We start from the raw sequence: 144,179 nt of genomic DNA on the forward strand, positions 1-144,179 counted from the left end.
CCTGCTTCAGCCTATAAAATACCTCTGCATGTGTAAAGTCAGATGTCACTGACAAAGTCCTCTTTCCAAAGCCTGCCTGCATGAACGTCTCCTCATCCGCTGAGGACGGAGTCATTTCTACTTTTGATGCCAGTAAAAAAAAAGTCAGCTCAAAAGGCTTCCACATTTTCAAAACCTTTGCAGGCATGTGACCTCTGGTTTGAAGTCATTTCTTGCCCCTAAAGAATCCAGGGAAGGACCTGTATGATTTTAGAAGAATAATATTACTTTTGAATTATTATACTTCTGTCACGGGGCATGATGAGGACTCAAACGCAGACAGTCAGGTGTAGTGAAAAAGGTTTTAATGATTACCAAAAACAAACAGCGAATCCAGGGACAAGACAAAAGACGAGGGGGAAAATCCAGCAGGAAAAGGCAGAACAGGCAGACTGGAAAACCGGGAACAGGACGAGCAAAACGGGCAGGTAGGTCAGAAAACAAACAATGATCTGGCAGTGGGTGTGTGTGCGGCAGGGGTTTAAATAGTGAAGGAGGCAGAGTGAGCAGGTGAGAGTAATGAGCTGAGTGTGACTGGCAGGTGCACTGAATGAACTGATTAGGTGAGTGAGGAGCTACAGAAAGAAACAAAGACACAGAACACACAGGGCAAAGCCTGATCGTGACAACTTCTCAACCAAGCGCACCACATCCAAGTATTCCAGCGTAAAGAACACAACAGTTGCCCTTAACCAGATAACTTTCTAAAAAGCTCAACAAAACTGATTTGGGTAAATAAAGGCATAATTAATGTTATATGACAGTTGCGTAATTGTACTGCTGCCATCATGGTAAAAACCAGACTAATGACACATTTAACTGGCGCATTGACATGAGTGCATGCCTGTCTTCCTGGCCATTTCAGTTTGCACTGAGGATCTCTCCATAACCTGACTCTGTCCCTGCCTTTGTCCCTGAGGTTCTTCAGGTATGGCCCTAGAAATCAGGGACAGGAGATGTCGTGCAGCCTCCGTGGCTTCACGTGCATCATACTGGAAAGGGATTATAGATGTATGGACACGGTTACAGTGTAATGCATTACTGTCACACAGGCAGTTTCTAAACAAATTATGCAATTACCTGAGGTCGTGTTTGTTGTTGGTTTCCATTCTGACATTAAAAGAAAAAAAGTAAGTATTACCATGACAGTATCAATGTAATGTTTGAGTGTAATTATTTGATTGAAAACACCAAGCAAATTATGAATAACTTGTGCCTCAGCTTCACTACATGATATCACTAACTAAGCTAACATAAGTTATCTATGTAGTTACTTTCAAAAATGTTGCCACTTGTGGGTTTAGTGAGTGTTAAATGTTGCTGTGGATGAAGACAGTTCACCAAATGTGTATTAAGTCCCTCCTCCTGGGAGACATAGGACCCTGCCTCTGTAAATTAACCCTAATGTTGGTATTTACTGCAAAAATAGTCATTTTAGACTATCTGAAGTAGATCATAGTAAAGAAATACCCCAACGTCTCTGCCAATCATATTGATGCCAGGAGAAAACGGTTAATGATAGCAACCCATGCTAATTTAACGTGATTGTGGTTGATATCAAATTAGATAATAATTTCTGTAATTGGTTAGTCAGACTGGCGATGGTGGCTAGGCTATCAATAGCTATGCCCACGTTAATATAATTAAGCTTTGGGTACATCGACAAGGATGTCAGAGTGAGACAGAATTTAAATTTCCTGTACTGTCATCAAGGGACAGTGAAAGTCTGATAGTAGCCTCCGACTTTAGGAAACGTCAGTGCCGACTTGGCGCCTAACTTATCTTATGACTTGTGACCAGAGATGTCTTCAGCTAGCTAGTTAAGAGTTTTAAGGATTTAATGGCTCATTTCAACTTTAGCTTATCTTCATCAAGTTTAATACAAGACAGTAATATGGTTGTAACCTCGTCATCTGTACCTACCTCGGTCAGAGAGAACCAAGCTCATAGGATTTGTTTTAAATTGTGTCATACATGTGTAGCTAACCTTAGCTAACATAGTCATGCCTCAGGTGCATGTAACGTTAGCCCACAGTGGGGCTACATGTCAACACAGCAGCCCTCCATGTCGTTCTTAAAAAGAGACTCCACGACACTAACAACATGAGAACAAAGTGAAGTGCTGCTATATTTAAAATAATTTTAACAAAACAGAGCAGTCAACTTACCTCCATGTCACCGTAACCTCCCATCTGTGTTTAGATGATGCAGATACCGAGAGACAAGTCAAACCGACCAATAGAAACTCCTGGTACATTCAGCAGCGTATGCCCCGCCCACTACACCCAACTCAGCTTTTGGTTTCAAAACCAAAGCTTTTGGTTTCAAAACCAAAGCTTTTCGTTTTGAAACCAAAGCTTTTTTTCAACCAAAGATATTTTTTTTTTCAACCAAAGATTGTTTTGTTTTTAACCAAAGATTTTATTTTTTTAACCAAAGATTTTATTTTTCTAACCAAAAATTCTAGTTTCATAAGCAAAACTAACAAATAAATTATTCTCAGTTTATATATTTTCACTTACAAACTTGATTTTTGATTGCAGTGCGAGAAATTTGCTTTTAAAACATTTTTTTTTGTTTGCATAATAAAGACACAAATATACCTTCATACGGGTTGCGCATCCCTCCCCACCCTCAGTCCTTGCAGGCTCCTCCACGGTCTGGTAGGCAGTCCCATTCAGCTCAGGCTTTGGAAAACTAGCACCCACCGGACTGCAGAGCCACAGTTCGGGCGGGACCTCTACGGGCTCCGGGTTTCTTTTAAGTGGTGCAGGGGACACCTCCAAGTTGATGTCCTCGTGTCCACATGTGGATGTGAACGTGGGTGGAATTAAGGTGCCTTGCTTAGTGGATACAGGATCCATGGTGTCTACTGTCACAGAGAGCTTCTTCCCTCCAGCATTTCGAGCCATGGGGTCAATAACGACTCCAATCTTGTCACTGGCTGGAGCTTAGAGCTGCTAATGGGTTGCCCATTCCCTACATTGGTTACCTGGAACTAGACGTGGAGCTTTGTGGCAAGTCGATGCCATGTTGTGGGGTGGTGGTCGTAAAGGACCCCCCTGGTGATTTGTCCCGTCCAGTCCTTGTGTGTTGGGGATTAATGATTTCTGCAGGTGCTACAGAGAGCTCTTTGGGCAGCATGGCCAAGCTTTGTTTGATTTTTTCCCCAGTATCTGGGGCACCAGAGTCTCTCGTGCAGGCAGTGCAAAAGTGCCATCGTGCCAGTGTGCAGGCCCCTTTGGGCACTGCAGATAAAGTAAAGATCTGGGGTAAAGAAGGCATGTAATATCCCAGGTGGCATGATGCAAGTAGTGGTGGCGACGTGTGCTGAGCAGTACTCGGGTGCCACTGTGTTGTTCGAACCCCCTAGCACTGGCTGGGCTGCTTTGCGTCACCTGCCTTGGTTCGTGTGATAAGAGGCACAGCCTACATACCGATTGTTAATGTTAACTGATGTGTTACTTTATCCCCGCACCATTGTAGGCACCTTGGATACTGTTAATGTTGTCAGTCTGCCCACAGGAGTCACAGAGAGGCCATCTAGTGTAGCCACAGTGGCATCTCAGTGCGTTAAAACGGTGAAGGACCAGCTGGAGGCCATTGACCTGTCTTCATTGTCTGCTGAAGAGCAGGATCAGGTGAGGTCCCTTCTTGGGAAGTACACCTCAGTATTTTCTGCTTATGAGGGTGATTTGGGTTGTACAAACTTGATAGCCCATGACATTCTGTTCTTGGATGACGTCCCTGTAAGACAACGCTACAGGCGTATCCCTTCATCAGAGTATGAGGTAGTAAAAGAGCATATCAATCAACTACTGGAGACACAGGTAATCAGGGAGAGTAGCAGTCCCTGTGCTTCCCCCATCGTTCTGGTAAAGTAGAAGGATGGTAGTCTGCGCCTGTGCGTTGACTACCGCCACTGTTGTTTGCTGGGGTTGACTTTTGCACTACTGTTTTTCACCTAGTTAGTTAATTTAACACTATTCTATTTTATTGTATATACTGTGCATTTTTGTTTTATCCTATATATTCTATATTCTGATACTTAATTTGTCCTACTCCGTTATTCTATTGTATATATTGTGCATTTTTTAATACTTATTATTTTTGGTTACTCTGCTACTTTGCTTCTTGGTGTGTCTTGCTGCTGTAACATACAAATTTCCCCCTGGGGATGAATAAAGTACATATCTATCTATCTATCTATCTATCTATCAACTTAACAGCAAGACCAGAAAAGATGCTTTTCCTTTACCTCTTATCGAGGAATCCCTGGATGCACTGACAGGTGCTCGCTGGTTTTCCACCATGGACCTGGCCAATGGGTACAACCAGGTCCCAATGGCTGAGAAAGACAGACCCAAGCATTTTGCACCCCATTTGGCTTGTTTGAGTGGAATTGCATGCCCTTTGGGCTCTGCAACGCCCCCAGTAGTTAGTTAGTGTTAAATTTAACTTCAGTGTTGTCCCAGAATGAATTGTGTTGTAGGTCATAATGCCATTTCACTTTTGCTGTTTTTACAGATACCATCATGTTAATTAAAACAAAAATCGTCGTTTCACAGTTGGAAAAATCTGCGTTGGCCAAGAAACCTCGTGGAGACCATATTGTCAAGGAACACAACCGGACGAAAGGTGACTGAAACTCTGAGGTAATTTAGATGTCTCTTCTTCAAGCACATCTGTTCTTCTACGCATGTGGGAAAGATATATATATTTATTTTAGGCCTGTACTCAACTCAGAACTGTGTCTGTTAAATTGGATTTGGCTGTTAAATACGAAGAATTGTTTGTTTGTACAATTTTTGCCAGCAAGACTTGAGTCATTTGTATTTTCCTACGATTTTTCTGCATTTACTGTGGTTAAAATAGTTATTGTTATTCAACTTATAGACAACTTTCTATCATCTGCCAAGATACTAATAGATTCCAACCAAGACCTTTACAATAGAGCCATGACGGCTGTCACTTTAAACTATTGTATCTGTAACTATGTTTTAATACCAAATTTGAGTGCAGTTAGATTTACACACACCATGAGCAGAGAAATTGAAATAAAGGTAAAAATCTGTGAATCTCTCCTCTTGCACACGACGCCCCCGAATTTGGGGGCTCTCGGGCTCAGCACCCCTGAAAATATTGTTCGAAAAAATAGCCTTATTGTTCGCCAGTATTGTGGATTTGTCCAGTTGTTTTTCCGGATTAAACAGCAACGTATGGGCAACACTATCATATAAGTCACTTTTTACACACTCCAAACACAACTATAGACCACTAATATAAGCATCTAGAAAACGTGTCATAAAAGCATGAAATCCTGGGCATAAATCGCCGTTATGAGTACGGCAAATCAATATTTGTACCACGATGCTAGCGGCTACCGAGCATTGCAATGCATTTTATAGCTTTAGCACTCGTGGCCGAACGCATAAATACCTTCGGTTTTTCTCTCCGTGGAAGCAGTAGAAAGCTGTGAGTGGACAAAGGTACCATCGCACTGCCCTCCGCCGAAAGAAATTGTGGGTTTTTGGTCAGGTTTTATGAAAAATGAGTGGAATAACGTCGCAGATTATCCGGATCAAAGCTGGAATCATTGTTGCCAACTGCATCCTGTTTACTTCCGAGCTGTTTCCAGAATAAGAGCGGTCAATCCACCATGGGCGAGCGGTCAGACTTCAGGCGAACAGAAATTTAAGCTCGGGGAGACGCGGCACTTCTTGCAACTTTACTGGCTGAAACTTCTGTCAATCAACACCAAATTCGACACACGCCTTCCTGAGACTCTGACGAGTCGAAGGCGGGCTCAATGACTGAAATCGACCGATGATAGGCTGAGCTACAGCCCCATACACACACAGGAACTGAGAAAATCCTATAGATGACAGCCAGAAACAGGCTCTGATGATGTTAGGAATCTCAAAATGATTCCTAACATCTGTATTTGGATGTATTGAATAATATGAGTGGTAAAAAAAAATGAAATATATAGTTATATAGTATATAAAAGTACAATGCAAGAGCTGCAACAGCTGGTTCGAAAATGATGACCTCGCGTGACCTCTCTGTAGTAAAGCCTCTTATTCTTCACTTTATCCCAGCCAAACGTTATTCTACGACTACTGATCATACATACATAGCTTGTGCTATGATTTGGGAGAGTTTTAGGGAGCCAGCTGCATTATTTCAAAAACATAATATCAATGAAAGTGCTTTTTCTTCAGGCGAACCTGAATATTTTCAATTTGAGCTGTGTAATGTCTTCATTTACTATATTAACCAGCAACATATACACAATATTACCCACTGAACAACCTCACAAGTGTTGTGATCTGATTATAGCATCAAAAATTATTAAAATAGATGTTGTAGTTACAGAACTGTGGTCACTTTAGTATGGGTATGTCATTTTCGAGCAGAGGCCTACAAATAGGGCCCGAGCTCAAGAGGTTTTAAAAATGTAATTCTAACACCTGCTGGTAGATTGCAGATGATGGCGAAGTTTGTTCTTTGTTGGGTGAAATTGGCTTGAACTGTACTCGGATGTGTGTATCCTCTAAATCAGTGTTTTCCAACCTTTTTTGAACCGCGGCACATTTTTTACAATAAAAAAAATCCCGCGGCATACCAACAACCAAAAAAGTTACAAAATGTCACATTGTAGCATAATACAGCATATATGCTGACGATTTAAGTCTCTTAATTTGTTGATACTTACTCAGTGTGAAACCTGGGCCTGTTTGGATGAACACAGAGCTGATATCCTGGCAGAAACTGAAGAAAGGCACACACGAAGCTCTTCTTCTACAGCTCTGTCTCTCTCTGTTTTTAGTTTTCATAGCAGCCATGCTTGAAAAGCTCATCTCACACATATGTAGTGGAAAATGGGAGCAATGTTGAAATAGCTCTGTTTGCCAGAATGGGGAACTCCTTGGCAGCAGTCAACCAAAAACTGTCCAAAGGTAGATCAGCAAAGCTCAGCTTTAAACCACGGTTCAGTTAGTTCCTCCTGCTCGTGCAAAGTCATGTCCTTTCCAAAAACTGTTGCTGAGCTATATGGGTCCCTAACCCAGTCAAGGCATTCAGTGGAGGTTGAGGGGAAATAAAATGACAACTTCTCCTCAAGAGTTTTTTAAGTGTTTACCTATTATCTCACACAGTGCAGCAGTGTTGACAACTCCTTACCATTTCTGGGTGAGGGGGAACATGTCAAGGTTGGCACTTTCAACATGTTGCCAGAGGTGCACTTTTGAACGGAATCCATTTATTTTGTCTGTGCTTGTGAGCAGGTTTTCATTTCGGCCTTGCATTCGTGTGTTCAGTTCATTCAGGTGCTGAAATATATCTGCCATGTATGCCAGCCTTGCACACCGCTCATCACTTGCGAGCAGTTTTGCATCATCGCCCCTCTCATCAGTCAAAAACACTTTCAGTTCCTCCCGCAGCTCATACACACGGGCCAGCACTTTGCCGCGCGACAACCATCGGACTTCTGTGTGGAGCAATAGGGCGTTATGCTCCGCTCCCATTTCCTCACATAAAGATGCAAATATGCGGCTTTTCAGAGGTCTTGTCTTTACAAAGTTAACCATGCGCACGACATCATTCAACACAGGAGCTAGGTCTGCTGCTCGCGGTGCAAAAAACAGTCGACAAGAACATCTGGGTGTCTCTCTTTCACTCTGCTAACGAAGCCTTTATTGCGCCCGACAATGGCTGCTGCTCCATCAGTGCAGACACTCGTGTAGTTTTCCCACTGAAGTCCTCCTTGTTCAAGATATTCTGATGTGTCCCGAAAAATTTCCTCTCCTGTTGTTTTTTCTGGTAATGCCTTGCAAAATAGGAAGTTGTCTCTGATGGCGTCTCCATCCACAAAACGCACATTGGCCAAGAGTTGAGCATGTCCACTGATGTCCGTAGACTCATCAAGTTGCAGTGCAAATTTCCCACTGATGCGTATCTTTTCCAAAACAACACTTTCAATGTCTGCAGACATGTCACCAATACGTCTGGCAATTGTGTTATCTGAGAGCGGGACTTTAGCTACTTCGTTAACTGCGTCAGGGCCAAGCATCACGTTCACAATAGCTTTGCAGGCAGGTAGTATTAATGTCTCTGCCACAGTGTGTGGGCTTTTTGATTTGGCATTTATTCTTGCAAAGAAGGAGCAGAGTTGTATCACATACAGTTATGCGTCAAGTTGCTGCTCAGAGATCTGTCTCTGAGTCTCTGTCCTTTATACACGGTGATAAACAAGCTTCATAACAAAGTATGGTGAGGGTTGGTACCAGGTTGACCCAGTCCTCCTTTATCTTCCTTTGAAACAAACTTCAATGTCATCTGTCTTCAAAGACATCCTGTGGACTGTGTGCGGAATTTAGGTTTAGAAGTGTTTTTTAGTAGGATTTATAGCACCCCTAGAGGTGGATAGTAAAATGTTAGCAAGTATGTGGAATGCCACTTTATACTTGTAAAAAATGTCAAAATATTTGGAACATCGCAAGAATACTTATATATCAAATGTATATGTTTACAGTATGTTTACCATAGAAGTGTTGAGCCATAAAAGACAATCATTGAATGTATTAAACTGTGAAGAATAGCCAAGGGACAGACAAGGATTTTGAGACAGGCATTTCAGAGACCACCATGACCAGAGGAGGAAGTAGAAGCTGGGCCTAACAGAAGCAGAGTGACGTGCAGAAGGAGCGACAGACCAAAAGCCAATAGGTCACGTGAGGGCGGTCAGCTGACTGAAGCCAGGAGGAGCAGCTGGATTTTGCAATTGTAATTGAGACAGACATTTTGTGGATGCTTTACAGACTATGAAAGGAGATTCAAAGGAAGAATTCATTCAGTTCATCACATTTCATCCTGCAGGTATCAAGCTTCCTGGTTGGAGCGTGTGTGGACTCTTTTCCTACGGATCATATTTATATTGATAGTGTAATACACTTTGCAATTGTTTTAGCTTCTGTAAGATTAAATACTTTTGACCATAATTTGAACCGGCTGACTTTTTGGCACATCTGGCACGTGCGGCTCTCCCACAGTTCCGAGAGGTTCCTGAACCTAACAACTGCAAGGTCAGACACCAAGTGGTAACTGTTTCTCAGTTACCAAGCATCATGAAAAAGTACAAGCATCATTCTGTATTGTTCCAACAGATACTGACAATGGCAGACTTGACAGCTGAAGGTTCTGGACAGTGCTGGGCCAGCTTGGCTGACACCCCTCTTCATTATTGCATGGAGGTCCAGGACAGTGCCTGTTGAGGGGAAGACCGGGATGATGGTTCCCATTTTTAAAAAATGGGGACCAGAGGGTGTTATAATAATCAGCGTATCACGATGCTCAGCATGTTTGTGATATTCATGGCCATGACCTCAAGACGCAGCCGGTGGTGGTCTGGTTTGGGGACCTCAGAATAGCGTCTGCTTTGCAGACGATGCCATTCTTTTGGCTTCATCAGACCATGACCTTCCTCATGCAATGGGCAGTACAGCCAAGTAATAAGCCGATTGGATGAGCATCAGCACCTCCAGGTCTGAGGCGTGGTTCTCTGCTGGAAGATGGTGGATTGCTCCCTCTGGGTTGGAAGTGAGTCACTGCTCCAAGCGATGGGGTTCAAGCCTCTTGAGGTCTTGTTAATGAGTGGGGGTAAAATGGAGGGTGAGATGAATAGGCGGTTGTCCTGGACCGTTGTGTTGAAGAGGAAGCTGAGCTGCAAGGCAAAGCTTTTGATTTACCAGTCTATCTACGTTCCAACCCTCACCTATGGTCTGTGGGTCACTACCAAAAGAAGGAGATAGTGGATACAACCCTCCTCCGTAGGGTGCTGGGCTCAACCTTACAGATGAGGTGGGGAGCTGAGACATTCCAGAGGGAGCTCGGAGTAGAGCTGCTGTTCCTTCATCAAAACGGATCATCTGATCTGGATGCCTCCAGTTTTACAGGCACGTCCAACTGGTACGAGGCCCCGGTTACACACAGGCACACCGGGGGGGATTATACTGTATATCTCATCGGGCCTGGAAACGCCCCGGGGGGAGCTGGAAAATGTTGCTGGGGAGAGGGAAGTCTGGAACACCTTTCTTAGCAGAACAAAATTGATAGACGGAAAAAATTACCAGGCCTTTTTAAATAAAGAAAGTAAATATTTATGTCTTCAGTGTTCCCCTCGTATTTAGTTGTTTTTCTCCATTCCTTCATTTATTTTTTTGTCTGACAAACTCTTTGCTGTGATAGAGTGGTTGTCACTATCATGAATGGGTCTTTTTACGAAATTTATTGAAAATGAGAAAGGGATTGAACCTTGGTTTGGAATTTTCATTTTCATAACTCTTCACCATTTTTTAAGATTTTTAAATTTTGATTTCAATCTGTTACATTTCTTCCTTTCTTAAATTGTGAATTTCATTTTTTGTATATAATAACAGTGAGTGAAAGCATTGTAACTAATGTAACCTCCTTAACATGCTGCTAATGTCAAACATTTCCCTTTATGGATCAAAATGTGTTTTTATAGGATTAGTTTTCCCTTTCAGGGTCACAAGCACTGCAAATGAAGAGGAAACAAAACTATATAGAATTATAAAAGTTTTGCACTTTTAATACATCTCCATTCATATCTTGTCATGTGCAATAACAAAATAACGAGAGCAGAAAGGCTCAATAGTATCAGACCTGTAACAAGAGTAAAGACAGCACAACAGCATGCCATCACTATCTCACCCTTCAGAAAAAGGTTCTTCTCTGTATTCCAAAATCTGTTTTTGTTTTTATTACAAAAGCTATACACATTTCCATGACACAAAATACTGTACATTTCACAAGTCAGTAATTATAGTTTTTTTTTGCCAATGTATCTTACAAAATTATCTACATTTGGTGACATACAGTATGCAAAATCTCCCTTACAAATAATATGAACCCACCGGGGAAAAAAATTGCTGTTTTGCTTTGAGACATTTACACCAAAACAAACCATTTTAGAACAATAAGGAACATTTGGTAGCACATGCAGAACGACGCTACAGTCAAAATCTGAAAACAGTTCTCGGAAAATAAATCACAAACTATAAGTTATCTAAAGGAATTTACAAAAGCTGACATTGAAACAAAGGGGAACCCTCAGTTCTACATGGTGGCTGTTGGGCTTACAGGCTGGATACTAGCCTTTGTACACCATCCATGATTCATTTTGAGCTGACCTGAAAAATTCTTATTATCCCTTTTCTTTTTCACAATACCAATATGATGTTTATACTCAGCTTCCACATAAAATGCCTGGCCTGTTGCTCTATCAGCATCTTCAATAAACCCATTACAGTTGATTATACAAACTCCCATCAGACCTTGTTAGCCAGCAGCAATGGCCTAAAAAACACATCCATGTACTGGAGGTGATCCACTATGAATGTAGGAAAGATGACAATAAAGATTTTCCACATACTTTAATTCAGCGGCACCACTAAGGCCCAGTATCAAATAACAACACAAGCTGAATTCATTGAAAAGCACTCAGATGAAGAGGTTCTTATCATGAAATAAGGCTGGAAAAGTTCCCAGTCTCCTCTAGAATCCATTCTCCAGGACTTTGTCAGTGAAGATCTCGCTGTTATGACGAGTAGGGATTGCACTATACACTGATATGTTCCAATCTGTGTCAGTCGGATTTAAAAGTCGGGCAATAACTTCTCTATAAAACCATCTCTTTGTTTAGAAATGTTGACAAATTGGTTCAACACTAGAGTCGAGTTTGCTCGTATTATTAACTGCCACCGAGTCTTCTGTTTATCCCACCAGACTTTAGCCTCTTTAATATTAGTCTTTAACGAGGCTTAACTCACCCACTGTGAGCTACCGCTACAATAGTTAAACGTTTCATGTTTTGTTGTGGTCTGTTACATTAACAAAGCAGCAAAGTAAAAAAGTTGCGTTAGCCAGTATTTAACAGAGAAAGTAGTGCATTTGTTGGGAACGATTATCAGCAGTGTGTGTTCATGTTAATGAAGGAACAGTTCACCCAGAGCAAGTCTGCCTTAAATGACTTCTGTAGCATACATAATCAGCCTTTGGATACAAACACAATATTTGATAGTAGAATGAACTCATTGTTAATTTTAGTCTTTTCATGGGATTTGCTGACAATAAGAGAAATAGAAAATATCACCAGAGTTATCCTTTCAATAACTGTGTTTGAAACTGTGTTTGAAAGCACCACTGGTTTGGAGCACCACATTGATGAAATATGACTAAGCATGACCATAACAAAACATGAACTCCCTCCACAGTTGATCCACTATTTGAAAGTTCCACAATTCAATGACCCCCTCCAAAAAAGGCAAAGCTCTACTTTCAATGTCTACTACTACAGAACTAATGCTACTCGTGACTTGCATTTCAATCCAAAAAGGCCAATTTCCAACAGCTACCGATGCAGTAAAGAGGCTAACAAACATGAATCCAGCACATATTCCAGCTGGTTAGATCACAACTTCACCTGCCTTCTCTTCTCTGTGACTATAGAGCTCCTGCCGATTCAATAGCTACATTTACATTTAAATAGCGCGATGGCCACCGGGAAAATGAGGATGAGTCACTAGTGCTGCTGTTCTGGTTCTGCCGTTTACAAAGTAAAGTAACCTTTGAAAAACGAATGATAGGCTGCCCAGAGGAGGTGGGCAACAGCTGGGAGGCTGTGTGTCAACCACAGGGCTAAAGTGTGCTGGTAGGACTGAGGCGCTCTGCCAACTACATGCGGTGATAAAGATAAAGCGGTGGACCTGCCTTGCATAATCGCTTGGTAAACAAAAAAAAAACATTAATCTTGGAATTGTACTGATCACTGGTTAATGTCCTTCCACATGCAGCTTCTTTACCTGTGGACAGCTGAGCTGACATGCACTGTGTCTGTAAAACTAAAGGATTGTGGGTTGTTGCTTATTTAATACTTAAGATCTGAAGCCAAGTTTCCAGGGGCTTTAAAAGTCAAATACTATATATCAGTCAATGTATTTCTGTTTTACCAGCTACACAAATAAATATTTATGATAAGGATCCTTAAAAAAAAAAAAAAGTTCCCCCTCCAAAATCAGAAACACATTTTTGTTGACCTTGTTGTGAGTGGCTCATGATTTCTGGAAAGTTATTGTTGTTGAGTTTGTCAAAATGTTTTTGTTGCTTTGAGCACAACAAGCCGAGTGCCATCTAGTCCGTTATATTGGAGAGAAGTCAGACAGAATCTATATGGCAGATATCTCCAACACTAAGCATTCACACAAATCAAACTACATTGATCAATAAAACAAAGGGTAAGAGGAAAAAAATTTGGATTTTTGATTTTGTGGTGAACTGTCTCTTAAAAGAATGGTGAGCAACAAATGTGCCGAGCATTTTAAAGTGGACAGTTTGTGTGATGACAACAGTCTCTGAATCACCTTTTAATATTCTTTGGCATTTATTTACATACAGTTCTTGTTGCTTATTGGCACGCATGTTCACCATTACTGATATACTGATATATATATATATATATACACATATACATATATCAGCGCGCATTCCAGAGAGAGCTAGTTGAATGTTGAACCCTGATGCTTTTTCTTTTCCTTCACTTGTTGCAGTAAGAGGTAAAAAAAAGTCAGAGAAAATGAGTTGATTGAAGATGGAGGAGAAAAATGTTGAATATGTTAGAAGATGTGAAGAGCTAGCAGTCCAGCATGAACTGATGAAACAGCTGACATGGTTGATCAAATTAGAATTTGAGAGATCCAACGGTGATCATTTCTGTCTCCCATCAGTGCCATGCTGCAGAACATTCACCCCAAAAAATACTACTTTTAAACATTTCCAGGAAACATAATTATTAATTGTCATTTCCCCTTCCTTTCAGATGCAAGTGGCTTTTGCACAGTCGGTGTTTGGATGTAAAATCTTCAATGAACCTGTTGCATTAACACCAAAATATCTCCGCAACTATGCAATACGTGTTAGCATTGTAGTTCTCATTTATGTAGTAACAACACGGGCACTGTGGGTACTTTGAACCCACAGAGTTGATTTCCAAATGTAAAAATATAGGCTAATTGTTGTTCCTAGCCCTGGTATGAAAATAAAAAAAAGTGTATCTTTCTTTGTAATGTACATATATACACCTTTGAAGAAAGCCAGTAGTTTTGTCCCGCCCACGGAGCTTATGGCAAATCAGCTTTCGGCAATCATCAACGTATGACTTCCTGTTCAGAGACGGGTCGCTAGGAGGCGTCTCGGGATATCCAGCCACTTTCCGTGAGGAAGGTGAGGATGCGCTTCTTGAGGACCTTGTCCAGGTAGCTGGGCAGCCGGCTCTTGGCCGGGATGCCTTGCCTTTTCTGCAGGTTGTCTTTGATGATGATGGTTTTGACAGTCAGGTATCGTGCTGGGCTGAGGTTCAGAGAGTTACACAGCACCTTCTCCCTGTCTGACAGCAGCTCAAAGCCCACCAGATTCTCGATGGCGGCAAACTCACCATCTTTGCCCTCTTCTTTGACCCCACCTCCAACCCCCAACCCTCCAGCAAGGCCTCCCCCCCCTCCAGCTCCACCCCCGAGTCCCATCCCAGAGCCGAGCCCACCTCCTCCTGCACTACCCCGTTTGGAGGTGACCACACTTTTGTTCTCCTTGCGTTTCTCCCGTTTGTGGCGCGCTGATTCATATTCAGCAGACTCCTCCAGGCGGGTGATGCCGTTGCGGCGGAAGCGTTGCAGCTCACGCACCTTGGCCCTCAGCACGCGCTCTTTATGCATGTTCTCAAAGAAGTCTTCAAACTCACGATGGGCCATGAACTGGCAGAGCCCCCGCAGTCTGACCCGTTGCTCCTTCTCTTCCTTGGTGATCTTTCTTTTGGGTGTACTGGGAACAGGACCTGATCCTGCTGCTGTTGTAGAACCTGATCCAATTGTGCCACCGCCACCGCCAGCTCCTGCCCCCCCCACACCACCAGCAGTGCCTATGACTCCCAGCGCTCCTGGCTTCTCCTTCTCCTTCTTGTCTCGGCCCAGGAACGCAGGCACCAGGTTGTAGTCTCGGGCGATGTTCTTACGTCGCTGGCGCTCTCTGAGCTTCCGCACATACATGTCCACGTGGGCACGTTTCATTTCAATTTCCACATCCTCGTCGTCGTAGTTCACAGACAGCCCGCTGATGAGCTTCTCTGCATCCTGGTCATATTCAATCTCATAGTCGTCACGTAGCGGCATGTAGCCCAGCTGCTGCTGCTCGGCCAGGCTGATATCCAGCGGAGGGAGCGGGGTGGTGAGGCTCGGCGACAGGGGTCCTCCGCTTGGGCAGGTGTGGTCCGTCACTCGGTTGGGAATGCTGTCAGGGATGCAGGCTTTACCCAGGTTCCCGTGGATGTACATGGTGACGTAGTGCTCCATGACTTCCTGAGGAGTTCGGGATGCTCCAACGTGAGCGGCCATGTCCTCCTGAAAAACAGCAAGTTGTTACTAACGAGCATCGAGGAAGAAATATGCTGTGTCCATTATTTTCCTGAAAATTCCCAAGTAAGTTTTCAGGAAAGAACTATGTAATTTAATACCAACAATGTGGAATGTAAAGACAGTATTCAGTTGAAATACTTGAACAACTCATGAATTGGTAATGTAACCTAGAGAGCGTCAGTGCACAGCATGTCTGCTGACTGACTTTGAAGAGAAAGTTTACAATCATAAATTATTCGACTCTTCAATGGGGAACCTTCATTTGAGCTTATGGAATGTTGTTGTAAATACTTTTGATATTTAGCATATTTCAATATGCGAATATTCAAACCTTTCATTTTAAACAATTAGCAAGGTATTTAGATATTTGTGGAACATTTTTGTGTATTTTAATGTTTAATTTATATTATTTAGTTATATTTGAATCTTTTTTAGTTAATTTGCTGTGAGCTTGCCAGAATGGGTTCACTTAGTAAGTGCAATATTACAGTTATTTCCCCCAAAAACTAGTTTTTCTGTAGTTGCACACCTGTAAAGTAAAGCATTAGTGACAATGTGTCTCAAAATTTTTTAATTAATAAGAAAAATTATTATGATATAACAGATTCATCAAGAATTAAATATTTGTAGTTGCAACACTGAACATGACTCATCATGGGATGTGTAATAAATAAAATACATAAAGTTTACATGTGATATATGTCGTGAATTGAATGAATAGTGAGTTTTACTTGGCGTGTGATATCTAAAAAGCAAAAGGTTACAACTACGTCACCGACCTGCAACATAAAATAAGTTATAGTTTAGTTGAGTTCTTTGTTAAACATTTGGGTTTGTTGCTATCAGTTACATTGTTCTAATTCTACTATATTTTGTTCCTCCTGGTGGGTATGTGCTGCAGCTTTCCCATGTAAATAATACATATCTATCTAAAGTTATAGTTATGTTACTAACTTACTCTCGACCTCCCATCCTCCACGAGACACATCTGGGCCTTTAATAGAACCCTGAACATGTAGATTTAGAACATTCTTATGTTTATGATGGAACGTTTACGACAGAACGAAGAGAACACGGACTGTCCTAAAGGTCATGAACGTTACTGTAACATCACCGCTACTAGCCAACTGTTACCCGGGACATTCTACTTGTACTTTGAACACAACTCTTGTGAACGTATCTGGTGAGTTGTGGAGGGAAATTAAGTTAAGTAACTTAAAAAGTGATGTACCCAGTTTCCAAATCCATATTGCTCGATAGCATCGAGCAGCGACTGCTCTTCCCTGCTGGTCCATCCTCCCGCTGCCTCGGGACCCCAGAGGGAGAACCGGCCGCCGTCGACCTGCTGGTAGCCGTGCCATCTCCGGTGATTACCGATTTCTGCGCCCGCCGAGAAACACTCCGGACACAGCTCGATATCGGGGCAATCGGTGCAGCGAAGCCGCAGGTTTGTAACATCTGCTAGGCAGTTAACGCAGTACTTCTTCCCCAGGTCGGCCATGTTGCCTGGCTCCTGCTTCTTGTTGTTGGAGGCAGAACTGCGCGCCTGCGCACAACGAGCTTCGCAGCGCGACCTGCTAACATCCTGGTTGTTAATATTAATGAGTAAGGTCGGGGCGCCTCTGATTGGATCCCGATCCCAGTTTCCAGGACAACCGAAACAAAACGAACCGTGTCATTGACTTCGGAAGTGCACGAGCCCTATAGCTATAGAGAAATTGAATAATACTTTTGGATATTCTTTTTTTATTGAAAATGGATGGAGGGACAGAAAATGAGGTGAAGAATGATGGGATGCTGCCAGCAGATGCCTCCAACGAGGAGGTAAATGGAAATGTAAAGGAAGGTGTTCCAGCTGAAATGGTTGCATCGGATCCTGATGAAGAGAACTCTGGAAGCACTAAAGGGGCCCCTGTTGAAAAAGAGGCCTCAAGTGAACCAGAAGAGAACAGTGGAAACCAGTTCCCGGGTGTTGATTACATCACAAGTGAAGACTTGGCTGTGAAGAAGCATGAAGTCAAGGAACAGCCAATATCCCACGAGGAGAGTGTTGTTTTTGAAATAGACAGCATTGATGACAATGGACCTCCCACACTGCATCTCAAGACCCCGGACGGCCAGAACACCAGTCAGGAGGAAGATGAGGCCGAAGAAGACAAATCCACTGCTGCCCCTGCAGCTGGAGGACACATCAGCCATGAAGAGTCCACGCAGCTCCTCCAGGAGCTCCTCCAATACCGGGATGAAGCCCTCCAACAGCGCAGCCTGCTGCAGATGAAGCTGGCAGAGTTCTTCCACAAGAAGGCCGGGGACAACGCTCAGCTGGACAGGGATATACCGGTGACAGAGCAGCTGCAGCAGTATGAGAAGTACATTAGCATCCTGACTGACCTGAAGCAGCAGCTCGCCGCTGATTCAGAGACAGCTCAGCAGCAGGCGGAGGAGCTGAGGTTAAAGTCCCAAGAGAAGCTGAACAAGGTCGGTCTCATTTTCAGGGCCTGTGCAGGCTTTCGACATTGTTCTGAAACTTTGCCTGATATAATGGTATAAGGTTAACTATTTGGAAAGTTTCTGTCAAAGTATGCAAAATGAAATAAAGAAATAAAACAGAGAAGCAGTAGAAGTGGAGAAAATGAATTTGGGCGAATGTTAATAAAAGGCTTTTAGACGCTTTATTTGTCCCAATTTCCCCCTATAGTTCTACTATTGCATGTGAGAAAAGGTTGTGTACAACCTTAAGTGTATCCAAAGAGAGCTGTGTGAATACTAATGATATTAAAAGCAGTGATAATAAAACAAGTTCTGTACAAGTCAAGAAATATAAAAACAAAATAGAGAAATGTACAATTAAAAATAGTCAGTGTTATTGTTGAGACGGTTCTTGTGTGGTTTTGGTGCTGCTGGACTGCAGGCTCCAGTCGAAAGGGAAGTGTTTTAGTGTTGGGTCCACTAACTTCCCGGGATGATGTACTACTTTCTGTTAAAGTTCAAACCGATTTGGTTATTTCACATGACAGATTTCTGTGTATCTGTTTCTGTCTCACTGGTTTGAAGTGGGCGGGGCTCGGTTGGAAAACGGTGAGGTCACATATTTCTGTGGAACAATCAGAGTTTTGCCACATTTGAATCAAAATCTAAGTTGCGGGGTTGTCTACTTATATTAATGGCAATATCAATCAAATCTGAGCAAACAACACCCACAGTTCTGATGTGTATAGTGTTAATGAATAGTAACCTGTATTAACTAACATGTATATTTAATATCACTTTGATTGCTTCTTATTAAATAAAGAATATTTAATGATGGAGAAATACTTAAGATGAAGAGTCTAAAATGGTCTCTATCCCTGCAGGGAAAATGAGTACAAGGGCTCTACACATGCTGCTCCACAGTGAGCTGGGTGGAGGTGACCTGCATACTGAACCATGCACACATTACTCTCAGCACTATGCCAACAGGGGAATGATTTAGGAACAAACAAAGAAAGTTAGCAAAACACAACTGGAAAGCCTGGAATAAATAGTGTAATCTGAAACCATGGCGGGAGTGTACCCTTTTTAGAAAATTACAATTTAATGTATGACTGAACAAAAAAAAAATTGAGTTATCCAACATGTCTTTGAGCAACCAAATCAGAAGACATCTACAAGTGTCCAAGAAGTGTTGATTGCGTGTTCTGGTGTACTGATCAGAGGGTCCAAACTGTCTCATTTCCATCCTCAGGTGGAAAATGAATGGCGAGCGTTCGCGGCACTGAAGCAGGATGTAGCTGTGGCAGCACTGAGCGGATGCCTGGGTAAACAAGCCGCTCAGGCCAAAGTGGAGGCAACGGGGAAGCTGCTGCAGCATGAGCTGACCAAGCTGCGCCTCAAGCACATCAAGCTGAGGATCAAGATTCACAGGCTGGAGGCAGAGCTCCATGAGGAGGAAGAACATGCCAGGAACCCCCTACATCTGCAGTTTGAGCAGCTGCAGGCGGAGAGGCTGGAGCTGAAGAAACACACAGAAAAGCAAAATGAGGAATGTTCAAAGATGCAGAAAAAGATCATCAGCAGCTTGGAGGTAGGTTGACCAATCAAAAGGCACAGATTGCGTCAAACTAATTTCTGTAGTTGTTTCACAAAATATAAATTCTGGTAATAAGTAATTGAGTGAGCAGTGTTTCGTTTTTTTATCAGCTCCTGTCAAACATGAAGGAGAAGCTGTTCTGGAGCCAGATGGAGGTCCAGGCCCAGCGAGAGCAGCTGGACAAGGTGGAGACCACGGTGGCCAGGAAGAGGGACCACCTGACCAGGACTAGGCAGGCACGCAACGGCCTGCTGAGAGACAACCTGAGGCTGAAGGAGCATTGTGGACTGCTTTGAGGGTTTGAGAACTTTGAGGAGACTTTGAGGTCACTGTGGATGCTTCCAACCATCTGGAAGAACAACTGGAGGATCTGAAGGGCTGACAAGCTGGGACTGTCTTCAGTAATGGCAGACGGAAGAAGAAGCTGGAGACAACTTCATGAATGAATGAGCGAATGACTGAATTTACATCTTAAAGTGCGATCAGACTACACAATATTAGCCTGAAATAAGTCAGGGCCATCAGGAACGTTAATGAGCATCAGGCCTTTTTGGATACTTTTATCTCTTGTAGTGTGTTTAACCAGATCAAATCCACTTAGAGGAAATCTCTTTAGCCAAGAAGGCAGCAGCGAGTTTAATGTTGAGACATCTTGATTTCATACATACAATAAAACAAAAATAAAACAATACATAACAGAGTAAAAATGTAATACCATGGATTTACACATAGTAGTAAAAACACAGATACATTGTGCATGTTTTTGATTAATATTAAGTAATTTTTAATGTAAAATGTTTCATTCTATATTTATGTTTCTTCTGTGTTAATTGTTATGCACCAAACAATAAAGGGAAATTACTTGTAAGATGTATGTGAAAAGAAACTTACTTTGCAACAAACCTGATTCCGACATCTCCCTCTTTTTTCCCCACAAATTCCTGACACTGGACCAAGGCAACCACAAGAGGGCACTGTTGCACTTTAATTCTCTTACATGAAGAGCTGAGTTTACCTGCCTGCATCACACGTATCCTGTGTTAACATTGTCCATGTAGTCACACAAGCAATCTTTTTTTTTTTATCAGTTATCTATTTTTCCAGTTGTTTTAATATCTGGTTGATAGTTTCATTGAAACATTTCACACATTATCTACAGACAAAACTCTTCAGAAGGTTCCCCTTATCAGAATCAGAATCAGAACCGTTTATTGCCATGGTGTTGAACATACAAGGAATTTGACATGACGGGAGGTGCATAACATTTGTCAACCATCAACAACAATCAACAGTGCAAAGTAGAAACATATTAAATTTACAGAAAATATAAAATAAAGTAAAATATAAAATAAAGTGAAATATAAAATAAAAAATAAAGTGCACAAACAAACAGATAACAGGACTATAAACCAGTGAGATGTAAGTGTAGTGTAAAAGTGTCGAGTGCAATAGAAGGGATGTGCAGGGGAGTGACCGGTAGGAATTTGTCCTGGGGATGACAGAGTCAGTGGGGGTCCCGGGCTCTGTTAATGAGCCCGACTGCCGACGGGAAGAAACTGTTCATGTGTCGTGAGGTCTTGGTCCTGATGGACCGCAGCCTCCTACCAGATGGAAGGGGCACAAACAGATTGTGTCCAGGGTGAGAGGGGTCGGCTACAATCCTTCTTGCTCGCTTCAGGGTTCTTAAACCGAACAAGTCCTGGAGGGACGGCAGATTGCAGCCAATCACCCTCTCGGCAGAGCGAATGATGCGCTGCAGCCTGCCCTTGTCCTTGGCTGCGGCTGCAGCGTACCAGACTGTGATGGAGGAGCAGAGGATGGACTCAATGATGGCTGTGTAGAAGTGCACCATCATTGTCTTTGGCAGGTTGAATTTCTTCAGCTGCCTCAGCTGAGCCTTCCTGGTGATGGAGCTGATGTTCAGCTCCCACTTGGGGTCCTGGGTTATGATGGAGCCCAGGAAGCGGAAGGACTCCACTTTGTCGACGGGGGAGTCACACAGAGTGATAGGGGCTGGTGGGGCTGCATTCTTCCTGTAATCCACAACCATCTCCATTGTCTTTAGAGCGTTGAGCTCTAAGTTGTTCAAACCGCACCAGGTCACCAGATGGTCAGTCTCCCACCTGTAAGCGGACTCATCCCCACCAGAGATGAGTCCAATGAGGGTGGTGTCATCCGCGAACTTCAGGAGCTTGACGGACTGGTGACTGGAGGTGCAGCTGTTGGTGTACAGGAAGAAGAGCAGAGGGGAAAGAACACAGCATGGGGGGAACCGGTGCTGATGGTCCGGGAGGCTGAGACGTGCTTTCCCAGCTTGACGTGCTGCTTCCTGTCAGACAGGAAGTCTGTGATCCACTTGCAGGTGGAGTCGGGCACGTGCAGCTGAGAGAGCTTGTCGTGCAGCAGAGACGGGATGATGGTGTTGAAGATTCACTGAACATTCACTATGGAACTACATTTCAGAGCTATATTTTGTTTCTTTGTTAGAGACGTGCTCTCCACATCTAGGTGACTCCACCACTCAGTGTCTTCTTCTTCAGTCTGTCCTGGTGCTGGAAAAACAATAAAACAAGCCATTATTGGGGGGAGAAAAAGCTCATAAACGTCTGTATTTCTTCAGGAAACTTAAAAAGAGGTAATTCCTGTGCTAATTTCTTGTCCACTTTTATATAGGAGTAATAGAGAGGAAACATTACAAACATGGGATGTACACAACACAGAACAGCAGGTCATTAAAACCGCCCAGAACATCACTGGTACCCATCTACTGAGCGTCAGTGATATTGATGACAAGAGGAGCCTGCAAAGATCCCACAGGATACTAAAAGACTAAACCCACCCATCCACAACCTGTTCACCCTGCTGCTGTCTGGAAAGAGATACTGAAGTATCAGCTGCTGAACCACCAGACTTCAGATCAGCTTGGATTCTTACCTTGGATTCTGGTTGGTCTCTCTCATTTAACATACACATCAATAACCTTCTGGCTAAAGTCAAAGCTAGACTGGGTTTCCTGTATCGAAACAAGGCCTCCTTCACACACTCTGCCAAATTCACCCTTGTGAAAATGACCATCCTTCCTCTATTTGATTACGGCGATATAATTTATAAAATGGCATCAAAGACCACCCTCAGAAAACTGGACACACTCCACCACTCAGCAATCCGTTTTGCCACATGTGCACCCTTCACCACCCACCACTGTGCTCTTTACAGATTGGTGGATTGGCCCTCCCTTCATACCAGGCGGCTACAACACTGGCTGCTCGTGGTCTATAAATCCATTTTGGGAATGACTCCTCATTACCTCTCAAATCTTCTGCGCATTTCTGACAGCAATCGGCATTTAAGATCCAGTGACTTCATTAGGCTCATCATTCCAAAAGTCCGTACTGTGTTTGGTCATAGCTCTTTTCATTTTGCCGCTGCAAAGGACTGGAACTCACTACAAAACACACTCAAACTAACAGCTCTCACCTCTCTCAACATGTTCAAACATAAGCTGCAACAAGTTATAGTTGACTGCTGTACTTGTTGACCAGCCCTCACTTCTCTTTCTTTCTTCCATTTTTTTTTTACAAACAACATCCAGTAATCTGCCTTTTATTTTGTACATAGTGTTTATTATTTTATCTAGGTTGTTTTTAGTCATTTTTCCATTGCTTGTCATACTGTATTGTATCTGTGTTGTTTGTGTAACTTGTGTGGACTGTGCTACTGCCTCTTGGCCAGGTCATCATTGAAAATGAGAATTGGTTCTCAATTGATTTTACCTGGTTAAATAAAGGTTAAGAAGCTTCTTTCCTCAGGCTGGGATAATAAAGTTTTGCTTTCTGTCTTTTTTATGGTGCAAAATGGGACTACAAACTGCATTTCGTTGTGCAACCCTGTTGTACGATGACAATAAATGAACCCATGTAACCTTGTTGTGGCTGCTTTGCATTCTGCTCTATGTATCTAGTTTTGGTGTCCAGGATTTTAGTCACCTGTCTCTGATGTCTGTATCCGCCCCGATACAATGGCGGTGAATGGATAGTCCACAGAATACATGGCCAATAGTTTTCTTGGGGAAATAGTCCCCATGGAAAGTGTCCACAGTGAGGTCTGTGGTCCATTCATCTCTATTGTATAGATGTCTCGTGTATGGATTTGTAGCATAGGCCACCTCCAACAGGAATTCATGTGAAATGTGATAAAGCACATACGGCTTTATGATCTATCCATCACGTGTAATTGATGTATAACTACTCACTATCACAGAAGGAAATCTATTGAATGTCTGTTTTCGTACAGATTTATTTTAAAAGAAGCTGTCGGTCTGTAATAACCCACATGTGCTTTATCACACATTAACGTGTAATATGGGTTTCACATGCGTTATATTCAACCTGACTATGTCTCTGGAACAGACTCTCAAGGTATTGTTCAGCCTACTTGAAATGACTGCTCTTTTGAGAAGACATGGTCCATTAAGTAGCTGCTTTGGAGTTTGCCCACTTGTCTGGAAATGTACCCGTTCCGATTACAGTATGTCCAAGGAGTGCCTCAACTCAGTTGATAAGCCTCAATGGACCAGAAGTCCTTAAAGCGCTCCGTCATGAGCTGGCTCACGGTTCAGAGGAGGGAGAACACAGAAAAAAGTTGGAGGTCAAAAATAATATACTAAATAGGGTTATTTACAAAACAAATGAATGAGATGCGAACAATCAGTAACATCTGTGATGTCTGAAACCGTGGGAGAGCTGAGAGAGGCAGAGGCAGCCTGTCCAGTTTTAAAGGATCATAACCCAGGTGAGCCGGCTCAGTAAAGACCTGTACCACCAGACAGGTAAAGTAGGCACTTTCATTTTATTTTAACGGATATTCATCACAACCCCACCAATAAAGCACACACAGTCATTTGTCGGGAAGTTTATTGATATATATATATACAAGCATGTCTGTCACCGAGGCGGAGACTGTCTGAGATATACAACAGAGTAGAAAATGTATAAGGTGCAAAAAACACAGAAGCATGAGTCCCCCCCCCACATACACACACACAAAGCCAAGCTATGTACAGCAGGTTCACATTATCAGACATCTTGCTCAGTTATAAGCCACGCCGAGCCAACAGGGAATAAAAATGAACGAGATAGGTGGAGCTATAACTCATTCGCTCCTGTCTTCATGCTAACATGCTGACTACACTCTAGCTCGCACACTTGTGGGGTATGGATTTGAAAACCGGAAGCGGATTAGAAAATATTTACATGAGCGAGGAGCAGTTGGTGCTCATGTGCTGTACGTATTGATTTCCAAACTCAAGCATTAGTGAACACTATTGCTACTTCTGTCAACAAAGCACCATGTACAGTATATTGAGCAGAATCAACATGACGAGCGTCACACAGCGTAGTGGAACGTTGAGAAACCTCCATGAAAATGTGACACTGACAAGTGTGTGTGGGTGTTTCTAAAAAATTTAAGTCACAGTCTCTAATTTAGCAGAACACACTATTTACAGCAAGTGTCTCTATTTTTAGTGCATCCAAGGAACATTCAAACCCATCTACATTACGTCGATGGGTTTGGAATGTGCCTTGGATGCAATTGAGCGCGCAAACACACACACACATATAATGCACAGAGAGTCAGATGACAGGACTACAGTAAAGCAGTGGCGTGATGAGAGGAGCTGGACCGAGGCTCTTGGATGAGGGACTAACATTCAGCCAGTTGAGGTTTCTGAGTTTTCCAACGACGGGCACCAAATCTGAGGGCTGCCACGCCTCGGCTTTTGAAAGCTAACACACACCGGCTAGAGTCCTGCTACAGCCCGATGCCAGCCATCAGCATCACACTAAGGGACAATTAAAAGAAGCATGATTACTCATTTACCTCTGAAACAGCATGGCTAAAACTGTACTGGGTGACTTGGAATACTGGCGGCTTCTAAGGTTAAACCAGCTTTCAGTGAGGGGTGACGATGAAGTGAGACTCTGATTATGTTCATTCCATTTGCTAGATTAAAAAGCTGAATTTGCAGTTGTAGCCAGACAAATCTGACAAATCTGTGGCTACTAGCATTTCACTTCATGTATCAGTCTAGTAGTTAGTTTTGTTCAATCTGTAGAGGGACACATACTTCTTAACATGGTCAGCAGGGTGTGCGAATCCTGGATAAGGAGCATCCTTTCTGTGTGTGATAATACTCATATAACATTTGTGAGTCAAAATAAGATATTCTATGCTTCACTCACCTCTGCAGATACAGAACATATGGACTGGTAGTGTTAGGTTGTTTCAAAGAAAACATACTTCATGTATAAATGTAATAATTAATCACTTTCTGTGTGTAAAAATGTCCTTAAACTGTCCTAACCATGACCAAGTAAAAACAATGAATGGCATCTTCATTTATGGGATGTCTCAATGTGTGATTTTAATAGAAAAGGTTCATTTTCTGCAACTACACTGCTTTGCATAAACCTGTCCTGTCAACATGTCTCAGATCAACCTCCATAATGGATTGTGTTTTTTACAGTTTGGGTGATCTTGAGAATAATTGTGCTTCTTGAATGAGCCCTTAGAGCTCAGCTGGTGTGAGTAAGATTGTTGTGATGTACTTTGTTTGCTGACGCTGACTCACATGACGGTGGAGGAAATGGGATTCTGTGGAGCGCCACAAATTCATCTCAAATATCTTTAAATACATCAACATAAATTAAAAAAATGGAAGCTAGTATTTCCACTAAACATTTACAAATAAATACTTGGTTTTGACCTTTTTGAAAACACACTGTCAATCAAAAAAAAGGTGACTGAAAAGAAAGTAGAGCGGACAACACAAGTGGCACAACTTAGTACATTCAGCATGCTCAATGAAAGACAGTTAAAAAGGAATGCTACGTCTGCATGTTGTGGCACCGACAGGATGTGAATGCTATGCTTGTGTGCTCCTCAACACACTCTGACTGTATGAACAGTTTTAAATAAATATATGCACAATTTCTGAAAATAAAAATGAAAGACATGAAAGTAGACTGAAGTGAGGGGCTGGCTGGTTTATGTGCCGGTCTTCTGCTCCCATTCCTGCAGAACAAACACAGAGAACCACCAGTTTACTACCACTCTCCATCTTTCAGGATAAATACTATCGTCTTAATCAGTAATACCAGTACAAGTGTAATAATTCTCATACAAATCAATCTAGACTCAAGCCTTTTAATAAATCAAGAAAGACAAAAGAAAACTTGTGTTGATGGAGTACCTAAACAAATTATTCAAATGTTCAAACCACCAACACCAATATTTCTATGGTTTTGTTCAGAACTAGATTGAACTGCCTAAACAATTTTCCCTGCACACAGACTGTGTGTACGAGAAGGCCCAGGAGCACCTCCACTCAGGACTTTCAATGTCAGCAAGGACATGATAATGTCTGTACTCATCTTCAACATTCATCCTGGTACACTGCCCTCACTACCAAACACAAAGCCAGACTGTCCTGCTAACTTATCAGACAACAAAATAATTGGTTCACCCCATCACTTGGTCAGTGATCCGGAAAGCTACTCTGATCAAGCAGGACCACATTCACCCCCCAATTCTTCCAGTCACTGGTCGCACTGGGAGGTCCCACTAGGGAACAGGAGCTGAACCCTGACCCGTTCACCATCAGAGTGATCGCGTGATACTTGTGTGTATCCATGGACACACTGAAGCAGGAGCTGATAAAGCTAATTCAATGGGGACAATTTGACAAGCTGGAGACAAATATTGAAATAAAGAGAGCTCAAGTTGTAGACTGTTTACATCCCTAAAATCATTATGGGAACTGTTCCAAAACACAGAGTATCATCTGTCCCTAAGTGCAGTCAAATACTGTAAAATATGTTCTGCACACTTAAACAGGACTGTGGCATCTAATATGGAAGCCAAAAAAGACCAAGACAGACCTGGTCAGCCAAACATTAACATGATTTGACAAGTAGAGTTTCAAGTCTGATCCATGACTACAGACACTACCGATACACTGGTGTAGTAAATGTAGATATCTGCTACAACTGGCCTGATATTAGCAAACGCTTATATATTGCTGTAGGCTGGTCTGCATTGTGAGCTCTGACCTTGGCCTTCCTGAGGACGTGTCCCCGGACTGGAGAGGCCTTCTGGCCCCCCTGCTGCCGGCGGAGCAGTGAGGCGCTGTTGACCGGCAGAGAGCAGGACTCTGTGTCACTGGTGTCACAGCTGGAGAAGGAAGAAGACTTCTGGGCCCGTCGCAGCGTCCCTGGGGACTACACACACACACACACACACACACACAGACACAGACACACAGACACACACACACACACACACACACACACAGACACAGACACACAGACACACACACACACACACAGACACACACACACACACAGACACACAGACAGACACAGAGACACACACACACACACAGACACACACACACACAGTAAGTTACTTAATTTCAACCAAGCAACATGTGATTTGTAAACTACTCTGGAGCATTACAGCAGCACAAATGAACCAGCAGACAGCACAGGTGGTCTGACCTGGATTCCAGAGGAGCCAGTTTTTGGTTCGATCGTGAGGCCCAGGGTGACCCCGCCGCTCAGGGCTTTCTTCAGGCTCTCCTTCACCTCAGACAGCTCCAGTTCCAGGTTGACCCGCTGCTCCTCCCTCTGCCTGCAGTCCTCCTCCACCTTCTTCAGTCGCTCCGACAGCGAGGCGTGTGAACGTTTGCCTAATGGAGGAGGAGAGGGGGATTTCTCTGTGAATGTTTATCACTGTAAAAAACGTGTACCTACCAAGATGTTGAGTAGAGAGGTTGGAGAGCTTTTTCCCAAACACTTCACTTCCCTGCTGCTTTAAATTTCAGACCTAACCTTTTCAATGACAAGCTCTTATTGCTCCTACCAGCAGCAGCTTCCACTGCAGTGCGCAGGTCTATCCTCTCCTTCTTCAGCTGGGTCAGGTGGTTCCTGATCTCCTGCTTCTTCTTCATCAGCTCTTCCTCCTTGGCCTGCAGCCGCTTGGCGTCAGCCTCAACGCGGTTCTTCCCGTACTTGCACTGCTCTGCATCTGCACAACAAAGACTGGGTGTGAAGAAGCTGGATCCAAGATTTTGAAGTCCTGCATGGCGGCCGTCATGCGAGCGGCAGCCGTTACCAAGCTAGCACTACTGCTAGCACTTTTGCTATCTCATTTGCTGATGTTGTTGTATGAGTTATTTTATTGTTAACCAACGTTGGACACATTCACGCATGACATGATGACTTATTATTGAAAATAAGGCTTGTTGTCTTTTGACTTTCTTATCTGGTTTTTCTTGAGTCTTTTTCTGGGTGACGGACTCACAACCGGACTACTTTATTTAGTTGAAGTAGACAACCTGAGAACTGGAGTGTCTGGAGGTTTAAAATAATCATTTAACCGTTTGCCTTTGTTTCTCACCGTGTCAACTTCCCCCAAATCTCAACAGTTAACTTGGTGACTAAAATGTTATTATTACCAATAGGAATCATTTTCAAAATTATAATAAATGACTCATGTTTTAATAAACTTGAATCATCCTTTAACTTCAGATCCCCTCTATCATTTATTTATTAGCATGTAAATGTATTTTAAAGTCGTTCAAAAATGCAATCAAGCTGGCAAAAATGTATCACTTAATTGTTAAAACTTAAACTTAAATCGATTTCACAGGGATGTTTTGAAGTGGGGTTGTATGAGGTACTTGTTAATGTATTACAAAGTAATGCACTGCTGTGGAAAAGTTGTATCAGTTTAAAGGTGCTCTATACGAGATTGTGAACAAAGCACAGAGCAGATTACAACACACAAACAGAGAGAGATACTTCATTCTCTGCTCAGGTAGACATTACTCCACTATATCTTATACACAATAATTGGTTGATGCTATTTTTAAACCTGAAAATTGTGAATATTGCACCTTTATGTGTATGCTATATGTAGAATATTTCTCAAGGGGAACTGAGCTGACAGGGAAAATGATTTATGCTCTCTTGAAAGACTTGTGATAAAAAAAAACGTATTTCACTTTCACTTCTCTGTTGAAAGATATTCTTAATACAGCACTTAAACTAAAATAGATTTTTTAGGTTTCTAAAATCAGTCTTCAGGCTTCTAAAAATACTTTACCCCTGTGCTGTCTGTTTCTCCATCTACTGTAGGTAGTGATGTGTCCTTCCGTGTTGAGGCTTCGAAGAGTGTGTCGAGTAATCCAGGAAGATTTTTGTGAAGCGCGTATCGAGGCTTGTGTTGGTGACGTTCGAAGCCTCGCGAGCCGGCCGTACCACGTGACTGATTCAGGAAATGGTTCGCGGGTTTGGCGTGCGATTCGAAATATAAGGGGCAGCGAAACGCAATGGACCCCCCCTCACATTGTCAAGTTATCCGTTTTTTAACTGTTAAATTATGTTCTTAATGTCTGCATTTTCCCAACTTGAAAAGGATGACGAGTCCACCTGAAGGATCCCAACTGGATTCCACTCAATAACCAAAGAACTTTTTCCCTTTCCTCCTTTTATTTTGGTAGGTTCAGTTCAGTTCAGTTCAGCTTAGCACACTTAGTTCTTTTAGCACACTCAGCTTATTAGCGCAGTGTCAGCTCCCTTACTGGCTGCCTCTTCAGACCTCTCAGACTCGTCAGTCATGCAGCGACGTCGCAGATCTCCACACTATGCGATCTTTGTCGGTACGGTGCTTGTCCGATTTTGGACCGTATTTGCTGCGACACAGCGCGTTACTGCGTCTCTGGTTATATTGACCTCCAAGCAGATTGGTTCCGCCCTGCGTTCCCTCCGAACACTCACACAGTCAGTATCAATCCCTTTACTAACGGCTTCATTTATTATTTTATTTACCATTAGTTTAAAATCCTTTCAGTTATTTATATTGTTTCTCTCTACATAAAAGAAAACCCCTGTTTGACTTGACACCTCCCACTCGATTTTCCCATGGAACCACTGGGCAGATCGCCAGCTTTAAAGGCAAACTTTGTGGTCCCAGTTCGGTGTTCTTGATCATCTTGAGATGCTGTCCTGACTTGACTCTCCATCTGTTCCTCAGCAGGTAGTAAGACAATCAACCGCCTTACGTCTCTGTGAAGGATGGTAGCTTGGACCTTTCCTTTCTGCTTGTCCAACGTTGGATGATTTTCTCTGGCCTTTAGAGCTTTCGTCACAGGAGCATGGTAACTTGGAATGATTCTGACGTTGACGTCCCTGACGATGCCTTTAGTGTCAGGATTTGTACTGATGACCCTGCCAAGCTTGAATTGCCCCCTCAGTGCATTTTGGTCACTTAGCCAGACAATGTCCCCAACAGCAACGTTTCTCTCTGAAGTGTGCCACTTGTCTCTTACAAATAGGTTGGGACCAGCGAACTGGCTCCAATGCTTCCAGAACTTGGTCACCTCTGACTGCATTGCTCTGAGTCTTTTGTAGGGGTAGCTGGAGAAGTCAAAAGTTTTGAAATCCCCACTTTGAGATGCCCGGCCAAGAAGGAGCGTGTTGGGTGTGATATATTGAATACAGTCTTCCCAGCTCTGTATCCTGGCGTCGATTGGGCGCTCATTTGCCAGGTTGGCTGCTATGTGAAGAGTTGTCTGGAACTCGCTGTAACTGAGCTCAGACTCCTTTCCAAGACTCTGAAGTGCTTTCTTTACAATTCGTACAGCAGCTTCCGCAGCACCATTCCTGTGTGGAGAATCGGCTGGGTGGATTTTCCACATCCACTCTGTCCCGTTTTTTGCCGCTGTCTCCTCAAGAGCTGCATTGTTTAGGCCGTCCAGGAATCTGTAAAGCTCCTCCAAGACTGGTTTTGCTCCAATGAAATTGGTGCCTGGATCTGACCAGATCTTTCTTGGGTGCCCCCTGAGTGCCGTGAACCTTTGGTAGGACATCAGGAACCCTTCTGTCGATAGAGTATTTACTAACTCTGTGTGGTTGGCTCTACTGGCCATGCAGCAAAAGACCACCCCCCAGACTTTTAGTCTCACTCTTTTCTTTACGTCATCTCTTACGTGGTATGGTCCGAAAAGGTCTACTGTTGTGAATTGAAACGGTGCAGCAGGTTCTGTTTGTTCTGGCGGCAAATCACCCATTACTTGTTGACATTTCCTTGCCTTTGCCTTCCTGCAGATCATGCACCCATCAACAATTTTTTGAGCGATCCTCCTTCCCCGTATGACCCATGCTCTCCTTCTCATCTTGAGCAGGGTTCCGGCCACTCCGTCATGACTTTCACTGTGGGCCTCCCGAGCTAGCAGTGTGGACACCCATGCGTCATAGGGTAAGATAGGGACCCCAACTTGATCTTCTTTAAAGATTTGCACTCTGCCACCACAAACCAATAGCCCAGAGTCTTTCTCTTTATAGACTGCTTGGGAAGGTTGTGCCCTCTTGTGCTGCCAGAAAGATGTCTCTCTGGGCATCTTCTCGTTCTCTTACTGAGACAACTCCTGCTAAAGAGACTGCCTCCCACTTTGAACTATTCAGGGCTTTCTTTTGTCCAATGAACTTTTTTGCTGCTCTCCAGATCCATGCAATCGTTTTGACAAATCGGGTTAAACTACTGAACCTCTTGACATCGACAAGGCCTCGGATGGCTGACCCTGCAGGTGGTCTCCTTTGTTCAGTTTGTGCCTGGTTCTGATTTTGTTCCGCTTTCTTTGCCTTGGCTCTCGTCAGCGCAGCAACAAATGCTTTCTTTTGCAACTTGTTAATGCTTTCTCTGGCAGCGGTTGCTAGTTCCTTAGCCGATTTGATTGGCCACTCATTCACTGGCAAACTTAGAAACTTTGGTCCATTTTGCCACTCTGAGTCCTCATCCAGGTCTTGAGAGTTGGCCCCTCTGGTGATTATATCAGCAATATTTTGCGGACCAGGGATCCACCACCAGTCTTGGATCCTTGTGCCATTTTGAATTTCTCCAATCCGATTTGCAAAGAATGTTTGATAGCCATAGCTTTCTCGCTGTACTCCACCAAGGACTGTTTGGCTGTCGATCAAATGGTACCACCACTCAACTTGGATTCGGCTGTGTAGCTCAAACTACCTTCTTAACCGTGAGGCAAACACAGCTCCACATCTCTGCCTTGACAGCATCACCTTTGCAGTCCAAGGGAGTTAATTTTGCTTTTGACTCAACCAGCCTAACGACTGGGCCCTGGTCTGAGTTCCACCTTAGGTACATCACTGCTCCATAGGTATGCTCGCTTCCATCGGAGAACGTGATTGCCCAAGGTTTCTCAATGTAGCATGGAGGCGTTAGTGCTCTGGTGAACATGACTTTGCCGAGTTGGATGTACTCTTCGAATAGCTTAATTACATCCTCCTTGAGGTCGTCTGAGAGTGCTGTGTCCCATGTGTCTTTGACTGGACATCTTTCGCTCTTTGCCTCTTGGAATGCCCTTCTCACCAGAATAGCTCCCTTTTGCTTAGCAGGAGTTACCAGGCCGACTGGGTCAAAGAGCCCTAAAACTTGGCTGAGCAGTTCTCTTCGCGTCAGGGGATTTCGTATCTGATCTCTGACATGTCCTTGATGAAGGTCCTGGCCAATTCTCATCTTTTTCTTTCTCTTCAAGAAATTGATTGCGATCATGACATGGAGCTTGTCTTCTTCGACCATGTAGCCCAGGCCGAGCGCCTTATTGTCATCATCGCTCATTTGGTTTGGCAGGACCATGGTCTTCGCCTTGGTCCTCTCAAACTTGTCCTTCCAACCCATCCTCCCACTTTGCCCAGAAAAGACCCATGGCTTGAGCTCGAAACCTCCAGCTTTCAAGATCTGCTTTACATTTGCTGTGATGGTTTTTAGCTGGTCCAGATCATTGTGGGATGTGAGAATGTCATCAACGTAGCTGTCCTCTTGTAGCACCTGACGCTCCTCGTTGAGGTGGGTGAAAGGAATGAGGTTAGCAGTCTCGCGCATTGCCAGCTGTGCAATGCACCCTGCCGGTTTGTCTCCGATGTTTACTCTCGTGATTGCATATTCTTCCAGCTCTTCATCCTCTGAGTCTCGCCAGAGGAATCTATGAAGGTGTACTTCCCGGTCCTCCAACCAAACAGAATTGTACATCTTTTTTATGTCACCCAGGGCAGCATGTACTCCACACCTGAATCTGAGAAGGACAGCGCGAATCTGGTTGAGGACATCTGGACCTTTCATTAGCAGATCATTCAAGCTCACACCTCTGAACTTCTGACTGCTGTTCCACACAAGTCTTACTGGGGTTGTGACAGAGTGTGGGTTAGGAGCAATAAGGTGACTCACATACCACACTGGCCCATTTCAGCCGTTTATTGCGTCCTTGGACAGTTTGATTGCAGCTCTTCGGTCAACCATGTCATGCACTTGAGCGGCATAGGCAACCCTCCACTCTGGTTCCTTGGCTAGCTGTCTTTCTGTCCTGAGAAACGTAGCCTCGACTGTTCTTTTATTGTTTGGCAGAGAGGCTGGATCCTCTAACCAAGGATATCGGGAATGCCAATGTGGTTCCTCGCTGTGGTTATCACCTGTGACATAGGTCACGCCTTCCTTTACTATTTCGAGTTCCCTCTCCTCAGCAAGAGTCATTTCTTTGCCACCTGGCTGGCATTTTCCACAGTGGCAACCCCCACATTTTGGCTCACATGCTGCACCAATACTGTCCCATTTCCACCACTCAAGGAAGTCCTTATTGGTGGTTGAAGTCCTTGACTCCTGAAACTTGGTGGCAACCTGTTTGTCCGGTAGAAGTCTTACTGGTGTCCTGCAAGTGAGCTCCTCGTACTTTACAGCCGCTACTCTCATTGACCTCGCAAAGTGTGTCTTGGACATGTGGGCTGACACAGTAAGTTCCTCAAAGAGGTCTGGATGCGTTCCGCCGACCGTCTTTCCAAGTGGTCCGTCCCACAGTACGAGATTTCCAACAGCTTTGGTTCTTTGTGGTGCTAGTTGACCTTCTCTATGACTTATGAGCAAATTTATTTCTTTGGGTCTCACAAGTTCATCAAGTGGTATGTCTGGGAAGAATTTGTGCAGCTGCTCCGGTGTCACATTTTTGTGGACATTTGCAATGCTGTCCAGTCCATAACAAACCAATTGATGGGGTTTGATAGTGCCCTTGGGAGTCTTTACTCTGATCTTTAGAAGATACCGCCTTGTCTCCACACGAACCTTCATCCCTCCAACTCCATGGACGACGAGAGTCATTTCTTCACTCCTGAGGTTCAGTCTGCTTGCAGCCTCATGGGTTATATAATTTGTGTCTGAAGCCAAATCAATCAATCTTCCGATCTTTTGTCCAGCATTAGCTGTGACCTCGAGAAGCATCATAATTACTGGTAGCTCTTGCAATCCACTTTCCACTAGAAGGCTTGGTTGATCTTGTACAGTGCTGAAGGCTCTTGAAGCAGTGTTGGAAAAAACATCGCGACATTGTTTTGCCAATTCTGGTGAAAGTTTGTTGAAGAACTCTTGATTATCTGTATATTTCCTCCTGGCTTTCTCCCCTTCTGGGCCATATCTGTGACTTTTCTGACTCATGCTGTTTCTTTTCACCTCAGCATTGGGGCACAGGTAGTAGTGATGCCCAGGAGCATGCTCATCTTTGCAGCCTTGGTTTTTACACAGAAAGTCAGTTTTGCAGTATGAAGAGTCATGAACCTGAAGACACCTTCTGCATGCTCCCAACTTTCTTACTGCAGCCTTCTTCTCTCCCAGCTTCAGTGCACGAAATTGTCTGCAAAAGTAGAGCTTTTTCTTATGCTTTCCATCACCACAGACTACACACCCTAAATGGTCATCGTCTGATTTGGTAGACTTGGTTCTAGCATGTCTTGGCTCCCAACTGGTCTCTTTTCTACTTGGCATATATGTTTTCTTGCCCTTTGAGGAATGTCAGGAGACTGTCAAATCGATTCTCTGGTGCCACTGCATTTGTCCTGTCAGAGACATAGACTAGCCACTCCTTCTTCAGAGTTTCTGGAAGTTTGCTTTCAATTGACTTTGTTACCAAAGGATTTTTGATTGCGCCTGTGTCTCCAAGATCGTTCAAATCTTGAAGTGCCTTCTCCACAGCTTGGATTAATTCCACTATTTTCCGTGGCTGATGACTTCTGACAGCTGGCATTCTCTGCAACTCCTCCACTATTTCAATGGCAATAGCAATTTGATTGCCATAGCGGTTCTCTAGGACTCGGAAAATATCACCTGCAGTGGTATAGGTGGTAAGGTGAAGGTCTCTCGTGACTTTGTCATCCAGACTGTCCAGTAGTTGAAACTTTTTCACCTCCATTGAACCGGTCGGCTCACCCTGCTTCTGGAGTGCTTCCCAGTCTTTTCTCCACCTGTGGAAGTCACGTTTATTTCCACTGAACTTTGGAAGGGCTGTAGGTTTCAGTCTGATGGTGGTTGGCATGGGGTAATTTGAAGTCATGGCCCCAAGTGATCTTTCAGCATCCTCCTTTCTCCTAGCCTGTATATAGTCCGCCTTTCTGGAGACCAACTTTGGAAGGAGGAGTTGAAGTCCTTTTAAGTTGCCCTGAAAGTCCCCTTGCTCACTTTTGGGGATCCATAGTTTCCACCGACTGTGCACCTCCTTTGCAGTCTTTACCAGTCCTTGCAGCAGCACAGTCACACTCGCTCTCTGCTGCCTGTAATGCTGTTGACAATTCAATCTTCCCAAAGTTGACCCAAAGTGCTTCCTGAATCAGACTTCTGGTCTTCTTTAATTTCATCTCACACTCATCGGAAGTCCTTCCTAGGTCGGCTTTTTGCTGTTCAGTTAATACAGCATATTCATCTGTATCCAGCTCCGCCTCCAGTTCAGCAATGAATCCAGCCTCCACATCTTCATTCGCTCCCATGACTTTCTCAGCTTCGATTTTAAGCTTATTGAAACTGTCTCTGAGCTCCTCTTTAGACATGTCCTCATGAGTCTTGGTAATGCTGTTGACCAGACGTGTAAACAATCTTTTTGCTGTGGTTCGCTCCACCTTGAGTTGTTCTACTGATTTCCCAGTAGCTTGATCCGCCATGTTTAATTTCAATCTGCAGGTTGATTTCAGGCGAGACGGTAATACTCTTCCGTTTTCATGTATCTTTAGTTGATTGTCTTCCTTCCCCAGGATTCCAGTTTACTGCTCCTGCTGTTCCAGCTGAAAGCTCCTGGTTTGTCTTGTCCTGGTTCTCCAGACTTTCCAGTTCCCCGGCCTTGCGGTTTTTTACTGTCAAGTTATCCATTTTTTAACTGTTAAGTTATGTTCTTAATGTCTCCATTTTCCCAACATGAAAAGGATGACGAGTCCACCCGAAGGGTCCCAACTGGATTCCACTCAATAACCAAAGAACTTTTTCCTTTTCCTCCTTTTATTTTGGTAGGTTCAGTTCAGTTCAGCTTAGCACACTTAGTTCTTTTAGCACACTCAGCTTATTAGCGCAGTGTCAGCTCCCTGCCTGGCTGCCTCTCCAGACCTCTCAGACTCGTCAGTCATGCAGCGACGTTGCAGATCTCCACACTATGCGATCTTTGTCGGTACGGTGCTTGTCCGATTTTGGACCGTATTTGCTGCGACACAGCGCGTTACTGCGTCTCTGGTTATATTGACCTCCAAGCAGATTGGTTCCGCCCTGCGTTCCCTCCGAACACTCACACAGTCAGTATCAATCCCTTTACTAACAGCTTCATTTATTATTTTATTTACCATTAGTTTATAATCCTTTCAGTTATTTATATTGTTTCTCTCTACATAAAAGAAAATCCGTTTGACTTGACACACATTTTGTGGACTTGGGACTTTATTGCGCGTTTGTTTGCAATCTATTCGAGCATCACAAACATCATTCATTAATTTATTCAATTCAAAGCTTCACACACCAAAGCCATGGTGTCATTATAATCATTCTGCCTGTTTTACATTTATTGTCCACTTGATGCACAGTAGAGCAAATTAAGCGCCATGAAGCTTCAGCCCATGAGTGAACCAATTTGATGGAAAGCTTCAATTCTTCATGAAGCTTCATCTCACCATCACTAACTGATACACTGACTATGGAGTACCTCATACAACCCCACTTCCAAACATCCACACCATCACTTTAAAGATCTGAGCTCTGGACTTGAAACCAAAACAGGGCTGAGAGACCCCAAAGACCCCCTGTGTGATGGTGCCTGTCGTCTATCTGAAGATCTTCCTGAACAAGACCAAAACAGAGAAGGAGAGCCGTGCATTTATTATCAGGACACTGTAAGACATGAAGTGCCCAGAAACCCAATGAACCCACAGCCATAACCCTTCAACACATAGTCATTACCCCAGGACCCTCACTGGAAAAAGACTGAGGGTAACCATCCAAAGGTCGTGTGTGTATGTGCATGCATGTGAACTTTGCGTTTGAGAAATCACTCAATCAAACCACAGCTGACATTTTCAAATTCAATCTGACACTGGAAATGTGAGAATTGTGTGGCACATCTTTGATATTTCCATTCTGACATTCAGAGGAATGGCAGGCTACACAAGCGGTTACAACCCTCCTGGTTCACACATTAGAAAGAAATGTAGTTTTATAAAGTTTGTTCAGGAACAGGGCCACGCCCAGAACACCGCTCATGTCCTCTGCACAGAGTATTTAAGCACAACGAACTCGTCTACTCCCTCTTCGACTCTTGTCTTCACATGACGTACGACAGACGCTCTCTAACTCAGCAGACGCTCCATCCCTACACCCCTCTACCTACACCCCTCTACCCCCACCCCACATCCAGACGAGCAACGCTCTCTGACTCAGCTTTCATACGACTCAAGACAGACGAGCAACGCTCTCTGACTCAGCAGACGAGCAACGCTCCATCCCTACCCCACGCTCCTACCTCGACCCCTACGAGCAAACGCTCTCCGACTCAGCTTCAAGCTTTCATACGACGCAAGACAGACGAGCAACGCTCCCTGACTCAGCTTTCATACACTTCAACTCGAGGCACGAAAGACAAACAACATATTAAAACCGCTTACCTTTCACGAAGGCTCTCCTCAACCCTTCCGGACGACCAGCCATATCCCGAAGCTCCCTCTTTTTCTCACCACGCTCGCCGCTAGCAACTTCGGCTGCGTTTAGCCATCCACATTCCCCGCAGCCCTCGACAACCATCCTCTGTTAACTCCGAAGCCGTCCGCCCCGCCTTCCAACAGCCCGGGGGGGGGGGGAGATCCCGATTCGGAATTCCATCCTTCGACCCTAATCCTCTCAATTCTTCACCCACGCCGCTCTCCCGACAGCCGGAGTTCCAGGCGTTCGAACGACCGGTAAACCACCGTGACCCTCTTTCGCCATTCCGAGGCCCCGACAGTCTCTATATATTCCACTTCTCCGAGTGGACAGTCTCTCAAACGAAGAAAGCAATCATCCAACGCAACAGTCCGTTGCAAAGCGCAACTTTCCAAACTTTTCAAGCACCTGTAGCACAACACCCCTCTCGCGCTCCGAGCCTCCACAGCACTTCCGGGTTCCCGGCACCTCGTCAGGCGCGCGCCGATGACGTCATGATGCAGCGGAAGAAGCCCATCCATCTACATCAGTCCCTCCAGAGGGCCAGGTTGTATACTCTGATTGTGAATCTTTAATCTGATTTTAATACGGCCAATAAGTACCCTATTAGGGTAATGAGACCGGTACCAAGGCTATGAATCGATCCTCTCCAAGACAAGCCACGATTAAATATCTGTCAAACCGCATGCAGGAGTCAGATATACGGCGTTCAGGAGAAGGTGTTTTAGTGTAAGTTAGGCTGCTGCTTCCAGTCTGCTGTCGGCCTCAACTTAGATATGTTTAGAGAAGGGCAGTCGACTGCATCCTGCCTTAAGTCGTCCCATGCCATACTGACTCTGGCCGTCAAGCTCCCCCCGTGCCAGAGACATCTCCTCACAATGTTTTCCCCTTAACTTCACGATTAACCCAGGCACATCCATCCCCCCATCCTGGCATCCTTTCATGTTCTGTTACTTCTACCTTCCAGGTTCCACCCATCTCGGCCAACTTCGGCTAACTCCTCCCACCTCTAGCGGCTACCCCAGCTGCACAGACCGCTCCAACAACAGCACAGGTAGGTATATGGCACAGCTAAGGGAGCAGCTCGGGGTTGGTTTTCTTTCCACAGCTCCGCCAGCAGACAATTCCAGCAGGAGGAGATCCCCGAGGGATATCGTCCCTCCACAACGCCGCTCTTCCACCCCCTCGAGATCCAGCCGCTCGAGCAACGGCCAAAACCACAGCGACATACATCCCGCATTTCAGAGTAGACAGTCTCTCGACTGAAGTATGCACTCACCCAGCTCAACATCCATTTCCACCAGTCCGACAGAAAAGCAAACTCTTCAAACTGCTCACGGCCGCTCGGCACTACACCTCCCTCGATTGCCGAGCCACCAGCGCCAGCCGCTACATCGACGCCCAGACAAGCCCGGTCACTCACACCAGCCCCTCTAGAGGGCCAGTCCGTATCGCACCCCCTCCTTACTCTCTCTGCATCAGGGATATCGCACCCTGCAGCCTCTTTTCCCCAATCTGCATTTCCAACCCACGCACATACATCCTTTCATCCCAGGATCTTTTCCTCTTCCCTTGCTCCTGCCTTTCCATTCAACACAACACAGGCTATCGACCACCGGTAACCACATGAACCTCGCCCAATTATCGAGCCATCCACACGCAATCCCCACATCTCCTGGGAATTGCTAAACAAGCTCCGTCACTGCACCCAAACAGCCACTCCCCACCTGAGCAGACATCACCAGCACCTCCAAGTCCTTATCACTGATCCCAACTACCGGTACCTTTTCGTTTCTTTCGGAAGGACGAGTATTACTCCGCCATGCGTCCGTCCAAGAGCAGCCGGAAAATTGCTTACCTGAATCCGGACAAACGTCTTGTCACCGCAACCTCGGTGCATCTCTTAATTCTACTGTCTTAATCACCACGGTCATTATCGTGCTACCTACTGCCACCTACTGGCATGGAAGAGTATTTAATTACGTAGCCAGCTACTATGTTGCAGGCCCAGACGCTCAACCATGGCCTTCTTCAAACCCAGCACACGGTCTAAACACTCGGCTTTCCTCCACCAGATAAAATAAATAAATAGAATCAATAGATTAAACAAATCCTCCTTGCCACACATCCCGTTAGTCCCTGCCGCCGTTACAAACCTCCATGACCAAGTCACACTTGACGAAGCATGTAAACCGAGCTAAACTGACACCAGTTATTCTCGGCATCTCCATCTTCCACGACGAACACATCACTAAGCCGAAGACATCCAGCTTTTCACAGACGCAGCACCCTCGATCAGCTTCGACGGCTTCTACAGTGACAATCGGTCCTTGGCCTCTTGAATTCTCATCCCCCACACCTTTCTCCGCGATCTACGAAACGCATTCCATAGTCATAGTAGCCATTCTTTTGGGGCATGAACGGTCCATTAAGACCATTGCCATCCACTCGGAATATCCACTAAACGGCTGCCCCTCACTTCGAACGCCTCACCTGCGGCATCCTCACCCTCAGCTCAGGTCATCCGTCTCCCTTCATGGACAAAGCATTAAAGTCCACGTTCTTGCCAGCTTCTTTCGCTGCTCCGAGTTCACCACCTTGAACTCCATCCGTCCCGACATGCCACCGCGTCAGACATCACATACATCCTCCCGACACAGTCGTCTATCACCTCAAATGCCGCAAGACCAACCAATACGGTCCACCTCAACCCATCTACCGTTTCCGACCAGACTCTTACTCGAGTCCGTACGAACCCATCCGCGACTACTTAAGCTCAAATTTCAGCCAGCCGAACTCCCCGCAAGATTTCCGTTGCGGTCTCACCAGCACTTTCGCCATATCTTGGCCCGATCCACCTCCACCGCTTCAAGCCAAGGAATTTCCAACCACACCCTCAAGATACGCGATTGTTGGTCTTCCCCCGCGTACCTCTAATAAGTTCGTTCCAACCCGAACAACTCTAGAAACTGCCATCGGCATCAGTCTTTATGGAGCTATCTTTTGGGGACTCTGCTCCGCCAGAGCTTCCGAAGAGATGGCCCCCACCCTACAGTCTCCAGTCCCCCCGTTCCCGCCAGTTGCCGGACATCAACGATCCCCCATCGGTCGCCTAACCTTCTTTCTATGAACCCTCCTCATTTCTTCTTCCTGACATCCCTTCATCCCTCTACCCTACATCCCCTCATCCCTCTACCTCGATCCCTCTACCTCGACCCCTCATCCCTCGACCCCTCATCCCTCATCCCCTACCCCTCATCACATCCCTTCATCCCTACCCCCACATCCCATCATTCCTCTACCCCCCTTCATCCCTCTACCCCTACCCTATATCTATTTCATCCCTCAACCCCTTCCGCTTCTTGAATCTAACAATCTTTCCACTATGCAATAAACCTCTCAAAACTCATACTGTTATTGGTGTGGTCCTTGTTAGTGAAAATACTATTCTGAACCACACGGATTAACACGTGTCACCGTCTCCCAACTATCTGGGCTTCTGCTATCACGTCTGTTAGAGCGTTACCTCAACGTTGGCAGGAGGCTTCAGTCTGGCCCGCATGCGTCACATGGATCGTCTCAAGGGTAGCGTAGGTTTTAGGCTTTTAAGTCATTCCTCTTTAAACCAACTGTAATTTTGACATCCTGCATTTTTCCAATCTGCTGTGGAGTGGACTTTTGCAAGAAAGAAATTGGCGGTGGTGAGGGTGGGACTCTCACTTACAAGACAGCTGACTGGGAAAGGTGGTCTGCGTTGACATTTTAATGCTATTCCAATTTTTATATTATTTACAAATTACACAAAAGTTGACTTTCTGTCCTGCCTTTTACTGTTTTAGTTTGTTAAGTTCTTCTGATATCAACCCTTTAGTCCCCAGTGAAAATAATGTGAACTCTCTTTTTGTAGCTACTTACTGGAGCCGTTCCGTTTCAGAGAAGCTGTCCCATTCGTCCCATTGACTCCATTCTTCTTGGTCTGGTTCTTTGGCTCTGTCTTTTGTTTGGATGCCGTCCCATTGGGCCCCTTCTTTCCCTTCAGCTGATTGGAGAAGAACAAGGAGGAGGAAGACTTTTCAGATCTCTCAGAAAAGTTAATACTTAACTGTAATAAAGCTACACACATACATAGAATTTGTCCCAACAATTGTACCGAATCAAACTACTAAACAAGATGGATATGATGCAGTTTAAAAGACTATAGATTTGTATTCGACTTGCTTACAATCTACAAAGCACTTGACTGGTATATTTTTGCTCATTGTTTATTTTTATATACATTTATATACAGCATATACCTATTTTTTCACCAACTTGTATGTACATAGTAGTTCTGTTTGTTTAGCTTGTTGTGCTTGTTTCTATCTGCCTATAAATGGAACTGTGTTTAAGCACATTCAGAGAAACTTAAAATCTAAGTCAAATTTAGTTTTTGTGCACACACTCATACTTTTAAAACATAATTCTGAATCTGAAAGAATTTAGGAAATATTTTAAAAAGCTGGTACTTGTATAATCAACTTTAACCTTAGAATATTAGGCTATTAGAATAAAAGTTAATTTAAATAAGAATTTAAATTATTCTCTCTTTCTAAAATGTAAGATGGGTTCCTTAAGCTGCAGTCATGTATTTCTTTTAACACTTGGGGGCAGTACAACAAGCTAAAAACACAACATGGACAAAATACCAGCTTAAAGAAAATTGTGCACACCCGAAGAATATGGGGTCAATATTCATATTTCACATGTGTCTTGCTTTTTTATTAAAGTAAATCTTCTTTAAATTATGGAGCTACAGACTAAGGTAAAGGTATCAGAGTATAACTCAAATTCTACATTCCACAGTAATTTAATAACATAAACATTCCTATAGCCGGATACATAATCTCAGCAACTATGTTCATATTGCTAAAGCACATTATATTCAACAGCTGATTGTATAATAATACTTATTAAAAAGTGAGACAGGTCCATAAAATGTCTGCAGAATGTCCTTGATTGTAATGAAACGTGGGTCAGTGGGTTTGTCTTGCTGAAAAGGAGACAGCAGGAAACTTTGAAAAAACATAATAAGAATAAAAATATCCTCCTAACCCAACTCCTCCTAGCGGCAGGGATCTATCGTTAAAAACTCCAAACATCAAGACTGCCTGCAGTCTGTTGAACACCTCGTTGGATGAGGATCTACTTCTTATAGTGGAGCGGTACTTTGTGGTCTTGGAGGCGATGTTAACACCCCTTGGCCACGCCACACACAGCACCCACATCAAAGTGTTGGAGCTCCACGTAACACATGTGGCCGTAGAGGCAGGGTGGCACTCAGAACAGGGCTGTATAATATAAAACACACACACAGCTGACGCTCACTGTCGAGGAGAGGAGGGAATTACACTATGTGGGATAACCGCACACAAACAGTCCAAACAGTACTCTGATGTACACATACTACACGCAACACACAAAGAAACAAAGATCTGGTCAAAACAGAAGTACTTTCAGTATTTCAGTGTTGTTATGTTTCAGTATCATCTCTAAAACTCTGGACTGGAACGTGTTTAACTGGAGCTAAAGTGCATATTGCATATTGCATGTTTCCAAAGGATTGATTTCAGGCCACGTCACGGTGATGATCAAAGTACTACTAACAGCAGCAGAGGAGGAACACGGTTCACAGGCTGAGGGGAAAGAGAGGTGGCCCTTTGGGTGGCCAACATCAACATCTTGTCTACTGAGCCAGAGTGCTCCTGCAGGAATAATAAACAGGATTTCCTTTTTCCCTCAGCCAATCACCTCTCACTTTCACCTCTTCACAGTGGATGTAAATCAGGAGATTCAACATTTCAGTGAAGGAATGCACTGTGATAGTGAGGGTGCTCTGGTGTTCACAAAATGTGTTAAGCATCATTCCTCTTTATTTTAAAACATTCAAGCTGCAATAATCTGTATTTTTACCACTAACAATGGAAACAATGTTTAAGTGTAATGAAAGGTATGTAACAACTCTGCAATTCCCCTCAGCTCTACAGAGGTGTTCAGCCTCCAGCTGTTTTTGGTAAACCAGCTGTGATAAACCGCCTGTGTTTGCTACCTGCTCAGCACCAAACAGCAGACAAAGTTAGTAAAGAGCTTGTGAACATTTAGCAGTTTAAGAGAGAGATATTGTTCTCAGGAGTTTGTGGAGCAAAAAGAAGAGTGGATATTGAAATTACATTCATCAGGTGGACACAAACATGACACCACATGAAAGAGAATGTTGCTCTGAAGCAAATATTTCCTGACATGTTATATTGCTACAACTTTATAAGGTGATAATGTGTCGTAGAAGCCCACAGTAAACTGCAGAGGGATTGTTTCTCATCAATAGTTATTGTTCTCATATTTTTAACATTTTTAACTCTCATGACTTTGAAGTTCAAAGAAATGTCTGACAGTATCTCATACTGTATATATTGTGTATGAACAATACTCTATGTTTTTATGGCTGCACCATCATATGGAAATATTTTTTATGTTGTGTCTAACATTTTAGACACACTTTCGACATGTGACTATCCGTCAAAATTAAACCAACATGAAGCCTGACTTTCGGAGCCAAGACAGCTTTTTTCCTGATTTTTTCTCAAGGTGATTTGTGTTTCAGACGATTTCTGGACATACGATGCTGGCTTTGTGAAGAAATTCTTCTCTTATTTCATAATACTTGGAGCACTTAGTGAGGAACCTCCCCCTCTCTCCTTTGCCTCCTGAAGATGTCTGTGGTTCTGTGTTGCCTCCCAAACACTAATCTGACCATGGAATAAGCTGTTCCTTTAAACATGATAGACCAGGGGTGGGCAATTCTTTTTCCCAAGGGGCCACATGAGAAACAGGGACTGTTGTGGAGGGCTAGACCAATAGACTGAACTCAATCCTGCTCAATATTATTCCACTTCTTTATGAAGCAGTAAATTGTATGGTTTTGATAAGCTGTGAGTGGTAAGATTAAATAGTATGATCACTGGTGGAATGTAACTAAGCCTAAGTACTGTACTTATGTACAAATTCAAGGTACTTTACTTGAGTATTTCCATTTTATTCAACTTTGTACTTCCACTCCACTACATCTCAGAGGGAAATATTGCACTTTTTACTCCACTACATTTGTCTGGCAGCTTTAGTTACTAGTTACTTTGCACATTATAATTTCTCAAACCCTTCCTAACTACCCAAACTGAACAACAGAGTACAAAGGAGTTAAAATGAGCTCCACCGTAAACATCTGCAGCAGGAATAATGATCCAAACAAATATACATTTGTAATATTCATATATAATAGTCAAACACTGACAAGGATCATGTTTCTGCAAAATTAGTACTTGTATTACTATTGTTTGTAGTCCAATGTCCTCACTTTCTGTTTTTGCGAGAAATCTAGTGTGTGTTTGGCTTGAACGAGTGCTCTGAAATCAGGTTGAATGTGTGAGGTGAGATGTGAAGGACAGCTGACAGGTGATCTTCAGTGAGAGAGGATCTGGATCTGGATTGTTAAACTTCATCACAGAGAATGTTTGTTCACATATGTTGGTAGATCCAAAGAGAACCAACATCTTCTGAGCATGTTGCTTTAGCAGCTTAGCTACAAAGCCTCAGATGTCCGTGTCCGCTCTGCATCACCAACACATCCCAGGTAGCCCAAATGACCTGGCCCAGCTCCGGCGTAAGCTCTGAGGCCGGAAGAAACACGTCGGGTCGAGTCCGGTTGCCAACATGGCTGAGACGGGGGATGAATTACGCCTGAATTCCGGCTGCCGACACTGCCATTATTGGGATTGCAGTGACGCTCCTGCTCGCACACATCCACGAATGTACCAATGTACGTAAATTGAGATATAAAATATAAACACAGCAACAGTCGCCTTCAAAATAAATCGTGCATGATGTACACTTATTTGTACACTTATTTACATTTTATTCCTAATCTCCCATTGACGTCCCGCGGGCCGGTCTGCGACAGCCAAAGGGCTGGGTATGACCCGGGGGCCGTACAATGCCAGGTCTGTGATAGACCCATCAGCTATATGCTGCTGTTCTTGTCTGTGTATGAAGAGAGGTTTGTGTTTGTCAGTCGCCTTTTCAAGCAGCTGAATGCAGCTTTGAATGGAGCCAAACTTCACCAACACACGGTGAGAGAGGTATATCGAGATAAAGTAAAACAAAATGAAGTGCTGCATTGGGGCTCTTCAGAAAGTAGCAGATAACAAAACACAGAATTTGTGCTGAGTGTTAACAAAGCCCTTACACCAAGTCTAACAATTCCCTGGGAGACACACTTTTTATTGGTTTAAAATCAGATTGTAAACTTGCTACTTGTGAAACAATCCAGTTCTACACGTTGTCCCTGATTCCAACTCCAGTCTCACATCTCAAGCTGCTAATCGGAAAGTAATGAGCAGTGCATGGTGAAGGAAGTCTTGGCCTGGATATCCACTGCACTACACCAGAACCCCAGAAATAAAGCCCCTTTCCCCAGATGCTCATTCCCCATCAGGCCGAGAGCCATGGGTTACAACGTATCTAACTATATGTTCTCTGTTCTATTTTCATAGTTATAGCAGTGACAGTGACCTTGACTTCTGGTCATATTTGCAATGTAATGTCAAGTCAAGTCCTAATATTTCAGTGCTTCCATCAGAATAAAAGCACACAGAAAAGGTCATACAAAGAAAACTTCTTGCTTAGAAGACTAAAAAAAACGAGGTCAAGTGTGTGGTAGTTATTTTCACATGAGTAACACAAAAATAAGGCTATCTGATCGTTAACTTTAAATTATACATTAGATGTTGACAAAGGAAAAACACTGGACAAAGAGTTATAGACTGATAAATTATTATTAAAAAAGTTTGAATGTCAAGAGTAGAACAGGAAAACAGTGATTAAGGAGCAGAGTGTTAGTCACCTGAGCAGTAGCTTTAGTTTTAGTATCAGCAGCCAGGAACTTAGAGGAGAATTTAGAAACAGGGGTTTTGTAGTGACTGGTAGAGGTGGAGGAAGAGGAAGTAGAAGAAGAGGAAGGCTTGGGAGGATAGCGAGTGTCCAGCTTGGACGAGGGCATGTTCTCATAGAGGTCAGCATTCTCATAGAGCACCTCCTCTTTCAGTTGGCACCCCCTTGTGTTGGGACTGGAGTACTGCATCTCCGGGTCCTTGGGTTAAAGCATGCAAGCAAGCAGAGAGAAGACAGGAGAGGGGAGAGGAGAGGAGGGGAGGGGACGGGAGAGGAGAAGAGAAGAGAGGTTTTTTGGTTTTTAAATTCCTTTTATTGATCCAGGAGACACCAGATCAATGTCACGTCATCAATTCAAAAAAATAAATAAATCAACTCATCCAAACACAGAAACATTTTTAACTTATGATGAACAATCAGCTCTCCCTCCTCTCCAACGGAGCATAAAACCCCCCCCAACAGCCCAAATGCGTCTGAAGGCCGTCACATTGTCCATCATTTTGTAATAAGTGTGTTCCACCCTTAGTCTGGCCTTTAGCAGTCCCTTCAGAACCGGTACCAGCTCCACACTGCCGGTACTCTGAGCCCGTTTCCTGCGTGTTAACCAAATGGCCAACTTAGCCGTACTGGACAAAAAGTTCACCAACGTGTGAACTGTTTTTCTCTTAACAGAGTATTTGGGACCAAAGACAAACAAAACAAACGTAAAAACATCCCCAAGACCCTGGAACCACCTTTTTAAAAGTTCAAACAGTGCTGACAGCCGAGGACACTGAACAAACAGTTCAGCGTTCACTCTGGGAACAGAATAAACACCCCTCGCCCAGCTCCGGATCAAGGTGCGCTCTGTACCTGTTTGTAGCTATTGCCCAGTGTACAACCCTCCACTGGAGGTCTGCTGTCCGCTTTTCAACCGCCAGCTGCCTTTCGGGGAAATATCTGGACCAAAGAACTCAGTCCACCTCGACTCCTTCATCCCTGCCAAAGAGCGCAAGTTGACAACCTTGACGCGGGTGTGGCAGACGGCTTTTTTTCCCACGTCCTGGAACTTTTCCAGGTGCGGGGTTGTGAAGGTGAGCAGCTGACTTCCTCCTTCCTGCCACTCCCCCACAGAGGGGGTGATGGACAGAGAAGGGAAGCAGTACTCAAAGCAGTCATACCACTGGTCACACAGAGTTCGGTTTGCAGCAAACTCTCTCTGGGGTATGGACAAACTTCCTCCACTCTGTTGATCAGCCGGACTGAGGTGTTGCTGCTGTTGTCTTTCAGGGCGTCCCATCGATGTCGCCGTCATCCTCATCAGATGGCCCAGCTTGGAACAGTCCAGGAGGAACAGCTGCTTGTCATAGCCCAACCACCCAGCTCTCCTCAGCAGCAGTCAAGCTGTGTCGAGCCAGCTTGGGCCACAGTCATAGAGCAGTCCTTGAGCTGTCCGGAGTCGAAAAGAGGCAATTTTGGACTGGATGTCAATCAGTCCGTGTCCCCCTTCATCAACAGGCAGGTACAGAGTTGTTGCCCGGACCCAGTGCTTGCCAGACCAGAAAAAGTCTACGATGGATCTCTGGATGTCCTCAATCAGGCCTCTCGGTGTTGTCAGAGCGATGAGTCTGTGCCACAGAGTCGATGCAACTAAGTTATTGGCAACCAGAACTCTTCCCCTATACGACAACTGGGGTAGCAACCATTTCCATTTAGAAATCCGAGTGCACACTTTCTCCCTCACTCCCTCCCAGTTCTTTGCTCGAAAGCCCTCGGTGCCCAAAAAACCTCCCAGGACTATCAGTCCTTCTTTGCCCCACTCCAGTCCACCAGGCAGACTAGGCGCTGCCTGGTCCCTCCACTGTCCCATAGGGGTGGGAGAAAAAATCGATACAGCATAGAATCGCGATATTTTGCGTGGCGATATTGTATCGATACACGGACGCCAAGTATCGATCTTTTATTATATAAACTATAAAAAAAACAAAAATAAACTTTAAACAATAACATTAAACATTAAGAAATAGAAACATATTAAACAAACAGATAACAGTATTATAAACAAGTATGATGAAGATGATGTTAAAAGTGTTGAGTGTCTTTAAATAAAGAAACATAGGGATGTGCAGGGGAGTGACCAGTAGGAAATTGTCCTGGGGATGACAGAGTCAGTGGGGGTCCCAAGCTTTATTAATGAGCCCGACTGCCGACGGGAAGAAACTGTTCATGTGGCGTGAGGTCTTGGTCCTGATGGACCTCAGCCTCCTGCCAGATGGAAGGGGCACAAACAGTTCATGTCCAGGGTGAGAGGGGTCGGCTAAAATCTTTCCTGTCCTGGAGGGACGGCAGATTGCAGCCAATCACCCTCTCAGCAGAGCGAATGATGCGCTGCAGTCTGGGTGGTACAGACGCATGAGCCCCTGCTGAGCTGGGGGAGGGGGGCTGGTGGTCTGGGGCTGGTTGATGGAGCTGTGGGGGATGGAGTCAGGGCTGTCCCATTGTCTTTCAAATCTACAGTAGAACTCATTCAGCTTGTCTGCCAGGCATTAGTTGTTCATGGAGTGGGGGGCTTTTGGCTTGTAGTTGGTGATCTGTCTGAGACCTCTCCAGACAGGAGCAGAGTCACTTGCTGAGAGCTGGTGTTGCAGTTTCTCAGAGTACAGTCGTTTAGCATCTCTCACCGCTTGCTTAACCTGTATTTTGCCTCTTTATGCAAGTCCCTCTCCCCACTCCTAAATGCCTGTTCCTTGTGCAGCCTTAGCTGTCTGAGTTCTGCTGTAAACCAGGGTTTGTCGTTGTTATAACTCACCCTGGTGCTTGTTGGAACACAGCTGTCCTCACAGAAGTTGATGTATGACGTCACAGCCTCATCCAGACTGTTGGTAGCAGTCCTGAAAACATCCCAGTCTGTACAGTCTAAGCACGCCTGAAGATCTTCCATAGCTTCACTGGTCCACTGCTTGAATTTCCTCGCCACAGGTTTACAGAGCTTTAATTTCTGCCTGTATGCAGGAATCAGATGGACCATGACGTGGTCAGAGAGTGCCAGTGCAGCAAGAGGGACGGCGTGATAGGCCCCGCTGATTGTGGTGTAACAGTGATCTAGAATGTTCTCCTCTCTGGTTGAGCATTTAATAAACTGTCTGTATTCAGGGAGTTCATGATTAAGGTTTCCTTTGTTAAAGTCACTAAGGACAATAACTAAAGAGTCCAGGTTGGTCCGCTCCACACACCATATCTGTTCGGCGAGTGTCCGCTGTGTCTCCTGCACGTTACCCTGCGGCGGCATGTAAACACTGACCAGTATGAATGAAGCGAACTCACGGGGGGAGTAAAAGGGTTTGCAGTTTATGATGAAAGATTCCAGATCAGGAGAACAGTGCTGCAGAATCACTGTCACGTCGTTGCACCAGCCATTGTTGGAGTAGAAACAGATTCCTTCACCCTTCGATTTGCCGGAGAGCTCCGAGTCGCGGTCAGCTCTGAACAGCTGGAAGCCGGCCAGCTGGAACGCGGAGTCGGGTATCGATCCACAGAGCCAGGTCTCAGTGAAGCACAAAACGGAGGATGAAGAAAAGTCTCTGTCTTTCCCCACCAGTAGCTGAAGTTCGTCCAGTTTCTACCACAGTGAGCGGACGTTGGAGAGAAATATGCCTGGCAGCGGTGTGCGAAATCCATGTGTGCGGAGACGCACAAGCGCGCTGGCCCGTTTCCCTCTCCTACGGCGTCTCACTGCATGGGCTAAGGTGAGCGCACCTTTGACGAGAATGTCCAGTAATTCCACAGAAGTTAACAGAAAAGTTGGAAGTAAGTCCGCTGGAGTTGTTCCCCTGATGTTTATGAGCTCATCTCTGGTGAAAGAGCTCCGGGTATCACAGCAAAGAGGAAGGGCTCAATAGCTAAGCTGACCTGAAATAGGACAACCCTGTCTTATCCCTCGATGTACATCGATTGGTCGACTCAGCCCTGCCCCCGTCTTCACCATACAGTGAGCACTACTGTACAATAATCCAACCCAAGCCAGAAAACCATCACCAAAACCAAAAGCCCTAAGTGCAGAAAACAAATAAGAGTGATCCACCCTGTCAAAGACTTTCTCCTGGTCCAATGACACACCAAAGTTTACATTATTTTTCCTGCACAAATCCAAAGTGTCTCTCATTAGGAAAATGTTGTCCATAATTGTCCTGTCAGGTACCCAATAGGTTTGGTCTGAATGTACCACTAACTCCAGGTTGTCCAGCAGCAGGGAAAGCACCGCTCACTGACAGGAGAGAAGAAGAGATCCTGTTCTGAAACACTTCAAAAGAACACTATGTAAGTCATGTCCAAGGGCATTCCAGAAGCGTTTGTAAAAGACCTTTTTTTGAGTCGAGACTTCAGACATTAAAGTCTGTTTTTGGCGATCTCTTCCACCGTTAATGTTTAACGACCCTATTTTGAGGCTTTGCATTGGGGGGTCAGAGAAGAGAAACAGAGTACAGTACAGAGAAAAAAACACTGAGATATATGATCATTTACTTTTTAGTCTTTTTAACAATTTTACCCTTTTGTGCTTTTCGAAGAAGAGTGATATGTTTTTTTAGGCGAAAGCACTTCATTTCATCCAAAAGGTTGAAGCCGACCAGTTTTGTAAGTATGTCAACTGTTTGATGAATTTGGTTGTGTCACTGAAGTAAACCGGGGGTTCCACTAACGGATTCTATGTCTGACTCAGAGTCATAATCCATGTCCTCTCCACATGACACCTGACTATTAGACACACTGTGTTCTTCATTTCTGCTTCTAACACTTGTGGAGGCTGATTCCTTCACATTTTCTGCTGGCTGGGGTTCAGTTACAGTCTGAGAGCTGCTGTTCTCTGCAACAGCAGCCTGTTGCTCCTCGGCTTGGCTCTGCTCTTTATCATCCTTTTCTTTGTTTTTTTAACTGTGAGCCAGCGGCACTAGCCGCTGCACACGCAATACCGCAATCTTCCACCGCACCCGTCAGCCACGGGCCCGCCCCAGGTCCGCCAGCCGTAGGTACGATCACAGGTCCGCCAGCCGTAGGTACGATCACAGGTCCGCCAGCCGTAGGTACGATCACAGGTCCGCCAGCCGTAGGTTCGATCACAGGTCCGTCAGCCGTAGGTACGATCACAGGTCCGTCAGCCGTAGGTACGATCACAGGTCCGTCAGTCGTAGGTACGATCACAGGTCCGCCAGCCGTAGGTACGATCACAGGTCCGCCAGCCGTAGGTTCGATCACAGGTCCGTCAGCCGTAGGTTCGATCACAGCAGAGCCGGCCTGCTTTCTATGCGTTTGTGTCCCACATCTCCACACTCGAAACATTTGAGCCCGTCCTGAGCTGGCATACACCATGTAGGAGCCGTCACCGTGCTTCACTCTAAAGGACACCTCCAGTGTTTGAGTCGGTTAGTCCAGAAACATGAACACCTGCCGCCTTAGGGACTGAATGTGCTTCAGTTTAGGATCTTTACATCCCAAACTCACTGTTTTTTATCCACTAGCAAATTTCTGAAACCTCCGGAGTTCATTCTCTAACGACTCGTTCGGGATAAACGGCGGAACACCGGACACGGTGATCCGCGTGGAAGGAGCTGACCTCTGTCAGGAGACCTGCACAAATGTGTCCCTGATGAACACACCGCTCTCAATCAGATGGTAGACACGAGGCTCTTCTTTCAGGAACACAACCACTGCTTTGTTCATTCTTGATGCAAAGGAGAGTTTATCGTGTCCTACCTGCTCACCGACAGCCAACAAAACCTCCTCTACGGTGACGCTATTATCCGGTGGGACTATCCTCACTCCCTGCCGGAGAGACAGAGGTGGCGTCTCGGAGGACGCCATTCCTCCTGAAAACACCTCGACAAAAGCACCGATCACTCAACATACAAACCAGTAAAACAGTTAAAGAGACTTACCTGAACATGCACATAAACAGATGTTGAAACACAGTTAAAGACCCGGAGATCAGGGACAGAAAACAATTCAAACTCAGCGCCACTCGCACATCCACCATCGCACATCCACCGTCACACTCACGCTCACCGGAAACAGAAAGGGAGGAGAGGAGAGGAGAAGAGAGGAGAGAGACATAGTACATAATAGGAGAGAAAGATGATAAAGTTAGTTACACTACTTTGCCATAATAAGTGTCATTGCAATATAGACTAAAGGTGTCATATAACGTGTAATAAATCATACTAGTGGTGGACCACAGAGGAATATTCCTGCATATTTCAAACTGGATTATTTCCCTTAAATGTGGCCAGTGTGACTCGAGGGGTCGTGCTAACTTTTCTTTAATCTGAACTTTTCAGGTGATTATCAAACTGAAGGATGGTTAGACTGGCAGCTGCGTCTATGACTGTCTCTGCCTTTTAACTCTACTTTTCCCCAACACATAAAACCTCTTTCTGTTTTCACAACATGGCGACATGCTGCTCTGATTAATTACTGTGAAGCGAAAATGCAATGTCACTGTCACTGTCACTGTGAGCTGAGCTCCATCAGCTCCTGACGGGACTCGTCTACATAGAAGAAGACTGTGGCATTTGTTGCGTGATGTAGCACCTCTGCTCTTTTTCCCTGATTTATGTCATCAAACCACTTCCACCACCTGGAACTAACCTGTACATAATCGTAACGTAAATATGTCAACACATAATGGTTTCATTAATGATGTGACATTGTTGTCACATTAAGATTCATACTGGTCAAGATAAATCAAACAATACCAAAAACATCCGAGATAAAAATACCACAGTAAAATAGAGGCTACCAATCATCCTAACTATGGTAACTACTTATACAGACATATGCCAGTTAATCCCACGATAACATATTTATGTTAGTGTTGCTTAATGTAGCACATTTATTGCTACACAGTCGTTTTTTCCACTATTGTTGCTATGTCTTGCTTTATCTTCCGTTGTGTATGTGCATCGCCTCAGAGCAGCTGTATTCTTACCATTCCATTAATGGGGACATCGTCATAGTGCAGAGCCACTCCAGTGGGGCAGGCATAGCCATTGACGGGGTTGTCCAGGTACGGGTTAGGAGAGACAGCACGCTTACTGGTGAAACTGTGATGAGAAGACATCAAGATTCATTCAAAAGAATCCACCTTCTATAATCTGACACATCTCAGTACTCACACACTGGTCTGTAAAATACACTGTAAATGGATCAACAACAGCAGTAAGGGCTGAATATACAGCGCTAACATCAAATTTTACACAACTGCAACATTCACAATGAAAATGACTCAATGTAAAAAAAAGAAAAGGTTTACTATCTGATTACAAAAAGTACTTGTCAGGTTGGTGTTTTCATCACTAGATGAAATGTGTGTGTCCCTCACCAGAAGGACTGCTTGGCCAGCTGGATGACATTGGCGGTGGTCTCCACGTCGATGTAGTCGTAGTGCAGAGTGGCAGGGTCGGTGGTGGAGCCGGTCTCAGCCAATAAAATCCCCAACCAGCGACCCATCTCCTCAGAGGAGGAGGCCTGGAGGAACAACAGAGTCTCAGGTGTTGGCCAAATGAAATCCAGTGCTGCTTCTTCTTCATCATTAATGCTAAGTGATACATTATTATAATTTCTTCAAATGAAGTGCTCTTTTTGACCCCGCTGTTCATCTTCTATATCAGTGGTTCTCAACTAGTCTGGCTGTGGGACCCACTATCACCCCTTAATGACAAGCCGCGACCCAAATGTTCAACTTCTCAAATGTATTTAATGTAAAGATGGTGCAGTTTGAACCTGAGCTGAAAATGTCCTCTGCAGTCGTAGTGTAGGGAGCTCTCTTGTGCAGAGAACTTGTTCCTGTAAGTCCCCGTCCCACACATGTTTCACGTAAATGAGTAAAACTGCTTTGTTTGTTATGTCTGTAGATTCGTCCATTTGTAATGCAAAATGACCACTGGCCTTAATTCGAGCTGTGGTCTGTTGTTTGATGTCATCTGACATGTCTTCAATTTGCCTACTTATAGTGTCATTTGACAGAGGTATAGTTTTCAGTTCATCCTCTGCGGATTGATCCAACAAATGCCGCTTCAGTATTGACGGCTTCATGCTTTCTTGTGCCAGAAGCTCGCTGCACGAAACACACTGAGGTTTTTGCCCTCTTTTGTCCTCAATGTAAGAAAATCCATATCTCATGTAGTCGGTGTCATACTTGCATTTCACCGTGCCCAATTAGCATGAAAACAAACTGTGTGGGTGTCCTTCTATACCAGGGGTATTCAAGTACATTTCCAAAAGGTCCAGATTGAGAAAGTCTCCTCGTGCAAAGGTCCGGAACATTACAATAATATCTAACTTGCACTGTTTAGTGCCATATATATATATATATATATATATATATACAGTTGTGTGAAAAAGTGTTTGCCCCCTTCCTGATTTCTTATCTTTTTGCATGTTTGTCACACTTAAATGTTTCAGATCATCAAACTAATTTAAATATTAGACAAAGATAACACAAGTAAACAGAAAATGCAGTTTTTAAATGAAGGTTTTTATTATTAAGAAAAAAAAAAAAATCCAAACCTACATGGCCCTGTGTGAAAAAGTGATTGCCCCCTAAACCTAATAACTGGTTGGGCCACCCTTAGCAGCAACAACTGCAATCAAGCGTTGAATCTTTATTGTTGGAATGCTGTTAAGCATCTTCTGCTTTATGAATTATTAAGCTTTTTGCAATTTTTATTTTGAATGGGATTTCAATGGAGAAAATGTTCAAATCCTCTTAATGTCAGCTACAGACACCATTTCAACTTTAAAATGTTGACAAAACCCTGAGCTATTGCCACAGGATTCAGCTTCTTGATATATTTTACACTTTGTGAACTGCAGCAATTGAACTTTTATGATTTTTCAGCCCTTTTCTGACTTTATAATGGGTGTGTATTGTGCTGGAATGGGTGTATTCATATATATATATATATATATTCATATATATATATTCATATATATATATTCATATATATATATATATATATATATATATATATATATATATTCATATATATATATATATATATTCATATATATATATATATATATATATATATATATATATATTCATATATATATATATATATATATATATATATATATATATATATATATATATATATATATATATATATATATATATACATATATATATATATATATATATATATATATATATATATATATATATATACATATATATATATATATATATATATATATATTCATATATATATATTCATATATATATATATATATATATATATATATATATATATATATATATATATATATATATATATATTCATATATATATATATATATATATTCATATATACATATATATATATATTCATATATATATATATTCATATATACATATATATATATATTCATATATATATATATTCATATATACATATATATATATATTCATATATATATATTCATATATACATATATATATATTCATATATATATATTCATATATACATATATATATATATATATTCATATATATATATTCATATATATATATATATATATATGCATATATATATATATATATGCATATATATATATATATATGCATATATATATATATATATATATGCATATATATATATATATATTCATATATATATATATATATTCATATATATATATATATATGCATATATATATATATATATGCATATATATATATTCATATATATATATATATATTCATATATATATATATATATTCATATATATATATATATATATATATATATATATATATTCATATATATATATATATATATATATATATTCATATATATTCATATATATATTCATATATATATATATATGAATATATATATTCATATATATATATGAATATATATATTCATATATATATATATATATATATATGAATATATATATTCATATATATATATATATATATATATATATATATATTCATATATATTCATATAAATATATATATATATATATATTCAAGAGGTCTAGCAGTAGTAACGTCTCTGTGTAGTAGACAACTGTCAAATCAAATAAAGAAAGTACACATCAATTATATTTTAACAATTATTATTCTCAGTTTTCAAATTTAACTGGATGGATTATAAATAATACATAGAAATACATAAATAAATGTTCTTCTCATTTCAAGTAAAATAATGGCTGGATTAAAGAATAAATTACATAACAGAAAGCTTTTTTGAAAAATGAATTGCCCTGAATTAGCCTGCGGCTTTAAATTCAGTTCATTCAGGGTGAAGTGAAAAAGCCACAATATTATATTTTTCTCATCTTCTAAAAAGAGAAATTAGTGTGTGTGGTTATTAAACCACTTGTTTCAGCTATATTCCTCTCTGTTAACATCATTGTTGGACAGTGAATTAATGTGTTAGGATTCTGATCATATTGGGCTCTTGGGTTTATTTTCTGTGTCTTCATTTCAGATGTGAGTGGGTACGTTTGCTCCATATGAGACATCATGTTTTTAAGCTGCCCATGGGAAGAATTCACCTATACAAGTCTGTCCAGTGTTGATTAAAGACTCTGGTCTCTCTAGCCATTTTTCTCTTCTGGAGATAGTCCTGTAATTTCACTTTCACAACTCACATTCTAATTGTCCTGCTCTGCTATCTCTTTCCACGTCTCTCCCCCGTGTGTCACGGTGTGTGTACATCTCACTCGAGTCAGGAAACTTGTCAGAATGCCCGTATTTGATTGGCTGAGCTGCATCACGTGATGTGATTCACAACGCATTGGTCGGTGTTTTTCCTGCACAACAAGTGAATAATTCCGCTGCATAAAAAATTCCGCTGCATAATTCCCTTTTTTTTTTGTCAGGCAAAGGCCTGCGAAGTGGGTCGCGAGCCACCAGTTGAGAATCACTGTTCTATGGTTCCCGCCTTTCCCTCATGGACAACTGCAAAGTCTGGCTGGCAGGCCTGACTGCAGCTAAGAAGATGGAGACCAGCATTGATATCCATCAAATGCTTAGTAATGATATAGTTTTACATGAAAAAGAAACACAAGCAAATGTCTAGCAGAGGATGCCGTGCAGACTATGTGAGGAAATAGAATCAAAACCAACTAAATGGTAAACGGAGGAAGTTCATATACACCAACAACATCAAAAACACAGACACATGTCACTGGTGGGTGGAGGAGACGTTTTACCACATGAGAGGAACTCCATGAATAAGGAGGAAAACATGATGAGCAGTGTTTGCTTGTACCTGTGTTACTGTGCTTTAACATATTCCCTACCGTTTAATGTTTGACAGTGGAGTTTTAGTAGCCGATCTTAACACAGGGATACACGTATCCCCATGTACAGAATCAAAAAGATAATTTGCAGCTCACCTCCAGCACAGCGACCTCCTGGCCGTTACGAAGCAGGCGGAAGGCAAAGGGGTGTTTGTGATCGAGGCCGGGGCTGACCTCGCAGCCTCTAAGGGGCAGTGAGGCGATGTGGCTCTTCAGGTCGTCACGGTCCTTATGGAGGAGCAGCTGGTTGTCTTTCAGGCGGCACCAGCGCTCCCTCCAACGGTTATTGGACAACACGTTCAGGTAGCCTGTCGATAAAGTGCATACAGTCAGAAAAATAAAGTCAGAACAAACTACGCTGACTTTGTTTTTTACCAGCAGCGGTCGGATGTATTTTTTACTGGCCCACCTTTCTCACATGGGAAGCAAATTTTGTACCCATGCAGTAACTTTCAGGAAAATTATGCATGCACATACTGAAAATGAAATGGAAGACAGAAGACGGTGGAATAAAGATCTCCATTTGAAAAAAGCCAATATAAAAAGAAGAAATGCTTATATAGCTTTCTATTTATTATTCCAACACACAATAAGCCTTGAGATGTGTCTGAGGGACACAGAGACACAGAGATAAACACAGACATACAAAGAGACACAGAGAGACACACAAAGAGACACACAGAGAGACACGGAGACACACACAGAGACACAGAGAGATGCAGAGATACACACAGAGACACACAGAGAGACACGGAGACACACAGAGACACATAGAGAGACACGGAGAGACACACACACAGAGAGACACAGAGATACACAGAGAGACACAAAGAGACGCAAAGAGACACAAAGAGACGCAAAGATACACACAGAGACACACAAAGAGAGACACGGAGACACACACAGAGACAGAGAGACACAGAGAGACGCAGAGATACACACAGAGACACACACAAAGAGACATACAGAAAGACACGGAGACACACACAGAGACGCAGAGATACACACAGACACACACAGAGACACAGAGAGACACACAGAGAGACACAGGGACACATACAGAGAGACAAAGAGACACATTGAGAGACACGGAGACACACACAGAGAGACACGGAGACACACAGAGACACATAGAGAGACATAGAGAGACATAGAGAGACACGGAGACACAGAGAGACACAAAGAGATGCAAAGATACACACAGAGACACACAAAGAGAGACACGGAGACACACAGAGAGACAGAGACGCAGAGATACACACAGAGACACACACAAAGAGACACAGAGAGACACGGAGACACAGAGAGACGCAGAGATGCACACAGAGAGACACAAAGACACACACAGAGAGACACAAAGACACACACACAGAGACACAGACAGAGACACAGAGACGCAGAGATACACACAGAGACACACACAAAGAGACACAGAGAGACGCAGAGATGCACACAGAGAGACACAAATACACACACACAGAGAGACACAAAGACACACACACAGAGAGACACAAAGACACACACACAGAGACACAGACAGAGACACAGAGACACACACAAAGAGACACAGAGACACACACAGAGACACAGAGAGACGCAGAGATACACAGAGACACACTGAGAGACACAAAGACACACACACAGAGAGACACAAAGACACACACAGAGACACAGACAGAGACACAGAGACACACAAAGAGACACACAAAGAGACACAGAGACGCAGAGATACACACAGAGACACACACAAAGAGACACATAGAGACACAGAGATACACACAGAGACACACACAGAGACACACAAAGAACTACAGAGACACAGCGAGAGAGAGAGAGAGAGAGAGAGCACATAAACATATTTAAACCAAGCTAAACAGAAATGGTTTATATCTGTTTTTCATAGTGGTTACACAGATAGATCACTCTGTCTTCACACAAACTTCATGTGGTGAACTATTCTAATTCAAAATCAGTATGTTGTTGTTGGTGAGTCAGGGAGTTATGAAGGAAAAGTGCAGAACAGACTCCGCCAAGTTCAAAGTAATAACTAAAGTGATATCATTCTTATTCAGCTGTTTATGCATAGCAGCACATATTCAGAGACCTGCTGCTGGTCCACGGCCCAGGGTTTGGGAATCTCTGCTTGAAATGTTGTACTCCCACCAAGAATGCTTGTGAGGAGAGACTGTCTGAAAGTGCGTATCATTATCCCCATTTATGTAATTAATTGCATTTAGCCTTCAAAGACACCCAAAACATCTTCAGTGGAGTTCAGCTCTGACTTTAGTCATTGGGAACATGTAGAAACACTTTGACTGTCAGACTCGGTCGGATGACACACAAGATCTTTAGGATATTAACTTTAATGTCTTTTTCTCACCACATGAGGGTACTTCTTCTTCTGCTGAGGAGTTCTGCTCATCTGTGGACGGCTTCTTTTTACCCAGCCCGATGATTTTAGTGATCTTCTTCCCTGCTCCCTTCCCCACCGTCCCAGTCTTCTGCTCAGACTTTGAGTTCTTCTTTCCTTTTGCTGAGAGAGAGAGAGAGAAAGAGAGATTTGTTTTGATTTTTAGAAACCTTTATTTTCTTAAAACATGAAAAAACTAAAAATCGTTGCCATGGCAATTAATTAGACACAAAACAATCAAAACAGTTTCTCTTCACAACATTTTAAGGAGCATTGAACATTAGTTAATCTCCAGAGACAACATTTTGCTTCTTTGTTGCTCCGTTTCTCAATGAAATCCTGCATGTTGTTCATATTTTTGTTCGTGTTCAGTTTCTGTCTTCACACAGTGTCGGCTCTCTGGTTCAGTTTGCTTTTGTTAAGCACTGTCACACACCCTTTCACTAAGTAAAGAAACAACAATATTGATAATGTCCTACCCCTCATTTATCTTAACTATCAGTCTTGTACTTTAGGGCTCACATTAATGGTATTTAAAACACAGCACTGTGTGATTGCAGTGTTTTATGATGGGGAGTTCAGGAGCCGATCAAACACAAGTTATCACACAATCAAACACAAGTTACTTTTGGCCTTCTAAACAAAACACATTTAAAAAAAACAACCCGCCAATGTCCATCTGCAGCCGTTCTGTATTGTTACTTGTGAACGTTGGCAACCCTACACACATGTGGCAGGTAAAAAAAGCTGCCAGCTGCAGCGACGGCTAGCGGTAGCTCTGGAAATTGCTAATTGAGATAGTTGAAAGCTTTGGAAAAAGCTAGTGGACCTGGAATTTGGATTGTTTAGCTGTGGCCCAAAGCACAAGATTAGCTGTTACTCTCTCATTTTCTGATGGTAGTTGAGGCAGCCTTAATTTCAGGCGGGACAGACTGCCTCTGCTATAAAAACACTGCAGGAAACAATATATTTTAATGCCATTCACTTAAGTGTCAATACAACAGTGTGGTTGGCATACTGACATCTCTCCTGTTGCCTCTACATGGTACCTCCTCTATGGTTGCTATTGTTGCTCATTTTAACTTCCCAGTTCTTCTTCTTCTTTTGATTTTAATGAACCAGAAATCATCATTTCCTATGCACTAGAGAGGGGTTTTCCCAGGACACTCCTTCCAGACATTTTGTGTTCACCACAAAAACTAAAACGCACTCATGAACAGGATGGAAATGATTCACTCATCTGTTTGCAACAGATGTTTTTCCATCTCCAATGTGAGGGTCCAAGGATCAGACATCGTATGTTGTACAGATTGTAAAGCCCTCTGTGGGAAATTTGTGATTTGTGATATTGGGCTATACATTCAATGAAAATTGAATGTTTATTTCCCAGAAAATGTTACAGATTGTGTAGTTATTGCTGCTGTGGACTCACCTTGGTCCTTGCAGTCGCTTTGTCCGTTCTCATGAGTGGCTTCACCATCGGAGCTCGGTCTGTCACACGAGGCCTTCTGGCAGTTAGGGAGACCATACAGAGGAAGAAGAATGGAGGCACAAGAATGTACAAAGTTAACAAAACTATACTTCTTTATACAGAAAAAAAACACAAGTTGACATAGTCAATTACGCACACAGCTGTCTAACTATATTGTACAAATCCTTAAAAGCATCTGCAAAATGGTATAGATGAATAATCGGGCTGGTGTTTGCTGTGTCAAGTTGGGAGCAGTTTGTCATTAAAGAGCCAAATTTTCCATCCCTAAACACACAGTCTTTGCAAAAATGACATAGTCAAAGTCTCATTGCCTCATCTATAATAAACGGTGGAACGTTGGACACAGTGACTTTTACTGCCAGTGAGCTGAGAGGATAAACAGGTAGGAAGTTATCGCCTTCATGAAGGCACACACATGTGCTGGGTACAGTATGTCTCCAGTGTTATGTTACCTGCTTTTCTCCAAATGAAAACCAATAACGCAATTTCCCTCTTGTGCCAAACAGAATGAAGTCGTATTTGGCAAACAGCTTTTCCTTCCCGGTGTGATTGTGTTCAATCATGGCAAGAAAAGAGGCCCTTATGCGAATAAGGTATATTTGCAGATTTGTTTGTTTGTCTAGTACAACAAGATCCAATTAAGCCATCATTGACATGTGAGGAAGATGAGACAAGAAAAACAAATCCTCTATTTCCTCCCAGGTTGACAAGAATTAACAGTCCTTTACTGGGACACACGGTACACAATCGTGTTGGGATTTGATAGCTTTTTAAAAAATCTGAATCTTGCATCAAGTCCTCTTATCAAATCTGAATTATTTTTAATCCTTTATTGATTCTATTTTGGTTTCACTTTCATTACTTGTGATATAAGTTATACCTTAAGCTGCACTGATCCATATTGTCATATATTGTCAATTAATCCGATGACTAATATAAAAAGAGTCACTTATAGTGACAAACCCTCAAAGAATGATCACTGTCAGCCCCCTCAGTTTTCTCAGGTGGAGACCAAACCAGAGCTAATAGGAGAGTGAATATTGGACTTAGATTCATGAGGTGGACACAAACTTGAATCCAAATGAATGCTAATGTTACACTTTTCTTTATCTTTTCTTTCTTTCTTTCTTTGTTTTGTTGTAATGTAATGTCTTATGCATATTTAATTTTATCTTTGTTATTTTGTAAAATTTTAATATTATATAGGTGGAGGCTTCAAATAAGCCCAGTTGGCTTTCTGTCTCTTCCTGCACTGTGATATTATCTCTGTTATGTTTGATTATTTAAAATTTTATTGTTTGAATTGTGCAAAATAAAAAAAATAAAAAATAAAAATCTACACTGTGTCAGCTTGATGTGTAAACTGTTTAAGTATGTTCACTATATCAACCTTAAATATGTCAATGTTGTGATTACAGCTTGTTCTGCTGCCCCCAAGTGGTCAATGCATCACTTTCTGCTGCTTTATCTTAAAAATTCCAATTGTAAATAAAAAAAAGGTAAAGTCATAAATAACGAACAATCAAAGAATCAGTTGAGATCTGGAATACCTTTCTGTTGGCTGAGAAAACAGACTAAAGGTCTTGATTTAGAACTATTCTGAACCGAAACTGTGTTGGACTTGTTAATCTGTAAAAACAGTCCTCTTATGACAGTGTGGTGTTTGGGTCCAGATACACCAGAATGTACATAAGTTTGGACAGCATGGTGGAAAGATAGGAATTGTGTTTACCTTTTCCAGTTCGGGTTTGTGAACTGGTGATCCAGATCCAGCTCTATCCAAGTCTACACTCCCATTCACACACACCTCTCTCATCACCTGGAAAACACAAGATAGTACAGTGTTAGCTAATGAGGCTACTGTTCACATTAGACAAAGTGAGGGAGTTCAATCTGTACACTGCCGTGTCTAACAGGGCCGGTGGAATGTTAGGTCCTTACCGTGATCAGAACACATGGGTGGATCCCTTATTACATAATTAAGCAGCTCATTGCTTCAGCCTGGAAAGCATGCCTGGAGTAATGCAGGCCACATGTACGGTGAACTCCCTCATCTCTCATATCCCATCATGCTACTGAATGGCAGCCAAGGGATCATAAGGCAATGCAGACCATGCAGTGGAGTAACTACAGGAGGTAGAGAGCGTGCATGCATGTGGTGTAGAAGTTGGTGGAGGGGGGGTGTCTGCTACACACATTAGACACCACAGAGTTTTACAATGTCCATGGAATCCTTATGCAATAAGGTCCAGTAGGGGTGAATGAGATCTGCAGGGCTCTGGACGGGGCGCCAGTATGCATTACCGTGACCTCATTGGACTTCAGATCTGGCAACCCAGCATCAGATCTGCCAATCCTAGGGGTGTTTGTAGATGAGGGGTGGGCAGCGGGAAATGAGATTTCAGTCAAACCACCACGTGTGCAAGTCGGCTAATGCACTCTCTGACACACACACACACACACACACACACAACCTCATCATTTCCACAAGCATTCTGAACCGTCTCTGGCCTTGCAGAGCTCTTCAGCTCATTGGTTTTGGCTTGGAAGGAGCATAATTGGGTTTTGCAGGGGGAAATGACAGACTGTGGCTCCATGGGTTTGGCTCCGAGAACAGCTCAGAGGCCGGAGAGTGGGATGGAACTGCAACATCATGTCTATCTTCCACTGGAGAGCTACGTTGCCAGACTGGGGTGCTACGTAGGTCTGATGATGTGCTACAAATCAAATGTGAGGAGATAGTGGGACTGAGTGCAGTAGTTGTGGGTGCTCCATAAAAACTATAACACAACAAATAGATTAAAAAAATTCCATAAAAATGATCAAAAATCATTCTTCATGCTCAGTCGTAAATTTGCCATTGGCTTTTGACATGAAACACAATTGATGCATGAAAACTGCGGGTCTTTATTTAAGGACCAGTGTGTAGCATTTCAAGGCATCTAGTGGTGAGGCTGCAGATTGCAATCAACTGATCACTCCTCCGCTCATCCCGCCCTTTCCAAACACGTCTTGAAACTACAGTGGCCTTCAGGTAACGTAAAAGTGAAATGCTCTAGTTCGAGCCAGATTTGGTTTGTCCATTCTAGGCTACTGTAGAAACATGGCGGTGCAACATGGCAGACTATGTGAAGAGGACTCACTCGCTATGTAGATATGAATGGCTCATTCTAAGGTAAGGGAAACAAAATTCTTAGATTGAGGTGATATACACTAATAAAAACATAGTTCTAAATACAACTATTAGATTTCTACCAATAGATCCCCTTAAATCCTTTAAATTGTTGTAATTTTATCTTTATTTGTTCCTTTCTCTATGAATTGTGGCTGTATGCCTATGGGATTTGTGCTGCAGAATAACTGCCCTATTTATTATTATTATGTTCAAAGTTAAATTAGAGTAAAGGGACATGGACAGTACTTTTAGTTATTGCCTTTCTTTTGGAGTGAATGAGCATACTTTGTTATTCTTCTTATGATTTTTCTCTTTTGGGGCATTCAGTGCCTTTATTAGATAGCCAACAGTAGTGGTAGAAAAGGGGTTAGGGTCAATAAACCTGAATAACCAGGCTCCTACAGTGCTCAGCGACATGAGGATACCTGTCTGGCATCCTGGCTCAGTAACACAGGGTGCATCTATCAGGATCTGTCAAATCCTCTTTTAGAAATCCTCATTTAGACAGATGTCTTCTTCTGTTGGAGGGATCAATATGTAGAACTCCTGAGCCACATAACCTTAAAATCAGAGATGTAGTCATGAATGATCTGGTGCTTGTCATTGAGTTGTTTGGTCAGTCTAAGGCAGGGGTCGGCAACCTTTACTATCCAAAGAGCCACTTTGCCCTATTTTCCACCAAATAAAATTTGTCTGGAGCCGCAAAAGCTATTTGATATCACAGCTTATAAAGTTTTATATATAGTTATATTATATACACAAAAACTATAGTTTGTTGTATTTATGAAGAAGAATAAAGACAATTCTTGACATTTTATTGTAATTTTACCTGTTATAACAATATCAACCTCTTATGAAGAGGAGAAAAAAACTTGCTCAGTTTGCTGCAGCAGTTGAGAAATCGCTCTTTTTCGCTCATCTACAGCGTGATACATTTCAGCAAATGCTGTGTGTTTGTTCTGGAACATTACATTTTTTGCACATATCAAGCATACAGGTAAGCCAGTATCGTTGGCAGTGAAAGCAAATTAATACGTCCACGCAGAATTAAACTTTCTATTTTCCTCCGTGACTTTTCTTTTTTGGATTTATCCATTGATAGTTTACCGAGGGCGGGAGTCTGAAAATCATGATTAGCCACCTGCAGGGAAAGGCTCTTGACAGGCGTAATAGGATGTGTAGCACATTTTAGTTGACAAAATATTAAAACATTTTTATTTAAGGTCAGGTATTACTGACCTTGTTGTCTTTACTAGCAGCTGTTGTCTAGTTAAAGTTTGCATTTCTGCGGAGGAAGCAGCTGTTATTGGAGTGATTAGCGAGCAGCGTGTCCAGCGGCGTTATCAGACCTACAGAGCGGCCATCTGAAGTCACGTTAGCGGCTTTGAGCAACCAATCCACTTCCTGTTTACACCGGCACCCACCCGCATGCCCAGTATAAGTGAATAGTCACATGATATTCGATTTCAGGCGTTTAAGTCTGGACGGAGATCATTTAGAAAACGATGCTGAAACGCCGTGTGGACGGAGATCGTTTAAAACGTATTAGTGTGGATGTAGACTCAGGGAGCCGCAAAAGAGGGGCTGAAGAGCCGCATGCGGCTCCGGAGGAGAAGGTTGCCAACCCCTGATCTAAGGTATCATTGTTTATTTTATCATTGAGTTTTTGTGTATCCTAAATGCCCGTCAAGGGACTGGTATTGGAAATGGTTTCAGGCTTTAAATGCTGTGGTACAGTATGTGGAATTGGATAATGCTATATACCTGTCCCTATAACAATAATAATTAAGTAAATACCAATATAGTGGCATTCCAAAGATGGCCATGCACGTCAGTTTGCAATGGACAATGAGAAACTCTGGGTAGTCAAGGAAGCGTTTGAAAGCACACTTGAGCATATAAGCTGTTCATACACAAACAGTAAACATACAACTTACTTTCCCCAAACTTAGTGCAAAAAAAGGACAAGAAAAGAGAAGTTAGGAAGGAAGATATTCCACCAGTCAGACAAGAAGAGAATCAGGTCAAACTGTAGCAGAGGGCAACTGGGAGATGAAGGAGAGGAATGCAGAGAAATACATAGATAGTTAAAAAAATTGGTAAGGACACAGTATGAAAATGGGTATCCCACAAATACATCAGCAGCAGAATCATTATTGTACCTAGCGGGATTTGGAAACTCTCACCCAGGTACTCTCATAGCATCCTTTCCTACTTCTTTCTTCTCTTCCTTTCATTACTGTCTTTCTCCTTTCTTTTTCCCCACCTTGCATTCTCTCCTGTCCCTTTACTACTCAATCTTTACCAGCTCTTCCTCTTTCCGTCCCTCATCTCAATGTGTTAAATGGGATTTCACGTGCCTTAACTTTTGTCAAGAGGACACACTGTAGGCAGGCTGATTCAACAGGGGTGGGCAATGTCGTAACAAATCTTTATTTCCATTATCCAAAACGGTAATAAGAAATGCAAGAATTACTGTTATTGGAGTTGTATGCCTCCTGGGTAGAAGACACGTTCCAGAGAGATGGACGAAAAAGAGTGGTCCTAGCGACAAAATATTCAAACACAGATACAGAGACACACCACTACACACCCTGAAACCCTGACTGTCATGGTGGTATCAGTTCAAAATGTTTATAATATGATTCAATATCCAGTCAGTCTAGTTACCTACCTCAGCTAATCAAGACACATTTTGTTACCACGCAGAACATTGAATCAAGAAGTAAAACACAAAATGTTTTAATATTTGTGTCTTGACAGCCATAAACAATGAGAAATGAGAAAAAGACAGACAGAACCACTGCCAATAATAACACTGGTGTTTCCACCAAAGGTGTGAGTGGCAAACTTGCTCCACACTTTATTTTTTAACACAACCCCCAGTGAGTAATAAAAAAAGCACCAGAGCCTAATTGATGCCGGGAGGGTGTGTTTGCTTTGCAGACTTGTCGAGCAGCCAGAGGGAAAGATTATAGAGCAAAAGAGGAGACAGGGTTAGAGAGGCAGAGAGAGAATGTGTGATAAACTGAGAGATCAGAGGAAAGCTACAAACCAAACAACCAGCAGAACCACCTGTTCAGAACAAACCACGTAGTCAGACAACATCAGGAAAAGGTCCATCCTGAAGAACAAAAGCCAAGCTATTCTCACACTGAAAGCTACACCCTTTACTCCTAATACTAGCAGCTAAATGAAAGTTACAGAGCATCTAATTTTACCTCCCTGGCAACAACATCCGAAATGAAACCTTCAGGCCGATCCCAAGAACTTCAGCCCAGTCTGAACTCTGCTACAATGATCTGTGGTGAGTACCACTGACACTGTTGTACCGTAGAAAGCTCTCTACTTTATGCAATCAGCCACATGAGGCTGTGGGTCAAGTTATAACAGCTCACAAGGTTTTAGGTCTCTTCACTGTTCAACAATCATATCCACTGGTGACATCATTCTTTAAAAAGGCTGTTTTGGTCAAAAAAGATGTTTAAAAAAAATAATGAAATATTACAAACTTTTGACTGGTAGAACAACCACTACGGTTAAATTAGTGACTTTTGAATAACCTAAATAAACTGTAACGCAGTCAAAGTTGTCTATTCTTCTAGTGTTTTCCAATCGCACCGAACAAGATTCAACCAATTAGAACGAAGAATTAATTTCAATATTACCACAGAGCTATTTAGCTGTTTAGAAATGATTAGATATAATTAAATCGTCCAAAAATCTTACCAGCTTCTGTTAACACCACTTTATATGGTAAAATGGGTCTTAATGTTTAACTTAATAAAATATAATATAAACTTAACTAATTTGAGAACTCCACTCAAAGGCCACTTAGTCGTTTGTCCTGGAGCTTTGACCACAATCACATGGTCTTCATCAGCAATGAAGTTTGTTAAGTCACAGCCATTTTTATGCTGAGTGAGGCCGTTTATTTTGTTTATACAGTATATCAGAAGTAGCAAACTTGCAGTTTGTGCACAGCTTTCTCTGTCAATATAACACTGGGGAAGATATTTCTTCAGTGGACTACATTTACCCAGTGGTGGGCCGTCAGGGCCAGCAAAGCCTTCTCTGCTGGCCTAAACAGAATCACAAAATTATAGCTATTTTATAATTTTTCACAAATACACGACATGTATTCTAATATTTTTCCCCATTAGCTTATTTTCTCATTGCACAGCTACTGTCTTCCTCAGTTGCTCTGCTTCCAGCCTGCAGCGCTGTTTCCAGTGCAGCTTGTTTTAAGTAGAGCTTTTATACAATCAGATTTCACCCCTATGTCTCTACATAAGAAGAGAGACCCGAGGCCCTCTAGGTAGACTTTGCAGATTAAAGTATATAGGGACGATATTGTTGATTGTCATCGTCTTCAACCAATCAGATCTTTAGTTTGACATGTTGGGCATATTCTTTGACGTGCCAGAGCTACCTCAGTAGCCTACAAGTACGTCAGCATTAACGTGCGGCTGGCTCAGCAATGTTTTTTTAACACTCAATGGCTGAAGGAGGAGAAACGGATTTCTCAAGAAGGACATTTCCAGAAAAGCTGGACATCGTATCAAAGGGTCGGCAAACCCCACAGCTAGCAGCCCTGAACCAGCATGGAAAAGGATTTGTATGAACGGCTGACATCGTCGGAGAAGCGTTGCACATGTTATGGCTAAGAGTGCGTTTCATTTGCAACTGAGCGTCTTGGTGTTTGGAGCTACGCTACGCTAACCTGAGGTGGCTAACCAAGGCAGCAACACGACACCATAGCACAACAGGACACTTACAAGCTACGGTGCTTTTGAAAACTTTTGGAGAGATCCGAGTCGATCTACAACTCAACGAACACGTTCGCAGGACGACCTCTGACTGGAACTGAACTGAACCGAAGTTCTGTACAACCGTGTCATTAAACTCTTCATTAATAAAGAAGGAGGATGGACTTTGTCTTTAAGTGAACAGCAGCTTTGATAAGTGAACTGCTCTTGTGTTTTTACATCTGCAGTAGCGTTACTACTGTGTTCATTTGTCTATGATGTCGTTTTCATGATATGGTTAATATTGTTCCCTCTGATTTGAATAATATTTGAATGGCCCGTGCTCTTCAGTGTGTGGTGGAATGCGTGTTTTAGCTTTGCAGATTTGCTGGATTGATTTGTCATGCTTTGTTGTAAATATATGTGACTGGTTCTTGTGAGTTTGTTCTTGTCATTGTGTTAATTACATTGATTTTGACTATATGCATTGTCCGTTAATGACGAAGCATCCCGTCATGCGTGAGATTAGGGTCAGACATTTGATTCTCTGTTTGGGCTTTTGTTTTCTTTTACAAAGCAAGAATGATGGTCTGGAGAAATGGGGATTGTGTGGCGATTGCTTTAGGCCTGTTTGAATCAGTAGAGAACAGCTAAACGCTGCGGGGAGAGTGTAGCTTGTTAGCTGCTGTTGGTTTTCCTGCTAAGCTAGTTTAGCGCGCCTCCCAGGACACATGCGCCACACCAGGGTACAATGTTATGGTTCCGGGGTCAGTGTCTCTTACGTGATGGGTTGCCAGTTTGAGCGCAGTCCACCGAAAGCATTATATTTCCCACAATTTAAGCTTCTGCATTTTCCAAATGCACTAGTATTATTCAAACGTATTGTTCAGTTTGCAAGCCTCGTACCGAACGGTTTAATACGAATACGTGTATTGTTACACCCCTAGAAACAAATAATAACCGTAGCTGTGACGTCATAATGAGGTTATTAGGAGGTGGTTCAACTGCAGAAGGAAGGCCCAGGTATAAAATGCACGGCCCGCCACTGCATTCACCATCAGCACTGGATATCCACATAGAAGGTGGCAGATTTTCTTTTTAAGAATAAACTGGTAGGAGAAGTGTAAAACATTTAACAGTGGTTTTGGGGTTCATTCCGTTACCTTAAGCCACTCCTCGGCCTGTTCTTTGCTATGCACAGCCAGCACGAGGGCATCTGCTCCCTGGTGGACAATCTTCAGTTCGTGCTTCTTCTTCTTGCCGTCTTTGGGGATGTGAGTGATGCTGCACCCTGTCAGGGTCAGCTCCATCTGGGGTGTGTGGTCTTTGGATGACTTGTAACACTGGAGAGAGAAAAAAGGGACGAGGGCTAAGAACGTTTATGTAATCATGTATGTCCATAGATCTTCACTGGGAACCCTGTAAAGTGTGCCTTATTGTGCTAGCATGTACATGTACATGTAAGTGTCCCTCACCAGCAGTTTGTTATCTTTGATGACACAGAGGAGTTTGGTCCACTGGCCAAAGCGCTTCTTGCGCAGCAGGAATGCACAGATCCGTGCGTCCTTCACCAGGTCCATGGACGCCTCTGCAGATGGCCACTGGTGACGCATCTTCTGGCCCTTCCCATCCTCCTCTTCCTCGTCGTACGACTCATAGGAGCTGCTCATGGCGTCTGAATCATAGTCTGAGAGAGAGGTGCAGAAGGCTATTGGTTAAGTAAACATAAAACCAGAAAAAAAAGATAAATTCACTGTTCATTTTCAGTATTGTGTCCATTAACTACTTTCTTTATGTATGGTGATGATTAAGTGCATTATATCAGTGATATACATTGTAAATGATCCACTCACTGGCAGTGATGTATTCAGGAGCCTTTCCAGGACTTAAAGGAACTGCTTCCTCATAGTAGGCCTCCGGTAGAGAGGAGCTGGGCAGAGGAGGAGGGCCATTGTTTGGAGGCTGCACAGAGAAGAGAAGCGTCTATTGATTAGTGACAAGTTAGAAGAAAATGACACTTCAACTCCCTAAAGTGTTTGAACAATTACAATTACACAGCAATGTAAACCTCAGACCATACCGTAGGCGTGGCCAAGGTTACTTGATTACGGTCATTAAAGTAAACCGCTACCAAACAAGCAGAAACATCCACTAAACATCTGCTGGATCAGTCCTCCATCTTCCACTGATGCTGTGGATGTTCTGTGTCATGTTCTGTATGCAGATTTTTGGACTGAGGCAGTTTCCTTGACAAAATCTAAGTTACTCTGAATCTCAGGAATCATCATTTTGCTACTTCAGTTAACTGAAGTGATGCTCCAACTGGTATTATAACAGAGGCTATCCAGTCTCCAAACAGTGATCTCAGCCCCAGTATTTATCCAGCTGATGTACAGTATGTTCATAGGACAACTAGAAAGAATACTATCATCAACAAAGTAGGCTCCTAGCTAAAACTCTCTTGTTTGTATATTCATGAAGTGCATACATACAATTCCTGCCTGAAATAAGCAGGAATTGCTGCTCAAGTTGAAACATTTTAACTGGTTGTGATGATACGTGTATAAAATATGGACGTAGTCTCTGTGACGTCACCCATAGCCTTTCTGAAGAGCCGCTGTGAAGCTCAAAGTGGGTGGCCCCCAGCCCTCGCCTTCTTGGCAGTGACGACACAGCCTAATGCTGCGTTCACACCAAACGCGGCGCGAATTATTCGCGCGAGTAGATTAAAAAAAGTTTTTAAAAAAAGTAAAAAAGTAAAAAAAAAAAAAAGTACATACAAAGTCTTACATACAAAGTCTATGCACAGACGCGATGAGACTGGCGCGGAGCGAATTTGCGATGGCGTGGCACGATTGCCGCAAATTTGCGGCGCGATTGACGCAAATTGAAATTTTTCAACTTCTGCGAAATATTCGCGTTACGCCCCGGCGCGATAGCCTATCAGCGTTGAGTTGCTCCCCCTGTCATCAGTGATGTCCTGCCGTTGTTGAATCAGGAAATAAATACTGTAGCCGTCTGTGTTCACCCAGAGCTCTACGATACCTCATATCAATAGAGACCGGACCAAACTATGTGTATAAATGTGTGTCTAAACCATATGGTACAAACAATGAATAGACGCTGCCGTATTTACATCTACATGACGTTATTCTGACTGTTGGTGGAGCTGCTACAATGTTAGCATAGCCTTGCACCGATCCGTCCGAGCTCCATTGAGAAGACAAGTACAAATCGGCATCATTACGTAGTTATTTCGGAGTCCCTTTTTGTCGGTTTATTGCCGTTAAATCACAGCCAAATCAGTTTATTTTGTGTTCATACGGCTGTAGTAAACAGCGACTTGTGTGGCTGGCTAGACACAGTGAATACAGCTCGATAAAATCCATGGAGCTCCCCTGGACAATATTATGAACCAGACATGACGGCGTTTAGTTTCCCGGGATATCTGTGACTTCCACAACACGTACTAAGCAGAAATAGGTTATTTTTTTTCATGGTTAATGGCGGACAGTTGAACGGCTTTCAGGGCGATAAGCCGCGCCCCCTCTCCGGCGCGTCCAGCGCGATTCACCCGAATGAACACTGGTCCCCGGCGTTTTGACCTGCGGCGCGATGAATTCGCGCCGATGAATTTGCTAATCCAAAAATGGGCAATAAAGTGGATTGTTGGTGGAACTGAAGCGAGCCAGGTGACACAGCAGATCTGCCCCCCGCACAGTTATCATGAACGGGGAACTTAGCTATGAGACCAAAAGCACTTTTTGCACCAGGCTGTAAACATGTTTGTTTCTGCTGTGGCATCTTAAGCTCTTTGAGGATTGACTCGCTTTTTGAGCCAGCCTCAAGTAATCATTCGAGGAACTGCAGTTTTTGGCACTTCTGCATTTTTCATAAATACACTACATGTATTATAATTTTTCTTCCCATTATCTTATTTTCTCATTGTACAGCTCCTGTCTCCTCTTGTTTTAAGGAGAGCTTTTATCCAATCAGATTTCACCTCTGTGTCTCTAGGTAAGAAGAGAGGCCCGAGGCCTACAGACTCACAAGTGAATCCCTTTGCAGTTTAAGTGAATGGGGACGATATTGTTGATTGTCATCGTCTTCAACCAATTAGATATTTAGTTTGACATGTTGGCCGTATTCTTTGACATGTCAGAGTCTTCTAGCTGGCCTAGCCATACGTGATTGGTCAGTGGGCTAGCGTGACATGTTGGGCGGTAACAATGCCAATATCTGCTGCCTCTGCCGAGTGGACATTTTCAGCCCTCAAACGCATTAAAATGTATTCAAGAAATACAACTGGGGAGGCTCGACTGTCTTCACTGGCGTCCATGAATCGAGAAGGACTTCTTACTGGAACTAAAATGCACGGATGTACTGAACAACCGTGAGATTAAACTCTTTGTTAACAAAGAAAGGAGGATGGACTTTGTCTTTAAAACCTCTTAAACCCTAGCCCTATTTTTAGGCCTCTGCTCAAAAATTACATACCCATACTCAAGAGAGTCCACAGCTCTAACTACAAGGTCTATTTTAATAATTGTGATGCTAGAATACAGGTAACACTTGTGAGATGTGTTGAGATGTGTAAATATTGTATATATGTTACTGGTTAATAACATATACACATATGGCACAGCTCAAATTGAAAAAGTTTCAGGTTCGCCTGAAAAAAAAGCACTTGTATTGAAAATATTTATTTGAAATGATGCAGATCGAAGCCTAGAAATATGCCACAGTCATAGCACAACATGTTTTACATATCTCCACAACGGATTTTACTTCGATTGAGTGAAGCAGGCCAGCATAAATGAGGTCCGAGTCAAGCAAAATTCTCATTTTTGGAACCAGCTGTTGCGCTGCTGTATTCTAATTTGATATACTATATAACTATATATTAACTATATATTCACTTGTCTTATCACTAAGAGTGTTCAATAATCCTAATAAAGCAGTTTGGCATCATTTTGGGCCACTTTGAGCCATTTTGAGCTGTCATATGAAATATGAAATGCCTCCATGAAATATTGTCCTCTTTGTCTGTGTCTCTTTAAGCCTTTGTAAGGCCTGTGATTGGCGGATTTTATCATGTTACACCTTGTTGAATGCGGAAGACACTCACGAAAGCAGTACGTGGGTTATTTAGAAGATTGACAAAGTTTTTAGCCACTCAAAATCGATATCTGCTTGGCACAACCCCCACGGGTAAAACCATTGGTCCAGGAGGGGAATGATGACCATTTCGTCCCAGAACCTCCCAGGCCCTGCATTTCACTTCACACACACAGCGGAAGAGAAGGTCTATAGTGCTGACCCGGATTTCAATAGATTAGCTGCATTTTTCGGCATGAAAATCACCAAAAGGTACACTGAGTTTCAATTTTTTTTCTGTGGAGTGGTACAGGTGTTTGTTGGCTTTGTTTATGTAACGGTTTGAAGCAGAGGAATTTGAACAGCGGCATTCGACGAGGGGTCGAATCACGACCCTACTGCATGTGTAAATCCGCCATGATCGCTCCCAGCTTTGTGATGGGAGATCCAAACGGAGAGCACAGTACGGAGATTTTTGGCGAAAAAAACATGTAATTGTGGCAAATCTTCTAGATATCTTGTAGATATGATATTAGTTTGTGTATAATTGTGTTTTGCAGTGTGTAAAATGGCTCCCATGGTTGTTTCGCCCAGAATCTCTTTGTTACATAGGTATATATGTCATAAAATATCATTTTATTCGTTTCGCAAAAGTGAATTGTACACACGTGTGTACTCTGTCGCCCCCCCTCTAGTGCCCAATAAAGGGGACTTTCAGTCTTTAAATAGTGAACAGCAGCTTTGTAAGTTAACTGCTTCTGTTTTTACATCTGCAGTAGCTTTAATATGCTTGTTTATATATTATTATTTGTACAACTTGTTTTTATGAAGATGAATTTTTGTTTGGTTTTATATGTGATAGGAACTATTGTTACGTCCAATGTTGCGCTGGGGACACATTTAGTCAGTGCCAGTGTTGCCAATTTGGCGACTTTTTTTTGTCAAAAGCTACTAGTGACAAATCTAGCGACTTTTTCTGGTGTTGTTGGAGACTTTTCTGGTGTTTTGACTCTGACGTGAAAGCACGTACCGTTCTGCACTGTCGTGAATGAGCAGCGGGTGCTGCCGTGAGCCGCCCCAAAGCACTCACAGGCGGTCAGTCTCACAGCAGCCTCGCGCAGCAGTCCCAGCTGCAGTCAGAGAAGAGAGACACACTCTCGCCGTATTCTCTGCAGTTAGTGTATTTATAGGTGTTGGCTTCATTTTTACACGAAACAAATAATAACCGTAGCTGTGTTTCAGCTGCAGGACAGCAGTGAAGGCCCAGGTATAAAATGCACGGCCCGCCACTGGTTTTTGGCTAGTAGTATTGTTATTCTGTTCCTTTATGTGCATGTATAGGTTTGTCCCTTTGTCCTTATGTATTAACAATATAAAAACAAACATAAAGTCTGATTCTGATGTAAAATGGTCTTTCATGCAGATAACTGGACATCCTGGAAAAAAAAGGATTTGTTTAGGGATGTGAACATAAAATGTTTCTCTATTTCTTTCTAAAAGGTACAAGCCAGTATCAGACAACCATCTGTGCATAAAAATAAGTGCATAAAATAGAGTAAAGCTCTATAGACCTAACAGTAACATGGCGACACCCGTACGTTTTTCTGACAGGACCTTGACCAAGCTGTGACGGCTGCTTTTTTCCTCTCGTGGGAAACCCCTTTTTAATTTTATTTACTGGTGGCATCACTTATTTTCCGCTTCCAGGCGGGTTATAAAAGGGGAGAAAATTCACAACAGTTATAAAACTCTATGTGCTATGGGTCATTGGTTACAGCTGACCCAATGAGGCGTCAGTGCTGCAGTGATGTCAGCATCCATTGCGGTAACAATGTGGAACATTCATAAAAGGGTTTGGCTGACGTGCAGCTTAAATGGCTAACTTCTAAGTGCAGAAAGTATGTGTCATGTAGGAAAAATTGAACTGAGGGGGACTGATGTCACTGTGAACGCAACTCTCACGAGAAGGCGCAAGATCCAAGATGGCGGCCCCCAGCTGCTAGACTCCTGATCCACACAAAGATCTCTATCCTTTTTCCGTTCAAAAACCAGACTACAATATCAAGCGTCCCGGACCATCTTGAAGAATACATTGACGACTGCTTCAACAGAGTCTCTATCATGAACCAGGACAATGCAGACAACACAAAAAAGGGAAAAGCCAGCTTTACTCCAATCAACAAGAGACTCAGGTGCAACACCATCCACGTCTCCGAAAGCACCATGCTGCACAGATGTAACGTCATTCTCAATTCAATTGAAAATAAACTTACCGCACTTCATCAAACTCCAGAATCGCAATCATTCAAGTACTGTATACTGTACTGTATAAGAAGACTGTCAGTACCAAATAGACACAATTAATGAGGAAACACTCTGTCAACACTATCACCACCCAGCTCATCTCTGTTGACAACAAAGCCAATAAAGAAACCATGCTGGACCCAAAGCATGCAGCATGATAGACTATCTAGTTTTCACAGGCATTCCCAAACAAACCGCAGACAACCCTTAAAAGTTAGTCGAGGAATTCATGTCCAAACAGTTCAAACTACCAACAGAGACCGTCAACGACACCACATTCGACCGCTGAAGAACAATAATAACCGACCACGGCCGATCATCGCAAAATTCAAAAACTACTAACAAAAAGTAAAGGTTCAACGACGAGGTGGGCAGCTCAAAGGAATGGACTATGGACTCAATGACCAGTATCCAAGAGAAATCATGCAAAGACACAAACATTCATCATCTGAAAACCGAGGATGAAGGAATAAAGAAAAGGCAATAATCTCAGCATCCTTAGACTGTTTGTTTAAAACCACAATGGTGGCTCCTAAAGAGGTCAGAGTAGATGCTGCAATATCACAACTGAAGAGTATTTCTTCATTGAAAGAAGAGCAAAGAAGGACACTGAAAGCTTTTCTCCATGGAAAAGATGTTTTTGCTCTTCTCCTGACTGGCTTCTGTAAGAGAAAGATGGTTCATCTCATCAACTGCCATGTATTTCTTCTAAATAGCCTGACCTTTTCCAAACAGCTTCCTACGACAGCTTCTCTAGTGGTTCAACAAACCATCTGGCGAGTCAGATATATGTTTATTACAAGAAACACGCCGCTCAGAATCGGACTATAATGAATTAAAATCATCACAAATCAATCACTTATTTTCAGTAAATTTTAACACAAACCAAAGAGGGATATATATTTTCATAAACAAAAAGGTCTAATTTCACCATAACACCACCATCACAGATCCTGAATGATGTTTTATCCTCATAAACATATCAATTAACAATAGCTCAGTAACAATCGAATGTTTATGGCATCATCTATTAAAAGGAATCCAAACACTTAACACACATCATAAGATTAGTCTCTATGCGGATGACATATTGCTGTTCCTTAAAAAAACCCTCATAACTACAGCAAACAATCAAACTTAATATATCTTACTCCAATATCTCCGACTACTCCATTACGTGGAACAAATATTCCATCATTCCATTAGATATTAACAGCTGGAGATGTCTCAGATCTCTTCATGCACAGGTCCCATCACGTATTTAGGCATTGTTCCATACGGCAGTAAAAGGTTCCCAATGCCTGTTCCGACTCAACTTCTCTCCCTACTCAAAACAAGAAATGATGACCTCCGGCAATAGATGAACCTGCCACTATTCCCTATGTGACCACTATGGACCATATGGACCATAGACTGCAGTGGTGTAATGGACCACGGTTGATCCGTGATTAGTACGGATCACCCATCACGGTTCGGCACACACATGAACCGCATATTAGTTTCACAGTTTAACATTAATCACCGCAGTGTGAGATACAGTTTTACTGACGATCGTTATCCAACAATATTCAGTAAAACATCGGCATTTAGGCTTTCCTTTTTGCCGATCTGTGATAATTTTACATCGTAATCAACTAGTCCCTGTTTAAATTGACAGAAAAATGGAGGTTTTGTTCAGTTACATTATGATGCGTTCAGACTGTTCAGTGAAATGAGTATTGGCCAAAGGTAAATCATAACGTTATCATGATATGTTCGTATGTAATTTCTTAAAATGCAGTTTTGGTGAGAAACTTAAATAAATCCAGTTGTATGAATATAAAATAGATATTAGAGATGAATTATGACCTGTTTACACTATCTCTAAGCAGCTTATAATACAATCTTTTATTTCCATATCATTTGAATTGTGTGTCAAATCAAACATCCAAAAATACTATAACAAAGTAAAAGGATCACATTTAGAATTTTTGATGACTTACACTGACTTGCAGTTGAAATGATTCATGGGACAGAGCTTTGTAGACCAGCTGCTATAATCAAACAACAATATGAATCATCAATGATCGGCAATTAGTATTGGCGGCAAAAAAATGTGATCTTGGATCTCTGAAAGTTAAATTTGCTCCCTTTTTTTTTTCTTTTCTTTTGATCCAATCTGTGACTCTGATCCGTGATACGATGTGAACTGTGAGTTTTTTGATCCGTTGCACCACTCATAGTCTGTATAAGAAGTGGACGTACTCATTCGGATGTTTGTGGACTGCCGTTTTGAAGCCTCGAGTTTGGCGATTTCGTTGTTGCCATCTTTGCCATGTTGTTTTGCAACCAATGAACAGAAGTGACCATATTTGGAATGTGGAGGAGTGATGTAGAGACATCGTATAACACTCTGGTAGTGGCAGCCACCTGTCAATCACAGTTAGCCCGCCCTAAATCATACTCCGCTTTGTGGTCTACTTTACTCTAAAAGGGACCATAATTTACTAAATTAACATCATGCTGTATTGAAGAAGACTTTTTCTCACAGAGTTACATTCAATCTGACTTCTTTTTGCAACCGGAGGAGTCGCCCCCTGCTGGACAGTAGAGAGAATGCAAATTTTAAGACACTTCTGCATTGGCTTCACTCGGCAGTACCGGAGGTTGTCGCCTGCTATGGACACACACTTTTTCTTCATCCATCCATCCTACAGACTTCACCCAAGACTGACTGTTTAGCGCGCGCGCACGCACGCACGCACGCACGCACGCACACACGCACACACACACACTACAACAAAAATTGTTCTCTTATTCCCTGACGAAGGGGGGGGGGGGGGGGGGGGGAGCAGCAGTTCGGTGAAGTCATTACTTGGCAGGGATATAGTGTGTTCTCCTCCCCACCCCAAAAGAGAAAAAAGATCCCCAGGAGAGGAACACAGAGGGAAGTATAGACAGAGAAGCAAAAAGAACGGAAGCAGTCAGACTCGACTGTCAAACAGTAAGGCACAATATGAGGTTTGAGAAGTGGATGTTAAAGTTTGTGTGGGTGGAGGAGAATTGTTGATATGAAGTCTGCAACTTCATCTCTCACATCACAATAACTTCCTTTCCAAGACTATAAAGCAGCAATACCATTAATAATCATGCAGTGAGCAATTTCCCTTATGTGCACTGCAGCAGAATACATTACATTACACTTCAGAGAGGGTGATCCAATTGCTCTGCTATTTAATGACTCAAAGCTTAGAGGCACTGGGGTGATGAGTGTGTTTGTATCTAGACACGCACATAAACACACAGTCTGACTTTTCCCTTTGCTTTCATTCCCTGAAACAACAGCTTGGCCCTATCACACAAGGGATCTGCAGATCAAATACGCTATAACACACTGAAACGAACAGGAGTTCACTGCAGTCGCAATGCCCCTCTGCTGACCATAAACACAAACTGCACAAATACCAACACACAAATGTCAGTATTTCTCTGTGGTCTAGCTCTGATCAGCTTCGAATGCTCCACAGATCTCCAAAACATCTGTTCACTATCTTCAGATGGCAGTTTCCTGTCCAGAACAGACCTGAATAGGGGTTCAGCAGTCAATCGTCACAAACCAGTTTCCTTCATCTGCCTCAAATAAGATTAGATTTGATAGAATTTAAATAAACATTGTGGGACATTTTGGGCAAGGTTCCCTGCCCAAAATATACAGACAATACTGAAGATAACATAATAATTGCAAGTGTCTTTACTGACAGGTTTAAATAGTTAAAAAAATCTGACTGAAGGTTTACTTACTAGCATTTTCCCCATTCTTTCCTCAGGTTTAGAATTTAAACTCAACTAAATTGAAGTTTGACCTAAAATATGTGGAATTCCCCAATAGATAGCGTGGCTATCATAATGGAATTCTGTCTTCCAAAGTTGTGACAATGATCATTTTACTGTAGAGTACAAAACTGATTCAAAGTTAATTTTGTCCATCTATGAATTCTATCTCCGATCCTACAGGAACAGAAGAAGAAAGAATGCATCCTAGTTGCTTTGTAGGATAATGTACTACACTTAATTGTACGTTCTGTCTCTTAAGACGATACAACATAAAAATATAGTAAAATACTGTGAAATTAAATTTGCCACTCATTTTTTAAACTTGAAATAAGAAACTTCCCGACATTTTTTTGAAAAATTCAAGGAACCATGCAAGTTCATATTATCATATCATTCATATTACTTCATACGTTAGGGAACTCCTAATGCACCTAAAGCAATTACATTAAGAGTTTGAAGGACTTTTTCATGTGCCTTCATGGTCTGAATACGGTTCCTCCCTGACCAGAATACATTTCTGAAACAACCATAAGAACAGCAGCATGAGCAGGTCATGTGCATGGATGCATATCAGAAATGTCAGAATTTCACAGTCATAATGTGTAATTAGTAGTGGTAAAGGAGTCCTGACCTTGGTTTGGACTACTTTGAGTGGGAGGTATGTCTGCTGCTCCTGCCCGAGCCTCAAACTCACATCCAAACACTTATGCCAAGTATCAATTTTTGCCCTGTGTAGGAGGACTGGACCTGAATAAATGTTTCTGCCTGAATGGATACACTGAGTGGACACAGGAAAGCCACTCCCTCAGGAAAGGCTTTGGAAAGGGCAACATGGATTTCCAATGATTCTTGGCAAATTACCAGAAGTGGAAGCACATACATTTCCAGCTCCAGCCAATCTTAACCGATTTTATTTGATGGTGAAAGATGCTGAATAAAACCAGTTTAACTCCTAGCTGGTCAGTATTTTATTGGTCAATTACAACGTCACCAAAGGGTTTATATATAATGTTTTGTTTTTTATATATTGGTCAAATTATTTTTTGTCTTTAATATTGATGGTCAAAAAGATGTTTAAAGGTCATCAGACAATTACAGATGACGAGCAGATGGAGCACCTCTATGGCCTGTATGGGCCTGAAATGATCCTAGAAAATATCTGGTTCTTTGATGAAAAAAGAAAAATGTTCAAGCTTACATAACAATGCAAGGACAGAAGTAAACTCATTCAAAATGATGTGTGTTTTAATAATGGGGAACTGAATTAAAAGAAGCAAAGTATATTCAGACATTTAAAGGTTTACTTTTGGATTCTGGTTACATTTATGATAAATTTGTCGAATACGGTGCAGTGTTTTGATCCCAACTGCAACGACAAAGTATTCTCAATTTGCTACAGCTCGGATTTGCGCCTCTGACTGGCTTCATCTCCATAGCAACAACAGCCAAGGCGTATTGGTGTAGTTTTTAGAGCTGTTACCGTACCATACTACACCATACCAAACTGGCTGAAAGCTGAACTAATACAAAGTGATGGCCTTACATAAGCCTTTAGTATTGTTAGTATCTTATTCATTCAAGCATCTATGCATTTCTACAGGAACACAAATATGTTCAATGCTTTGGTACAAAACTGTATACTTGAAGAAAGGTACATGTAGGACCCTAAAGGTACCAACAAGGCTTCTATTAACACTTGGAAGCTGCTTTCTGGAGGATATTTGGAGCCACTGTAGGCTTCATTTTGATAAAGAAATATCATTTCTGACAGCCAAAATGGTTTGACAAGATTGTACATTCTATCGACTCCTTTAATACCAAACACCTCCCTTTGAAGGACACATTGGTGTTAATGAAAACTTTGAACTGTTGACCAAACCTTCAGTTCCCCCAAAGCTGTATTTATCCTGAGGATTTTGCTGAGGCCTACGCTCTTTTCCAGCACCACCCTGTTTTACAGATATACACATGCACATCTGGGAGCTACACAGTGCAACCACAGTCTTCTACTACTACTACTTGTACAACTGGAGGTTAAGTGCCATGCTCAAGGTCAGCTGGATGGTAGTGTTTTGAGCTACTGCCACCCATATCTATATCTATAAGCACATTATCCAAGAGCATGATCCCTGTCATGATGGATGTACTTGTCCAAGTTAGTCTTCACTCTGGTTTATGTAAAAACCTCTCGATCCATACACCAACATTTAGACGTGCCAGGACACTCTTTGTATATAAATATGGGTTATCAGTTGGAATATTGTGATAACAAACCACAGCATACATTACAGTGGTTGCAACAGTGGCTGCTGTCCAGCACCACTACTGAGAGCTTCATTGTGTGGGAGAGGAACTCAATCCGGATGTCATCTGATCGCAACACACACTCTACAGAAGACTCATTCTGTACTACAACTGACAAACTAGCATACATTCAAAAACATTCACATATAGACAGCACTAGAATGAGAACAAACAAGAAAACAAAAGACAAACTGGACTAAGGTAGGCTAACGCACACATACTGTACACACACACACACACTAAATAGATTTTAAAAATCCCCTCTCTGCAGGACTCAAGGCCTCGTCCAACCTCTGTGATACACATCCAAGTGTTCCACCTCTCTGTTTATACATGAACCGCCCATGCTAGTGTTACCTCTGACAAAACAAAATCTTTTAAACTCCATTTCCCCTCCATCACATTCCTCTGTCTCATGCCGGCACGTTAAGTGTCTTTGTGTGTGCATTTTGCGGGACTGGTGCCATCACCAGAGTGCCGTTACTGGACGGATGTGCCAGCTTGCTGGCTGCACTGAAGTGGGGAGTGAGATTGGGCTGGGTGTTTCCTGCATTTCTCTCACCTCACAATGAGGTGTAAATATGAGTCAGCAGGAGCTGTTGGTCCACAGCTTTGGTGGTGAAGCAGGTCCATATCTGGAATGGAACCTGTCCATTGTACTACAACAAGGGAAAAGTCACATTTCTGGATTCGTGCACCAATGTTCGCACGCACGCACGCACGCACGCACGCACGCACGCACGCACGCACGCACGCACACACACACACACACACACACACACACACACACACACACACACACACACACACACACACACACACACACACACACACACACACACACACACACACACACACACACACACACACACACACACACACACACACACACACACACACACACACACACACACTATTCTGTCAATAGGAAGCAGACAATGCCATCCTACAGCAGATGTGACTAATAATATATTGTGGGACTCACAAGCATTTGTTTCAGACACATTGGGAATTCTAAAATAATTAAATGATCCCTTAAATTTGAATATTGATTTAAGAATTATAAACAAGATGTGTTTTGAGGGACATTTTAAAGTTGGACAAAAACGTGTTATGAATTGCCTTTTACTTGCCACTAATAATCACAATTACAGTCGTAATATGTGCCAATATACTGTAGCATTCCCATATACTGTCTGTCAAGTTGGAAAATAGGGCACTTTTGCATTATTTTGCAAGAATTGAAGAGCTCATTATGTAATGCCCATTAGATGTTGGCTGCTAGAAAACCCAAGACTGTACTGCGATTAGAGCAAACCCCCATGTAACAAAGCCAATCTAATATACCACAAGTCACAATTCTTGCTTATTTTGCTTCTTTTAATGTATATGTCTTCGTAGCATATATTATAAATAAGATATTAAAAGAGTGCTAGACTAATTTAGCACAGCACCAGGATTATTATATTATCTAACGTTGTCTTTTTACTACATTACCCACAATGCAATCGGTGACAGTTTGGTCGTAGATTCAGGTGTATTATGCTAGTAGCAGCTACTGAAGCCTGGATCTTCTAGCCAGCAGCCGAGATGAGGAGCAGCAACAGAGGTCTGCTGAACTCAATTCTCTGTTTCCCCACATACGAAGATTATTTTCTTTTTCAAACTTGTAGTCAAGTATCAGTGAGCGGTAACTACAGACATGCTCTGGGCACAGAATGGAAGAGTCCAGCTTTCTCTGGAAACACAGGACGCTCACGTTTGGATTTCAGCTTCAGATTGTTTCATTGTTGCCGTCTTGTCTTTGGTTCTTTACATCACCACCTGCAGCCGTTCTCTGGACCTTAATTTATCACAAAGACATAGAACGAATTGACATTTCCAATAAAAGTTAGTGGTAATGGGCAAAAATGTCAATGTGTCACCAAAAAAGTCCATTAATTGGGTCTATCAACTGCCCTGGATGTCATCTGGTTCAGCAGTAAATTGTATTCGTTCTCTACCAGACTGCAGAAATAGCTACAATTTCCCCTCAGTGCTTCATTAAGTCATTGGGATCACATGATGTGTCAGGAAAAAAAATCTTGGCATTGTGAAAAGCTTTCAAAAGCACTTGAGTGGGGGAAAACGTTGTGAAATAGGTTTTCCATTCGTGGCCCAGTTTCTCAGCGGGGACTTTTTCCAAAGAGGGTTAGTGTAAGGAGACTGAGACAGTTGTGAACCTCAGGACTAACCATGCTGTGGGCATGTGTCACTTAGTAAAATCCCACTGATCACCGCAGTTAAGACTTAATCAATCTCCAATTAGACACTTTTTGGTTTCCACAGTGACACATTTCATTTTCAATATAATCTGCTAAACAACCTAATTTCCTCTCAAGTCCATGACACAATAGTGCTGATGTCACTGGATGGTTTGCTGTGGTTGACCAGGCCACAAAGTAGGGGAACCCCACTGAGGACTGAAGTAAAACACAAAAACAGATTCACCAGCACCAACTGAAGATCCAAACATGCCTTGCAATGAACTCCCAAAGGCAAATCATTTCTGACGATGTACAAAAGCAGGACTGATTCAACTGAAACTGTGTGATTTGGAGCCAACTCTATCTGTGCATACAATCTGTAGCTTGACACAGCACAGTGACACATCTACTAGCTACAATGTGTTTTACGTTCAGGCTAGAAAACATTTGGTTTGGCAAAATACAGCAGGCCTTCCTTTGTTCCAAATACAAAGCTGCTGGTCTACGGCCACCAACATGGCAGTGAGCTGCAGCGGGAAAGAAATGCTTTGAGTAGATGACGTGTGACGTGACTGTGTGTACAGTATTGTCTACATTTGAACACAAGGCTTGAGCCGAGACACACATTTATCTTTAAAAGGGCTTGAGGCGGAGGGGGTTGTCTGATTCAAAGTGAGAAGGGGAGGAAATTAATTCCAAATGGGACCCAGACTGCTGCGGATAACGCAACCTGGCTGGTGTGTATACAGTATATCCATCATCCCAACACACTTCTGTACGCCGGTTGACTTGCGTAACGAGGGAGGGTCTGTTTGGGGGAAGACGAGGGAGGAAAAGAGGAAGGGGTCGGGGGGCGGCACCGCTCTCCAACATCAACACAGATGGAAATCATTTGTGTCTCGACAAAGGGACTGGTCCACATTCTCCCTTAGCAAACCCGAGGTGGAGCCTCAAACAGTCCAGTGCCGGCAATACTGACTCAAATGTAGCTGTCGCTGAAAGCATGAGAGCTAAAACAATTAGTAAAAATGACAGACATGCAGCCTCTTAAAAATAAGGATTTACATCTTTTTCTGGTATCATCAATTTAATATTTTGGGGGATTTGGCTGTTGGTCGGACAAAGCAAGCGATTTGCAGACACTAGCTAAGCATTAGCTGGAAGTCTCTCCTCAAAGGCATCTATTATGTTGCACTCAGGTGTTCACACGAGGACTAACAGAAGTGTGAAAGGGTGAGTGAGGCATCAAAAGAAGAGAGCTCTGTCTCACCACCTCAAGAAATGTCACACACTCCTGATGCTCCCTCATGCAAGACACCAATCAAAAGTGAATGGACAGCATGAAGTATGAAAACTACAGAAAACAATCAACATTTTACCAAAGACTAATCATTCCTTTAATGATGCATGCTGTTTTTCTGGAGAATGCAGTGACACAGCCCCATTCTCCATCTGGATGTTTATTTGTTTGCTTCAATACAGCTCAATGGAAACACATCATTTACAGTTTATGTTTTAGGAGATTAATTCAAACTACTTGACAGCTGGATGGATACCATTCATGTGGCTGAGGCAGTGAGCTTGTTGATGACAGGAATCTATTTCATGTCAAAGATAAAAGAGCAACATTAGTTTAGCATAAATCCTAGATACGAAAAGAGACAGAAAGAGAAAGAGAGAGATCATTGTAGACTTCAGTGGGATGTTGTCACACTTAGTGGTCATTATGATGTAATTAGAGACAGACCTTGTTTTTTGTGGGCTTAAATACATGTGTGTATGTGCTCAAGCATGGCACATTGTAACATGCAGCAGGGACCGTCTCCCTTAGATCCCTGAAGTGATTTATGAGGTGAGGTCAAACTAACTTCTCTGTGAGTGTATACAGTATGTGTCTGAGCATAGCCACTAGTGGAGGTCACTTAAACTCTTGCACACACACACACACACACACACACACACACACACACACACACACACACACACACACACACACACACACACACGGGAAGGCCACAGGGTGGTTCAAAGCAGACCCGACGGAGCTCCATAGAATTAAAATTGGTCCCTATGTCAGTCTATTTGAAAAGTGGATAGATACTGGGGGTGGGGGAAAAAATTGATACAGCATAGTACCGCGATATTTTGCGTGGCGATATTGTATCGATACACGGACGCCAAGTATCGATCTTTTATTATATAAACTATTAAACATAAGAAACAATAATAAATTTACTAGAAAAATCAAATCAATTGCTTTTTCAGTCCACTAGATGGTGCTGAGTTGTTTTCTGTTGAGGTCAGGAAAGGTCCCGGGTCAGCGTGATTGGTAGGAAGTTGGTCAAAACAAAGATAGAGACATCTGGCCTCACAACGGGGTTAAATCTGCCAACAGTAGCCAGGCTCATGGGGAGAGTGCAGCGCATAACTGTCTCTCTGCCCTTGACATCCACGCATCGCAAGTTATACTGAGTTATATAACTCTAATATCCTACTTATATAAGTTATAGTTCATATACTGAGTCCACACGTTTGCATTTAGTTAAGTTGGACTATGTAGTAATACAAACAGTTCAGTTTGTCAGGTTCATGCAACATTTATGACATTGTTGGTCAGTCTGTCTGCTTGACAATCATATTTTGCTGCAATAAAAATGATTGAAGTGAGATGAACAGACTGAAAACTTTATCTTATTAGATAAAACATGTTGACACAGTTTTCCTTTGGGGACATAATTTGAAGTTGAAAAAAGTAATAAATCGCAATATAGGCCTATGCTATCGCAATACTCAGAATATCGCAGTATTGTGATAATATCGCAGTATCGTGATAATATCGTATCGTGACCTAAGTATCGTGATAATATCGTATCGCGGGATCTCTGGTGATTCCCACCCCTAATAGATACCCTGCTGGGTCTCCTGATCCATAATGACATTAGGCCATGTCCACACTACTCCGTTTCCATTTGAAAACACATATGTTTTGCTACGTTTACACTGAGCGTCCACACTACGCTGGCGTTTTCGAGCACCGAAAACGGAGGAGTTTGAAAAAGCTCCCAAGGACGGATAAGTTTGAAAACGCCGGGGTTGCATTTTTTGTGGACGGTCGAAAACGGATAAGTTTAGAAACGATGACGCCCACACCCGCGTTCGCTACTTGATTGGTTCTTAGCAGTCACGACGTGTCCTTCCCTGATTCGTCACATTCCTATCACGTGACCATTTCCCGGAAGATCACAAACAACAACATTGATTACCGATCGACTACCAGGTTAATTTAACATGGACAACTGATTACAGGTGTTGCTGATCTTGTTGTATTTACTAGCAGCTGTTGTCCAGTTAAAGTCTGCATTATTATGGAGGAAGCAGCTGTTAATGGAGCAATTAGTGAGCGGCGTGTCCAGCAGTGTTAGCAGACCTACTGAGAAGACGTCTGAAGTCATGGTTAGCGGCTTTAGGGAGGACGATGGACACAAAACGGAGGACTTTCTTTTCCTTATTAATGCTTATTTTGTTCTGCACAAATATTGTGAAGTTCACAGATAAAATGTAAAGGAACAAAACAGTAATTGCTCTCCAGTAGGACAGAGACTTCAGCCACCAGCAGAGCTACGAGTGAGAACAGACAACAACGGAACTGAGGAAACGAGTGAGACGTGTGTTGACCTCATTTATGACCCATAATCTAGTAAACCTTTATGTGTAAGTGTTAATATTAAAGTAAATTTGATGTGTGAGAGAGAGAGATAGAGCAAGACCTGCAGCGCTGTAACTAAGTCTGAAAAATAAAACTTCTAAAACGTTCCACGAAATGTGTCTGAGTTTATAGAGGAAGATTTTAAAGAATATCCTAAGTATCAAACACGACCTTTCATTATTAAATACTACTTTATTACTCTGTGAAACTAATGTGTGTGCACAGCTTCAAACACGTCATGTATCTTTTGCGCCTTGCTCTAAGCTGAGGCTCATAAGTGTCACATGTGTGACTATCTTGACCCGCTGACGGATACACTGTGTTAGCATGCTAGCATGCCTTGAGCTAAAGATCAGCTGACTGTGGTGATTGCAACACTGTCAAGGTGTAGGATCAGTAAGGGTGTATTAAAATAACGTCATTGCAGCTAAGCCTGTTGTTCAAAGCTTAGCTGCGTTAGCTTAACAGTGCTAATAAACACAGGCAAATGTGGTTCATTATGCATTAATTGCTAACATTTGAATACCTCCTCCTGAGTGATTTGGGCTATTGCAGCCACATTTGGTGGAAATGTGTCGATATGATGTCTAAGTGACCATGATAAATTTGGTGCCACTTGGCAAATAAGTGGCGCTGTAGCAGCATCATCTGACTATCAATAAAGGAATATCTGTCCATCTGTATGTGTGTCCTTCGCATATGTCGAGAACCGTTCGTCCGATGGATTTCACACTTGTGTGTGTATTGCTGAGGACCCAAGGACGTGCAGTGTTAAGTTGGTGCAATTTGGACACAAGACAAGTTTATTATTAATAAACTATTAACAAACGGACAGCACTCTGTGCAGCAACGGGGGCAGGGCAACTCTCAACAGAGATGAGAAAGCTATCGTTAGCTACTTCCATGATCAGCTCCAGGAAAAACGATGGTAATCGATGATCAAAGTATTTAACAATAGCTTTATTATCTTGGCTCACAGTTGCACATGTGCAGTACCGATCGGGCCGGTGCTAGCAGAGAGTGTAACGTAGGCAAGAGCAAGCAAAATGTCAGCAATTCGGCAATATTTTACACTGGAAAATCTGTAAACTAGATAATGAATGAAACTTCTGTGGCCTTCATTCTCTGTATTTATTCGTTAATGTTTTTAAAGGGTTCAACCTGAGCCATACAACAATGTTAGCAATCATATCACATCTTTACATGGTTAGTTGTACACAGTTGTTATAAAACAATACATTTCTGTTTTTAACACATTGGTATCGGATCGATATCTGGTATCAGCTGATACGCAAGTTGAGGTATCAGAATGTGTATCGAACATCCTGTATTAAAAATCCATCATTTGACTTTGATACGATGATACGATCAAGACGGGCGGCTGCCTCGACGTGTTGGTGCGCATTGTTTTGTGTTATTTTTGTCGTTAATTCAGTTTTATGCTGCGATACCCGGAGCTCTTTCTCCAGAGATGAGCTCATAAACATCAGGGGAACAACTCCAGCGGACTTAGTTCCAACTTTTATGCTAACTTCTGTGGAATTACTGGACATTCTAGTCAAAGGTGCGCTCACCTTAGCCCATGCAGTGAAACGCCGTAGGAGAGGGAAACGGGCCGGCGTGCTTGTGCATCTTCGCACATGTGGATTTCGCACACCGCTGCCGGGCATATTTCTCTCAAACGTCCGCTCACTGTGCAACAAACTGGACGAACTTCAGCTACTGGTGGGGAAAGACAGAGACTTTTCTTCATCTTCCGTTTTGTGCTTCACTGAGACCTGGCTCTGTGGATCGATACCGACTCTGCGCTCCAGCTGGCTGGCTTCCAGCTGTTCAGAGCGGATCGCGATACGGAGCTCTCCGGCAAATCGAAAGGTGGAGGAATCTGTTTCTACTCCAACAGTGGCTGGTGCAACGATGTGACAGTGATTCTACAGCACTATCCTCCTGATCTGGAATCTTTCCTCATAAACTGCAAACCCTTTTACTCCCCCCGTGAGTTTGCTTCATTCATACTGGTCGGTGTTTACATTCCGCCGCAGGGCAACGTGCAGGAGGCACAGCAGACACTCGCCGAACAGATACTGTGTGTGGAGCGGACCAACCTGGACTCTTTAGTTATTGTCATTGGTGACTTTAACAAAGGAAACCTCAGCCATGAACTACCCAAATACAGACAGTTTATTAAATGTCCAACCAGAGAGGAGAACATTCTGGACCACTGTTACACAACAATCAGCGGGGCCTATCACGCCGTCCCTCGTGCTGCACTGGGACTCTCTGACCACGTCATGGTCCATCTGATTCCTGCATACAGGCAGAAACTCAAGCTCTGCAAACCTGTGGTGAGGAAATTCAAGAAGTGGACCAGTGAAGCTCTGGAGGATCTTCAGGCGTGCTTGGACTGTACAGACTGGGACGTTTTCAGGACTGCTACCAACAGTCTGGATGAGTACACAGAGGCTGTGACTTCATATATCAGCTTCTGTGAGGACAGCTGTGTTCCATCAAGCACCAGGGTGAGTTACAACAACGACAAACCCTGGTTTACAGCAGAACTCAGACAGCTAAGACTGCAAAAGGATCAGGCATTTAGGAGTGGGGACAAGGACTTGTATAAAGAGTCAAAATACAGGTTAAGCAAGGCGGTGAGAGATGCTAAACGACTGTACTCTGAGAAACTGCAACACCAGCTCTCAGCAAGTGACTCTGCTTCTGTCTGGAGAGGTCTCAGACAGATAACCCACTACAAGCCAAGAGCCCCCCACTCCATGAATGACCTCCGCCTGGCAGACGAGCTGAACGAGTTCTACTGTTGCTTTGACAGACAATGGGACAGCCCTGACTCCATCCCCCACAGCTCCATCAACCAGCCCCAGACCACCAGGTCCCCCTCCCCCTCCCCCAGCCCAGCAGGGGCCCATGCCTCTGTACCACCCATCACAGTGTCCCCCCCACCCCCCTCCCCAGTAACGACTCTCTCTATTCGGGAGAGTGACGTCAACAGGCTTTTAAAAAACAGAACCACCGCAAAGCATACGGCCCAAACCTGAGGCCATGTCCACACTACTCCGTTTTTACTCCGTATTTGCTACGTTTACACTGAGCAGCCACACTACGCCGGAGTTTTGGAGCAGCTATGCAGTAAAAGTCTGCATTTCTGTGGAGGAAGCAGCTGTTATTGGAGTGATTAGCGAGCGGCGTGACCGGCATCAGCCCTATGGAGCAGCTGGTTGTTTTTAGATTCTAATGAGAAGACATGCTGCTCTAACGTTTTACTTCTTCCGTTTGGTAGCCTTGAGAGACCTTAGTCTGTAAGTATGTATTTATGGAGCATGAAAATATGTACGTAGATATATTCTATTCGCGTGTTTAGTATAACATTTGTGTTGTATTAAATGCTAATCGCGGTTAGCATTTCTCCATTGGCGGTAATGTTAAAATTAGCTTAGAAGCTAGCTAGGCGGACATGTTACATGCTGGCTATATCATGGATTGTTGTTTTGTATTCGTGTAATGTGTATAGGGACAGTTCGTAAAGCCATATTTCATATTGTGCTTCCACAGTTTTACAAATAAAGATTCACACTGAAGTCTTGAAACTCTTCTATGGATTCCATGGTCTTTATTTCACGGATCTACTGTTAGCGATCTGCTAAGCTTTCCTGCACGAAGCAAGAGCAGAATAGAGTGAGAGACGTGTGTTGACCACATGTATGGACCCATATTCTAGTAAACGTTTACGTGTAAGTGTTGATTTTAAAGTAAATTTGATGTGAGAGAGATAGACCCGCACCGCTGTAATGCTAATCGCGGTTAGCATTTTCCATTGGCGGTAATGTTAAAATTAGCTTAGAAGCTAGCTAGGCGGACATGACGTTCAGAGCTACTAGTGAGAACAGACAACAACACGGAGGAAACGAGTGAGAGACCACATTGATGGACCCATAATCTAGTAAACGTTTATGTGTAAGTGTTGATGTTAAAGTAAATTTGGAGAGAGAGAGACAGAGCGAGTATTTTTTTTTTAACTAAGCAAGCAATTCACTTCCTGTTTACACCGTCACGCGCATGCCCAGTGTAGTTAATGGTCACGTGCTGTCCGCCTTCGACGGCTGCCGTGTGGACGCAGATTAACTCGAGAATGATGCTGAAACTCCCGTGTGGACGGAGATCGTTTCTATTTGACAAATCTGCATCCAAGGAGAAACGGAGTAGTGTGGACAGGGCAATAGCCTCCCCCTCCACCCTGAAGCATTGTGCTGATCAGCTGTCTCCGGTGTTCACAGACATCTTCAACACCTCCCTGGAGACATGCCACGTACCAGCCCCAAAAAACCTAGGATCACAGGACTTAATGACTACAGGCCCGTCGCCCTGACCTCTGTGGTCATGAAGTCTTTTGAACGCCTGGTCCTGTCCCACCTAAAAACCCTCAATGACCCACTCCTGGACCCCCTGCAGTTTGCCTACAGAGCCAACAGGTCTGTAGACGACGCAGTCAACTTGGCCCTTCATTTCATCCTCCAGCATCTGGACTCCCCAGGAACCTACGCCAGGATCCTGTTTGTGGACTTCAGCTCTGCCTTCAACACCATCATCCCGTCTTTGCTGCACGACACGCTCTCTAAGCTGCATATGCCCGACTCCACCTGCAAGTGGATCACTGACTGACAGGAAGCAGCACGTCAAGCTGGGAAAGCACGTCTCAGTCTCTCGGACCATCAGCAGCGGTTCCCCCCAAGGCTGCGTTCTTTCCCCTCTGCTCTTCTCCCTGTACACCAACAGCTGCACCTCCAGTCACCAGTCCGTCAAGCTCCTGAAGTTCGCGGATGACACCACCCTCATTGGACTCATCTCTGGTGGGGATGAGTCCGCTTACAGGTGGGAGACTGACCATCTGGTGACCTGGTGCTGTTTGAACAACTTAGAGCTCAATGCTCTTAAGACAGTGGAGATGGTTGTGGATTTCCGGAAGAATGCAGCCCCACCAGCCCCTATCACTCTGTGTGACTCCCCCGTCGACGTGGTGGAGTCCTTCCGCTTCCTGGGCTCCATCATAACCCAGGACCTCAAGTGGGAGCTTAACATCAGCTCCATCACCAGGAAGGCTCAGCAGAGGATGTACTTCCTGAGACAGCTGAATAAATTCAACCTGCCAAAGACAATGATGGTGCACTTCTACACTTCCATCATTGAGTCCATCCTCTGCTCCCCCATCACAGTCTGGTACGCTGCAGCCACTGCCAAGGACAAGGGCAGGCTGCAGCGCATCATTCGCTCTGTCGAGAGGGTGATTGGCTGCAATCTGCGGTCCCTCCAGGACATGTTGACTTCAAGAACCCTGAAGCGAGCAAGAAGGATTGTAGCCGACCCCTCTCACCCTGGACAAAAACTGTTTGTGCCCCTTCCATCTGGTAGGAGGCTGAGGTCCATCAGGACCAAGACCTCACGACACATGAACAGTTTCTTCCCGTCCGCAGTCCTGCTCATTAACAGAGCCCGGGACCCCCACTGACTCTGTCATCCCCAGGACAATTTCCTACCGGTCACTCCCCTGCACATCCCTTCTATTGCACTCGACACTTTTACACTACACTTACATCTCACTGGTTTATAGTCCTGTTATCTGTTCGTTTGTGCACTTTATTATATATTTCACTTTATTTTATATTCCACTATATTTTATGTTTTACTTTATTTTATATTTTTCTGTAAATTATAATATGTTTCTACTTTGCACTGTTGATTGTTGTTGATTGTTGTTAAATGTTATGCACCTCATGTCAAATTCCTTGTATGTTACCATGGCAATAAACGGTTCTCATTCTGATTCTGATTCTGGTTGTGTGCCGTTAATAAAAGTGTAACTATGAAGCTTATGAAGAAGTTCATAAAGCATTGTATTTTTCAGTTTTTGTGAAAGTTGTTTTGATTGCAGGATGGAAAATTTGCTACAAAGACAAAGACTACAAATGTTGCCACAAAGACAGGAACAAACAGTAGAGGGACATCACTCCTCCTCTTTCATCTAATTTTCCAGGAAAACCTCGGCTGTGATTTCCAGACACACACTGGGTCACCAGAGGAGGCTGAGGCTGTGGACTGCTTCTAATTACAAACTGCACTGTAAGGTCTTCGTGTGTGTGTGTGTGTGTGAACATGTAGAACAAGGTGTTGTGGCTTATTGTTATGGTGAGAAGGCTTTGCGAGCCACCACAGCCACCTGCTTTCCATCAGAGGCATCTGCCATGACACTAAAGACACACACACACACACACACACACACAGCTTGCTAACTCTTTTCGTTCAGATATTTTCTGATTGAATTCATTACATCATTCTATTACATGTTTAACAAAGCTTAATGAACAAAGGTTGAGAAAACGACAACTGATGTTCAACTCAACAACTGTAGCAGCTGGAGTAGCAATCTTTTAGCAGGTCGGTTTAGGTGTGATGGTGGTTAGATGATGACCTGCAGAAATGTCATGACTCATGAGGCTAAATACTGAAGTGTTGAAAAGTGATGTTTCTTTCTTCTGTTGCAGCTACGGTGAGTAAACTTTAAGAAAGCGCTGGAGCTGGATCAGTACTTAGTGTTGGCAGAGTGTCAGAATTGGTATTGGAAGAGAAAAAGTCAGATTAGTGGATTTCTTTGTTTGTACAACATTTACCTTTTGAGAACATTGGCTTATTTTGTTACAAGTAAAAACAAAAACTCATTGCAATGGCACTAGATTTAAAACATTTCAAATGCTATCCAGCCCTAATTTATTCCATTCTGTCTTTCCTCATAACCCACGCATGAAAAAAGATACATTTTATTTAAATACAAAAAGATCAGAAAGAGTCAAAAAGAAAGTGACACTGGGTTCACTTGTATTTGGAGAAACTCCTCTATTCAGTCACATGTCTAAAGCATGTGCATGTGTGTCTTTATCACAACACAATACAATCGGGTGTGGTTACATCCTCCAAATCAGCAGATACTTTGTAAGAGAACATCTGAAACCGAGCATGAAGGATTATGGTGCTCCCTTTAGGACTAAATGTTGCCATGTTGTCTTTAGCTTTCGTAGGAGGCACCGTAAGGTCATAGGTCATGGGGTCAGGATAGAAGTCTTACCAGCCAGGGGTGAGGGATCTCAGGGAGGGGCATCTGAGGCGGGGCTGGCAGACCACTGTGGATCTCTGACTTGAATGAAGGCTCTGGGAAGAAGGATCAAGTATCAGAAAAGTAGTTCCAACTGAGAAACATAAAAACTTGGAACTGCTCTCTTCCCTATTGTGAAAATGTTTTCCTGTTAACATAAAAAAATGTACTTTATATCGTGCTGTTGATGAGACCTTAAATTAACTGACTTAAGTTTAAAGATTGAGCAAAAAGCAACAATCTCAACTTTTTATAAAACTGATGGATGGATGGGTGGGTGGATGGGTGAGTGTATGAATGGATGGGTTGGTGAATGTATGGATGTATGGAGGGATGGATGGGTGGATGTATGGATGGAGGGATGGGTGGATGGATGGGTGGGTGGGTGGATGGATTGATGGATGGATGGGGGAATGGATGGATGGAGGGAGGGATGGGTGGGTGGGTGGATGTATGGATGGAGGGAGGCATGGGTGGGTGGGTGGATGTATGTATGGATGGAGGGATGGATGGGTGGGTAGATGTATGGATGGGAGATGGCTGGAGGGATGGATGGATGGAGGGATGATGGATGGGTGGGTGGATGTATGGGTAGATGGATGGATGGATGGGTAGATGGATGGATAGGTGGATGGATGGGTAGATGGATGGATGGATGGGTAGGTGGATGGATGGGTAGATGGATGGATGGATAGATGGATGGATGGTTACAGGAGAAAATAAACTCTTTCTTAGATAATCTTGCAGTCTCTCTCTAAAGTGTTTGTGAAGCGTGGCTTGTGATCTCACCTTTATCTGACAGGACTCTGTGGAGGATGTTGGAGAGGTGCATCTTCTTCTCTCGAACCCCAGCGCTCAGATACTCCCTGTCCAACAGGTCCAGGAACAGACGAAGCTCACACACCAGCTCCTCCATCGCTGCAGCACACACACAAACACACACACACACACACACGTCGTTAAGGAAGCGAATCGCCCACCTTCCCAAACCTCTCCTGTCCTGGGTCTACACTGTTAGCTGTGTTGTTGTCGTTTGCACTGTTAAAACTATAAGCACCGTTAGCTGCGACAAATTAGTGCAGAATTATTGCTGGAAGTGGAAAATACACCACAGTCCCCCACAATATTAAACAATAGGAGGGAATCTAGAAGCCAGAGTATATGTGTGCAGTACTTGATGTTCTTATAGCCATACACCTTCACATATCTGAGATTGTTGTGATATGGCTGACATCAAATTTAGTTCCTAACCGTGACACAGCGCTGCCACGGTCTGCACAGCAAAGATAACAACCACCTCTCTCAGAAACAGGCCAGGACCAGGCCTGTTTTGGTGCAACTCAAGTTTATTGTTAATGTGTGATTGTATTGAAGGTGATGACATCATACTAAAGGCAGCTGCAGACTGAAGGGGACCAATGGAGTTAATGATGATACATTTATTTTGATTCATTTCACTTTTGTGAAATCAGGAAAAGTAGCCAGAGCTCCATCTGGAAATAAGACTCTGGGAAAGGTAAATGTTTCACGAGTCACGACTACTACAATTCTGTAATTTTATAATCCAAACAATTATTTAACAAATCAAGAAAGTAATCAGCACATTAATTCCCTAGTGAAAAAAACAAACTGCTAATTTTAGTCCAAACAGTTCGCAAACAGTAGTACATCACCATTGCTCACAGGATGTCATGGGTTCTTTGAGGGCCACATGATGCCTATCAAAACACAGACTGCTGGTGTTTTAAATGGAAGCTCACAGACTGGTCCTATTTCGCAGTGAATGCTCGTCAACAGCCCAGAGAAGGAGCCACTCATCACAGTAGCTTTCTGAAAACATCCCCCCAGGCTGCGGTACCTTGACTACTTCCTGTCTCAATGCCACTTTTGATGCATGCATTGGGCTGGTCTGTGTGCACTCACGAGTTAAGAGAGAACATCTTTGATCTTGATTTATGCCCTGTCCACATTACTCCGTATTTGCTACGTTTACACTGAGCGGCCACACTACGCCGGAGTTTTGGAGCACCCTAAATAAACGGAGGAATCTGAAAACTCCCCCGAGGTTGGAGGTATTTGAGAACTCCGGGGTTGCGTTTGCGTGTGGACGGTCGGATACGGATGTGCTTAGAAAAAATTATGCCCACACCCGTGTTCGCTACTGGATTGGTTCTTGGCAACCATGACGTCTCCGTCCCTAATTCGTCACACTCACTATCACGTGACCCGTACCCGGAAGAAAACAAACTGGGCTACCAGCGATTCATTTCAACATGGATAACTAATTGCAAGCGTTGCTGCTAGCACAACAGCTAGCAGCAGCTAGCAGCTGTTGTGCAGTAAAAGTCTGCATTTCTGTGGAGGAAGCAGCTGTTATTGGAGTGATTAGCGAGCGGCGTGACCGTCATCAGCCCTATGGAGCAGCTCGTTGTTTTTAGATTCTAATGAGAAGACACGCTGCACTAACGTTTTACTTCTTCCGTTTGGTAGCCTTGAGAGACCTTAGTCTGTAAGTATGTCTTTATGAAGCATGAAAATATGTACGTAGATATATTCTATTCGCTCTGTTAGTATAACATTTGTGTTGTATTAAATGCTAATCGCGGTTAGCATTTCTCCATTGGCGGTAATGTTAAAATTAGCTTAGAAGCTAGCTAGGCGGACATGTTACATGCTGGCTATATCATGGATTGTTGTTTTGTATTCATGTATGTGTATAGGGACAGTTTGTAAAGCCATATTTCATATTGTGTTTCCACAGTTTTACAAATAAGAAAGATTCATACTGAAGTCTTGAAACTCTTCTATGGCTTCTATGGTCTTTATTTCACGGATCTACTGTTAGCGATCTGCTAAGCTTTCCTGCACGAAGCAAGAGCAGAATAGAGTGAGAGACGTGTATTGACCACATTGATGGACCCATAATCTAGTAAACGTTTAGTGTAAGTGTTGATGTTAAAGTAAATTTGATGTGAAAGAGAGATAGACCCGCAGCGCTGTAACTACGTCTGAAAAATAAAACTTTCCACGAACTGTCTGTTTGAGTTTATAGAGGGAGATTTTAGAGGAAGATCTTAAGTATCAAATACAACCTTTCATTATTAAAGACTACTTTATTACTCTGTCGTATTTTTTTTTAAAACTAAGCAAGCAATCCACTTCCTGTTTACACCGTCACGCACATGCCCAGTGTACGTTAATGGTCACGTGCTGTCCGCCTTCGAAGGCTGCCGTGTGGACGCAGATCAACTCGAGAATGATGCTGAAACTCCCGTGTGGACGGAGATCGTTTCTATTTGACAAATCCGCTTCGAAATAGAAACGGAGTAGTATGGACAGGGCCTTAGAGTCAACAAGTAATGGTGCTCTTTTTATCCAGGACTATGCTCTAATATGTTGAGGTTCAGCAGTGCTCCACCCACATGTTGGACTCAGGTTAGGGATTAGAATGTACCAATATGTCTTTTTGTCAGGGACTAGATGTTCTTGCTACTTCACGCCTGGTATCTGTGTGATGCAACAAACTCTTATATCTTCTTCAAAATACCACATGTGATCATATTTCACTCTGCCTATCTAGAGCTATCTGCCATTAACCAACAACAGGTGAGACTGTAGGTAGCTGGCTCCTGATGGACAACATTCATCCCAAACCTTTTCACCAGAGGAGCTCTGTTATGACAAACATTATATAGGTTTCCACTGCAACCATAACTCATTATCACAGCAGCAGGAGGCGTTTTGGTATTGGAGAGCAGCTCTGAGGCTGGATACACAGCCACTTTCACACATTCCTCACATAATCGGATTATCCAACAGAGGAAGGAAGAGGGGGGGGGGGGGGGGGGAGAGAGATCTCAAAAAATTAAAAATACTCCTAGGAGGAGATAGGGCATATCTTGCTGCCCAATATGTATAAACATGCCACAACCTGAGGGACAGTGAATGACCTATATATATATACTGTATATATATATACATAATTAATAATCAATCTAGATGTTATATTAATGTTATTGTGTATTAATATTATTGCATATTAATGTTATTATGTATTAATATTATTGTATGTTTAATTATTTTTGATGCTTTGGCAATACCGTTTCTAAACATTCATGCCAATAAAGCAAATTGAAATGAATTGGAGAGAGAGAGAGAGAGAGAGAGTAGTGCTGGGCGGTTTACTGGTTTTAAGTTTTTCAATTTTTCACACACCATCATAGCCGAAACTGCTGTCGCACTTCAACAGGCAGCTAAATATATTGTTCGCCTGTCAAGGGCGCTAAGGTCGGAGCTAGTTATCTTAAGTGTATTGATCATGGTTATAACTTTATAACAACAATTAATAACCCACAACTAACGCTCTTTAACATGGCAAAACACCACGACACACAACAGTTTGTGACACATAAACAATTTGTAACACTAATAATTGTACATTTATAAAATTACAATGCCGAACTGCATGATGGGTACAGCTCGCTAGCTACCTAGCCCGCTAGCACAACAGTCTGCTAACAGCTAGAAAAGTGGTCGCCAACCCGTCGATCTCAGAGACTTTCCCTGTCGCTCTCCAAAATAAAATAAAAATAAATTCAGAAACACATTGGGCCTCATTCTCGAACATTTTCGAACATGAGTGTCTTCTGAAATGTTTTCTTACGGATCTCCGCCTGATTCATGAACGCCTGAAAATGGGTTCTTACCCAGCCGAAGTGTTCTCAGCTGTGCTCCCCCGAATGAGGATTCTTAAATCGAACGCGCGTTCTCGTGCACCTGGATTTGCATACAGAAACGCCCCGCCAACTCCTTATAAGGGCATGCAACTGAAGAGACGTGTGCACAATCGACATACTCCACAGGCAACGCGAAAGCAACTTCAGACTGATTAAAATCATGTCAAAGCGGAAAGTCCTGTCCAGATCTAGTCCTATAGTGTTTTTCTCTGTACATTGTAATCCTAGTTTGACTTGGTTATAGTGAATGCATTGGGTGCCTTCCATTTCAGCCCATCATACAATATTTATCATTCGATAATTAAGATGTACTTGAAATGTGTTTTTAGGGCCCGAGCAACCGACAACATCGGGCCAGCGAAGGCCCTATTGAAATTGTACCCGTTTAGGTAAACGTACGCATGGTTGGAGGACTTGCCATGCATGAAAACTCACCAAATTTTGGGGACTTGTCAGGCCTGGTGAACATAGCCATCTGAAAAATAATGCATCTTTCTGTGTAACAAAATGTCTCTCTAGCGCACCCTACAAATCGGACCGGCGACGCCCCTCGGTCAGTACGTCCGATTTACTTGAAATTCAACACACATGTCCATATCCGCTAGATCTAAAAAAAAAAGCCTCTCAGACCCCTAAACTCCGCCTACTTAGATTTTCCGCCATCTTGAATTTAGTGAAAAACACATTTTTGCGAACTCCTCCTACACGCTGGGTCTGATTTCTATATAATTTGCTGTGGATCATTAATGGACCTACAGTATATCATCAAAAGTTATTAAAAGCTTTTTGATATCTCTTTGCATTTACAAGATATGGACCAATACACTTCTTAGTAGGGCTGCACGATTATGGCCAAAATCATAATCACGATTATTTTGATCAATATTGCGATCACGATTATTTATCACGATTATTCATTAATTTTAGGGACAACATATTTTTATTGCACTTTCACATTTAAATGAACAAGAACACTGCTTCCACTTCCATTGTTGTGCTACATTCTGGCTAATGTACGCCGTTGCATCAAAATAAAACTTATACGGTTCTTATTCACCTGAAGAAAATTTGTACCCAAAATAAAGGGCGAACTAAAAATAAATATGCCATCACAGAAATAATTGCACGAGGGGATCACGTATCTCTTGTCTAGTGTCTTGACCATTTTTCTGAAGCCTTTATTGCTCACAGTATTTATTGGACACATGTCTTTGGCCAAATGAAATGCGATTGCATCCGTTATTTCAGTGTGTCTTTGGGAGGTGGATGGATACGCTGTCGCGCTATGCAGGGTCGCTGTTATGGTTTTCTGGGTTGACGTTGGACATGTATGGAGATTCAGTGAGGTGACGTTAGCTTTGGCCTTAATGCATTCGTCGTACTGTGGTTTGTGGTGATTTTTCAGGTGGTTGAACAAGTTAGTTGTATTGCTATGCGGCGCAGACACAACTCTAACGCACTCTGTGCATATGATTTGTTCTTGGTTAACATCACTTGCCCTAAATCCAACAAACTTCCAGACAACGGATGATGATCCTTTTCGAGGGGCTAGCTCCTCACCTTCTGCTCCTGACATTTGATTTACCTTTCACACGACACCCGTGACCGTCTGCTCTGTTGTCTGTCTCTCTACTCTTCTACTAATACCGGAGTCGACTGCAGACAGAACTTTTTTTGAGGCTGCCGCTGCAGGGTGCGCGCATGACACCTCCCATCTCGTTCGCCCCCTGGTGGTTGGCTGACTGTTAGTTGAGGAAGTGCATGATTTGATATGTAGCAGAGCACGCATTTTAAACGTCAATATCGCAGACGATCATGCTCATTTAATTGTGGCAGCAAAAATCGTGATCGCGATTAAAATTCGATTAATTGTGCAGCCCTACTTCTTAGGGGCATGTCATAATATCAATACACATAACTTCTCAACCATTTGTTCTAAATTCCCAAAATATTCAGCATATGTGCACATCGCATCCAGTAACATACCCTGAGAATTGTTTTGCATTCGACCACTAGGGGGCAGTAAACCCGCAAATCCTACTGGCTAAAGGAAATGTCTGATGTAACTCAGCTGGACTTGTTCCAAACGGTCCCAAACTTCACATGCTTGATAACACTCATGGCCTGAGGATGTCTACAAGCTAATTTTCCCTAATACTCACAGCGCCACCTGCTTGCGAAAGGAAATCTGCGTTTTTTGACAAACACCATCCGATTTACGTGACTTTTACACAATGTGGTTTACACTTGATATAGAGCTACATAATGTACGTGTTCTGTAGCGCTAGGCAGCGGATACAGGAAGCATCGGACTATTTGCAAAGCATCATTTCCAGCACCAGGCGGTCCACACGGGATTAAAAACGTCTCACTCGCGGACGCGCTGTCCGACGGTCGCGGACGGTCGCGGACGTTCTCGGACGCGCAGGCCGGAGTCCCGCCAGTACCCCCGACGCGCTGGAGGATGCGAGGGCCCGTTCATCGCTGCTCGCAGCTTTAATTTAATTTTTGTTATTCATGTTTTTTTTTTTCCATTGAATGGTATATTTGACACTGAACTAGTTCGTCTTTATCTCAGTGATAGTGTCCAAATCACTGGTATGTAAAAACTATACGGACAACAAAATAGATGTAAATGTTGATCAAAATCTTATTCCCTTCTGCTCATAATAAAACAAGTAAACAACTCAAAAGTTGACACTGTCAGGTCCATTCTCCATCCATTGTGTGCGGTCCCTTTAAGAATTAGGATTTGGGAGTGACGCGGATATGAAAGCTAGTTTATCCGTCTTTCCTTTACAAGCAGGACAATTATTTCTCTCTTTATTTTAGAAAAGTTCATATTTGTGTTGTCAAATTTCACTATGACCCTGAAATTCTGTCTCTTGTGTTATCATATACAAGCAAAACTAAAGAGCAAAATCACACTCTTTCTGATTGAACCAATCTATGAACTGTCTGAAACAATGGATTTTCGCGGCCCCAAAAAAAATTGCTGCGCGCGCTAACATGACACGTGCGCAAACATGACACGCGCGCAAACATGACACGCTCCCCTTGGGGCTAAGCACCCACTTTCTTTGAATCCTAGAAACGCCCCTGGTCTGGAGTCTTTTTCTCTCAACGCCTCAATAGGTAGATCTTGCCTGTCACCAAGGTAGAGGTCGGGGATCTTGGGCTTAAAAAGGTTGGTGACCATTGAGCTAGAAGAAGCTCAGTGGTCACTCCCGCGTTACTCCCAAATCCGTCGCTACATTAAAGAACAGAAAAGAGCGATGCAGGAGGAGAGAGGAGCTGCGTCTGCTGTTTGGAGGTTTTTTGGTTTTAAAAAATCCGACGTAGATCAAAAGACGATATATTGTAAAGTTTGTCAAGCCGCTGTTATTGCCTCTGGTGGCAACACTAGCAATTTACTCCATCACCTCAGCCGAAAACATGTGTTGGAATAGAGTGTTGCGAGTGATAACGGTCCTCGGATGCTTTTTTGGGTATTTTGGTCAGACACATATGCATTACATTACATTACAGTCATTTAGCAGACGCTTTTATCCAAAGCGATTTACAATTCAGAGTCTATCACATTTCTACACCGTAGGCACAACTACGGGAGCAATTTTGGGGTTAAGTGTCTTGCTCAAGGACACATCGACATGCGACTAGCAGAGCCGGAGCCGGGGATTGAACCGCCTACCCTCTGATTGAAAGACGGCCCTGCTATCCACTTAGCCACAGTCACCCCCCTATGCAACACTGATTACCGTGTAATATGTGTGGTATTTGTTATAAATGTACGTTGGTACATAGAGGGTGATAAGAAGCTGTACACGGAGGGACTTAGGACCCAGGGGAATGTAGGTGAAGGAAACAGGAAGTGACGGAAGACACGCCACACAAACAAACAGCTGGCCGGCCGGTTCTTGTGTGTGTGTGTGTGTGTGTGTGTGTGTGTGTGTGTGTGTTACACAGAAGTACATTATATAGTCATTTTTCATGGGATGGAAGGAAATCTTACTGCTACAGTAACAGTCACATTTAAGTGTCACCATTCTCCACATCCACAACTCAATTTGACCTTTGATCCAAAGGTCTCAATACGATTATTGATTTCAATGTTTTCAGCACTGCCATTGTTAGACTATTAAGTCATGATTCGTAAAAAACTTTTTCAAATAGAGACTATAAGGCAGAGGTAGCCAACACGGTGCCCACGGGCACCCTGTCGCCCGCAGGGACCACGTGAGTCGCCCGCGAGACATGTTCTAAAAATAGCACCATTGGAGCTCTGTCTAAAATTGTAGTTGCTGTTCTTTTTTAATCAAAAACGCTTGCATTAGTGTAGATTTTAAAATGACAATATTTCTTGTCATATGAGAGTTGGGTACCCAGAGGCGCACGGCGGACAGCCAGGACGAGGCCGCCGCACCGCACTAGGTTTTCAGGTTCCGAATGGCGGGCGCTTCCCGTTGGCGCCAGACGCGCGCCGCGAGCGCACCCCGTCGTCAGGTCTGTAAATCCTCAGAACAGGCCGCGGGGCAACAACTCAGGGGTGGCGGGGGTAGAGGCGAGGCAACGCAATCCGACCGAAAAGGCCCAGACTAGAGGTTTGAACGCGGGCGCCCGAAGATGCTCGCGCGCCTCGGAGGGTTGGATCGTCTATAGGCTCGGCTATAGACGAGACTTTTTACTAGTTTCTTCGTGGAGAAAAAGGTACCGTTGGAAAAGCTGGTGTCGGTGACAACAGACGGGGCTCCCGCGATGACGGGCCGGCATGCAGGCTTCATTGCGCAATGCAAAGGTGACCCAGACTTCCCATAATTTCTACATTACCACTGCATCATTCACCAGCAGGCGCCATGTGTAAAAGTAACCGGCTTTAATCATGTGATGATACAAACATATCAGAGATGTGATACCTCTGACTTTCAAATGTTGAAACAGATTAACAGAAATAAAAGTTGCATGTTTAAATATGTATGTGTAGCTATACCACCATTGTTGTGGAAATCATTCTTTATAATTATTGTGAGGAATAATTAACTGACATGTGATCTTCACATATATTATTATTATTAAGGTGATCTGTGCAACTTTGTTATTCAGGAAGTTTGTATCAAATAAGTAGCCCTTCGTACTACTCGGTACCCTTGAAGTAGCTCTCAGTTTAAAAAAGGTTGGTGACCCCTGCTATAAGGTATCAAGTGTGGTATGAACGCCATATTTTTCAGGAATGTACCACACGGCCACATGGTCAGATTTTAATAAATTATTCAAAATGTAATCACAATAAACTGTGTTGTCTTTGAGCAGTTGGCTACCAGTAAGCTAAGCAGTTTTGTCTTTGAAGTATTGTCTTCTCTTCGGACGCGTGCAAGTAGGTGGAAGAATCGCAGACCCTGCTTTTGATTTCAATGTCGAAATCAAATGAATCGATTTTGGATTTTGAATCAAAATTGTGACACCTCTACATTTTAAATTGGTGAGTTTTCATCCATGGCAAGTACCCCTACAAGCTCCATCCCCACAAAAATAAGAATAATATATATAATCCTTACAGTTTCAATAGGGCCTTCACAGGCCCGACGTTGTCGGTTGCTCGGGCCCTAATAACACTCACCAATCTCAACACAGTCACTAGTCCAGTGAAGTTTCCCCAGCGTACTCCATGCTCCCTCACTGCCCCATTTAATACATACGAGTCCATATTCATAATCAGTGTTTACATGAAAGGCCAGTGATGAAGCTTACAATAACGTACAGCACGTTAAAAATGCGAACGAAAATACACAAATAACATGTTCCTGCCATACACAAAAGTAGACTTAGGGGACCATTTCAAAATAAGAATAGCTGGTCCACCTTAAAGGTCAGTCCACCTTAAGTGAGCTTACTTGGGGGCTAACCCCCTTTAATCAGCAGGTGACGGTTGCATACACACCAACATACGGCCGCCAGCTTACAGTTCACTTTTTGGTGAAACATCCTAGAAACAAAGCTCCACTGTTACTCCGTTTATAAACACACATCAAATGATGTCAATCACGTTGTCATATTGCTTATTACTCATGCAATAATAGTTGGATTTAGTGGCATGACGTCATAATGACCAATGCTGATGCATAAAATCAAACCGGTGTAGGCTCATACACGGGACCGGACAAAACCCCAAAATCAACCCACCTCGGATTCTAACAAGTTTGATTTGCCTCTTCCCACATTTGCTGTGTCAACAATACGATTGCATGAAAAATGATATGAGCTCTTTCCTAAAAAAAACTATTAATCTCTCCACACACACACACACACACAAAGCCACAAACCCAGTAAAAACAGCTAGACATGTCAGAGGGATGTTTGCACTTACTGTGACGTATTCACACTTCCCGGAGTTCATGACAAAGGGGGTTTTCCTGGGTGGTGTGTGTGTGTGTGTGTGTGTGTGTGTGTGTGTGTGTGTGTGTTTGCAAGGCAACGGGATCATGTTTGGGGCTCAGAGAGAACTTGACACACTACGGCTCCGTTATTGTTGTCGGTGCAAAAATGCTTAGCCAGGTTGGAGGGAGGAGTACTCTTCTCAGAATACAGCTGTTGACATCACACTGACAGACACTATCCCTCTCAGAGTGCGATTCGCATGATTTGAAGTATTTCAACATTGGCGAAAAAATGGTGTGACGCTGCGGCGCGATAGCCTATCAGTGTTGAGATGCTCCCCCGGTCATCAGTGACGTCCTGCCGTTGTTGAATCAGGAAACAAATACTGTAGCCGTCTGTGTTCACCCAGAGCTCTACGATACCGCATATCAATAGAGACCGGACCAAACTATGTGTATAAATGTTTGTGTATAAACCATATGGTACAAACAATAAAAAAAGACGCTGCCATATTTACGCCTAGATGAAGATATGTTGAATGTTGATGGAGCTTCTAGAATGTTAGCATAGCATAGCACCGATCGATCTGAGCTCCATTGAGAAAACAAGTATTTAAAAAGTTATTTGCTTGTCGTCTTGCGGAGAGAACTAACAAAACATGAATTCTGACTTTTTACCAATCATAATCAGTATGTAGTTATTTCGGGATCCTTTTTGACGGTTTATTGCAGTTAAATCACAGCAAAATTAGTTTATTTTGTGTTCATACAGCTGTAGTAAACAGCCGACGTGTGGCTTGCTAGACACAGTGAATACAGCTCGATTAAATTCACGGAGCTCCTCCGGACTATGTTATGAACCCAGACAAGACGGCGTTTAGTTTCCCGGGATATCTGGGACTTCCACAACAAGTACTAAGCAGAAATAGAGGTTATTTTTTCCATGGTTGATGGCGGAAATAAATGGTTGAAAGGCTTCCAGGGCGATAAGCCACGCCCCCTCTCCAGCGCGAATGGCGCGATTCACGCGAATGACCCCGGCGAGTGAACATTAGGATCTGTCTCATACACACGCACACGCGCACACACACACACACACACACACACACACACACACACACACACACACACACACACACACACACACACACACGCAAAATGCTTAAAAGGCTTTGCATCATAATCTAAGCTTTAAATATCTGTGGTTCTACAGTAACATATAGATGATTAAAGTCTCTCTAAGTACACACATTGGTTCTTCACTTGGAAAATGTGTCCTGTTAATTTCAAACCAGCATCACCATGAAGCCATGCCATTAGTCATGCGACTTGGATAAGTGAGGCTTTACGAACACCATGAAGGTCTCTTATTATTGTCTTGGCCAGGATCACAAACACACAATGCCCAAAGTGACCTTGGGTCAGTTCACATCATGAAAAGGTATTTCTGGCAGCATGGTGAGAACGTTTCTGGGTTGTTCCCTCCATGCAGTTTTGCTTGTTTGGAGTTTTGTTCAGTCTGTGAGAGAGACACTGAACCCCAAGCTGCTCCCCGGGCACATCTAGCAAGACACAGCAACTTGACTTGGGTCTGGAGCACAGACTGTGTTCCCAAGTGGTTTGTGGTTTGGAAACCTCCAGTTCAACGTTTTGGCCGTCGCCATCTTGGATCTTGTAAGTCGCCATCTTGTTTTTTGCGACCAGTGGACGGTGACCATATTTAGACAATGGAGGAGTGACGTAGAGATGCCGTATACAGCTCCGCTAGCAACCTGTCAATCACAATAAGCCCGCCCTAAAGCTTTAAGTTACTAAATGAACATCATGCTGTATTGAAGAAGACTTGAAACTAGAGATTGAGACCATAAATTTGTTTCCAATGTTTACTGAGGTAATAAATCAAGAGAGAAGTAGTCATTTTCTCATAGACTTCTATACAATTAGAGGAGTCGCCCCCTGATGGACAGTAGAGAGAATGCAGGTTAATGACACTTTATGACGCGCATTGGCTTCACTTTTTAGAACCCGGAGGTTGCCGTCTGATCTTGAGGAGTTGGCATTTATTCACTGACAATAACACTGCACCAAATAAATCAAGCTTAAGCGGAAGTTCAGTCAGGAAGACTCTCTTTACTCTCCTTCTCATTCATAATCTCTCTCTCTCTTGTGGGCATTCACTTTAAAGTAACCAACCAGGTTCTGCACAGCTTCCTGGGCCCTAACCCTATTTTTTAGGCCTCTGCTCGAAAATTGCATACCCATACTAAAAAGAGTGTATTTCTGCAATTGCAAGGTCTATTTTAATAATTTTGATGTTATAATAAAGGTAACACTTGTGAGATTTGTTCAGATGTGTAAATATCAGTGTATACATTACTGGTTAAGAGTAAATGAAGATGGCACACAGCTCAAATTGAAAGGTTTCAGGTTCGCCAAAAAAAAAAAGTACTGACAGCATGATTATCTGTTTTGAATGATGCAGCTGAAAGTTTAAACCTCTCCCGAATCATAGTACAATATGTGAACAGTCTCTCTGCAAAGTTTGACTTTGATAAAGTGAAGGAGAACAAAATTAGAGAGGTTTTAGTACAGAGAGGTCAGACAAGGTCACCAAAATGGTCATTTTGGAACCATCTGTTCCATTTAAAATTTCTATACTATATAACTATATATTTCACTTGTATCACTAATGGTGTTCAATACATCCAAACACAGCAGTTTGGCTTTATTTTGAGAGCCTGAATTCTCTCTGAGCCCTCTCTGTGTGTCTCTGTCATCATGGAGTTTGGCTGACTCCAGTTCCTCTGCGTCTATGTAGACCTGTATGTCAGCAGCCCATTGGTCGAATGAAGTGATTGACACCTCTTTCGACGCGTTACAGTCTAGAGAATTCAGTCAAACCCACGTGGAAAAGATTGAAAGCACTGTTAGCCAGTCAGAATCCAAAACGCGCCGTCCCTCGCAAAGCGTAAAATCCGATATGCCGAAAGTCAAACCCCCATCCCTGGTCTCCTGGTTAGAAAACACCCACTGTTTTCACGGAAACAGATTCATGACAAACAAGGACATCCGTTGAACAGATGTTTGAAACAATACCCGCGAATTTTATGCCTTTCTCTTCACGAAAACAGCTCAAGGTGAGGTGCGTTTCTGATGATTATCGATAAAGCGGTTTGTGGTTCTGGTGCTTGTTGGCTCATATCTCTGTAATGGTTTCACAAGACAGAGAGGTTTCATTGAAGATATCTCCGTAATCTGTGTAGAATTCTCTTGCTTTCTGGTATCTCAGTTTTCCGTGTTAGCTTGTAGCTTTGTCTTGGTAGCTCCGACCGGTGCGCTGAGTCGGCTCAGCCATGGCGAAATATGACTGATATTATGGTAATTCTTTTAGTTGTTTGTTTTAGTTGTGTACAATTGTGTTTGGAGTGTGTAAAAATGGCTTACATGATCTTGTAGCCCAGACTTTTTAAAAAATTGGGTATATAACGTGTGTAACATTCATTATATTCGTTCCTGAAAAGTGCATTGTACGACACTCTGTACGCTAAACTTTCTCGATGGAACCCCAAATGGTCCGCGGTCGGGTATAACTGGTTGCCAATCACATCGTTGCTGTCAAACTTTAGAAATGTTCTCTTCTCTGCTGCTGTCAGTTGTCATTTCAGCTCATATCAGATGTGACCCTCCTCCACCCAGTCACCTCCAGCAGCATCAGAGTCATGCTCCTCATCATCCTCTCCACCACCATCAGTGTCTGGACTCCAGGAGGATCAGGCCTTATCTGACCTCAGCATCACTGCCCCTCTATTATCCTACTTCAGGATGGAGTCTAAGCGCCAAAGACTTTGCACTATTTATATTTTATGCATGTGTAATAAATTATTGTTAAATTCTAATGAAGTCTCTCCTGATTGAACTAGAGATGCCCAGATTGGAATTGTCTTGACTGAATCCCATCTCTGACCTGCCGATTACTTTGTTCCGTCTTTCTTAGAACATTAATAGACAGCATCCATCAACATATTTGCATTTTCTGAAATAGAAAATTGTATGTAATATAGTTTGAACACAAAAGAGAAAATATGATTTTATACTGTGTATGTGGGTCTATTATACTGTAGAGAGGTAACAATTTATGATCTGAAACTATTGAATTACCATCTTTTCATAAGAATATAAAAGTGTGTGTATATATTATGTCCACACATGCTGACAGAGGAGATGCAGAGACTCACTGTGATTACTCTGAGCAGCATGCATGGGAATGTATTACAATATAACACATTTGTCACGGGGCATGATGGAGGACTCAAACGCAGACCAGGCAGAGTAGCGTGAAGCAGGCGTTTTATTAAACACAAATAGGAATATTTACCAATACAACAGGGAGTCCAAGCATAAGACAAGAGACGAGGGGGAAAATCCACCGGGAAACGAGGCAGGGCAGGCAGACGGGGAAACCGGGAACAGGACAAGACTAACGGGCGGGTAGAACACAAACAATGACCCGGCAGTGAGTGACTGAGAGACAGGGGTTTATAAAGTGGCTTGAACAGGTGAGGGGAGTTGTGCTGATGAGGAGGGAGTGCTTGATTAGAGGCAGGTGAAGGGAGTTAGGCTGATGCTGAGGGAGTGACTGACAGGTAGAGTGAGGAGGGTGAAGCTACACAAAGACACAGAACACACAAGGCAAAGCCTGATCGTGACAACATTCCTGAAAAATGTGTGTGGCTTTGAAAATAGTCATAAGGCGTTAACCCTTGTGTGGAACATGCGTGTGGTCACGGACAATCAAGCTGAAAATTGGCCAATCGAACGGTGCATCTCTACAAATAATGTCATTTCTGAGTGGCTAAAAATATAAGGCATAACTAGCTGTGACATGAAGTGACACATAAGCAATACACCTGTGCAAAATCAATAATACCAAGTCAATCTGGGTGGGGAGACAAATACAGGAAACCTTCCTTCTGCAGTCTTCCTTGCGTGTTTTCATACTAAAAAAATACAGTACTGGACTGTTATTTTTGGAGTATGATTAGAGGCCACATTTGTTACAGTGAAACTACAGATCATCTTAAATCCACAGCTAAAGACGGATCAGCAGATGTCCTCTCTATCACATGCCATGACAGAACAAATCAAACCTGACATTAAATGTGTTTGATCTGCTGTTCCAGCTAAAATAGGATGTCCAGGTCCAATGCGTCTTGTGTTTCTGAGCTAGCTGTGAGCGTCTCTGTTCCAGGTTATAGACCCCCGCCCCTGAGGCCAACAGACGCAGGACAGGCCCAAACCACCTCATGAGCCAACCACCCAATCCTCTTCAGTGAGCACCTTCTGTGTTTCTGGGTTGAGAGTTACAGTAAGATGGTGCTTTTTGTTAATTAAGGTTGGTTTATGGTCTGGTATCGTCATGGTTACTGCCTCCAATGAGCCACCAAAACACTGCAGGCATCGCTGTAATGCATTCATTTGTGCAAAAGACACAATCACTAGTCACCAACACACACACACACACAAAGGTTCATCAGTGAAAACCTCTTGTGTTTCCAACACCAACAAATATAAAACTATAGCAGCAAGTACGTTTGTTAAGTTATGATCCGCTTCATGAATATCAGCTGAGAGTCAGCTTCCTGACTCGTGTGTTTAGTCTAGCAAATATCGTATCTATAGCTGAAGCAATTGGTCTATTAATCAAGTAAATCCACAGATATTCTATCAGCAACAATTATTATAATCCATCGTCTCAGTCGCTGACAAATATTCACTGGTTCAGGCTTTGCGAATGATGAGAGCTGCTCCTCATTTACATTTCCATGACTGTAAACAGAATATTACTTTTTTGTCTCACAGTCTACATAATCTGTTCCTATAACGTGAAACACCTTGTGTACTGGTATTTATGGTGTGCCCTGCTGGTGAGTTATTATTACAGTCACAATGTTTCATAAAGGTTTCGTAAAGCCTCAACTTGGAGAGAGTTGTGGACACATCAGAGGACGGGTGATGCTGCATTAGTTTATGATGAAAGACAAGCTGTCTCGCTCTCTACCCAATTCTCAGGTCTGTAATTATGAGGTTTGTGTGTTTTCCCATTGGACGTGCCAAGAGAACATCACAAAGCAGGGCTGACTGCTATCGAACAGTACAGGTGGTTTACCGTACAAGCAGATGTTTCCCTGACCTCAAATACACATCTGCAAAACCCTGATGTGAAGAAAGAGGGGGAGAAGAAAGGGTGAGATATGGAGCAGACAGAGCAACGCTGACAGGGCTTTACACATGATAGGAGAGAGGAGGAGGACACAGGGGGGGAGAGAGAGCAACAGCAAGCTGAAGACAGAAAGTGTTTGAGGACAGAGAGGAGGCTCCCTTCGGTATCTCTTTTGAAAAGATAATTAGAGGGGGCTCAGCTGAAACCACAGGACCAGGAGAGGGAGCTGGGTAAAGGGGACTCTGTCCTGTGGTGGAATAGAGGACATGCGGTTTCCATGAATGCACTGGGAATGGAAGCTGCCTGGGTGTGAGAAATGAACTTTCTCATTAGTGAGGTCTGGAAGTTGCAAGCCTACTAAGCTATCATGGGATGATTCATGTATCCACTGATGACATAACAAGCCAACCTAGATACAAGCAGGGAACTGCAATCAGAACAGACGCTGCATGCATTGATCTGATGCCCTGACAGGTATCAGGCCCCATCCACACAAATATATTCTCTTCTTTTTGCTATCATTAGAAAAGCAGTATTATGTCATTAAAATCACTGCAAGCTTTCTCTAAAGTTTGAGGTTTAGCAGAGTTCATTTTATAATGTGTAAACGAACTGCACTGCCTCTTTATTAACCATCATGTGTCTCACACCTTCCCACCTCCCCGTCTCACTCCCTCTTGTTGTCCCTGCAGGTTTTAAGCATCAGCTCAGTGTTCCTTCCTGTGTACTGGGACTGTTTGGACATACAGTATCTTGGATACAAATGATCTCGGCCTTTCATATCAAAGCCAGACCATGAATGCAGGGCTTCAGACTAGCTTTTCACATTGGTTGCAAGAATTCACAGCACCTTTTGGCTCCACAACAATACATTTAAAGTGCGCTACCATTTTTGTCAGTTCCCATATACACGTTGGTATTTGTTAACACATTATGTAATTGATTGTAAAGAGGATACATGTTTTTTGAGTCAGAGATGCTGGGTAAGAAGGTCACCAGAAGTAGGGCTGTGATTTGGCAAGAATCTGACGATATGATAGGTGTTATGACACAGGGGTTACGATTATATTGAGATATATGGCAATACCATAAACACAGTGATGTATTCCAATCTTTTAAATGTAATTTCAGGTGTCAAGCTGTCATAGTATAAAGACTGTGGCTAAGTGGAGAGCAGGGCCGTCCTTCAATCAGAGGATCGGCGGTTCAATCTCAGGCTCCGCTAGTCGCATGTCGATGTGTCCTTGAGCAAGACACTTAACCCCAAAATTGCTCCCGTAGCTGAGCCTACGGTGTAGAAATGTGATAGAATCTGAATTGTAAGTCGCTTTGGATAAAAGCGTCTGCTAAATGACTAAGTTCATCTTTGCATGTAAACTATCAATTAAAAACGGATTTTTGACAATTGATACAGAATTACAAAACTCAATTTCGCAATACTCTGTATTTTTGATATTTTTTATATTTTTTACACCCCTAGCAGGAAGTAGGGGTCCAGCAGCTGAGCGTCTCTCGTTCCTCAGAGGGACACCATTTCATTATAAGATAGGAAAAAAACAACTTGGGATGTCCTCAGCCAACCAGGAAAGCCCGTTTGTGTGTGCTTGAGTGACGGTGGATGCATCGCTAATTTCTTCTCTGCTTAGATCATCAACATCTAAGAGAACCGAAGTTCTTAAAAAGGTAGTGTCTCATACACACACACACACACACACACAAACACACAAACTGAGTTTGTCAAAAAAACGTATCAAGCATGATAACTTTTATAAATGGAAAGTAGCTACAGCCTGCTCAAAAAGCTAGATTACAGGTTACTCTTTGTATCAGGATTTGCATATAAAATGTATGCTAATGCTAATATATGCACAAATAGTGGTTAGATGTATCACTATGTGCTTTGCTGAAAGAAGTCTCTAAAGGGATCTTAACGGGTCCCAAATCTAAAAAAATTGCTTAGTTGGCAAAACTCCAAAAAGAGGCATTACAATGATGCATAGTAACGCATATCTTTGCAGGTTGGGTGGTGCAGATGGGCTATTAAAAAACCCTGACACGTGCATCACATAGTGTGGAAGCTTTGATTTAAATCACATTAGGTGTGTTGTAGATATTAGTGGTGCAACGGATCATAAAACTCACGGTTCAGATCGTATCACGGATCTGATCAGCACAAAATAAAAATCACTTTTAGAGATCCCTGATCATTGATGATCCATATTGGCAGAAACAGATACCTTTGTTGTTTGATTAAACAGCTGGTCTACAAGGATCCACAATATTTATTTTGGCAACCGTCCAAAAAATAATTTGAACTGCTCTGAAGTCTGTAAACCATCAAATATTCAAACTTTTACATTTTTTTATTTAGTTAGTCATCTAGTGTTTTTCTTCCTCATAAAAACTCCACAATTCAAATAATAAATTAATAAAAGATTGTATTTTCATGGATTAAAACAAATCCTTTCATTAGTAGTTTTAATGATGTATTATTAGAACTAGTGTAAACAGCTCATAATTCATCTCTAATATCTATTTTATATTAATGTGAAAACATCTCCTTCAAACCACTGGATTTATTCAAGTTTCTCACCAACACTACATTTTACAGATAACGTGTGAACACATCATGATTATATAATTTATAATTACTTTATAATTTACCTTTGCCCAATACTCATTTAACTGAACAGTGCCTGAACGCATCATAATGTAAGTGAATGGAAACTTTCTCCTTGTGTTAATTCAAACACTGATTAGTTGTTTACAATGTAACATTATCAGAGATCTGTATCTAGAAAAGCATAAATGATGTCCTCATCACGTTTTACTGAATATTGGTCAATAACCATCGTCAGTAAAACTTTATTTCACACTGTGATGGTTAACGTTAAACTGTGTAATTAATCTGCAGTTCACATGCGTGTCAACCCGTGAGGGTTAATCTGTACGGATCACGGATCAACAATGGTCCGTTACTCCACTCGTAGATATGTTTTCGTCTGGGAACGTTAGATGAAGTGAGCAATTCATTTTCAGTTGGACTTTATTTGTGTAGAGACCTGGAGCACTTGTATTTTGAGATTTGTTTGATCTCAAATTTATTATAATTTTTGAGATATTTGTATTGAGAGAAGGTCCTGTAACTTGGTGCATTTTTGGAGAAAACTTAAGTTATTCAATACTTATTTGTTTTTATGAACAGACACAATTGCATTTCAATTTTCCAGAAAAGTTATATAAATTTTTTTGTATGCTGTCAATGATAGTTCTTAGAAAGTAAAAACCCCGTAGTAAAACAAATCATAATTGGCAGGTCAAAACCGCTCCAGAAAGTTGCAATCTGTGCATCTCTATCAAAGACAGCTCCATGTCTCTTAATCTATCAGCCCAGTTCTATCCAGCGCACTGGCACACACCGACATGAGCATCCATGAGTCAGAACACCACAAAGCAAACATATCATGTTCTCACATGTTTTTGTTGTTCTCTACCGGAGGACCTCCTTTAATCTCAAAGACCCCCTCCCCCCCCCCCCCACTTTACTCCACATCAGCCCCTCTGCATTAGCTGCACCACACCCCGTCATGGCACGCCACCAATACAGCTTTGGTCATGTAATCCTAAAAGCTTTGTCCAAGACAGACGGACACCCTAACGAGCTAACCGGCTCATCCTATTACAACAATAAGCCTATTAAAGACGCCTCATCAGAAATGATCCTCTCTTAATGGACCCACATTACCAAGGTAACATCAAGACTATTTCAACTGTTACTAAGTCAACAGGCCGGTTGCCAGTTTCTGAATAGCGTTGGAGCTTGGGACGAGATCCCTGTGTATTCTCCCTGTGTTTTTCCAGAAGAATATTGACACGGGGGAAGGCCTGCAGGGCTATGATTAACCGGCCCCAAAATTAAAGTCTCTGTTCCCGCAAGCCATCTTACTGACAGGCTGGCTCTGGAGGGAGGGAAAGATTACAAACTCATTTCTCCTCATCTCTCCTCTCTACTTCTGCCATCCGTCTTCCCCACCTCCACCAAAAGAAGGAGGGGCTCATACCTGAAAGCTTTTAAACTTCAATCATCGTTGGTGCGAATAGACTTTCAGAACAAGGCGGAGAGGGAAAGAGACCCCCAACTCTAAAGCAGAACCAAATAGGCCAAGTGGGCTAGAACGGTGACACCATGTACCCATTCTGCCCACATCACACACCCCAATTAATTGCTCGTTGACTCAGGGTTTCCATGAGGAAAGCTGTAATAATGAATGGCAATAAACACTTAAACACTTGTGCATTTCTGCCCCAAAAACATGGCACCCCCTTAAGTGGGAGCGCTCCGGATCAAGGACTTGCTGAAAGGGATCCTTGACTTGCCGAAGCAGCTTGCTGTGTTTGCACCATCCGCTTAGGTCAGAGGTAGCCAACACGGTGCCCGCGGGCACCCTGTCGCCCGCAGGGACCACGTGAGTCGCCTGCGAGACATGTTCTAAAAATAGCACTAGTCACCATGGAGCTCCGTCTACAATTGTAGTTGCTGTTCTTTTTTAATCAAAAACGCTTGCATTAGTGTAGATTTTAAAATGACAATATTTCTTGTCATATGAGAGTTGGGTACCCAGAGGCGCACGGCGGACAGCCAGGACGAGGCCGCTGCACCGCACTAGGTTTTCAGGTTCCGAATCGCGGGCGCTTCCCGTTGGCGCCAGACGCGCGCCGCGAGCGCACCCCGTCGTCAGGTCTGTAAATCCTCAGAACAGGCCGCGGGGCAACAACTCAGGGGTGGCGGGGATAGAGGCGAGGCAACGCAATCCGACCGAAAAGGCCCAGACTAGAGGTTTGAACGCGGGCGCCCGAAGACGCTCGCGCGCCTCGGAGGGTTGGATCCCCCGCTCGGCTATAGACGAGACTGGTTACTAGTTTCTTCGTGGAGAAAAAGGTACCGTTGGAAAAGCTGGTGTCGGTGACAACAGACGGGGCTCCCGCGATGACGGGCCGGCATGCAGGCTTCATTGCGCAATGCAAAGGTGACCCAGAATTCCCAAAATGTCTACATTACCACTGCATCATTCACCAGCAGGCGCAAATGTAACCGGCTTTAATCATGTGATGATACAAACATATCAGAGATGTGATACCTCTGACTTTCAAATGTTGAAACAGATTAACAGAAATAAAAGTTGCATGTTTAAATATGTATGTGTAGCTATACCATCATAGTTGTGGAAATCATTCTTAATAATTATTGTGAGGAATAATTAACTGACATGTGATCAAACAGTCTCTTCACATATATTATTATTATTAAAAGGTGATCTGTGCAACTTTGTTATTCAGGAAGTTTGTATCAAACAAGTACTACTCGGACCCTTGAAGTAGCTCTCAGTTTAAAAAAGGTTGGTGACCCCTGGCTTTGGTGAACAGGGAGAGGACAGCAGGTCAGGGTCCAATAGGCCCTTTTCACAGCAGCCACTTGATATGTCATTGCAGGATAAACACAATTAAGGCCCACTTCCATGTAGGTGGGCCAGGCCCCTGGTATTCTGCTAGCTCACAGAAATGACTGTGACACACCAAATAGAACGGGACCATCATGAATGTGATCAATCACACCTGTTTGCTATGACATGTCACAATGCTGCTGCAAACAGGGCCTGTAAACCAGTACATACATTGGCCTTCTTATTAAAGCTCAAACCCTAAAAAGGCCGATGTTTAGGCTACTTGTATCGACATGGCGTCCACATCTCAGCGCCAAGAAAATAACTACCAACTACCATTCCTTTTTAGGCAGCATTTACTGACCCATGTTAACTGTCAATGGCTTCACTGTTGTTTCCAGATCAGTGAAAATTCAGAAGCGCATATGCTTCGATAGAAAGGGAGGATGTGTTCATAAATGTATGATCAGCCAGATCAATGTACACACGTGCACCACCTATTATGTTTACACTGCCCCCCCCCCACCAGTGTATGAGACCCTCATGTCACTACATCACCAAGCGCCCAGCATCACATATTTGTGCTACTGAATCTCCTGTTCCTGGCATGACTGCATCTCTTTTCTTATACTGTTAGCTGGACAGGGTATCTGATTACATATTTATTATGAATTAGATTAATAATACTTGGATATTCTACTGAGAACATGTCATTTTCTGTATTACTCTGGGTTTAAATGTGTCCCATACATGTTTCTCTTAGACCTTTTTGTAGCCTGTAAAGAAAAGAATAAGAAAATATATCTGGGCATGGACATGCTAACGGGTAAAATTGGGTTGTGATTAGCTGCTTCAAAATGTAAAACATTGGAGTATGGGGCTGTAGCGGTTCGTGAATTCACACCGACCGCCACTATACAGGTGTCACACAGAATACACCGTATGTAGATAAATACAAGTAGTCCTGAACCAAAGTTCACAAGAACTGTTCACCGTTAGCAGCATTTAGCACAAGAAGCTGATTGGCCTGTGAGTCACTCAGACGTGTCAATCAACACTCTTCCTAATGCATGTTTTATTTTTTATTATTCAATGTATTTTGTGATGCTTTTCAGTTTTATAGTCTATTGTGGCCTGTTGTCTTGTTTGTACAGTGTAATACATAGGTATTTCAAATGTTTACCAAAATGTTGCCAGCAGGCAAAATGCTCCCTCAGTCCCTAGAAAGAGGATATTGTCTGTATTTGCACTGCTATCTGTTCAAAATAAATGAAAAGAACAGTATACTGGTTTTGTTCCGCTGTACCGAACTGTGACCCTAAAACAGGGGACCCTAAAACCAAACCCGAAACTTTACCATCTACTACATTACTGGTTGTCATAAACTCACGTTGGTTAAACCCAAACCAACACATGATCTACTACTTTCGGGTGTGCCACTGAGATGTGATTACAACCCCAACACACAATAGGTGTCTGTCACAAGCTGAGCAAATGGTGGGCAGAGAAGCGCTGCCGGGACACCTGATACCCTGCAGCTGCTAGGACGGTATTCACTGCTACAAGCAGGAGACATTAGAGAAACCTCTGGCTGTGGTGAGTCACCCCATGTTGACCTGGACTCTGACATGTCTGACTGGGCACTGGCAGCTTCAGTTGAATGGGGAAATGTATTAATAATAATACACTGTGGATGAGATGCAATGCTTTAACTTGAACTTTTATTAACAGAGCTGTATAAGTGCATGGACTTTGACCTGATAATAAAAGAGCTTTACCAATTAATTTATTCAATCAGCTTTTAAGGAAGCCTGAAAGTGTAATCCAAAACCAACAAAGTGGTCAGACTAGAGAGAAGTCTAGAAAGTCACAGTTTGTATCATTTCAAATTTTGGGCAACAGGGACAAGGACAGAACCGCTATGGTTCTACCTTCCAGGTCAGACAAAGCTGTGAAGAGTTTCTTAGCATTGTTGAGAGTCATTTCAAGAACCCTACTGATCCCTTATTTTATGTTTCAGTAAAGCATGAAACATAATATGTGTTGTTGATGTATCTGGATCTGTAGTCTACCAACGATGAGGTAATGAAAACCAGACTTGTTTTTAAGGTCAAAAACTAGAAAAACAAAGTTCAGTGTCATAACAGTGAGCTGTGTCGGAAAGCTGAAATGAAAACATAATACATCAAACTAATATTAGCACCAGCTACATGCTTTAAAAGTGAGTTGTTCTACAATAATTCATAAGGGAGTGTGTAAGAATACCAGATTAGGACAAGCTGGACTCTGGTTTTCACTTCAGTGAAGGTAAAGGTCAATCTTACTATATTGTATGATCCATCCATTGGTCAAAAGATGCTATTTCTGTTTGTCTTTCAGGAAAATTACAAGATGAAGTCCTTCTACCAAGAACAGGCTACTCTTCAAGTGTATGTACTGTACAGTATAGACCACAGCAATGAATCAATGGAAGTGCTACTTGTAAGGCACAGCTCATAAAAACAGGTCAATCTCCGTCCACACGGCGTTTCAGCATCGTTTTCGAGATGATCTCCGTCCAGACAAAAACGCCTGAAAACGAATATCACGCGACTATTCACATACACTGGGCATGCGGGTGTGTGCCGGTGTAAACAGGAAGTAGATTGGTTGCTAAATTAAAAAAATACAACAGAGTAATAAAGTAGTCTTTAATAATGAAAGGTCGTGTTTGATACTTAGGATCTTCTCTAAAATCTTCCTCTATGAACTCAAACAGACAGTTCGTGGAAAGTTTTAGAAGTTTTATTTTTCAGACTTAGTTACAGTGCTGGGGGTCCTGCTCTATCTCTCCAGTGTTTCCCCTAGGTTTACAGCTTTTGGGGGGGCGGGGGGGGGGGCACCGACACAAACACTTGCAGCACTTGGGCACTTGTCTACTTGGACCCGGAGCAGGAGAGCTACTCCGGCTGCTACTCACAGGAGAGCGAGTGTTGCATCTTCACCACATGGGAGCATTTCAAAAACGCAGATATTGTTATCTGCTTTTCAGCTGGTTGACGTGACATATTTTCAGACGCGCACTCTCTGTCCGCTGGTCGGAGTGTGCGCACACGTGTCTCTGTGTGTGTGTGTGTGTGAGCGCATAGGGGTGGAACTCCGTGCGCGATGCAGAGAGCAGAGGAGAATTGTAAACGCGCGACCATGTAGAGACAGAAATGATGCCGTCTGTAAATAAGATAAATAAGATAAAGCTATTTAGTTTGTTTAATAAAATAACAAGGTATAGACCTGTTCTATAGGAAAGGTAACCATAAATGACTTCTGTTGTGATCTGGCACTATATAGAAAATCAAATTAAACAAAATTAACTCGACCTTCAAGGGGGGGGCGGAGGGTGCCGTTGGGGGGGCGGGGTGCCCCCCTAATATAACGGTAGGGGAAACACTGCTCTCTCATCAAATTTACTTTAATATTAACACTTACACATAAAGGTTTACTAGATTATGGGTCCATAAATGAGGTAAACACACGTCTCTCACTCGTTTCCTCAGTTCCGTTGTTGTCTGTTCTCACTCGTAGCTCTGCTGGTGGCTGAAGTCTCTGTCCTAGTGGAGAGCAATCAATGTTTTGTTCCTTTACATTTTATCTGTGAACTTCACAATAGTTGTGCAGAACAAAATAAGCAATAATAAGAAAAGGAAAGTCCTCCGTTTTGTGTCTGTCCTCCTCAAAGCCGCTAACCGTGACTTCAGACGTCCGCTCCGTAGGTCTGATAACGCCGCTGGACACGCCGCTCGCTAATCGCTCCAACAACAGCTGCTTCCTCCACATGTCGGCAGTAGCAGAATTATAAAATGCAGACTTTAACTGAACAACAGCTGCTAAAGACAACATGGTCAGCAACACCTGTAATCAGTTGTCCATGTTAAATTAACCTGGTAGTCGATCGGTAATCAAGGCTGTTGTTTGTGAATTTTCGGGAAACGGTCACGTGATAGGCGTGTGACGAATCAGGTCGTGACTGTTAAGAACCAATCAAGTAGTGAACACGTGATCGTTTCCAAATGTATGAGTTTACGGCATCCATATGACAAAGCAACCCCGGCGTTTTCAATCATATCCGTTTTCTGTGCTCGAAAACGCCGGCGTAGTGTGGACACTCAGTGTAAACGTAGCAAAACACATGCGTTTTCAAATGGAAACGTAGTAGTGTGGACATGGTGAGGCTTTGACAAAAAAATAACATGGAAATAAATAACGGTTATTTGAATTTTATTGTTTGCACAGTGGACAATCTTTCAAAAGGGAACACCTCTTATGTTGGAGTTTGAGGTGATACTGTCACTGAAAATTGCAATAAAATGTCAAGAGATGTCTATATTCTTGTTCTACAATTTCATAAATACAACAAACTATAGTTTTTGTATATATTATATAACTTTATATAAAACTTTATAAGCTGTGATATCAAATAGCTTTGTTGACTAATTTGATTTAGTGGAAAATAGGGCAAAATGGCTCTTTGGATAGTAAAGGTTGACCCCTGTTCTAGCACATACACACAAACTAGAACTTCTAACAACGTTGTTCATTTGAAACTTCTTCATCCTAAATCCACCACTGGCTCGTCTCATTTCTGACCAAAAAAGTCGAATTGCTGTTTTCGATAGTCGGGTGGATGTGCTCTAATTTACATAGTTTCACCCTAAATGGATCTTTTCTGCGCGTGTGGGTGTTTGCGTGCGTGTGTGCACGCGTGGCACAGATACTTTGCCTAATGCCGATCCAACTATATTGTCAAATAAAATAAACTTCAGCTATTTTACAATAAAGCATTGTATAAATAAAGTAAATACAAGTGTTAGAACACGGGAAAAAACTACATGTAGGCCACAAGTACAATATTCAAAATACCACAGAAACATTACAAGTGACCACTGCAAGACCCTTATCGATTAATCGGCAAACGAGACGGAAATATAGGCAGAGCTACAAACGGTCGTTCAAACTCTACCGTTCGATGCTAGCAGCTTGTGAGCGCTGAAAGATGACAGACGTTTGTAGGTTAACATTGGTTGGGGCATGTTTGTGTTTTGTAGGATATTAAGTAAAAGAGATACAAATCAATGTAGACTCCTAGCACGCGCTTTAACCCTAATGTTCTTGTGAGTGAAAAACACGGTACCGTGACGGTACAGTGACGGTCAGAGGTGGAGCACTCACCCCTGCTGGAAGTGAACAGAAGAGGCTCGCTCCTCATCGTGAAGTCAAACTCATCGAATCCGCCCGACGACGCACACAGGAGCAGGCGCGTGCCCAGCGGCTCCCCGGCACCAGTAAAATCCACACAGAGAGAGACCTTAATGGTTAAACCGTGTGAGGCTTCACTTTCAGCCTCTACTTATTCCTTCTCTAGTGAGCCGGCCACTGAAACGTCTCTCTATTCCTTTCAAACGTTTTCTCCGGATCTTTCTCCTCCTTCCTTCCTCCTCCCTTCCTCTTCTTTCCTCCTCCCCTCTGATTCTCCAAATGTCTCCCAAGCCCTGGCGCTCTCTCGCCCTCAAACTGCCTGAATGGATAGTTATGATGCATTTAAACCATCGAAAATAAAACAATTCCTTTCACATCTTCACTATTATTATTATTTATAATACCCGACCTGCTAGAAACAAAATACAAATATAAATTAAGCATGAGGAGTTATTTTTTTCTTTGAATTGTTCATTTTTATCTTTTATTACTATATCAAATCGTAGCCTACTCAAATAATGTTATATTGAAGACTGTTTAATGTTATTTAATAAATATTACACTAACTAATTTACTTTTATTATGTGAATTAATATTAAATAATACTAGTTATATTGTTTAATTACATGTTTGATTAGCCGCTTCCCATTGTAATGCTAACCCCAAATGGAGTTTAAGCCTGGCTTATACATTTAAACGTGTTACATTTGAAGTTCAAAGCCTATCTATGATTGAGGGATTGCCTCCACATGGCTCTCAACATGGCGACGACTGAGCCAGCAGCTAGGAGCTAACGGTGCTAACAGTGCAAACAACAGCAACAGTACTGCCAACAGTATTGACAGAGCTAACAGTGTCCGATAATTCTCTGTGGGTTCATCACTATTAGTATTGTATATTTTACAAAATACAAAACAGCTGACTGCTGCTGGAAACAAAGGTCATTTTAAATTACACCAGTGGCAGGCCGTGCATTTTATACCTGGGCCTTCACTGCTGTCCTGCAGCTGAAATACCACCTTATGACCACATGATGGCGCCACAGCTATTATTCGTTTCTAGGACTGTAACTATTTACGTATTCGTATTAAACCGTTCAGTACGAGGCTTACGAACCGAACAATACGTTTGAATAATACTAGTGCATTAGGAAAATGCAGAAGCTTAAATTGAGGGAAATGTATTGTTTGCTGCACTCATGTAGGACAGTGGTTCACAACTGGTCTGGCTGCAGGGTCCACCAACACCCCTGTATTTATGGGCAGACGAAAGTGGCATTCCTCACAGCATTGTTCATTGTATTGGACTGCGAGGCAGTATGCAGGCCAGATGACCCTAAAATCAGTCAATCGCAGTGGACAAATCCAGTGGGAGGGTTTCGTCTTGAGCTATGAGACTCTTATCAGGGTGAGATATGATGATGGAGAGGGAGTGTGTGGTAGTGAACATGTGCTGAAATGATGAGCAGTGAAATAATGGCTGGATTACAGCATGCGTGTTGTAACTGTTTATTCTTGACTCCTTTCTGCATTCAAGTGTGTGTGTGTGTGAGTGTTACTGGATAGCTATTTGGCCCTGTTGTATAAAAGTCAACAGTGACATCACTGTTTGGCCCCCTGACTGAGATTAAATCTAATAGAGATTGAGATACTGTAATAACTTGGACCCTTCCCTGCCTCGGTCAGCCATCAACCTATCATGTTATTCAGACAACCCACTGAGCAAGCTATTGCTCTATACAAATTTTAATTAATAATACCCTTCCCCTTGTGAGATGTTCTTGCTTTTTCATGTTCTTTTTTTTGTTATCCCTGTACCAAGTAGTGTCCAACTTCTTTAGTCAAATGATACCTGCAATTTATCCCTTTTGTAGAAATGGAGAAAAAACATTTGTATGATTTTGCTAGCAGCAAAGCGTTCTTTAATTTAATGCAAGGTGTGATTGGTCCACTACCGCAAGAGCTACAACCCATATAGCAAGGAATACCTGCCTCCATGGCTCTGAACATGGAGATGTCTGAGCCAGCAGCTAGCAGCTAATGTTGCTAACAGGGCGAGTAGCACTAACAACAGCAAAGTATCAAAGTACTCTTTTAGTATAAAGGGTACCGGTATTAGTACTGGCATCAAGTTTTTTAAACAATAATCAGCCCGAGTATACTCCAACAGAATTACATAGCTCACACCAGACCAAAATGCAGAGAGATAATAATACAGAGTATTACATGTGAGTAGACTGATTTGGAATGAATAGAATAAACAGTTTCTCAAATCATCCCCCTTCCCAGTTTGCCTTATTGAGTTAAGACACATAGTTTGGTTTTGAGACAAGGCGAGCCTTGTCCCCGTTGTATGGGGAGCCTCTGGTTGAGTGTGGTGCTGTCAGGGGCTGCTGGGAAACCAGAGAGGCAGGGTCACGACAAACTCAGACAAATACTACTATTGGGAGTGACCAGTGGTGTATAAAGTACCCAAAAGTCATACTTGAGTAACAGTAAAGATACCTTACTGGAAAACTACTCCAGTAAAAGTGAAAGTCACCTATTAGAATACTACTTGAGTAAAAGTCTTAAAGTATCTGATATTTATTGTACTTAAGTATCAAAAGTGATTTTCTGATATTAAATGTACTTAAGTATTGAAAGTAAAAGTACAAGTAAATGCTGTTAATAAAAAAGTAAAGGGTCAGAATTTTGAGAATTATGAAGTTTATTCTTTTAAGTGCTGTGGCACCATGACCAAGGACATGGAGCTGTGTTGACAATAATTGGGTTGGCTGTGATCCATCCAGGAGCAACAATATTCAACATAATATATTGTACATAAGTATACTTTTGCATCTGCTATGAACTTATCATCATAATTCTCCGAAAAGCAATATGACACTATGAAGGAGTTGTAACAGTGCGTTTATAAGTATGCTCATTCCGACTAGAGGATGTAGAGGGCAAATGCATAATATTGTGTTCAGCAGAGAATATCCACTTGATGCATCAGGTCAGTGTTTAGAGAAAGGACACCTGCCTTGTAAACTCCTATGGGCCTGATTTGAACACAATAGGCAAAGGTTTTGCTCAAGCTGAATCTGCTACCATCATAACTCCATCTGATCATCCACAAAATGACTCAAATATCAAAACATGATCAATACTAAAGCAGCACCGAAAGTAACCCAGTCATTACTTGAACCTGAAAAATGTCCTGTTCATCTTCAAAAGACAATTCTAATAGAATGTAGCTTCTTTACATTCTATTAGAATGTAAAGAAGCTACATTGTATAGAATGATTCTATTGAAGTTATTCCTTTTTTAAATGTTTTAGACGAGTCACTAATAACTTTAAAAGAGTGATTATAGCTGATTTAACTTACAGACATGAGATTGATCTTCTCATGTCACTCTCTTTAAACAATGATATAAATTCATCCCCGTTTTATTGATATCTTACGAAAAGTTACTCCCTCACTTTTCCTGCGTTTTTCCTGCAAAAGTCCAGCAACATGAGTCTGTTTTCGCTTGTTACATGCATACTGTCTTTTCAAAATAAACGTCCATCTTCACAGGAAACAACTCAGGTTTAGGCGATGAAACTACTTAGTTAGGTTTATGAAAAGATCGTGGTTTGCGTTAAAATATCTACGGAAGTGGCGTTGCTTAAGTACGGAAGTCACGTCACAAATAAATCAACATTGGCTTCTCGTTTCACACACGGCACAAACTGCGGCCTCCTGGAGGAAACACCAGTGTTTGTTTGACCCATCCACCTCTCCTCATCACACCCGTCCTGTGTGGAATTCTACTCGTGTTGTCGCCCGCTAGCTATAGCATGTAGCATCCTGGGCATCACTGGGAATCTAAACACCGCGGCTTTGAGAGCACTTGTTTTGCGCATTAACGTGATTAACCAATGATTTAACTTGCAAGCTAGGACCACTGATTCACCAAACCTGCTTGTTGCAGTCTGTGGTCCACCACAGTCCCCGACGCTGGTCTCATGATTCATTTTGTTTCTAAAGATAGATTTGATTTTGTAGCGAGTAACGAAGGTTTCAGGGGAAATGTATCGGAGTCAAAGTATCAGTTTTCTTTGCAAAATGTAGTGAAGTAAAAGTAAAAGTCAACAGAAATATAAGTAGTAAAGTAAAGTACAGATATCCAAAAAAACGACTTAAGTACACTATACACCACTGGGAGTGACTGAATGACTTTCACAACTTCCTCAGTTGTGTTTATTTTTGTCCATTCTGCCTTCAGACTATCCTCATCCTGGTCACCTGACTCTCACATCCTTCTGCTCCTGTGATTCACTTCCCAAAGACCCTGCATGTACATACAAGTCCTTTTCCCCCAGTCAATTGTCTGATTGTCAATGTTGCTTACTGACATTGCTTTCTAGCATCGGAACCTGTACCTGTACCCTGGACCTGAACCCTTAACTCTAAAATCTGAAACCTGTACTTACATTTTTCAATTAGTTTAGCAAATTACTTTTCTACAACAGCGAGATCTGGGACATCGTCATAATTATCATGTTTAAAATAAATAACAAAACATTGACATATAATCACATTATAAATTTGTTATGGGAAATATGTCAGCAAGCAGTTGCTCATCTACAAATCCAGCAGCACTATCAGTTATATGGAGTGGTAACAGTGGCGGGCCGTGCATTTTATACCTGGGCCTTCTGTGCTGTCCTACAACAGTTGAACAGCTACGGTGCAGATACATGAATCCGTGCATGACGGGACGCTGCGGACCCCGCTGCCGGCAGACCGCTGGCCGGTCCGCGGCTGGACCGCGGTTGTGGAGCTCCGTTTCACTGCGAACGTGTTCGTTGATCTGTAGATCCACTGTGTTTCTCCAAAAGTTTTCAAAAGCACCGTAGTGTCCTGCCGTGCTATGACATCCTCAGGTTAACATAGCATAGCTCCAAACACCAAGACGCTCAGTTAAAATGAAACACATTCCCAGCCATACAATTTGCAACGCTGTCAGCCAGGAACCCTGTTCATAAAAATAAATAAACTACACCAAGCAAAACCCTAAAAATGTTATAATTTCTTCCATATCTTTCAATTTGAACTCTTACTCCTCCAACTAACTTCTGCCAGCTTCTTTAAATTTCACATTAGTCACGCGCTGGCACACTGACCAATCACGGCACACGTTAATGCAGACGTACTTAGCAGACTAACTCGGTGCCACTGGCACGTCAAAGAATATGCCCAACATGTCAAACTAAAGATCTGATTGGTTGAAGACTATGACAATCAACAATATCATCCCCTTTCACTTAAACTGCAAAGGCTCTCTAGCGGTCATCGGGCCTCTCTCCTTACATAGAGACATAGGGGCTGAATCTGATTGGTTAAAAGCTCTCCTTAAAACAAGCTGTGCTGGAAGCAGAGCAACAGAGGAAGACAGGAGCTGTGCAATGAGAAAATAAGCTAATGGGGAAAAAAATTATAATACATGTAGTGTATTTGTGAAAAATGATAAAATGATAAAATAGCTATACCTTTGTGATTCTGTTTAGGCCAGCAGAGAGGGCTGGCCCTGACGGCCCACCACTGAGTGGTAATGCATTAGCATTAACTTTACATTCACATTGAAGCTAAGCAACCGTTTCTCTAAAAGATAAACACCAGTCCAAAAGGTAATTTAACAACATTTAACACTTTTCTGAATGTATTTACGGAATTCTAAAAGACTCCTCTGGAAAAAGGATTTTTTTATCTGCAGCATGGTAAACAAAAGATTTTGAACCCACAAGTTGAAGCGAATCTGATTCTATCAAAAATTCTGGGGTTGGGTTTATCCAGACTTTTACACTGAAAATAGCTGCCGACTGCATCTGGAAACATCAATGATGAGATCGGTCGGCCTGAACCAAAACCGTGAGCTGAAAGATGCTAAGGGAAGTGCAGCGTTTGGAAGAGGTGTAATGACAAACAAAAGTCACGGTCTGGTTTATCCCAATTTAGGGGTCACGGTTCGGTGCGAGTTCAGTAGCCTACAGCAGAGAAAACCCAGAAATGCATGTTTATTTTCATAAAGTAGTCCAAGTTTCCTGAGATAACATTTTTCCCATTAACCTTTCGTAAACTAATTTGATTATAAAAATAAGCAAAGATATACCAATTGCAATTTTTCAATTCACATTTTTTTTATAAGTCTGTCCTGAAAATATATGATTCTTATTTTTGCCAAATCTGATCTTTCTCTCTAACAACTGTAATTGACAGCATACACAAACACTTTTGTAACTCTTCTTCAATGGAAAAATCTATTGTATATGTTCATAGTAAACATTAACTTTTAAATACCTTTTCTCCAAAACTGCACCAAGTTACAAAACATCTCACACTGTCAATCAAAGAAATCTCAAAATAAAAGCAGTCACCGATCGATCGAGCATCTTTAAAAAAAGGGAACAATTCAAATTCTTCTGTATTACACTGTACGAACCCTAATCAAACACATTCCCAAAAGGCAACAAGTCACAATAGGCTATACAACTGAAAAGCATTTATTATGTTATGAAATTCAAAATACAAAAGTTGTGCATTAGGAAGAGTGTTTCAATTAGTTCCACTAGGAACCTGCAGGGATGTCTTCCAGGTCCCCAATCCGCTTGTTGTGCTAACCATAGCACATGTTGCTAATGGCACAGGGCTAAAAGTTCCTAAGCAGAACAAGTGGTTTTGAAGTTTGCGTCCACATTATATGTATAAATCTACATACCGTGTGTTCTGCGTGCACCAGACTTTAACATGACGATTCAGTACAAATACACAAACCGTTACAGACTCTTGAGATATTTGGCTCATCCCTTTTTACATTGTTGATTATGTTCAGACTGAGCATGAGGCACATTTTAGAGGAAGTAAAAGTCAATGGAAAGATGCGAATGTATACAAGTTTTGTGAATTAAGGAAAACCCACAAGAGGACTGGAGGAAAATTAAAGAATGAACCAGAGCTCTTGATGAGTTCTTGCTGAGCTATCAGATACATGCAGCTGCTCTGTGCATGTGGTCTGTGCATGTGGTGACAGTAGTGGCGGGCCGTGCATTTTCTACCTGGCCCTTCAGTGCTGTCCTGCAGCTGAAACACCACCTAATAATCTCATTAATCTCAAACTACGGTTATTTGTTTCTAGGGGTGTAACAATACACGTATTCGTATTAAACCGTTCGGTACGAGGCTTACGAACCGAACAATACGTTTGAATAATACTAGTGCATTTGGAAAATGCAGAAGCTTAAATTGTGGGAAATATAATATTTTCGGTGGACTGCGCTCACGTAGGAGACAACGGACTGTGACCTCTGAACCCGGAACAAAAAAAGAGGCTGGGAGGCTACGCTAAACTATCTTAACAAACAATAACTCTGCACATGATGGTATGCTTCCTAATTAACGGACAATGCATATAGTCCAAATCTATATAATTAACACAATGACAACAACAAACTCACAAGAACCAGTCACATATATTCATATGACAACAGAGCAACAAATCAATCCAGCAGACCTGCAGCGGAACACGCATTCTGCTACACACTCGAGGGCCATTCAGATATTAGATGTAAAAAAAACAAACGCAGTTGACTTACCAAATGCTGTTCACTTAAAGACAAACTCCATCCTCCGTTCTTTGTTGACAAAGAGTTTAATCCCACGGTTAAATCCCAACTCACAAATCCTTTTCTCCTCCTTCAGCCATTGAGTGTTAAAAAACAAAGCTTGGTAAAAAAAAAGATCTATACCAAGCAAAATGCAAAAAATCTCATAATTTCTTCCATATCTTTCAATTTGAACTCTTACTACTCCGACTAAACCTCAGATGGCTACCTTAAGTTTCGTTTCACAATAGTCACATGCTCGCCCACTGACCAATCACAGCACATGCTGCACCTCACTGCAGAGCTGCACCTTAAAACTGAGCTGCACGTAATGATGACGTACTTGTAGGCCAGCTAGAAGGCTCTGACACGTCAAAGAATACGCCCAACATGTCAAACTAAAGATCTGATTGGTTGAACACCATGACAATCAACAATATCGTCCCCATTCCTTTAAACTGCACATGGATTCACTTGTGAGTCTGCAGGCCTCTGCCTCTGTTCTTACCTAGAGACACAGAGGTGAGATCTGATTGGATAAAAGCTCTACTTAAAACAAGCTGCACTGGAAGCAGAGCAACTGAGGAAGACAGTAGCTGTGCAATGAGAAAATAAGATAATGGGAAAAATATTTTTATAAATTATAATACATGTAGTGTATTTAAGAAAAATTATTAAATTATAAAATAGCTATAACTTTGTGATTCTGTTTAGGCCAGCAGAGAAGGCCTTGAAGGCCCTGACGGCCCACCACTGGGTGACAGCTACAGTAGCTACAGCTAACGTCAGAGTTTTTGCTACATTAACAGCTAGCAACAACTTAACACTAATCGCAAAAACACACCAGTAGCCACATTTTAGTCTTAACGCACTCTGATGCAACTACATCAGAGGCCCAACTGAAAAGTATGACTATTTGTTTTTGGGTAATAAGCCAAAAAATCACGACTGCCCTTCATATTTGTCAGATATAGTATTTATAAAAGCAAAGTTAAAGCAGAACCAAAGGGAGGAGACTCAACAGAACAAGACCAGATTGAGTTTCAACAATTGTGTGTGAATATAGTATTTCTCCCCAAAAATATAAATAACATTCACCACGAAGGGCGAAATGGTAGAGCATACATTGTGGGATACCTCAAACGCACTACTGCCCAGACCTCAGCAGTGTTCATAAGCTGACAGTTCAGCTAAGTGGACTAACTTCCCCGGACCAAGGCCATTAGTGTGTGTCTGTGTTCAACAAAAAAGGCTTGACTGTGTGTATGCGCGAGCCAGCCTGTTTTGATTCAGTGTGTTTCCCTCTTCTCAGAAAAAGGCTGGTATTCAAGGCATGCCTGTCAAAACAGCAGCCAACCTGCACACCTCTCAGCACGCACAAAGACATATTCCCCTCTCTCACACATGCACACACACACATACTGCTCTGTCAAGCAAAACAGGCCGGGGAGACTTATGAGGGACGGCTGTTCTGGATTTGGTTGTGTACCTTCATGAGAATATGACTGCACAGATGTGCGTGTGTGTCTGTGTGTATTCTTGTTATACAAAGGTTGTTTTGGAGACACATTTTCGTGCAAAATATGTCTGTCTAGATGCTGTAAAGGTAAGCCACTGTGCTGCAAGGTCAAACGGTGACACATGCTTCCCAACCTGGCAACCCCCCACTGATTTCTCTCTAAATTTACAGAGAGTAACTCATTCCCTTTGTGTGTGCTTTCAGACTGCTCCTTGCTCCCCCAGGAGGGTGGGACGTTAACCCAACCTGGAAACCATAACTACTTTGAAACCCCAAAAAACGAGAAGGAGAGAGCGTCTGTCTGTTTTAGAGGTGGCTCCCAAAAGGCACAACCTGGAAACCGTCTGGTTCACATTCAGGAGCTGTCATTTCTTTCATTGTTGAACTTGCATTGTGAAAAGGTCATTGGAGCGAAAGGCAAAAGAGACAAGGCTTCAAATGATGGGTCCTTTGAAACTTGCTGGAATGGGGAATGTTTTCTATCAGTAACAGATGTTGACAGCTCTGTTTCCTCAGGAGGTCTACCAACACAGTGGTACATACAATTTTTATGTCCACTTAATGAATGTAAGTCAGCTTTAATGAAAGCAAACCAAGAGATGCATATTGTGGCGCCGTAGTACTGCGGGTCAAGTTTTGACGATTCTGCTCCATGAAGATGTGGCTTCTCCTGTCGTAACAGCTCTGTCGGCCTCTACAGTGTTCTGGACCTGTCTTTGTATTTTGACATGTAAACAAATGGGGCAACATGAGTCATTTGGGATTTTGTTTGAGGCAGTATCTTTGTAAAACTCCATCTTGCACATTTTGTGCAAAAGCATACCCGATGACACAGAAAGGACACAGGAGCAGCTCATGGAATTGACCAGGAATATGAACTTGTTACTGCAAATTATACATTTGTGTCTGCTGATGCTATCAGAAGGAAGTGGTATGCATCTTTGGGCTTTAAGTAAAGTGTTTGAACACACTCTGCACTTTGTCCCATCAGGCTGGACTGCCGGTGAGGACTGAAGGAGTTCCTCTGGAGCCCAGACTCCTGCTGGCTGTGTTACAACAGGCTGCAGTGTTTTAACACCACCATTGAACATGTGTGTTGCTTTCCCAACACACCCAGTAGCAAACACAATAACTCTGCAACGTGTATGCCTACATATCTGGCTTGTACCTGTTTTCCACATGTTACAGGATCAGCAAACACAATCCAGTGATACCAATTAGCAGGATAAGGAAATACCCTCCACACATGCACAGTGTTAGGATTCTCTGCCCTGACTACGTAGTTCAGCTGTTTGATCCAGCTGGTTTTGTTGGCAGAATGTGCATTGGCATCTGTCCATAAATACGTATCAGTTTTTGAGTATCCATATGCATAGTAGTACCACGACAATGTCCAGATGTTCCGTATTAAATTAGTGCCATACAGGCCACAGTTAAATATTTTTAATGCTAAGAAATGCTTGGAAACAAAGCAATTCTCAGAGAGATGCAGGAAAATAAGTTTAAACTGGGCTTCAAACTGGGCTAGCAGTGTATTACAGTATCATTTCATGCACAGACACACACACACACACTGTAGGCTCACCTTTCTTAACGGGAAGTATATGAGGGATGCTGACGTCAAGCTATTATAAATCTCAAGTCACACAGCGTCACAGTTGAGAAGAGAGCCAGCTCTAATATCCAGGCCTGGAAGTCCCATCATCATTATCATCATCATCCCCACCAGAGTCAGGGAGCTGTGTGTGTGTGTGTGTGCAGACTGGAGTCTTAACGTTCGTCTGTTCCTGAACAGCTTCAGTAGTCATTCTTCTGAGCACATTCATGTGGAGATCAACTGAGGAGCCGAGGTAAAGTTACGCTTATCACCATAAACCGACAGTGCCCAGTATTGTTTTGTCTTCATGATTATTGAACTGTTAACATCTCAGATGTTTCATTTGGTCTGTTTCATTTCATCAGGTTGCTAAAATTACAAACCAGAAGGAACAGGACGATGTTCAAAAGGGAGTGGTGTGTCTCTAAGACGATGAAGAAGTGAGGCCGTCAAATCCTCTCTCACTGTTGGCTCTCTCTTTCTCCTTCTCTTCTCTTTCTCCTTTTCACTGTTCATGCAGGTCACATTAACTTGTGTAACATGTGTGTGTAATTTTATATTATTCTTCTAAACATGCGGCACCTCTTTAGTTTTGGAATACAAATGTTCCTAGTATTATTTCTCTTACAAAGTAAGTTGTAGAAATAATTGAGGACAACTTCAGCAATATGTATTGTATATGAATTCTTTATATTTGTTTGTTGTTGTGAGGAATTAAATACAAAAGTGACAGATCTTATTACCCTTAGTCAATAAATGGTAACATGGTGTAAAACGTCCATGAAACCCTGTTATTCTACGATGACATACTGTAATCCATATATAGATATTGTTAAATAAATTACAGTAGCGGCACCGTAAAATAGCAGTAAATGACTGGCCTCTCTGCTGTCAGTATTTTACCGCTATTTTACATTGAAATTGACTGTATTTGGACCACGAGTTGGGATTGTTTCTACAGTCAAGAATAGAGTTTCATGCTTTGTAAAAATATTTTTACAATAAACAGCTTTCTTGGAAAAAAACAAAGCAAAAGTGTGACTTATCCACACAATATTTTGCGTTTCTGGTAAGTGTTGCGTGCTGTACATGCTATCATAGTTATGTATATTTGTATCTTTTGTACCATTACCTTTTATACCGGCTCTGCCCCACATTTTCTCGGCTGGAAGGTTAGAAGTTCTTAGTAATGCTTATGAAATATGAGGTTTGACTTGTTGATGACCACAAACTGTGTCACAGCTGTTACCTGAAACACAGGTTCTGATACTCACTAAACTTTCCTTCTCCACTCACATTTATTGCCATACTTTTTAGTTTTTTGTGCTAAGTAAGATTGTGTTAAATTGGCAGATGACTGAATGAAGCCTGGCATGAAGTTCTGTCCTCACCAGAGATAGACACTCGACAAGCATCCACACATTTAACGACAGGGGCCAACTATCTCTCCAACTATCTGGATGTCATTTAGTGAGGGTGAAAAAAGAAAAATTTCACAAAAGCAGGGTGCATGCTGTCCTCCAATGATTACTAGGTGACAGTGAGGAGCACCGCATGGAAAACAATTACCTGATCAAGCAGGACATAGAGACGTCAGGAGAGACGAATGTCTCCTGTTGAAAAGAGGGAAATGTACATAATACAGTTTGACTTAATGCAGTTTCCATCCCTTTTGTCTGCAATCCAATATCATTTTATTTGTTATTGACAGTCTATTTTACAAATCACATGTTACTTCTGTGTTTTAACCCCATAACTCCAGCTTAACTCCCAGTGGTGCGAGGAGTAAGTGTGTAGAGGTCAAGCATGGATGTCGAAAGTGTGTGTTTGAGGTCAAACACACGCTTCCTCGTTCTCCCACGAGGAATCTTTTAGATTGTTACGACAACCCTCACACCTTTCAAAACACCCGTAAGCCCTTAAGTGTCCCTCAAATAACCTTCAACTTCTATACACCCTTGCTATTTAGCTCTTAAACTACATCTACACTGTCAGAGGACCCTCCTCCTCAAAATTGCCTTGAGCCTCGAAACATTCCCTCAAAATTCCTTGTAACTTTAAACCCCACCTCAGACACAACCTGATTCTCTAACTAACCCATCAAAGTAGCCCTCAGCCCCTCAAATACATCTCTTCATCTCCCTCCTCAACAGCCAACAGCTTACACTGCTACATACTCTTCAAATGACCTTTAACCCCTCAACTCCTTCCCTGACTGAAAATAGTCTCTGGTCCAAAGAGACCCCTCAAAGTAAATGTTGATAGGTAGCAGGACTGCTGTAACAAATCCTTGCATAGCTTGTTGTAGCTAATGGTGAAAACAGACAGTATAAGGGGGTCTCAGGGTCAGGCAACACAGGAGGATTTGCAGCAGTGACTGTGTGTGTATATGTGTGTGAGTGTGTGCATATGAGGAAAGCTGTTATCAATCAGCACACAGGAAATCTAAACAATCTTCCCTAATTACAGCACTGATTGACCCTCAGTTCAACCCAGACCATGGCGTTGTGTTTGTGTGTCTAATCAGACTATTCTTACTCCATTTCTGAGTCCACACAACTGTCTGATGATAGATATAATATAACGTTTTGTCACAATAGCTTAAAGACCACAAGGCATAGTGCTAAAGCTGGTCTCCTCTGTGACGTTGCCAAACGTATCCTCATAAAATGGTTCGTACGAAACCCAAATAAAGTTAATCTTACCAAAACCTTCAACACGTGTCAATTTACGTTCATTAAATGCATACAGTCTTTTCAAAATAAACTTCCCTCTTCACAGGTAACTCTGTAAAGACTACTTGGGTAGGTTTAGGAATAGATCATGAAATATTTAGTTAAGTTTAGCCAACAAAACCATTTGGTTAGGTTTAAGAAAATATCGTTACTAAAGCACCGCTGGTAAAGCTCCGCTGCTAAAGCACCGCTGGTAATCCACCGCTGCTAAAGCACTGTTATGTGACAAAAACATCAACATTGACTTCTCGTTTCACATGGGGAACAAACTACTGTCTCCAAGCTGAAAGACCAGCTTGTTGTTGGCTGCATTATTGTGCATTTGACATTAAAAAAGAAACCGGTTTCTATTTAAATATGCATACATTTTGATGCTAAGCTTCCAGTTCCGTTTACTGGTTTACTGGTTGACTGATGATTTCTTTTATTTTTATTCAACTGTTGCTCTTTGTCTTTTTCTGCAATTTTTATCGATCTAGTCTTTTGTTCTCTATCTACAAAACATGACTTTTTTTGCAATCCCTTCATACAAAAACAACTTCTATTTGTAAAAAGGACTTTGTACAACAATAATTTTATGTAATGGATTGGGCTCAGCACAAACCATGGAAATCCACCCCACATCAAAAGAACACAAACACAACATTATGTGGATATACTTTTTTACTATGTAGTGCACATTTAAAAATGTTATGTTATGACAGCAACAGTTCAGACTCATAATGAACAGCTGGCACCTACATTACCCACAAAGCAACTCTGCTGCAGACAGTTCGGTCGGAGATTTCGGTACGTTATGCTAGTAGCAGCTAATGTAGCCTGGAGCCTCTAGTCCTGAGCAGAGGTTAAGACCTACATCTCTAAGCTCACTTATTCCTTGTATTCCCTGAAACTTAATGTTTCAGTATATATTTTGATTACATGCTGTATATCACTGAATACCTTGTGGGAGAAAAAGTATGCATAGGGGCCCACAGCTCATTTTTGGCCAAGGGCCCAATCGTTGGTTAATCCTGCTGCCCAATTACACACATGATCTATACTGGATCAAACTGGCCTGGCTGTCTAGACAAAGGAGTTTCTCTTTTGGATGAGAGTGAGGTCACCAAACCCCTGCATGTTGGCCAAATGGATGCAAACAAGAGCTGTAAACACCCACTGCAACAAAACATTACAAAAAAAATATTTAACCCTAAACTCTTATAAATCCTTATTAAAATGAAGTGATAAATCTGACAATGAGATAAGATAATTCCACTTGTTTCCCATGCTAATCGACTATCTTCGTAAATAAAGAGTATTCTGCTTGACAGTAAAGTGGCCTATTGTAAGAAAATAAAGCCAAGTAGAATTCTGTCAGCCCATTCTTTTTTACAGTGCAGCAAAGAGGCAATGGTATTCACCATGCACAAGGAGTCACAGCAGCGCTATATAAAAGCCATATGGTCCAACTATGTGGTGGGTGATCCCAGGGATGGAATGAAGTGAAATGACTTCATCTCTTTCCACAGAGAGGAAGACTTTGGGTGGAGGAGGTGGGACAGAGGGAGCCTGGAGAGCAACGGATGTTTTATCATCCCGTCAGGCCTCTCTGACACATGGTATTTACAGCGTAGATGGTCGTTGGAAGTCATCTGCGTGTGTTTGGAGTTTCATATTTATGAAAGTTCACAGCACATACGCAAACGCAAACTTTATGCATGGTTCTGTTCTGTTTGTCATGCAGGTAGGAAACTGAACACGGAGGCTTATTCAGCTCGTAACTAACCAAAGTGTGTGTGTGTGTGTGTGTGTCCGAGCAAGTGAGTGGGCAACACCACACACCATTGGCTCCTAAGTGGTCAGAGCAGGCTCCATCCAGCTAACCAGTATTAAGTCAAATCCCAGCAGCATTTCCTGTCTGGGAACCTCAAGACTTCATACAGGCAACTGGATATTTTTAACACCGGTAACTATTAATGTTCAACCTTCAACTTTGATAATATCACTCACATTATGATGGTATTAGTTATTATGCTGCCAACCTATGTCAACATTTTATGCATAGCTCTTGCTGTATTGTGTATTGTTATATTGTCTTTTGTAAGTCATTTAGGTGCTAGTGTTATGTCACTTTTTGATTACTGACAAGTTATTATCATATCATCAATATGTATTCGTGTGTGTGTGTGTGTGTGTGTGTGTGTGTGTGTGTGTGTGTGTGTGTGTGTGTGTGTGTGTGTGTGTGTGTGTGTGTGTGTGTGTGTGTGTGTGTGTGTGTGTGTGTGTGTGTGTGTGTGTGTGTGTGTGTGTGTGTGTGTGTGTGTGTGTGTGTGTGTGTGTGTGTGTGTGTGTGTGTGTGTGTGTGTCCGGCTGTCTGTCTGTCCATGGCTCATCTTGGGGTGACTGTGGCTCAGTGGAGAGCAGGGTCGTCCTTCAATCAGAGGATCGGTGGTTCGATCCCCGGCTCCAGTCACTAACCCCAAATTGCTCCCGCAAGCTGTTCCTGTGGTGTATGAATGTTGTATGAATGTTAGAGTCCTGATGGGTAGGTGGCACTTTGCATGGTAGCTCCTGTCATCAGTGTATGAATGGGTGAATGATGACATGTAGTGTTAAAGAGCTTTGAGTGGTCGGAAGACTAGAAAAGTCTATACTAGTCCATTTAGTATACTGTTCAGCCTAATATTTTTGATGCTCATTCATAACTGTAAGCTCAAAGATCTCTCTTCGTTGCGATGATTCACACTGTTTAAAAAACATATTTCATTGACTGTTTTATTTCAAAATGTACTGCAGACTCCTTACTAATCTCTCTCCTGCTTGTGTCGGCATATTATAGATTTTTTTATTGCACAGTGTAATTATTGCACCGATTTTTTTAGTGTTGTGTGGTCTACTGGGAGCACAGCTGGTTGTGCAGCCTGACAGCGGCAGGAAGGAAGGACCTGCGGTACCTCTCCTTTACACACCGGGGGTGAATCGCCGGGTGGCTGAAGCAGCTGCACAGAGCTGCCAGGGCGTCCCGCATGGGGTGGGAGGTGTTGTTCATCAGGGATGATAGTTTAGCCATCATCCTCCTGTCTCCCACCACCTCCACCGTATCCAGTGGACACCCCAGCACACTGCTGGCCTTCTTGATAAGTTTGTTGAGTCTGTTCCTATCAGCTGTCGAGATGCTGCCGCCCCAGCAGACCATTCCATAAAAGATGGCTGATGCCACCACGGAGTCAAAGAAGGTCCTCAGGAATGCTCCCTGCACTCCAAAAGACCTCAGTCTCCTCAGCAGATAGAGTCTGCTCTGACCCTGTTTGTAGAGTACGTGTGTGTGGTCAGTCCAGTCCAGTTTATTGTTCAAGTGAACACCCAGGTACTTATAAGATCTCACGATCTCAATGTCCATTCCCTGGATGCTCACTGGTACCGGAGGAGAGCGTTTACCCCGGCAGAAGTCCACCACCAGCTCTTTCGTTTTACCAGAGTTGATCTGGAGGCGGTTCCGCTGGCACCATCCTATAAAGTCCTGGTTCAGTTCCCTGTATTCAGAGAACTTTTGCAGGTGGCAGTTAGGAGAGATGTGTGAAGTCCGAGGTGTAGATGGTAAAGAGGAATGGAGCTAGGACGGTTCCTTGTGGGGCCCCCGTGCTGCAGGACACCAGGTCAGACTCACAGTCCCGTATCCACACATACTGTGGACGGTTGGTGAGGTAGTCCAAGATCCATGCAGTGAGGTGGTGGTCCACCCCGGTCTGCTTCAGCTTGTCCTTCAGAAGCAAAGGCTGGATGATGTTGAAGGCACTGGAGAAATCAAAAAACATGACTCTCACAGTGCTCCCAGCCTTTTCCAGGTGAGAAAGGCATCTGTGTAGCAGGTAGATGACAGCGTCATCCACCCCGATGCCAGATTGGTAAGCTAACTGTAGTGGGTCCAAAGATGAGCTCACCAGGGGGCGGAGATGCCCAAGGACCAGCCTCTCTAGCGTCTTTATCAGGTGGGATGTTAACGCCACCGGCCTGAAGCTGTTGAAGTCCTTGGGTCGCGGGGTCTTTGGGATTGGTACCACGCAGGATGTTTTCCACAGCTGTGGTACTCTCCCCAGCTTCAAGCTCAAGTTGAAGACGTGCTTCATTATCCCGCACAGCTGGTCTGCGCTGGACCTGAGGAGTGCTGCAGCTGATGCTGTGACTATGCAGGCAATTTTTTTTGTTAGGTTAAGTATGCCTGCAGAAATATTCCTTACTTGTGATATTCAATTATTATAAAGTTATGAATAAGCCTAGACAATTGCCATGTGATCTCTTCCAAGGTTACGCTACAGTAGTTTACAGCAGAGATAGCGTGGCAAAGGGGGGATATGTAATGTGTAATTTTGTTGTAGAGATAGATCCACATTTAGAACAGTTTTTAGTATATGTGCTATCCACATTTTCTATTGGTATTTAGTAACGTCATGATAAACCACAACGTTTGAATTAAAATACGGCAAAATCCAAGTCTTCTAACTCAGTGATAGGACCTTAGCAATATAGAAAATAGGATAGGAAGGAGATTAAATCTTATACTTTTACTTTGGTAACTGTACCATGCAGGTTATAATCCCTTTCTTCATCAGGTTATCAAGATCTTAGTGTATCATCTCTCAGTACAGGCAGCAGAGCTGGTTACACCCACTGAGACAGCAGCTGCGTTAACCCCCTTTCCCCAAACCACTCCACCCTCCAACCGGAAAAATCCATCTTGGAAAGGACAAAGGCACTGGCAAGCTGAGCGGTGTCATGGACAGTTCTCCTCACCACCCACACGAGAACGAGCTACCTGAACAGTCACTGCAGTCACAGACTCACCTGAACTTTTTGACAGTGATACACACCTACATGAGTGAAATGCAAATTCACCACCGTTGGACGACGATGAAACACCCAGAACTATGTGGCCTTAGAGACACAATCAGTGGCGGCTGGCCAATAGAGGGCCATGGGGCCTGGCCCCACCTTGAGCCACACACAAAAAAAAAAATAATTATAATAATAATAAATTATACAAATTGTCAATATTTGTGTTTTTGAACTATGGAATGTACCCAGTAATATGTGTAAAATATGATATCTGCGCAAAATATATGCTTTTCCTGCTCGTCCTCTCCGCCTGTCTGCTTGTCCTCTCCCTGTGTGCACGACACGTCTCAGAACGCGCAGCTAGGGCCAAACGAATTTGGCCCAAAAGAGGCGGGTCTATGAAGCAGTTTAGCCAATTGCTGATTCAAGATATAAATGAGTGACATACAACAGCGTCCTCAAATAGATTCAGCTTTGGGCCAAACCGATTTGGCTCAAAACTGCGC

The 144,179-nt window shown here is 42.6% G+C and overlaps 4 protein-coding genes across 4 annotated transcripts in view; 1 reads left to right on the plus strand and 3 right to left on the minus strand.

Annotated features, from left to right (window-relative positions):
• LOC142945964 (uncharacterized) overlaps positions 1-115 on the minus strand; it is a 2,575-nt gene extending 2,460 nt beyond the window's left edge. Inside the window, exon 1 of the mRNA XM_076086904.1 lies at positions 23-115. Coding sequence (XP_075943019.1) covers positions 23-115 — 93 coding nt within the window. The remainder of the gene's footprint in view (positions 1-22) is intronic.
• Positions 116-10,625: 10,510 nt separating this feature from the next.
• Positions 10,626-17,055, minus strand: tada2b (transcriptional adaptor 2B). Its single transcript, XM_076087186.1, has 2 exons — positions 16,756-17,055; positions 10,626-15,509 (listed from the first exon to the last, which is right to left on the minus strand). Exons 1-2 carry the CDS (start codon positions 17,023-17,025, stop codon positions 14,298-14,300), a joined length of 1,482 nt encoding a protein of 493 aa, XP_075943301.1. The 5' UTR covers positions 17,026-17,055; the 3' UTR covers positions 10,626-14,297.
• cfap184 (cilia and flagella associated protein 184) lies at positions 16,820-20,480 on the plus strand. Its single transcript, XM_076087187.1, has 3 exons — positions 16,820-18,002; positions 19,249-19,587; positions 19,704-20,480. The coding sequence occupies exons 1-3, from the start codon at positions 17,280-17,282 to the stop codon at positions 19,887-19,889; spliced, it is 1,248 nt and encodes a 415-aa protein (XP_075943302.1). The 5' UTR covers positions 16,820-17,279; the 3' UTR covers positions 19,890-20,480.
• A 6,077-nt stretch (positions 20,481-26,557) lies between these two features.
• Positions 26,558-98,293, minus strand: afap1 (actin filament associated protein 1). Its single transcript, XM_076086866.1, has 17 exons — positions 98,167-98,293; positions 97,351-97,433; positions 72,605-72,713; positions 72,227-72,438; positions 71,915-72,094; positions 64,561-64,647; positions 62,769-62,844; positions 61,307-61,459; positions 59,023-59,234; positions 54,986-55,131; positions 54,593-54,707; positions 47,588-47,833; positions 42,571-42,694; positions 28,516-28,680; positions 28,152-28,342; positions 27,705-27,872; positions 26,558-26,667 (listed from the first exon to the last, which is right to left on the minus strand). Exons 1-17 carry the CDS (start codon positions 98,291-98,293, stop codon positions 26,641-26,643), a joined length of 2,421 nt encoding a protein of 806 aa, XP_075942981.1. The 3' UTR covers positions 26,558-26,640.
• Between the last annotated feature and the right edge of the window lie 45,886 nt (positions 98,294-144,179).

The sequence above is a fragment of the Anarhichas minor genome, unplaced genomic scaffold, assembly GCF_050575085.1.
Source record: "Anarhichas minor isolate MPS153535 unplaced genomic scaffold, ASM5057508v1 ptg000009l, whole genome shotgun sequence".
Taxonomy (NCBI): Eukaryota; Metazoa; Chordata; class Actinopteri; order Perciformes; family Anarhichadidae; genus Anarhichas; species Anarhichas minor.

What these genes read in the sequence shown, in the direction of transcription:
- afap1 (XM_076086866.1), bottom strand. Translation starts at nt 98,293, where the DNA reads ATGGAGGAGCTGGTGTGTGAGCTTCGTCTGTTCCTGGACCTGTTGGAC. An exon ending in AGATCCCTCACCCCTGGCTG is followed by an intron (nt 72,714 to 97,350) that starts GTAAGACTTCTA and finishes TTCTCTGTGCAG; the next exon opens with CCTCCAAACAATGGCCCTCC. An exon ending in CTGGCTCCTCTGGAATCCAG is followed by an intron (nt 27,873 to 28,151) that starts GTCAGACCACCT and finishes GTGTGTGTGTAG; the next exon opens with TCCCCAGGGACGCTGCGACG.
- tada2b (XM_076087186.1), bottom strand. Translation starts at nt 17,025, where the DNA reads ATGGCCGACCTGGGGAAGAAGTACTGCGTTAACTGCCTAGCAGATGTT. An exon ending in AATATGGATTTGGAAACTGG is followed by an intron (nt 15,510 to 16,755) that starts GTACATCACTTT and finishes GCTGTTTTTCAG; the next exon opens with GAGGACATGGCCGCTCACGT.
- cfap184 (XM_076087187.1), top strand. Translation starts at nt 17,280, where the DNA reads ATGGATGGAGGGACAGAAAATGAGGTGAAGAATGATGGGATGCTGCCA. An exon ending in CCCAAGAGAAGCTGAACAAG is followed by an intron (nt 18,003 to 19,248) that starts GTCGGTCTCATT and finishes TTCCATCCTCAG; the next exon opens with GTGGAAAATGAATGGCGAGC. An exon ending in AGATCATCAGCAGCTTGGAG is followed by an intron (nt 19,588 to 19,703) that starts GTAGGTTGACCA and finishes TTTTTTTATCAG; the next exon opens with CTCCTGTCAAACATGAAGGA.